The 144179-nt window shown below is 40.0% G+C and overlaps 10 protein-coding genes and 1 pseudogene across 10 annotated transcripts; 5 read left to right on the top strand and 6 right to left on the bottom strand.

The window, feature by feature from the left end:
• Positions 1-47824: 47824 nt before the first annotated feature.
• Positions 47825-52941, bottom strand: LOC122034352. The gene is made up of 6 exons (XM_042593565.1): positions 52638-52941; positions 51730-51935; positions 50805-51099; positions 50408-50515; positions 48558-48802; positions 47825-48193 (listed from the first exon to the last, which is right to left on the bottom strand). Exons 1-6 carry the CDS (start codon positions 52866-52868, stop codon positions 48097-48099), a joined length of 1182 nt encoding a protein of 393 aa, XP_042449499.1. The 5' UTR covers positions 52869-52941; the 3' UTR covers positions 47825-48096.
• A 369-nt stretch (positions 52942-53310) lies between these two features.
• On the top strand, positions 53311-56997 carry LOC122034493 (uncharacterized protein At2g23090-like). The gene is made up of 3 exons (XM_042593772.1): positions 53311-53533; positions 53646-53686; positions 56608-56997. The coding sequence occupies exons 1-3, from the start codon at positions 53461-53463 to the stop codon at positions 56725-56727; spliced, it is 234 nt and encodes a 77-aa protein (XP_042449706.1). The 5' UTR covers positions 53311-53460; the 3' UTR covers positions 56728-56997.
• Positions 56998-61674: 4677 nt separating this feature from the next.
• LOC122033515 (uncharacterized protein DDB_G0271670-like) lies at positions 61675-68124 on the top strand. The gene is made up of 5 exons (XM_042592553.1): positions 61675-63354; positions 65039-65158; positions 67202-67316; positions 67397-67486; positions 67628-68124. Exon 1 carries the CDS (start codon positions 61709-61711, stop codon positions 63317-63319), a length of 1611 nt encoding a protein of 536 aa, XP_042448487.1. The 5' UTR covers positions 61675-61708; the 3' UTR covers positions 63320-63354; positions 65039-65158; positions 67202-67316; positions 67397-67486; positions 67628-68124.
• On the top strand, positions 63655-67794 carry LOC122034139 (QWRF motif-containing protein 9-like). The gene is made up of 6 exons (XM_042593262.1): positions 63655-63660; positions 65039-65158; positions 67233-67316; positions 67397-67486; positions 67628-67693; positions 67738-67794. Exons 1-6 carry the CDS (start codon positions 63655-63657, stop codon positions 67792-67794), a joined length of 423 nt encoding a protein of 140 aa, XP_042449196.1.
• A 438-nt stretch (positions 68125-68562) lies between the features above and the next one.
• On the bottom strand, positions 68563-69832 carry LOC122034434 (zinc finger protein ZAT10-like). Its single transcript, XM_042593683.1, has one exon. It carries the CDS (start codon positions 69495-69497, stop codon positions 68772-68774), a length of 726 nt encoding a protein of 241 aa, XP_042449617.1. The 5' UTR covers positions 69498-69832; the 3' UTR covers positions 68563-68771.
• A 3717-nt stretch (positions 69833-73549) lies between these two features.
• On the bottom strand, positions 73550-75566 carry LOC122034722 (transcription factor HHO6-like). The gene is made up of 5 exons (XM_042594059.1): positions 75248-75566; positions 74897-75114; positions 74403-74799; positions 74213-74289; positions 73550-74100 (listed from the first exon to the last, which is right to left on the bottom strand). The coding sequence occupies exons 1-5, from the start codon at positions 75462-75464 to the stop codon at positions 73858-73860; spliced, it is 1152 nt and encodes a 383-aa protein (XP_042449993.1). The 5' UTR covers positions 75465-75566; the 3' UTR covers positions 73550-73857.
• Positions 75567-84533: 8967 nt separating this feature from the next.
• LOC122034468 (dof zinc finger protein DOF2.1-like) lies at positions 84534-86006 on the bottom strand. Its single transcript, XM_042593731.1, has one exon. It carries the CDS (start codon positions 85723-85725, stop codon positions 84736-84738), a length of 990 nt encoding a protein of 329 aa, XP_042449665.1. The 5' UTR covers positions 85726-86006; the 3' UTR covers positions 84534-84735.
• A 2697-nt stretch (positions 86007-88703) lies between these two features.
• On the bottom strand, positions 88704-95529 carry LOC122035271 (kinesin-like protein KIN-12F). Its single transcript, XM_042594690.1, has 20 exons — positions 95439-95529; positions 94674-95340; positions 94197-94352; positions 94033-94116; positions 93805-93924; positions 93603-93716; positions 93404-93496; positions 93164-93324; positions 93021-93095; positions 92794-92881; positions 92653-92711; positions 92494-92557; positions 92326-92391; positions 92017-92208; positions 91636-91740; positions 91080-91315; positions 90929-90998; positions 90787-90846; positions 89102-90676; positions 88704-88928 (listed from the first exon to the last, which is right to left on the bottom strand). Coding segments are annotated over exons 1-19 (3825 nt in total). The 5' UTR covers positions 95441-95529; the 3' UTR covers positions 88704-88928; positions 89102-89263.
• Positions 95530-102801: 7272 nt separating this feature from the next.
• LOC122035111 (BTB/POZ domain-containing protein At5g66560-like) lies at positions 102802-105300 on the top strand. Its single transcript, XM_042594501.1, has 3 exons — positions 102802-103264; positions 103338-104618; positions 104707-105300. The coding sequence occupies exons 1-3, from the start codon at positions 103157-103159 to the stop codon at positions 105226-105228; spliced, it is 1911 nt and encodes a 636-aa protein (XP_042450435.1). The 5' UTR covers positions 102802-103156; the 3' UTR covers positions 105229-105300.
• Positions 105301-114227: 8927 nt separating this feature from the next.
• Positions 114228-137212, bottom strand: LOC122034138 (annotated as a pseudogene).
• A 3424-nt stretch (positions 137213-140636) lies between these two features.
• LOC122034458 (BTB/POZ domain-containing protein At3g50780-like) lies at positions 140637-143033 on the top strand. The gene is made up of 4 exons (XM_042593719.1): positions 140637-140732; positions 140865-140961; positions 141226-141832; positions 141909-143033. Exons 3-4 carry the CDS (start codon positions 141236-141238, stop codon positions 142857-142859), a joined length of 1548 nt encoding a protein of 515 aa, XP_042449653.1. The 5' UTR covers positions 140637-140732; positions 140865-140961; positions 141226-141235; the 3' UTR covers positions 142860-143033.
• Positions 143034-144179: the final 1146 nt, after the last annotated feature.

The following is a 144179-nucleotide window of genomic DNA, read 5'->3' as shown; positions in this document are numbered from 1 at the left end:
CCCCCACCCTCTCTAGCGCGTCTCGATCCAACAAATTCTAGAATTGGTTCAAATTGAATTCTCTCGTAAACAAGGTCAATTAAGCACTTTCATAATTCAACTCCCCCTCATCAAGCTTACAACAACTAATTCGGATTTAAATGAACCATTGAAGCTAGTTCATCAACAAACAATTTTAGTGTCCTTTGAACTCATGAGCTTAATTCACTTGCTGAATGCGGAAATAGCCTTTTCATTCTCATCACAATCAAATTCAACACTTACTTGATCACCAAATCTTTAATTCACTCCACAATCAACAAGGCTAACAGAAGTTGTAATGAAACTAAACTCAAGAATTGAAACTAAACTCTAACTTGTGGAAACCAAAACATGAATTAAAAACTAGAAATAAATTGCAACTAAGTTAGTAACTGAACAAGATTCGGCTTGCCAAAAATTCAACAAATCCAGAATGCAAGTAAGAAACTCAAAAATAGAATTACAGAAACATCAAGTAGGTAAACAGGGGTTTGAATTATGGAAATCTAAAGGAATCAAAGATGCAAGCAAGAAATCAGAAATGGAATTGCAAGCTAAGTTAATCAGATCTTCATATCTGAGCAAAGTGATGAACAATTCAAAGACAGAGATAAAGAAAACTAAACCCTAAAACATTCCACAACCGAAACCCAGCTCAAAACCTCATCAATCTGCTTTCAAACAGAAATGCTCTCGAAACCTCCCTTAAGCATTCAACAACGAATAAATCAAGCTTTCAACTATTACCAGGGGACGCTCATAGCTCTTAGAAACCTCCCTCAAGCTCACACCCGTCTGATAATCTCACCAGCCAAAGAATAGAGCTCAAGTTCTGTGAATTGCAATCCAGATCGAACGATCACTTCGACCCCGTTTTGCTGTGGAATGGAGATCAGAACAGGATCAGAAGCTCTCAGAAACCTCCCTTCAAGCTCTGGTGGATGCGAATTACGTCGATCGGGAACCTCCCTCGATCAGATATGCGGCGGTGAACAGAACCCAAGTCGCGCCGAGAAACCTCCCTCTGGCACTCTCCGATCTCAGAAGATGGACGCCGACTGCTGGAGATCGCCGTCGGTGAAGAAGCTTGACCTTAGATCTGGAAAATGGAATGGGAGCTATGGCCGACGCTGCGAAGAAGAAGAGGAACAGTGGAAAATCGTGAACGCCCAAGCGAAAATCACTATAGCTTCTCGCGAGGCTTTTAAATCCTCCTCAAATCTGATCCAACTATCCAGAATAATTCGGGGCTCAATCAACGGTAGAAGATCGCTTAAAATCTGATCCAAAGGTACTGATCTTCATCTATGGTCCAGATCTACTCCTCCTTAGGTTAGATGAGCCGGATCTTCAATGGATGGCGTAGATCTGCTCCAATCTTGAATGAATGTCTATGATTGTTCTGGAGCTTGATCACCTCCTTTCGCCCTAGATTTGATCCCAAGTGTGGTTTAATATGATCGAGTCCATGACCCTTTTGATGCCTACAAAACAAAAATAAAATATTGGTATCAAATACCATGAAAATAAGCTAATTTGCAATTAAGTCCAAAATTAAATGTAATTATGAAATGTAATGTAAATGTGAGTTTAAGCTATGAATAGACCATCAAAAATATACATTACGAATCAAAATAATATAGCAAAATCATGGTTATCAGTGAGTGAAGCTAGGTGGAGGAAGTCCTGGTGAGTGAAGTCAGGCCCTAGTAAGTGAAGCTAGGTGGAGGAAGTCCTGGTGAGTGAAGTCAGACCCTAGTGAGTGAAGCTAGGTGAAGGAAGTCCTGGTGAGTGAAGCCAGGCAATGGAAGTCCTAGTGAGTGAAGCTAGGCAACCCTAGGAGGTAACCCTAGGTTATACTTGAATTTTGTTAACACTGTTTTTATATTGTGCTAACTCAGTGTTGCAGGGAAGTTCAGCTAGGTCGACAGGCTGACCAAGTAGCTGACACGAAGTCCAGATGGGTTGACGGGCTGACCGGACGTCTGGCAGGTAAGTAAAGGTAAGTCACTGGAGGGGAGTAACTGTGAGGACGCGTTCCCGGGAAGGGAACTTAGGCGCCGATCTGACTTAGAACCATTTCGGAACTCTAATTCGAGATCTTGACTAGATTCTGATCTCGGAGAGACGGAATCTAATTACTATTTTGCTTGTCTATAAATTGTACTAACATTCTATTTTGCAGGATATATATTGTGTACTTGCTTCCGAACTAACATTTTCTTGCAGGAAGGAAGCTGCTGGAAAATCAGGGTCCGAGCGCCCGGAATGAATCCGGGCACCCGGATGTCCGGGCTCCCAGAACAGGTCCGGGCACCCGGATGTCCGGGCGCCCTGAACAGGTCCGGGCGCCCGGAAGCAAATTCTATCAACTTTGCAACGTCAACACATGAAGCACCCTAGTTGGGTCGGCTACGTCACATTCAAGGTGCCCCGAAGGGATGCGGGTGCCCCAAACCTCCTATATAAGGAGGGTGAAGGATGAAGCAAAAAAAAACAACTCAGAACGAACGATCTGCTCACTTGTGCTCTTGCGACGCTGCGAAGATACTCTGACCACGCGCTGTTCTTTTACTTTCTGTTGTCGGTATTATTTTCCTTTCACAGCATTCCTGTAATTAACTTGTAATCAAGATTCCGAATTGCTAGTGAATTGCCCATCGAAAGCACCCTTGCGTGCGGGCCTTGGAGTAGGAGTCGCCAAAGGCTCCGAACCAAGTAAATCATATGTCTTCTTTGGCTTGTTCATTTTCCGCTGCGTATTTACTCTCGATATTTTTTTAAAAAATCGCTATTCACCTCCCCCCTCTAGCGAAACTCACGATCCAACAGTAGCTAGTGAGAAGGATGACACAGGAGAGAACCGCCGGGTGGTGCGTCCGAGGTACAAGGTGCTGCGGAAGAGTACACGGGCGGACAAGGAGGTGCGTGACGTTCTCCGAGGGAACGAGAAGTCGGAGCGGAAGTTTGTTCGAGAAGGTTGGAAGTTGGGTTCGGGTGATTCCTATTCTAGACGACCGAAATCATCCAAGCGAGTGGAATCGAAGCGGAAGATCTGGACCAATGCGAGTGGAACCGGAGTAGAAGATCGGGACCAAAAAGTCAACATTAGGTTGGCTTTCTGGTCTAGGCGGCCAGACCTAAGTCCGGGCACTCGGACCCCCCGGGGCAGCCCGGGGGCGCCTTATTTCAGCAGCATCGTGAAGTAGGTTTAACCCAATCCGAGCGCCCGGAACTAGTCCAGGCGCCCGGATTGAAAAAGTTATTGACACGACAGGTGTCACGAGCCGTTACAACGTGGGTAAAATTCTATCTATGTCCAGGCGTCTGGAACCCTTCCAGGCACCCCGACCAGGGCTAAAAATATAACCCTGGTCCAAGAAGGTCAACAAAACACTTATAATTGATTATTCTTTAGTTTTGTTCTGTAATCGAGTACTTCAACTGTTGTAAGAGGCTTCTTTATCTGAAATAACTTGAATCCCTTATGTGTTGCGTAAACTAGAAGCATCCTAATGGATTCAAGTCTGATTATAGGTGCATAGGTTTCATCAAAATCTAATCCTTCTACTTGGTTGAACCCTTTAGCTACTAGTCTAGCTTTATTTCTTACTATTTTTCCTTTATCATCTAGTTTATTTCTAAAGACCCACTTGGTATCAATTATAGTTTTATTTGTTGGTTTAGGTATTAGTTCTCAAACTTAGTTTTTTTTTTCTCAAATTGAGAGTTCCTCTTGCATCACAATTATCTAATCTAGGCTAGGTAGGGGTTTTCTATAATTTTGGATTCAATTTTGGAAATAAGAGCTATTTGACTTTGGTTTCTATAAGATGGTCAAGTTCGAGCTCATAGAGTTGGATCATCCAAATTTTGGTCAAGTGGATGGTTGATTCTTACCCTAGGTGACCTTATATTAGAGTTAACACTTGGTTCTACTGATTCACTTGATTCAGGTCAAATTTTTACATTATCTTCTATGCTTCTGATGTTTTGATTATTATTTCCATTGTTTAAGTTAAGTAAATTATTTTCTTCATAAAAAATTACATGGTTGTTACTTCAACTTTTAGAGTATTTTTGTTATAAACTTTATAGGCTCTATTGTTGTAGAGTACCCTAAGAAGATGGTAGTTGTTGATTTGGATGTAAATTTTCCTAAATAATCTATAGTGTTTAATATGTGTACTTTACACCCAATAACTTTTAAATAATTTAAATTGGGTATTTTATTATAATATATTTCATAGGAGATTTTATTGTAAAATTTATAAATTAATATTCTATTCTGAATATAACATGTTGTATTTATTGCTTCTGCCCAAAATTGACTACTTATGTTATATTTATTTAACATGTTCTAGCAGCTTCTTGTAATATTTTATTTTTCCCTTCTACTAGTCTATTTTGTTGGAGAGTTCTAGGACATAAAAAATCATGATTATATCCATTAGTTTGATAAAATTTGGTAAACCTATGATTTTTTATTCCCCCCCCCCCCCATGATCACTTCTAATTCTTTTAATCTTGGTTTTTTTTTCATTTTCTGTTAATTTGTAAAAATTATTAAAGATTTCATATTTGGTTTTAGAAATTTTACCCAAGTAAATCTTGAGTAATCATCAATTATTACTAAGCATTATTAATTCCTGCTTAGTGACTTGGCTCCATGTGAATTAAATAGGTCTAAGTGTAGGAGCTCAAGTATTGAGTTGGTTCGATTTAGGTTTGTTAGTTTGTGGGTTGACCTAATTTGTTTACCTTGTTGACAAGCATTACAGATTATATTTTCTAAATTTTTTAATTTAGGTAGACCTCTAACTAAGCTATTTTGACTCATTTTTAAAATGAGTCTAATGTGAGTGTGACCCAGTCTTATGTGCCACAATTTGATTTCCTCTTGTTGTGTTAATAGACACTTGAGTGAGGAGATCAATAAGTCAATTATGTAAATGTTATTTTCTTAATTCCCTTAAGTGTAATTTTAGGATTTTTGATATTTTTAATTATACATTTAGAGTTAGAAAAAGTTATTAAATAGACAGAGTCACATAGTTGACTTATAATAAATAAGTTAAATTTAAATTTATCAAGTAATAAAACTTTTTGAATACTAAAATCGAAACTTGGTTAAATATTATATGTTCTAATTACCTTGTCAATTGGTTTCCAGACTAGCATGAACAACTGCTACCTTATCTGTGACAACTTCCAATTTCATTTAATGATCAGCTGTAGTATTCATTAGCATGTCTATCTCTACTTATAGCTAACTATCGTTATGTGCCAGGTTGATTCTTTTAGTCATCGCTCATCTATCCCCCTCCACAGTCGGATGATCATCACCTGATTAGAACCGGGGTTTGATTATAGTTTCTTATTGATCAATCTCTGATTGCGCAACGATTATTTCTTATTGAGTGACAGGCAAAATTTCTTGGAAAATAGTTGTAGCTAACTGAGCCTCCAATTTAGTTATATGAGCCTTCAAATCTCGATAACCCTAATGGATTTCAAGATATCATTGGCCGAATATCATCATCATGGACATGTGTTTGGTCCCATCTCACAAAATTTCTTCTCCTAAGGCTCGGATGAGCATGTCTTTGGCCACTATTTCTCCGTCCTTCCAGGCAAGGGTTGTTGGACCGCAAATAGAAAGGTATATCCTGTGCTCTATTTGGACTTGGTCTTGGACAAGCTCCACAAGAGGAATGCCTTCATCTAGCAAATCCGCGGGGACATGTGAAGAGCTTACTCTCATGAGAAGAGTTCTTGCTTCAATAGGAGGATGGAAAGATGGAGTTCTAGGAGAGGGAGAGATGTGCATCAAAGGAAGATTAGTGGAGATAGAACGACCTCCTGATCTAGTGTGCACTGGTGATCCGATAGGGATTTGTATAAGGGTGGAGGGGCTTGCTTTTGTTCCGTCGAGGGACCAGACGAGCGATGTCTTTTCCTTTAAATTATAAGAAGAGTCTTTGACTCTGGGGATGAAGTCAGTATCAAGGAATCAGGTTGACCAATAAGGGATCTTGTTTCTCCTATCAGGCTTGCCATCTCTACTGGTAATCGGGGAGTCCCCTTCATTAAGGCTGTAATTGGTGTTGGTGATGCTCTTTCCCCAGGGGTCACCTTGGTAAGGTCGACGATTTCTATTCAGTGTGCTTCTAGTTCTATCATCGTAATCTCCATGACTTTGTTTAGAGATGTCCTCATCATCATGTCAGCTATAAAAAATAACATATCTTCAGTTAGATATCAAAAATTGTGAAGATAAAAATTCTTGTCAAATGAAGCAATGAGAGGAATTAGTCTAGGGATAAGCCCCAACATGTGCAATATAGTCCTTCCTCAAGTAGGACATTGCTGCTGAATTGCAAATCGAGCAGCTTTTGGGACGCACTATGGTAGTCTTGCTCCAAGTGGTAGTCTTTAAAAGAAAAAAATGGGAAACCCGAGGAGATAGTGGAATGCATAGAAGCAAAAGAGAATCACAACCCCCGTTAAAATACGAAAGGAATTAGGGACAAGATGTGATAACATGATACAAAAATATTGCGACACTTCTATGAAGAAAACATGGATAGGAAAATGTAGACTGCTCATTATATGGCTTCGGAAGAAGGTTACAAAGCTTGGAGGAGGACAATCTGGCCGATCATTGCCATTCGAAAGCTTTAGCAGATAATCGGTTAGGACTCCATAAGCCATCCTCAGTCGATCCAAAGATACCTCAGTAAAACATGAAGTGATGGATTTATACTAGAGAGCGGAGGAATATTTGCTAGCCATGGATGGTACTACCAAGGAACCGATGAAAGGAGGGGTCGTAAAAGCGAACTAAAACTGTAAGTACCCCGAGTTAATTTTGATGCAGTCAACCAAGTTAAGTTAGGTCCTACGGTTTGATGCTTTGTATCTAAGTATGCAGGAGCTTAGAATATAGAAAGTTGAGTGGAAGACGTAGAGGATGAGAAGGATGGCACAGGAAGCAAGTTGACGAGATCGGTGCATCCGAGGGACAAGATGCTACTGAAGAGTACACCAGTAGACGAGAAGGACGTGCATGACGTCAAAGGGACTAAAAGCCGGGGAGGAAGCCTGCTCAAGGAGAAGGTCGGAGTTGAATTTGAGTTATCTCAACTCTGAATGGCTGGAACATCACCCACGCAAAGAATGGACTTGGGAGTTGCCAGCCTAGAGTGAAAGCGCCTCTAAAGGTTTTGGAGGCGCCTCAAGCATCGATAGCTGAGCTGTTGCTTTCGGGATCCGAGGCACCCTGAAGCAACTTGGTGGCATCCTCAAGAAAACTAAAGGCACCCTCAAATGTAGAAAGTCATTGGTTAGCGATTGATTGACAGTTGAAGTGTGGATAAAGTTGTATTCACTTGGAGGCACCTTAGACCTCTTTGGAGGTTCCTCCAACCGATGAATACCAACGGATATTTTATCCCAGGAGGCTATAAAAAGTCTCTGGTGTTAGGAATAAATCTATTTTCTTGAGCTGTCAATATTTGTAAGAGGCTTCTCTGCCTACAACGAAGGAAATTCTTTTAGTACTTTCATTGTCTTGGATTAACAACCATTTAAGTTGTAACCAAGTAAAAATCTCTACCTCTTTTTTTTATGTTGTTGATTATTTTGATTGTCTAATTAATTGTTTATCCTTGCTAAGTAGAAAGCAAGAGATTTTTCTAGTTCCAATTGTAGGGCTATTCACCCCTATAGTCGGTCACACCTGAACCTACAAGTGGTATCAAAGCTCAACCATTTCAGAAGGACTAACTACCAATTGAAGCAACGAGACAATAGTAACCCTAGGTGGTTGAAAAATCTAAGGGTCGGTAACCTTAGGTCCTAGGGGGTGGTAACCCTAGATGGCAGAAAATACTAAGAGGGGGGGGGGGGGGGGGGGAAACTTAGGTCCTATGGAGAGATAACCCTATGTGGCGGAAAACCCTAGGGGGTGGTAACCCTAGGTAGAAAGTCCTATCGGTTTGGAGGACCGGTTTGGGAATAGGTATGCTCTTCTGAGTGGAGTAGGTGAGGATGCATTCCCCACTGAGGGAACAGTAGGCGTCAGTTCGACCTAGGGTTTCCAGTCGAAAATCCGAAGTCAGAATCGGGCAGTCCGGTAATTGTCAGATATTCTTGTTTATGTTATTATTATGTGCTAACTTTATTTTGCAGGGTATGGTGTTGTCTTGTGGACTAACATATCTTGCAGGGGTAAAAGAGTAAAGTTGGCCTCGGATGAACAGTACCCAAGGCGCCCTCATGGAGCTTGGAGGCGCCTCAGGGTGCAAGGTTGAGAAGTCTGCGCAGCGGAGCTGGAGGCGCCCTCATGGAGAGTTGAGGCACCTCGGACAGCATTGAAGGCGCCCTCCAGGAGGTTGAAGGCACCCTCAAGTGGATAGACGAAGACTACTCCGAAGCTTATCTACGTTGCGGATCCGGCGGTGATGGAGGCGCCCTCAACAGCCTTTATAAGGCAGTCTTGACCAGCAGCTCTACACAACACATTCCAAGTGATCCTTCTTCCATGTGCTGCTCAAGAGATGATCCAGAACTGCTGTAGCAACACCCCGACAACCAGGAGCTTCAAATTTATCATTTCTGTTGTCGGTATAATTTAATTATTGCATTACTTGTATTTCATACTTGTAAATTACGCGATTATAGTTGTTGCCCAAAGTAAACGCTCAAGGAGCGTGGGCCTTGGAGTAGGAGTCGCCCAAGGCTCCGAACCAAGTAAATCTTGGTGTCCTTTTGTGGTTGTTTTAATTTCTACTGTGTTTAACTTTCGTCGAATTTCTAAATACGAAAAGTGAAAGCCACGAGCGCTATTACCCCCCCCCCCCCTCTAGCGCGTCTCGATCCAACAATTGGTATCAGAGCCTGGACTGCAAGAAGAACTAACTGTCGACTGTGCATAAGAGTCATGGTCAAATCAAACCATGTGGGTGGAATATTGACCTCAAATGACGGAGTGGGGGCTCCCGTATCTGGATCAAGAGAACCAGACACTAGGCAGGAAGTCCTAGTTGTGGCTAGGAAAGGAAGTCCTAGTAGGTCGGATGGACCGAGGGGCAGGAAGTCATAGTAGGTCGGGTGGACCGAGAGGTAGAAAGTCCTAGTTGCGTCTAGGCAAGGAAGTCATAGTAGGTCGGGTGGGCCGAGGGGTAGGAAGTCCTAGTGGGTCGAGGATCGAACATTAGGGAGCATGTGGTCCTTTGTTTGAGGAGGGGATTGTTGGGGTTGAAAGGTTGCAAGCATAGTCCCACATTGAAAACACATAGGAAAAGAATATGAGTTTATAAGAAAAAGATATCTCCATTGGTATGAAGCATTTTGGGTAGAGTCCAAGAGCAAAACCATGACCTAATGGCTATCCTTCTTTTCCTATTGTAGACCTAATGGCTTTTACACCATTTGGTGATTCTATAAGCTCCCAGACTTTATTAGAATACATATATTCTAATTCTGTATTTATTGCTCTTTGCAAAGATGTTGTATCTTTATCTTGGAGTGTTTTGTCATATGTTCGGGAATTAGATTCATGTTCACCAGGGTTGAAATCCAAAGACTCTCCCAAAACATGAATCAACACTCCCACTACAATGATGTTAGTTAGAGCCCTAGAGCCAATCATTTGATGATTGTATGGACTCATGTATATCATATTCTTGTATATTAATAAAGGCATTTGTTTGGTTATTATACTTATTTATATTAGTGCCAAATAGACTAAGTATAATAGCGTCCTTGAGTAGAAGGTTCATACCTATATCAATCGATTAGTTGAATCGATAGTGAGATGATATAGGGAACACTACTCTAAATCATTCCTAGTCGAGTATTAGCATTCAGGGACAATGTTAATACAATAAGACTAGCATGTAGGTCAGCTCGATGACTTGATCTCACAAGTCATGGATATAGAGATATCAAGCTGACACATGGGTATGCATTAGAGAATGTATACTGAATGACCCGCCATGAGAAAGTATCATGGATCGTTATATGAGTGTCATATACTTTCTCATGTGGCTATTAGTATGACTATTAGTCCTTAGACCTGAAGTCACCATGGATACCTACATAAGGAGTTATGTACTTTAGTTTCGTCAAACGTCACCCGTAACTGGGTGGACTATAAAGGCGATTACTGGGTATGTAACGAATTATGCAGAGGGATGTGAGTGATGTAGATGGGATCTATCCCTCCCATATGACGGGAGCGACATCGCTATTCTTGATAGAGTGAGACCACTAAGCGCATGGTCATGCCCAAATGAGTCAACATTAGATGTTGAGCTCATTTGATCGAGTGAGTCTACTTGGAGTTCAAGATTTAGATTGATTAGAGGATGACACGGTCTATGCCTCATATTGATTAATCTAGATGTCTAGGATAGAAGGACAATGTCACATATTATGAGGAGTCACAATTAGTAGTCACAAGGTGATGTCGGATCTCGACATTCTTGTAACTTGGGTAGTAATGATGTGTTGCTAGATACCGCTCATTACTTATGCTCCTAAATGGGTTTAGGGCATTGCCAACGTCACAAGAACCTATAGGGTCACACACTTAGGACAATTAGATGGAGATTAGGTTCATATGATGAACCAAGAGGATTAGATTCATTTGATGAATCAAATTGGATTAAGAGTAATCCTAATTGGGCTAACTTGAGTTCGACTCAAGTTGATTCATGTATTTAATGAGTCTAATTTAGATTATGACTTATTAAATCAATTTAATTTAATGAATTAGATTCATTATATTAAGTTGGCTCGAATCAAATGGTTGGATTAGATCAACCATGGTAGAGATTGGGTTAAGTTGGACTTGACTAGAGAAGGAAGACCAAAGGTCAATTTTGACTTGACCTTTTGCCACCTCATTGGTGAGTTGGCATTAGGTGGACCAATGATGATGTTCCACATCATCATGGTGTGCCACCTCATGGAAGTTACAAAGCCATTTTCTTATTAACTCCACATTAATTGCATTTAATGGGGAGTTATTCTTGTGGAGAAAGTGGCCGGCCACTTTGTGAATGGGTGTATTTTCATTTTCATTCAAGTGTGGTGCATCTTCTTCCTTCTTCCTCTCAAGCTCTCCCTCTCCCTCTCCTCCTTGCTTGGCCGAATCTCACCAAGGTGCTAGCACACCTTTGTGTGAGGTTTTCTCCACCTACGTGTCCGTGTGGATACATCTAGAGGACCGGCGCTTGACGGTCTAGAGATCCGGCAACTCCTTGGACGAGCGGGATAAGCGAAAGGCACGCTTCGAAGGTATAACCCTTATCTAGTGTAGATCTAAAGGTTTTACAAACTCGTACAAGAAAAGGTTTTTCGAAAAGTTTTTGTTTACGAATCTTTGCACGGATCTACGGCTTTGGGTGACTCGGGGTTTCCGCGACGCGAAAAAGCGGTTTTCGCGGCCCGACGAACCCAACAAATGAGGCACTGTCTGTAATTGTGCATCATTTGTGACACGTGTTGCAGCTTCTTGTGGTATCACATCTTGTACAGTTGGTACTAGATTAAACGTGTCTTCTTCTAATTTAAGAACAATTTTACTTATGGGCTTGTATAACATAGTCCTCTTCTAAAATCGGGCATTGGTGCTGACAATGACCTTCTGATTTTAAGGACTATAAACTTTTTTTCGTTTTTCTAGGATAACCCATAAACAAGTGAACTCCTGTCCAACTTATCAGTGTCTCTCATGTGTTAGACCACCCAAATCCGAATATGCTTCAAACTAGGCTTACGCACATTCTGTATTTCTATGGGAGTAGAGAGTTCTGACTTAGAAGGTACTACGTTCACTTCCGTTTCCAGTGTATATCCTCAAAATAAATTTTGGTAATTTTCTGAATAACTCATCATCGATCTAATTATTCCATAAGAGTCTCATACCTTCTTTCTACTACACCATTCTGTTGGGGTGTACCAGGTGCAGTTAGTTGGGATTGAATCCTTACTTCTGATAAGTGACTCATAAATACTCCCAAGAGGTACTCGCCACTACGAACTTACCATAGTTACTTGATACTTTTACTTTGACGTTTCTCCGCATCAGTCTTGTACTCTTTGAACTAATCAAAGCACTTAGTCTTGCGGTGCATCAAGTAAATGTATCTATATCTCGAATAGTTATTGAAATATTTGAACCTACCTCTTGTCTGGGTAGTCATACGACCATACAAATCAGAATGAACCAATTTCAACATATCTTTGGCTCCTTACCCCTTAGACTTAAAAGCTTCTTGGTTATTTTTTCCTTCCAAGTAAGACTCGCAGGTTGGAAAGATTTCCATTACCAATGAACTCAAAAGTTCATTAGTTACCAATGAATCCTACTCAAGTTAATATAACCTAGCCTTAAATGCCAAAGATATAATTGGTTCATTTCCGAAGGTTGCTTTCTCTTATTGTTAGAAGATTAATTTATATTTATTGTATCGTGGGAGTTATTGGATTATAAATTGTCAACTAACGTATAAGAACAAATATCTTTCCTATTTTCTTGATAACGATTTTGTTATCAAAATAGACGGAATATATATTCTTTAATAGTTTAGAAATCGAAATCGAGTTCTTTCTAAACTTGGTACGTAAAGACAATTTCTTAATGTCCATATTTTATTCCTATTAGAGAATAAACTTCTCCCACTGCAACAGCTGCTACTTTTGCAGTAGTGCCCATGTAGTCAGTGATTTTCCCTTCATATAGTTGTCGGGTTTCCTGGAGCCTTTGTAATGAATTGCAGACATGATCAATGATTCCCGTATCTACACACCGGGTACTAGTAGATAGCACCACTAAAACATGTAACAACTAATGAATAAAATACACCTTTATTGTTCTCAGTTCTGAGAAGACAGTCTACCTTAATGTCCAAGTCCTATTTCCAATCATTATAATTAGGACTACTAAGTCTATCCTATAGTATAACAACTAGGGGATTGACAAACATTTTAAATCCGAAGAATCACAAAAATATTTGGTAAAGACCAACACCTTAAAATCCCATGAATTTTGTATGTCACGATAGTGTAGACGTATACAAAATTAAAGAGGAGATTTTATCCATTAATTTTATTATCTTGTCATCCTAACTTTATGACAAATAAAATTAATAGTTGATCCATCAAATATTTGGTCAAAAACTTTGAATTTGAAATAATATTGATTCCTCAAAACAATATCATTTAAATTCACCAACACCTCAAACACCGTGAATTTTTCATGCCACGATAGTGTAGACGTATACAAATTCAAACATTTGTAAGAGAAGGATTTTACCCATTAATTATCTTGTCAATAAGTATTTATGACAAATAAAATTATCTCAAACACCGTAAATTTTGTATGCCACGATAGTGTGGACGTATATAAAATCAAACATTTATAAGAGGAGTTTTTCCCATTAATTTTATTTCCTTGTCAAACTGACAAATAAAATTACCTCATACACCATGAATTTTGTATGCCACGATAGTGTGGACGTATACAAAATCTCAACATTTGTAAGAGGGGGTTTTAATTTTATTATCTTGTCAACCTATCTTTATGACAAATTAATAGTTGGTTTTCTTCGATCACACAAATAATAGCAGTGACTCCGATGGGGAGGATACTATTAGACATGCCTAAGTGTATACCATTACTTGACACTAAGTCCATTAATAAGATTATGCCCCTTTCGATGGGGAAGATCGCACGCTCTTAATTAATTTCCTATAGTCATCCAAAATGGAAGTTTGATTTAGTGATCCGCAAACAAGCTCATCCGATATGGAGGAATACACTCAGAGCCAACGCGCAAGCTTGTTGCATCTCTTACAAACCAGTAATGGAGACCGTGAAATTTATTTAAAAAATAAATCCCTCTCCCACTTAGTTATTTAAAGTGAGGAATTTTAAACTATCCTAGCATACATCACATGCATACACACATCACAGTAAATAAAAGCAATAAATATGGAAATTAATTTTCTAACTATTATGGCCTTTTTCCATCGATCACTGTCCTCCGTGTGCTCCAACCCTTGCTGCTGCCTTCTTTAGCCACCGCCATCGGGTCGAGTTGTCGCATCTATCTTGCTTGGTATTCCACTGTGACTCTGGTGCTCCAAAAGTACCACACCTCGCAAGCATCCGATCTGCGACAAAAATAGAATTTTACATATATTGATTATATATTCCACAAAGGAATGTACATGTAATCTAGATCGAAAATAAAATTCTAAAATCCTAAGGCTAATACAGCTCCTGCTGTATTAGTTACATACAATCATGCACACACACAAAATAATGCCCTTGACATGTCCAAGGGTCCAATCACACACAACATTTATAAGCCAAAATAGTTGGAGCCTGCAACCACAAAGTTAGCACATCCTACTATTATCCTGCCTAAATTATGTATGACATGTGCATAACCTAATTTGAAAACCAAACACACAGAGGCAAACCCTAGCTCTGATACCAATTGTTGGTTAGTCCTAGGAAAACCATACCGGCTCCACTGTACAAAAATTTTGTACAAGTGTCAAACCTTTCCTTAAATAACCTATTATGTTCTTTAGAAGTTAAATTAGGAATCACAGACGGAACTTAACATCATTGATTCCAAATTTAACTTATCTGTTCTTAATGGTTTAGATTTGAATCGCAAGCGGAACTTAACATTATTGATTCAAATCCACCTATGTTATTAATTTCATTAAATATTAATTTCCAAAATTTGCTTCCAGGACTGCATGGCGAGGCACATGGCCTTCTTGGATATGGGAGCAACCACCACCGCCTAGACAAAGCCTTTTAAGGAAAGCTAATATTTAATTTCCTTAAATAACTCTAGGTTAACTGAAAAGAACAATCGAATCATAAATTTGACAAAGTAAAAAAAAACACAAACTCGAAAACAAATTCGAAAACTAGATCTAATTGCCTCTTGTGTTTGGAATTCATACAAAAGAAATACAACTAGTATGATGCGGAAATTAATTACTAATTATACCTTCCTTTGTATGCAACGACCTCTTGATCTTCTATCGTATTCCTTTTCTTATCTCGGACGTTGTGTGGGCAACAATCTACCGAGATGAGAACCACCCAAACCCTTCTTCTTCCTTCCTAGTTTCGGCCACCAAAAGCTCTTCCAAGGATGAAAAGGTTCGGCCACCACCAAGCTCCAAGGGATGCTAGAAATAACGCCTCCTTTTCTCTCCTTCTTCTCCAAGCAAGATCCGGCCACCACAAGGACTCCAAGGATGAGATGAGATTCGGCCACAAGATGGAGAAGAGAGAAAGAGGAGGGGCCGGCCACACCCAAGGAGAAAAAGAGAGGAGAAAAATAATAGAGTTGTTCAGCCATGAAGGCACCTCTACCCCCTCTTTTATAATCCTTGGTCTTAGCAAATAAAGAAATTTAAATAAAAACTTCCTTAATTCTTTTGCCATGAAAAGGAAAATTTATTTAATTAAAAATAATTTCCTCTTCTCACATTACATGGCCGGCCACTTTAATCCTCAAAACAAGGAGAGTTTTAATTAACACAAGAATTAAAACTTCCTAATTTATTTCCAGAAATTTATAAAAAAGTTTTCTAATAATTTTTCCCTTTAAGGTGGTTTGTAAAAAGGAAATTTTATAAATTAAAATATTTCTTTTAAACATGTGGATAAAAAGAAAGTTATCTCTAAAAAATTAAAATCTCTTTCAATCTACAAATAAGGAAAGATATCAAATCTTTTCTTAATCTTTTGTAGAAACTTATAAAAGAAATATTTAATTTTTAAACTCTCTTTTAAATCATGAACATGGTTAAAAAATAAAGTTTTCTTAAAAATTAAAATCCACCTTTCAATCTACAAATAAGGAAAGATTTCAAATCTCTTCTTAATCTTTTGTAGAACGCTATAAAAGGAAAGATTTTAAATTTCAAACTCTCTTTTAAAACATGATATCCACATAAGAAATAATTTTAATAAAAATCCCTTTTTAATATGATGTGGTCAGCCACTTAAGCTTGGGCTCCAAGCAATTGGCCGGCCACCTTAAGGCTCAAGCTTTAGGCTTGGCCGGCCCTAAGCTTGAGCTTCAAGCTTGGCTTGGCCGGCCCCTATAGGTTGGGTAAGAAGGTGGGTATGTGGTGGGTATAAATCTCTATATACAATAGGCTACGATAGGGACCGAGAGGAGGAATTGATTTTGGTTTCCCGATGAAATTAAGCATCCCGTGTTCGCCCCGAACACACAACTTAATTTCATCAATAATAATTCATTCCACTAAAGAACTATTATTGAACTACCACACCAATCCCAAATTACATTTTGGGCTCCTTCTTATTATGAGTGTGTTAGTCTCCCTGTGTTTAAGATGTCGAATGTCCACTAATTAAATGAGTTACTTACAACTCACTTAATTAATATCTTAGTCCAAGAGTAGTACCACTCAACCTCATCGTCATGTCGGACTAAGTCCACCTCCAGGGTTTAACATGACAATCCTTATGAGCTCCTCTTGGGGACATTATCAACCTAGATCACTAGGACACAGTTTCCTTCTATAATCAACAACACACACTATAAGTGATATCATTTCCCAACTTATCGGCCTTATTGATTTATCGAACTAAATCTCACCCATTGATAAATTAAAGAAATAAATATCAAATATATGTGCTTGTTATTATATTAGGATTAAGAGCACACACTTCCATAATAACTGAGGTCTTTGTTCCTTTATAAAGTCAATATAAAAAGAAACGACCTCTAATGGTCCTACTCAATACACTCTAAGTGTACTAGTGTAATTATATAGTTAAGATAAACTAATACCTAATTACACTACGACCTTCCAATGGTTTGTTCCTTTCCATCTTGGTCGTGAGCTACTATTTATAATTTATAAGGTGCTAATAACATGATCCTCTGTGTGTGACACCACACACCATGTTATCTACAATATAAATTAATTGAACAACTACATTTATCATAAATGTAGATATTTGATCAATGTGAATCTTATTTCTAGATAAATATTTATATCAAAAGCTAGGCTTTTAGTATACATCCTAACACCTCAAACAAAGGACCACAAGCTCCCTAATATCTGATCCTCGACCCACTAGGACTTCCTACCGCTCGATCCACCCAACCTGCTAGGACTTCCTTGCCTAGACGCAACTAGGACTTCTTGCCCCTTGGTCCACCTGACCTACTAGGACTTCCTGCCTCTCAGTCCATCCGATCTACTAGGACTTCCTGCCTAGTGTCTGGTTCTCTTGATCTAGACATGGGAGCCCCCACTTCTTCATTCAAGGTCAATATCCACCCACATGGTTCGATTGGACCATGGCTCTTGTGCACAGTCGGCGGTTAATTCTTCTTGTAGTCCAGGCTCTGATATCAATTGTTGGATCGAAAAGAATTTAGATATCTCCACAATGGCATGATATTGTCCACTTTGGGCCTAAGCCCTCATGGTTTTGCTCTTGGGCTCTACCCAAAAGGCCTCATACCAATGGAGATATCTTTCTCTTATAAACTCATGATCTTTTTCCATGTGTTTTCAATGTGGGACTATGTTTGCAACCTTGCAACCCCAACAGGATTTACTCTGGAATCAACTCAACAATCTCCGGATGGAAAAGGAAGAAATGGTAGCTCATCTACACGCAAAAATCAAAGAGATAATCATCAAATTAATGAACCTTAGAGAAACGGTAACTAATCAGGACTTGCAAAGGTATGCCTTAAATGTATTCCCGAAAATACCGGAATGATCGTTTATAGTAGACTCCTATTATATCTTTAAGGACTTTGAGGTAAGTACTCTAGAAAGTTTATTTTCTACATTCAAATTACACGAGTCTCAATGTGTAAAACAAAAAAAGGAGCCAAGTTAGAACCTAACTTTATAAGTTAAAAAGGATGAACCAGATTCTGGCACATCCCTCGATGAAGATGAAAGAGCAAACATCGTAAGGAAAATTTCAAAATTCTTTAAGTCTAACAGTTTTAATAAGTCACCGGCCAAGAAGACCCTTCGAGGAAAAAGGAGAATAAGATGTTATAACTACAATGAAAAAGGACATGTAAAGGCTTTCAATCGGATGAAGTTGGGGTATGTTGATCGGTTGCGACCGCAGGAACCGCGAAGATTGAGCTCTCCTCTCGTTCAGATGGGGCTCACATAGCCGATACTTCGATAGATATTTGTTGAAGGGTAGTGGTCAAGTGCATTGGTGTGGCCGATCAACATCTTTTACGATGTTGACGACGAATCAAGGGTTCGGTGGAGGTTATGAACTCGGAGGGTACAACTATCAGCAGTAAGGAGGACCGTGGAGGTGGCAACTCCTCAATATTGGCAGCCGCGTCGCTCCTGGCAGCAAGACTCATTTCCTCTTCATCGATCGGCTCCTCGGATGGGTCGATCAGCAATAGCCCATGACTCTTTAGCTCGGTTTCTCCATGAGCGTCTATTTCTTCATGTGCTAACTTTGTGGAGTCACCCAATAAAGTCCAATAACAATAGGATGATGAATTTCTCACCAAAACTGTCAGGTAGTCTGGGCTTGAATGGGACTCAATCCAAACATGTATAACACTCCATCAGTCAGCAACTTATGAATATGATACTTCAGATCAAATAGTTGAGCAGAGGTTGAGAAGTAGATTGGTTCCTATCAGTACTTGCTTAGCTCGGGAGGATTGGATAACTCCATTTGCCATCCGGTCGAGAAGGTCACTGGATGGGCAAGTTGAAGAAAGAAGTAGTGAGACATCCATCCTTTATTAGATGAGGGAATTTATTGAAAAATACTGCACCCACTCGAGCTTGGAAGATAAAAATGTCCGGCTCGGATTTGTTTGGGTAATAGAAGTAGTGAAAGACTCTGGGTGTAAGGAAACTTGGTATAGATGGAACAGTATGATTGTAAGATATTGGAAAATTTAATTAATAATGTAATTTGGGAAATAATCTTATAGAATTTTTCTAGAATTTTTAGAAATTTTCTGGGAATTTTTCGGAGCTCGTACGGAGGGTTTAGAGGGGATCGATCGGCGGGTTCGGATAAAGCCTGTTTGGGATACCCGTTTAGGTGAGGAAATGTTTTTAATTATAAATCCTTTTCTTTCTCTTATTTCCCTTCCCAAACGTCGATCCACCCGAAACCATTTCCTTCTTCCTCTCTGCACCGACGCGAACTCCCTTCCATCTCTGTTCTCTCTCGCGGACAAGCGATGTCGACGGAATTAGGGCTTCCAGCTCCGGCGATCTTCCTCTACCGGCATTGGCGGCCGTTGAGCTCAGATCCAGGCGGCGCTATTCCTCTCCGGATCACATACACGGTGTCGTGTCTCCTCTAGCCAACTGCCGACCTTTCTTCCTCGATCTGACGCCACTGGGTCGAGCCTTTGTCATCCGATCGCCAGCGTGAATAGACAATTAGGGCTCTGAGGGTCAGTGATCGATCCTTCCACTTATCTGTTCTCTGATTTGTGCCCTAGATCAAGTCTTTTTTCCTGATTCTTGCTCGTTTCCTCTCTGATTGTTGGCGATCCCAGGTCAGGTCTTGGATCCTTTCTTTGTTGTTGTTGATTGAGGGTCAGAGGAATCTCTGGTACGCTGTTTCACAGAGTGGAGCAGGTGATCCTTCTGGAAATGATCAATTGAGGTAACATTGGGAATTCTGTAAATTCAAGGACTTCGATGAATTCTTCATCCTGGTGATAATCTTCTTTCGGTTCTGAACTAGGAGGGAGAGATCGGATCCAATTACTTGCTGTAACCCACAGATCAGTTCTTGGATGTTCCCTTCTTTGCTGTGATTGAGGTCTCGATTGAAGTGGGGAAGAATTTCAGCAGAGTTTGCTGTGGTTTCTTTGATCTAGCAAGGGAATTCCTCTCACAGTGATGTCGGCAGAGGCTTTAGATCAGTGAGGTGAGTTCTATTCTCTGTGAGCTACTTAGATGTGGATTATGGTTGTATTACTTGATCGTGTGTAGATTTGAGTTAGGGTTTATGATTAGATTGATTTAAGTTTAAATTTCTAATCTAATTGGTGATTAGGGATTAGGTAACTAACACTAATTAACCGTTATATTTAATTAGCTAGATTGAGGTTGAGTTTGTTGATACAGTCTGACCTGGATGTTGTTTTGCTGTTGACACTGATTTAAGTTTGTATCAAATATTTAACTCAGATTGATTACTAATCTAGGTTGACATGATTGAGAAAGTCCTAACTGGGATGTTAGGCAGTTGGAAAGTCCTGGTGAGTGAAGTCAGGCAGATTGGAAGTCCTGGTGAGTGAAGCCAGGCAAGGGAAAATCCAGATGGATCAAGGGTGATCGGACATCTGGTGTTGAAAAGTCCAAGAAGGAAGCTTGGCATGCGAAGTCAGAGAGGGCTCGGTAGCTCGTTCTCTAGGACCAGATGAAGTCGGAGAGGGCTAGGGAGCTCGTTTCTCCGGACTAGGTCAGAGAGGGCTCGACCCGGACTGAGTCAAGAAGTTGGATCGGTCGGCAGACCGATCCAGTGAAACCTTGGACACCTGATCGGTCTGCCGACGGATCAGAAATCGATCAGTAGCCTACTGTGAGTTTACTGATCGGTCTGGAGATCGATCAGGAAGCTGTAAGCGCTTGGGAAGAGCGACATCTGATCGGTCTCGGGACCGATCAGATTAGTGCCTGATCGGTCTGCAGACCGATCAGAACCTGTGCGCAGCGACATCTGATCGGTCTGGAGACCGATCAACGATGATTCAGAAAGCATGGATCGGTCTGCAGACCGACCCACGGTATTGTTTGTTTTGCATGCACTTTTTCTGATTGCCGTATTTGTTTTCACTCATCTGTTTTTAACCATCTGCTGTGAGTCTTTTTAGCTTGCAGGTTGCAGGTCACACTCTCATGGTTGAATTCAAATTAAGCTTCATTAAGAGAAGAAGACAAGTGCTCTTTACACTGTGATTTGCTGCAACAGATGCATTTGAGGCATCAACGTTCACTGGGTTTCTGATTGCGATTGGGCTGCGCTCAGTTTGACCTCTACTCATTGGTTCGTATCCATAGATGTCAGTGATTTCCATTGGCATGGGTTCAGAGAACCAAATGAGGAGGAGAGGTGATTGGCTACGCCTAGTTGGCAGCAGCGATTCTGCAGGCAGCGGTGATTCGAGCCAGTGAAGCAGAGAGACATAAGAAGGAAGAAGAGAGGTTCAGAAAAGTTAACCGATTCTCTGTTTCTTTGCGATCAATCCTTTGAGAAAGCAAGTTGGTGAAGCTGTGAGCTCCTTGCTAAGAAGGTCGTTGTGCGCTCTCTGCTCTGTTTTTCTCCGCATGGCTGTAAGCTCATCTGATTATTTTTCTCAGCCACTGTAAGTCTTGTGCTTAATTATATAATCAACTGAGACTCTGTTGAGAGGTTGCTCCACCGAGAAGGAGACATCTTTAGCCGAATTTTGTCCGGGGTGTGATCTACCGAAAGATCAAGGAGTCGTCCTCCTTACGGACACGCCGAGGAGTAGGGGCAAGTTATCCCCGAACCTCGTATATCCTTGTGTCTGCTGTGTGTGCTTTTCTTCCTTCGTTTTCATTTTAGTTTTCAACTTCCGCTGTGCTAACAAGTTTCTCTTTAAGAAAGATTTTGTTTAAGTTTTCATAGAGGCTATTCACCCCCCCTCTAGCCATCTAAGATCCCAACAAGTGGTATCAGAGCAAGGGGCTCTTTGATTCGGATTAACACCCAAAAGAGCAAACAAGGATGGCTATGAAGGAAGGTTTTAGCACAAATCGACCACCCTACTTCGAAGGAGCATATTTTCAATATTGGAAGGGCCGCATGGAGTATTACCTCAAGACCGACATTGCCATGTGGTTCTCAGTCAAGGAAGGTTTCACACCACCAAAGGATGAAGAAGGTAAGGAACTCGATTTGTCAAGGTGGTCTACCGAACAACTCCGCAAAGCACAAGCCGATGCCAAGGCTATGGTCACCTTGCAATGTGGAATCGCCAAGGACCAACTCGTCAAGGTAGGTCCGTTCTCGAGTGCAAGAGACCTATGGAACAAACTCATCGAGCTCCAAGAAGGAACTCGAGATTCTCGGATTGCCAAGAGGGACCTATTCTTGAATCAGCTCCAAAATCTAACTATGAAGGACAATGAAACGGTAAGTGAACTTCATGGGAGATTCAAGGAGATCATCAACGGTCTACACTCTGTGGACGAACGAGTGGAGAATCGCGATCTAGTAAGGTACGCTCTTAAATCTTTTCCGAGGAATGTCTTGCGGTCATCTATGGTAGATGCCTACAAGGTATCCAAGGATCTTTCCATTGTTAAACTAGATGAATTTTTCTGTGAGATGGAACTTCATGAGCTTGCTAACAAAGGTCAAAAAGAGAAGGGTATTGTTTTATTTGCAGGACCAAAGAGCAAGGATGGAAGAAGGAAGAAGGAAAAGAAGAAGGAAAAGGAGATTTCCTCATCCACCTCTTCCTCCGAATCCGATGATGAAAGTGGATCATCATCAAGTGAGATGGCGAACTTCGTAAGAAGGATTATGAGAAGAAGCCGAAGATACAAAGGAAAAGGTAAAACTAATGATCAAAATTTTGATAAATCTAATGTTATATGTTATGAGTGTAGCAAGAAAGGACACATTCGGAGCGAGTGTCCGAAATTAAAGAGGAAGGAGGAACGAGCCAAAAAGAAGGAGGAAAGAGTCAAGAAGAAGAAGGCTCTCAAGGCCACTTGGGATGAGTCCTCATCAAGCTCATCGGAGGAAGAAGAGAAGATGGAAAAGAGCACACGACAATTAGCACTCATGGCAAGGGAGGTTTCGGACTCCGGAAGTGAGGGAGATTCGAGCGACGCTTCAACCGCGGCTTCATCATCGTCGGATGATGAAGAGGTAACCTCTTCTCATATAGAAAAGTGTTATAAGACTATCACTCACTTATCTACATTGCTTAAAAAGTCAAAAACAGAAAATAAATTGTTAAAAGAAGAAGTAAAAACCTTAAGGACCCTTAGGGAAGATGAGGTCGATGACCTACATCTAGAAGTCCTTGAGGATGAGAACAAGGCTTTAAAGGGTGAGGTTGAGAAACTCAAGAAAATGCTTGAGAAGTTCTCAACTAGCTCTAAGACTCTAGACATGATTCTAAATGCCCAAAGGGCAGTCTACAACAAGGCCGGGCTAGGGTATCAACCCAAGGAGTCGAGTTTCATTTCTCTAATGTCTAGAACTCAAAATAGTAGATCACATGTTTCTAGGGCTCATGGAACTAGGAAAGGTATGACCAAGGCATGGGTTCCTAGGTCTTTCGTTGTAGAAGCATTAGGTCCCAAGATTTGGGTACCTAAAACCTCTATCTTCCGTGTCTTGTAGGCATTGGTCGAGGGGGAGCATCTATCAACTTGGTTTGTTGATAGTGGATGCTCCAAGCACATGACCGGGGACAAATCACTGTTTACAACCATTCAAAACAAAAGTAGAGGTAATGTGTCTTTTGGTAATAATGGTAGCCTTAAGGTTGTAGGAGTTGGAGACATTCATATATCCGAATGTTTCCATATCAAGAATGTCCTTCTAGTCAAGGGGATGACTTTTAATCTCCTAAGTGTTAGTCAATTGTGTGATACGGGTTACACAATTGAATTTCATTCAAGTCAATGTTTGGTTAAACACATTGACACACTTGACACGGTACTAGTAGGCACAAGGGTTGATAATATTTATCAAGTATCGTTTAAAAGTGCTACTAATGCTTTGATTAAGTGTTTCATGTCGAAAGAAGAAGAGTCTTGGCTATGGCATAGAAGGTTGGCACATGTAAACATGAAGAACATCCGGAAGTTGGCCAACCAAGGATTAGTGCGAGACTTACCCAGCATCAAGTACCACAAGACCAAACTATGTGATGCATGTCAAAAGGGTAAGCAAACAAAAGTTGTTCATAAAGGTAAAAGCACTGTAAGTACATCTACTGCTTTAGATTTATTGCACATGGACCTATTTGATTGCAGTAGTGTAATATCATTGAATGGAAGTAGATATTGCTTGGTAATCGTTGATGATTTTACTAGATACACATGGACTTTCTTTTTGAAACATAAGGACCAAACTATAGATATTTTTATTTCCTTTTGTAGAAGAACTGAAAATGAAAAATCGACAACAATTAAAACCATTAGAAGTGATCATGGTGGGGAATTTCAAAATCATAGGTTTTTAGAGTTTTGTCAAGAAAAGGGATATAGGCATGAGTTCTCTACTCCAGGGACCCCATAGCAAAATGGGGTTGTGGAGAGAAAGAACCGAGTCCTACAAGAGGTTGCACGAAGCATGCTCAATGAGTACTCACTACCGAGCTACTTATGGGCTGAAGCTGTGAATACAGCTTGCTATGTGCAAAATCGAGTTTTAATACATAGGTTTTTAGGAAAGACTCCCCATGAACTTTGGTTTGGGAAACCGCCTATAATTAAACATCTTAGGGTGTTTGGTTGTAAGGTGTTTATCTTGAACACCAAGGATCATCTTGGGAAGTTCACGGCTAAGGCTGATCAAGGGATACTGGTCGGGTACTCTCTTACCAGCAAAGCCTATCGAGTCTACAACAATAGGACTAAATTGATTGAAGAGTCCTCTGATGTAGCTTTTGAAGAAATCCCTAACTTAAATGATCAACCAAGGGATGTAGGAGAAATTCAATTTGAACTTAGAAATCTAAGTTTGAATGATCAAAATGAAGAACGAGTCGAAGTTGACTCTGATGTTGATGAGCAAAGGCAACAAAGAACTCAATCTGATCCTTTGCCTGATATTGAGTCCTTGCCTGTGCCGAGTGAGACCACTCATGAGGCACCGCCAACACCAAGGCAGTCTAGGTTAGCCACTAGTCATCCCCAAGACCAAATTGTGGGAGACATCCAACAACGGGTTAGGACTAGGTCATTCTTTAGAAATGAGTCTAATGAAGTCGCATTGATTTCAAAGATTGAACCGAAAATAGTTGATGAGGCATTGCACGATCCTGATTGGATCTTAGCCATGCAAGATGAGTTAGGTCAATTTGAAAGGAGCCAAGTGTGGGACTTAGTTCCTAGACCTAAGAAGACCACCATTATTGGAACTAAATGGGTCTTCAAAAATAAGTTAAATCAAAAGGGAGAAGTTGTAAGAAACAAGGCAAGACTTGTAGCCAAGGGCTATAGTCAAGTCGAAGGTCTCGATTATGATGAGACTTATGCTCCCGTGGCCCGATTAGAGTCCATTCGTTTGATGCTAGCTTTTGCTGCACATAGAGGTTTCAAGCTCTATCAAATGGACGTTAAATCAGCCTTCTTAAATGGATTCATCAAAGAAGAGGTCTATGTTGAACAACCACCGGGGTTTGTGAATACCGAAGTTCCAAACCACGTGTACAAGCTCAAGAAAGCTCTTTATGGGCTTAAACAAGCACCTCGAGCATGGTACGAAAGGTTGTCAACTTACCTATTAGAAAAGGGCTTTGTAAGAGGCCAAATAGACCCAACACTATTTCTGCGTAGAGATGGTGAAAACATTTTTGTAGCCCAAGTGTATGTCGATGACATAATTTGTGGCTCAAATAACAAGGGCTATTTGAATGAATTCATTTCTCACATGGAAAGTGAGTTTGAGATGAGTCTAGTAGGAGAGTTGACATTCTTCCTCGGACTTGAAATCAAACAAACTCGAGATGGAATTTATGTCCATCAGACAAAATACACTCAAGAGATGCTTAGAAAATTCAATATGAGTGACTCTAAGGAAGTGTCCACTCCAATGGCAACAAACACTCGCCTTGACAATGATGAGAGTGGAAAACCAATTGATCTAACGCAATATAGAAGCATGATTGGTAGTCTTCTATATCTCACAGCTAGTCGACCAAACATACTTTTTGCTGTGGGCATGTGCACTAGATATCAAGTCTGTGCCAAGGAATCTCATTTAATTGCAGTTAAGAGAATATTGAGATACCTTAAGGGCACAATTCGAGTAGGTCTATGGTACCCTCGTACAGAGTCTTTTGACTTGATAGGCTATACCGATTCCGATTATGCTGGGTGCAAATTGGATCGGAAAAGCACTAGTGGGGGTTGCCAATTCTTAGGTTCATCATTAGTTAGTTGGTCAAGTCGGAAGCAACATTGTGTTGCTCTCTCCACGACCGAGGCTGAATACATTGCCATGGGAGAGAGTGTATCACAATTGTTGTGGATGATTCACACTCTAGAAGATTATGGACTTTCATATAAGGGAGTGCAAGTGTTGTGTGACAACATTAGCACAATAAACCTAACGAAAAATCCAGTCCATCATTCAAGGACCAAACACATTGAAGTGCGTCATCACTTCATTAGAGATCACGTAGCTAGGGGAGACATTGCACTCACATATGTTGAGTCAAAGTCAAACTTAGCCGACATTTTCACAAAACCCCTTCCGGAAAATGAATTTAGTCATTTAAGGAGGGAATTGGGAATGTGTTTGGCTCAATAAGTCATTTTGACCACATCATGATCAATAAGGACCGTTAAAATGACAAGAGAAATTGGGAAATTAATTTGGGCAACTTGGGGACATCTCACACAAACTATAAGGTTTAACAAATTATTTTTTTTTGCTAAATATGGGGTGAGATGCTAGGATCAACGAAATTATTCAAAATGTATCATGCATCCCTTGAATAATTAGGTTGAAGAGACATAAATTGAGTATGGGGAAGGCCATTACATAATTCATGTGTATTTGGCTCCTAGATCTTACTCATATATTCCAACCAAGGAATCTTGGTTGGACTTTTGCCTAGAAATTATCTAATTATGGTTGATGGTTGATGTGTTGATTGGTATTGTTGATTGGTTCATTTCATGACTTTGATTGATAAAACGATAGGTTGTTAAAGGAAATAATAGCAACTTGGATATATTTTGACAAACTTGAAACTAAACATAACAAGGATCAAAAATTTCAGCTTTCATGCCTTGATTGAAAAATTAGGACAAGTTGTTTATATTTTGACAAATTTGAACCTGATCATAGAGATGAGTTTAGCAAAAATATGTTTTGAACTTCTAAGGACCAAGAAGACAGAACTCCATATGGTTGGAGTTAGTGTGAGGTTTTGTTTGATAAGAGTCTGAAACTTTTGGATTATAAACAAGTTCAGGCCATAAGAAATCATATTTCGAATATATTAGTGTTTGGTGATTCCTAAGTTCTAGGGTATGTCTTAGGGAAATTATGAATTCTTGAGTTCCGAATTCTTCAGACTTCATGGCTCAGTATTTCAGTTACTGAAATTACTGAAATCGGGTTATCAGACACTGATCGGTCCACAGACCGATCAGGAAAGTCTGGATCGGTCTGTCGACCGATCCAGAACGAAGCCAAACTCTCTGTTTGGTATCTGATCGGTCCAGTGACCGATCAGCGCATGAAGAAAGCCCCCTGATCGGTCCGAGCACCGATCAGGATGATCCCTGATCGGTCCACTGACCGATCAGGTGTCGCCGATTCACTCGGGTGAATCTGATCGTTCAGGATTTCTCCTGATCGAACAGCCGTCCGATCAGGGAATAGATCGATCCCTGGCTTTAACTCCTCCCGACTCCCTCCTTTCCCATTACCTACGAAGCCCTAGCCGACTTTCTTTTCCCCCGTTTCTTCTTCCCCTTGATCGCCGAACCCTAGACGACTCCCTCCTGCCTCAGCATTTCTTTCTTTCTCCGAAAACCAGAGAAATGGCTCCAAGGTAACTTCATCAGCTCTATTTCTCGTTAGTATTTCATTTGTTTCATTTCTTACTGATTCAGTGATTTGGGGTGGTGCTCGGGTTGTGCTCCTTTGCTTCATCTGTGTCATGTTCCTAACCCCTTAGGAAGAAACCAGTAGGTGAGGGTACTTCCAAGTCCAAAGATAAATCCAAAGCTCCTGCTCCTTCCTGACCTCAACCATCCAGTTTGGGAAGATTTCCCAACCAACAGTTTGAACAATCCTTTAAGGAAAGGACCTTCAAGTTGCTCCCATGTAGATCAGTCGATAAAAAATACATGAATGAGTTTTGTCCAGCGATTACGGAGACCATAGCCTACTATAAACTTGATTCCTTGGTATATTTAGAGAAGGATATCAACCTTGACCTAGTTTCTGAATTCTATAACAACCTTCATCAGACTATTGATGGTAGTTATAGATCGAGAGTGGCTAAGCAAACCGTTGATTTCAGCTTAATTGCTTTCTTTGATTATTTAGGCTGTCGTTTGTGTTCGGGGATGGTGTTCTCATTCTATCCTTCTTTGCCTGAACCCGTGCCTCATCCTCTTGATGTCTCATCTGACTCGATTTATGAGTACTTCTTTGGACATCCGAGACCGGATGGATTAGATGAGTTAGATGTCGACTTTCCTACATTTGCAGCCCTTGACCTTTCTGCTCCTGATTACATTCTTTTCAAAATTGTCACAAACTATCTTCTACCTATTACTTCTAAACCATTGGCAGAGATTCGACCATATCATTGTCTGATGCTTTACGGGTTGCGTAGGCGTCTTGACTTTGATGTCATGTCGAGTGTCTATACTTCTATCATATCCCATAGCGAGCCAAGCGGTTACACCATCTATATACCTTATGGGCATGTAATTACTGATTGGCTTGAGACCCTGGGTGTTGACGTCTCTAGGGGGAGGATGGTCAAGATGGTTAGGCAGGATTGTCAACTTGGGAAACGTACATTTTCCAAGTCTGGAATCTTAGGACAGGATGGGGCAGTTAGGTGGAAGGATGGGAGGGCACTAGGTGAGTTACCTCGACGACAGGTTGCTCCTGTTGCTGCTCCTCCTGCTGCTGACGATGGAGAGGCTGATCCTGATCTGCGCTGGCAGATCGCCGAGCTGGAGAGTCGCTTTGATCGCCACGAGGAGATGATGGCTGCTGAGTTCGATGGACTACGCATACGGATTGACCAGCGCTACGACGATCTGCGCAGCCAGCAGTTGGTGACTCAGCAACTGCTTCGAGGGTGGATGGCCAGATACCCACCTCCGCAGCACCACCCGGACCATACACTTTCGAGCAGCAGCATCCCGCCTCCGGAAGATATTCCTCCAGCCGACACTGGAGATGTTCCTCGTCTTGAGGAAGATGACTGATACTTTTTGATGATCATATTGATTGTATGTTTTGGATGATGGTTGCTAGATACTTATGCCTGACCTGGTTGTATGCTACTTACTGTTATGCTACTCATTCTTCCTTATATATTTGCTGTTCTTTTCTTGGTTGTTACTATACTCTTCATATGTCTTTTATTTCTTTATTCATTTACTGTCCTAAAATACACTTAGAAGGAATTCTAGGGGGATTAAGCAGAAGACAGTATGGATTAAGGGGGAGCTCTTTAAGTTATCTTACCTTGTTCGCTCCTTTTTGGTGTTTGACAAAGGGGGAGAAGATAACTAAGTTTAGAAATGAATGAAAGGTTGATTTTAGGGGAGAGGATGACTTTGAGTCGTTTTGAATCCTCTTACCTAATTCGCACCTATTTGACTAAGTTAAGTTAAGCGATGAATTGACTTCATCGAGTCAATATGAAAAAGGGGGAGAAGATAACTAAGGTATATCCGTCTTAGGGGGAGGATCCTGATTTCCCTAAAATTATGGGTATATGAGCATTTCTGATCTAAACTTAAATCGTATTGTCAAACAACAAAAAGGGGGAGATTGTTGATACAGTCTGACCTGGATGTTGTTTTGATGTTGACACTGATTTAAGTTTGTATCAGATATTTAACTCAGATTGATTCCTAATCTAGGTTGACTTGGTTGACCTGATTGAGAAAGTCCTAACTGGGATGTTAGGCAGTTGGAAAGTCCTGGTGAGTGAAGCCAGGCAGATTGGAAGTCCTGGTGAGTGAAGCCAGGTAAGGGAAAATTCAGATGGATCAAGGGTGATCGGACATCTGGTGTTGCAAAGTCCAAGAAGGAAGCTTGGCATGCGAAGTCAGAGAGGGCTCGGTAGCTCGTTCTCTAGGACCAGATGAAGTCGGAGAGGGCTAGGGAGCTCGTTTCTCCGGACTAGGTCAGAGAGGACTCGACCCGGATCGAAGTCAGAAGTCGGATCGGTCGGCACCGATCCAAAGGAAATTTGGACACCGATCGGTGCGCCGACCGATCAGAATCGATCGATGGCTCGGCGACATCGATCGGCCCGCATCGATCGTAAATCGATCGCAGCTCATCGTGAGTTTACCGATCGGCCCGAGACCGATCGTAGGCGTAAGTGCTTGGGAAGAGCGACATCTGATCGGTCTCGGACCGATCAGATTAGTGCCCGATCGGTCCGCATCGATCGGAACTCGCGCGACATCGATCGATGCCGGAGACCGATCAGCGATGATTCAGAAAGCATGGATCGGTCTGCAGACCGACCCACGGTATTGTTTGTTTTGCATGCACTTTTTCTGATTGCCGTATTTGTTTTCACCCATCTGTTTTTAACCATCTGCTGTGAGTCTTTTTAGCTTGCAGGTTGCAGGTCACACTCTCATGGTTGAATTCAAATTAAGCTTCATTAAGAGAAGAAGACAAGTGCTCTTTACACTGTGATTTGCTGCAACAGATGCATTTGAGGCATCAACGTTCACTGGCGAATCTGATTGCGATTGGGCTGCGCTCAGTTTGACCTCTACTCATTGGTTCGTATCCAGAGATGCCAGTGATTTCCATTGGCATGGGTTCAGAGAACCAGATGAGGAGGAGAGGTGATTGGCTACGCCTAGTTGGCAGCAGCGATTCTGCAGGCAGCGGTGATTCGAGCCAGTGAAGCAGAGAGACATAAGAAGGAAGAAGAGAGGTTCAGAAAAGTTAACCGATTCTCTGTTTCTTTGCGATCAATCCTTTGAGAAAGCAAGTTGGTGAAGCTGTGAGCTCCTTGCTAAGAAGGTCGTTGTGCGCTCTCTGCTCTGTTTTTCTTCGCGTGGCTGTAAGCTCATCTGATTATTCTTCTCAGCCACTGTAAGTCTTGTGCTTAATTCTATAATCAACTGAGACTCTGTTGAGAGGTTGCTCCACCGAGAAGGAGACATCTTTAGCCGGATTTTGTCCGGGGTGTGATCTACCGAAAGATCAAGGAGTCGTCCTCCTTACGGACACGCCGAGGAGTAGGGGCAAGTTATCCCCGAACCTCGTATATCCTTGTGTCTGCTGTGTGTGCTTTTCTTCCTTCGTTTTCGTTTTAGTTTTCAACTTCCGCTGTGCTAACAAGTTTCTCTTTAAGAAATATTTTGTTTAAGTTTTCATAGAGGCTATTCACCCCCCCCCCCCCTCTAGCCATCTAAGATCCCAACAGAGTTGATTAGGGTTTTGCCCTAATTTAATTTTAGGGATTTTATTTAGCTATTCATTTGGATTTAGCTAAATAAAATATATATTGTTTGTTTGACACAGGACTCTGATTCGAGACGGACGTCTCGACTTGGGATTGTTTGAGAGTGCCTTCTATTTGAGCCGGGTACCCTTTGATTTATCTTTTCGATATTGTCTTATGATATGTGTAATTTACATATAACTAGTAGTAATTGGTAGATTAGGCACTTCCCTGGTTTTAGTTTAGTTGATACCGGATATATGCTTCTACTGATAGCTGCTATACCTTAGTCTAGTATGCTTTTCTTTCTTGCAATGCTTATCTGTGTTCATAGAGATAGATGTATTTATAGTGCTTCACTATACTGGATTAGTTTCTTTCCATGTTTGATATGTGTCCTTGGATTCATGATACTTATATCATTGTTATATATGATGTTCTTGGATTTATGCTGCTTATATCATGATTATATATATGTGTTTACCTTTTCGGCACACATATATATGGAGGAGGCTATGTTCAGGTATGACATGCTGTAGCCGCATGCACCATCTCGCATGATTGCATGATGGGCGATTGACGACTCCATTATTGTTGAGCTCGTCGGCCGGCTACATGAGCCTGCACACAACGTGACCACTGCATGGGTAGTGGCACAACACTCAGGGTGTGTATGGTAGGTTGCTCGGTGGTGCTCCGCTGGGATGCTCATGAGTAGTGTGATGACAGCGTGGTAGCACGCCGGGATCCCTCCCCGTCATCGTGTACCGGGAGATGAGAGCATTGCGCTCCCTCACTATGTTTGAGGTAGGAGGATAGGTGTACTCCGACAGCATCCCGTCCACTCGGTCACTCTTCAGGGGTAGTGATGGCAGAGTGCACGGTGTCACAGCCCTACCCACTCGGTCTCACCATTGTGTGTGAGATGGCTGACTGGCGTCAAGGGTGACCAGGACATGTCATTTGTATCATATGCATAGATTGCATTTATTGTGATTGTTGCATATTGGATTATGCATTTTGGGTGACTACATATGATTGACATGCATACAGGATACATGCTTATTTGTTATGACTATTTTTATCTGTGTATGTTCATAGTCATATGTTCAAGCCTCACAGGTGAGTACAGTTTATTTCAGTTATGCATTTCTTATTATTTGTGTTGTAGACTATATTACATGCTTATTGTTGGTTACTACAGTTTACTCAGCTATGCATACTTGTTATACTGTTAGGAGACTGTACTATAGGTTATACTGTTAGAATACTGTACCTTAGGTTTGTTGTTGGTAGTTATATGTTACTGTACATATCTATTGGATTACCTGCTGAGTTCTTTGGACTCACACCGTTATATTACTACTTTTCATGTTGAGGCCGTCGGGGAGATTCCAGTCGCTAGCCCCCTTATCGCGAGGATTTCTCGTTGTTGATTTCTGTTATTGTTTCTATACATATACCGGTGATGTGGGATTTTTGTACTTGGACTTTATGTTGACTTTTGGGTTTGCGACTCTTATTTTCAGCTGCGGTATTTCCATTATTTCGTTGATCATGTTTTCTTCGTTGTAGTGGAGCAGGAGTTTACATATATCTGCGATGATTTCTCGATCGTCTTTCCTTTTTATAAATTTTTGTTGGCAGCCGGAGGTTGTATATTAAACTGCGTGGATTGTCTATATAAACTGCGTGGATTGGATATATATAATTGCTTGGATTGTTGTTATTTGTATTGTATTGTTCCGGCCGTGTGGGCCGAGGAGTAATATATGTATTCTAGGATTCATATTGTCACCCACACAGGGGAGATGCTGCCAAAATTTCTTCTGGCAAGGACTACCTAGGGCGTGACAATTTATTTGGTATCAGAGCTAGGCTCTAATTCCAGATTTTTGTGTGTTGGAGTTTTGCGAGTTTATCTGGATATTTTTGGATTGTACGGATTTTCGTCGATTTTTTTATTCAGAATTCTGAGATATTTTAACGAGGTTCTATTTGGGAACTAAGCAGCGACAGGACATCTCCAGACGACAAATAGGTAAATTAGCTAATTTTATAGTCTTATACCTGTAGTGATATATGGATAATATTTTGTTTACAGATATGACACATACACGTATTCCGGTACCAAGACATGGACGACCACGTAAGAGGGCGATAGATTCTCCGGAGATAGAGTATCCAGAGAGATGTGCTAGGGTCGAGCCTATCCGTCAGGGACAGACTCGTCAGGATATTATAGGCACATCGGATTATAAGACCTCGACGGTTCCAACTTCAGAGGTATCTACCTCGATAGTACCACCAGTGGTACCACTGTCGGTATATCCAGCACCTCCCCCATCAGTAGCACCCGCAGTATACCCGGCCGTCCCTTTAGCCGAGCCTGTTACTACGTATTGGGCACCACAGATATCGGTGTCGGTTACTACATACTCGGCACCCGCACCATCAGTACCGATTGCTCCTTATCCGGTATCACCCACCGTATCCTCAGTCGCCCCAACTTATGCATACTCAGTAGTTCCACCAGCAGTACCCACCCCAGTTTATACGGTAGCACTAGTGTTACCACTTCCGACCTATCCCTCAGTACCACCCATAGGATCAGCTCCGATGGTTTTGTCCAATTCCTCGGCGATTCCCACTGATATAGTTGCGGCGCGCGCACGGATTCCAGCCTTGGCAGAGTCGGTGAAGAGACGATTCACATTGTTCCATGGGGAGACTGATCCGAGCATAGCTCAGTCCTGGATAGAGACTATAGAGCGGACATTCTTTTATATGGCCTGCTCCAAGTGGGAGAAGGCTGAGTTGGCTGCTTACCACCTGCGAGATGGGGCAGAGATCTGGTGGGACACGCAGCGCTCGATTATATGCGAGCAGCATATTACATGGGTGAGATTTAGAGAGGCATTCAAGAGTCAGTATTTTCCCCGGGCGTATCAGATGATACATCGCCAGGATTTCCTGAGTCTTTGACAGAATAACCGCTTAGTGATGGAATATAATGTTGAATTTAATCGGTTGACCGGATTCTGTCCTGAGTTAGTTGCCGAGGATAGATCTCGTATGCTTCAGTTTGTCTAGGTTTTGGGAGTTCATCATACACAGAGGCACTGGATAGAGCTCTTATGATTGAGTCTGCTCATCAGAGAGTGAACGTAGACAAGAAGAGAAAGCAGACTGATCGGACTTCCGGACAGATCCAGCAGCCACAGATTACGGGACCGCAGCAGAGCAGTCACACTCAGACGGGTCAGGGTACTTTTGGGTCATCTGGCCGACCCCAGAAGTCAGGACGTTCCCGGTCTTCTCAGTAGAACCGGAAATAGTCCACCGGTGACTCTCACTGTACACGATGCGGATCCCGAGATCACATCATCTCGGCATGTACTCTGGGACAGTCAGTTTGTTATTATTGCAAATTGCCTAGACATTTGAGCCGAGACTGTTCGCTGAAGGCTCAGCATGTAGCTTCCGGAGTTTCTGTTTCAGGAGGATAGTTTGGTCAGTCCGGGACTCAGTAAGGAGGGTCGAAAGCTCAATCTTCGTATCGTTAGCAGAAGACAACTCCCCCTGCAGCGGCTGCATATGGCATGCACGGTCAGGAGCATTCAGGTGTCCTTATAGAGTCCCAGAATTCTATTTCGGGACCTCAGTATCTAACACAGGGGCAATATCAGTTGCAGCCTTAGCCACTGGTACAGTATCAGTTGCAGCCTCAACCATTGGTACAGTATTAGTTACAGCCCCAACCATCGGTTCAATACCTACTGCAGCCTATCTCTGGCTCAGTATCCAGTACCGACTCAGTGGCAGGCTCAGGCTCAGGCTCAAACTCAGTAGCCTTTGGCGGTGCTACCACCTCTACCCTCGCCAGATACTGGACGAGTTAAGCTCCTTATCGTATGGCGCCAAAAGAGTTGGACAAACTAAAGGTTCAGCTCCATGAGTTATTAGATAGGGGATTCATTCGCTCTAGTGCATCTCTATGGGGTTCTCCAGTATTATTCGTCAAGAAAAAGGATGATACTCTGAGGTGGTGCATCGATTATAGGCAGCTGAATGCAGTGACTGTCAGAAATAAGTACCCCTTGCCATAGATTAAGGATTTATTTGATCAGCTCAGAGATACATCAGTGTATTCTAAGATTGATCTGCGGTCCAGATATCATCAGCTGAGAGTCAAAGATTCAAATATTCAGAAGACAGCATTTCGTACTAGATACGGACATTATGAGTTTTTGGTAATGACATTTGGGTTTACCAATGCTCCCGCAGTATTTATGGATCTGATGAACCGTATCTTTCTGGAGTATCTAGATTAGTTTGTTATCGTGTTTATTGATGACATATTGATCTATTCACGTTCCAAGGAGGAACATGCGCAGCATCTTCGCATAGTCTTGGAGACTCTGCGACGACATCATCTGTATGGGAAGTTCAGTAAGTGGCTTTTTGGCTATCCTCAGTTGGTTTTCTGGGACACGTGGTGTCAAGATGAGGTATTTCAATAGATCCTCAGAAAATCGACGCTATCACTAGATGGGAGCAACCGAAGTCAGTCCAGGAGATCCGTAGTTTCTTGGGATTGGCTGGATATTACAGACGATTTGTTGAGGGCTTCTCCAGTATTGTTATGCCATTGACACGTCTAACTAGAAAAGGCATGAAGTTCACTTGGTCAGAGGCTTGTGAGATCAGCTTTCAGGAGCTGAAGCGGAGATTAGTATCGGCACCAATTTTAGTTTTACCTTCCGGAGAGGACGGATTCGTACTTTATACAGACGCATCTCTACAGAAATTGGGCATTGTTCTAATGCAGCACGGCAGAGTAGTCTCCTATGCTTCTCATCAGTTGAAGGAGCATGAGAAGAACTACCCAGTACATGATTTAGAGTTAGTCGCTATTATCTTTGCTTTGAAGATTTGGCGACATCATCTTTATGGTATTACTTTTGAGATTCTTACTGATCATAAGAGTCTCAAATATATTTTCATACAGAAGGAACTCAATCTCCGACAAAGGAGATGGATGGAGCTCCTGAAGGATTATGATTGTACTATTATCTACCATCCGGGTAAAACAAATGTGGTTGTCAATGCACTTAGCAGGAAGTCCAGAGAAACTTTAGCTTGCCACAGAGTTATAGTCACGGACTTGATTCAGGGATTCTCTGAGTTGGGCCTAGAGGAGTAGGGACGAACAGAGCAGGGTATTCTTGTTACCATGGTTGCTCAGTCGTCGATTAGGATGAGGATCCGAGAGGCACAGGCCGGAGATCAGTATTTACAGTTCATTAGCAGCCAAATAGCTTTCGGAGAGCAGACCGAGTTTACACGAGATGATGAGGGTATTGTTTATTTCTGAGGTAGATTATGTGTGCCTCAGTCTCACCTCAGTCTCACCCGGTCATGGAGGAGTTACTTCAGGAGGCTCATCGCTCTAGATTTGCTATCCACCCAGGTGGAACTCGTATGTATCGTGATTTGAGGCGTTCCTATTGGTGGAACGGTATGAAGAAAGACATCGTGGAGTTTGTAGCTAGATGTCTTGTATGTCAGCAGGTGAAGGCTGAGCACCAGAGACCTGCTGGTTTACTTCAAAGGATCCCTATTCTAGAGTGAAAATGGGAGCACATTACTATGGATTTTGTGATAGGATTGCCTAGGACTCAACGAGGCCACGATGCAATTTGGGTAATCGTTGACCGATTAACCAAATCTGCACACTTTTTAACGATCCAGAAGACTGATTCTCTGAATTGATTAGTAGAGCTATATTGTCGAGAGATTATCAGATTGCATGGTGTTCCGTTGAGCATTATATCGGATAGAGACCCACGGTTTACGTCCCGATTCTGGTAGAGTCTACAGCGGGCCTTAGGCACACAGCTCCGTTTCAGTACGGCATTCCATCCGCAGACAGATGGACAGTCAGAACGGACCATTCAGACTTTGGAGGACTTGCTGAGGTCTTGCGTTATGGATTTCGGAGGCAGTTGGGAGGACCACCTACCCTTGGTGGAGTTTGCCTACAACAACAGCTATCATTCGGCTATCCAGATGGCACCGTTTGAGGCGTTGTATGGTAGACTTTGTCGGACACCCACCCTCTGGGAGGAGGTTGGGGAGGTCCAGCTGCTAGGACCTCAAAGAGCTCAGCAGGAGGCACAGTTGGTTCGTACTATCAGACGGAGGATGGCAGAGGCTCAGGACTATCAAAAGAGTTATGCTGATCGGAGACGGAGACCCCTGGAGTTCTCTACTGGTGACCATGTATTTTTGAGAGTTTCACCCACGAAATGGGTGAAGAGATTTGGTCTTCGAGGTAAGATAGCTCCACGATATATTGGGTCGTTCCAGATCTTAGATAGGATTGGAGCAGTAGCTTACCGTCTGGCGCTACCACCATCTTTAGCAGGCATTCACGATGTATTCCATGTATCTATGCTGAGGAGATACGTATCCGACCCATCACATGTTCTGTCAGATATATCAGTTCCCATCCAGCCTGACGTTACTTACGAGGAGGTTCCGGTACGGATTCTGGACCACAGAGAGCGTCAACTGCGGAACAAGACGATTCGGCTGGTTAAAGTCGGATGGCAGTATCATTCTGACGAGGAGGCTACTTGGGAGCTGGAGGATACGATCTGAGCTCGATACCCCCATCTTTTTACTTGAGGTATGTGGGTTAGAGTTCCTTTCAGCATTTATACTGTTTGGTTATATTCTAGTGTTTGTTGTTGGTTATAGAAAATTTGGGGACCAAATTTTTATTAATAGGGGAGAATGTAAGATATTGGAAAATTCAATTAATAAGATTATTTGGGAAATAACCATATAGATTTTTTCCAGAATTTTTAGAAATTTTCTGGGAATTTTTCGGAGCTTGTACGGAGGGTTTTGAGGGGATCGATCAGTGGGTTCAGATAAAGCCTGTTTGGGATACCCGTTTAGGTGAGGAAATGTTTTTAATTATAAATCCTTTTCTTTCTCTTATTTCTCTTCCCAAACGTCGATCCACCCGAAACCATTTCCTTCTTCCTCTCTGCCCCGACGCGAACTCCCTTCCATCAATGTTCTCTCTCGCGGACAAACGATGTCGACGGAATTAGGGCTTCCAGCTTCGGCGATCTTCCTCTACCGGCATCGGCGGCCGTTGAGCTCAGATCCAGGCGGCGCTATTCCTCTTCGGATCACAGACACGGCGTCGCGTCTCCTCTAGCCGACTGTCGACCTTTCTTCCCCGATCCGACGCCACTGGGTCGAGCCTTTGTCATCTGATCGCCAGCGTGAATAGACAATTAGGGCTCTGAGGGTCAGTGATCGATCCTTCCTCTTTTCTGTTCTCTGATTTGTGCCCTAGATCGAGTCTTTTTTCCCGATTCTTGCTTGTTTCCTCTCTGATTGTTGGCGATCCCAGGTCAGGAATTGGATCCTTTCTTTGTTGTTGTTGATTGAGGGGTCAGAGGAATCCCTGGTACGCTGTTTCACGGAGCGGAGCGGGTGATCCTTCTGGAAATGATCAATTGAGGTAACATTGGGAATTCTGTAGATTCAAGGACTTCGATGAATTCTTCGTCCTGGTGATAATCTTCTTTCGGTTCTGAACTAGGAGGGAGAGATCGGATCCAAATACTTGTTGTTGTTAGAGTGTATACTAAAAGCCTAGCTTTTGGTATAAATATTTATCTAGAAATAAGAATCACATTGGTCAAATGTCTACATTTATGATAAATGTAGTTGCTCAATTAATTTATATTGTAGATAACATGGTGTGTGGTGTCACACACAGAAGATCATGTTATTGGTTCCTTATAAATTATAAATAGTAGCTCACGACCAAGATGGAAATGAACAAACCATTGGAAGGTCGTAGTGTAATTAGGTATTAGTTTATCTTAACTATATAATTACACTAGTACACTTAGAGTGTATTGAGTAGGACCATTTGAGGTCGTTCCTTTTATACTGACTTTATGAAGGAACAAAGACCTCAGTTATTATGGAAGTGTATGCTCTTAATCCTAATATAATAACAAGCACATATATTTGATATTTATTTCTTTAATTTATCAATGGGTGAGATTTAGTTCGATGAATCAATAAGCCCGATAAGTTGGGAAATGATATCACTTATAGTGTGTGTTGTTGATTATAGAAGGAAACTGTGTCCTAGTAATCTAGGTTGAGAATGTCCCCAAGAGGAGCTCATAAGGATTGTCATATTAAACCCTGCAGGTGGACTTAGTCCGACATGATGATGAAGTTGAGTGGTACTACTTTTGGAGCTAGATATTAATTAAGTGAGTTGTCAGTAACTTACTTAATTAGTGGGCATTTGTTATCTTAAACACAGGGAGACTAACACACTCATAATAAGAAGGAGCCCAAAATGTAATTTGGGATTGGTGCGGTAGTTCAATAATAGTTCTTTAGTGGAATGAATTATTATTGATGAAATTAAGTTGTGTGTTCGGGGCGAACACGGGATGCTTAATTTCATCGGGAGACCAAAACCAATTCCTCCTCTCGGTCCCTATCGTAGCCTCTAGTATATAGAGATTTATACCCACCTCATACCCACCTTCTTACCCATCCAATGGGGCCGGCCAAGATCAAGTGGATGAGTCATGTAGGTGGCCGGCCAAAGCTTGGGTCCCAAGCTTAGGTGGCCGGCCACTAGAATATTAAAAAGGATTTTTATTAAAATTATTTCTTATGTGGATATCATGATTTTAAAAGAGAGTTTAAAAATTAAAAATTTCCTTTTATAGCTTTCTACAAAAGATTAAGAGAAGAGATTAATCTCTTTCCTTATTTGTGGTTTAAAAGGATGGTTTTAATTTTTGGTAAAAACTTTCCTTATTTGTAAATCATCTACATGTTTAAAAGAGAGTTTAAAATTTGAAATCTTTCCTTATTTGTTGATTAAAGGAGGATTTTAAATTTTAAGAAAACTTTCCTTTTTAACCATGTTCATGATTTAAAAGAAAGTTTAAAAATTAATAATTCTCTTTTATTAGTTTCTACAAAAGATTAAGAAAAGACTTGATATCTTTCCTTATTTGTAGATTAAAAGAGATTTTAATTTTTAGAGATAACTTTCTTTTTATCCACATGTTTAAAAGAAATATTTTAATTTATTAAATTTCCTTTTTATAAACCAATCATGAAGGGATTAAATTACTAGAGAAATTTTTATAAATTTCCGGAAACAAATTAGGAAGTTTTAATTCTTGTTTTAATTAAAACTTTCCTTGATTTGGGGCTTGAGGTGGCCGGCCATTGTATTTGAAAAAGAAAATTATTTTTAATTAAATAATTTTTCTTTTCAATGGAAAAAGAATTAAGGAAATTTTTATTAAAATTTTCCTTATTTGCCAAGACCAAGGATTATAAAAGAGGGGGTAGAGGAGGCTTCAAGGTGAACGACTCTATTCTATTTTTCTTCCTCTCTTCCTTGGTGGTGTGGCCGGCCCTTCCTTCTTCTCTTCTTCTTCTCTTTGTGGCCGAACCTCTTCATGCCTATGGAGTTTTAATTGGTGGCCGGATCTAGCTTGAGGAAGAAGGAGAGAAAGCCTACATCCCTTGGAGCTTGGTTGGTGGAAAAGATCTTCATCTTTTGGAAGCTTTGTGCTTGGCCGAAATTTGAAGAAAGGAGAAGGTGTTTTGGTGGTTTCTCATCTTAGAAGATCGTTGCCCACACAACGTCCGAGGTTAGAAGAGGAATACGGTAGAAGATCAAGAGGTTTTTCTAAAAGGTATAACTAGTATTTTTTCTTTCCGCATCATACTAGTTATTTTTGGAAATAATACTAAATACAAGAGGCATACGATTCTAGAGTTTCGAATTTGTTTTCGATATAGTGTTCTTTTGTTTTTCTTTTCTTTGTGATTTGATTGTTCTTTTCGGTTAACCTAAAGTTATTTTAGGAAATTAAATATTAGCTTTCCATAAAAGGTTTTGTCTAGTCGGTGGTGGTTGCTCCCATATCCAAGAAGGTCATGTGCCTCGCCACGTCAGTACTGGGAACCAATTATGGAAATTAATATTTAATGGAATTAATAACTTAAAGTGACTTGGGTCGAACGTGTTAAGTTCCGCAGGAGATCCAAGTCAAAACCTAAAAGAACAAATAGATTAAGTTTTGGATCAAACGTGTTAAGTTCCGCAGGCGATCCAAAATTTAATTTAAAAGAACACATGGTAGCTAGGAAAAGGTTCAGACCTTTGTACAAATTTTTGTACAGTGGAACCTCTAGGTTTTCTGAGTAGCAACCAACAGTTGTAACCCACAGATCGGTTCTTGGATGTTCCCTTCTTTGCTGTGATTGAGGTCTCAATTGAAGTGGGGAAGAATTTCAGCAGAGTTTGCTGTGGTTTCTTTGATCTAGCAAGGGAATTCCTCTCACTGTGTTGTCGGCAGAGGCTTTAGATCAGTGAGGTGAGTTCTATTCTCTGTGAGCTACTTAGATGTGGATTATGGTTGTATTACTTGATCGTGTGTAGATTTGAGTTAGGGTTTATGATTAGATTGATTTAAGTTTAAATTTCTAATCTAATTGGTGAATAGGGATTAGGTAACTAACCCTAATTAACCGTTAGATTTAATTAGCTAGATTAAGGTTGAGTTGATTAGGGTTTTGCCCTAATTTAATTTTAGGGATTTTATTTAGCTATTCATTTGGATTTAGCTAAATAAAATATATATTGTTTGTTTGACACAAGACTCTGATTTGAGACAAACGTCTCGACTTGGGATTGCATGAGAGTACCTTCTATTTGAGGCGGGTACCCTTTGATTTATCTTTTCGATATTGTCTTATGATATGTGTAGTTTACATATAACTAGTAGTAATTGGTAGATTAGGCACTTCCCTGGTTTTAGTTTAGTTGATACAGGATATATGCTTCTACTGATAGCTGTTATACCTTAGTCTAGTATACTTTTCTTTCTTGCTATGTTTATCTGTGTTCATAGAGATATATGTATTTATAGTGCTTCACTATACTGGATTAGTTGCTTTACATGTTTGATACGTGTCCTTGGGTGCATGATACTTATATCATTGTTATATGTGATGTTCTTGGATTTATGCTGGTTATATCATGATTATATATATGCGTTTACCTTTTCGGCACACATATATATGGAGGAGGCTATGTTCAGGTATGACATATTGTAGCCGCATGCACCATCTCGCATGATTGCATACTGGGCAATTGACGACTCCATTATTGTTTAGCTCCTCGGCCAGCTACATGAGCCTACACACAACGTGACCACTGCATGGGTAGTGGCACAACACTCAGGGTGTGTATGGTAGGTTGCTTAGTGGTGCAACGCTGGGACGCTCATGGGTAGTGTGATGACAGCGTGGTAGCACGCCGAGATCCCTCCCGGTCATCGTGTACCGAGAGATGAGAGCATTGCGCTCCCTCACTATGTTTGAGGTAGGAGGATAGGTGTACTCCGACAGCATCCCGTCCACTCGGTCACTGTTCAGGGGTAGTGATGGCAGAGTGCACGATGCCACAACCCTACCCACTCGGTCTCACCATTGTGTGTGAGATAGCTGACTGCGTCAAGGGTGACCAGGACATGTCATTTGCATCATATGCACATATTGCATTTATTATGATTGTTGTATATTGGATTATGCATTTTGGGTGACTACATATGATTGACATGCATATAGGATACATGCTTATTTGTTATGACTATTTTTATCTGTGTATATTCACAGTCATATGTTCAGCCTCACAAGTGAGTACAGTTTATTTCAGTTATGCATTTCTTATTATTTGTGTTGTAGACTATATTACATGCTTATTGTTGGTTACTACAGTTTACTCAGCTATGGATACTTGTTATACTGTTAGGAGACTGTACTATAGGTTATACTGTTAGAATACTGTACCTTAGGTTTGTTGTCGGTAGTTATATGTTATTGTACATATCTATTGGATTACCTGCTGAGTTCTTTGGACTCACACCGTTATATTTCTACTTTTCATGTTGAGGCCATCGGGGAGATTCCAGTCGCTAGCCCCCTTGTCGCAAGGATTTCTCATTGTTGATTTTTGTTATTGTTTCTATGCATATACCGGTGATGTGGGATTTTTGTACTTGGACTTTATGTTGACTTTTGGGTTTGCTACTCTTATTTTCCGCTGCGGTATTTCCATTATTTCGTTGATTGTGTTTTCTTCGTTGTTGTGGAGTAGGAGTTTACATATATCTGCGATGATTTCTCGATCGTCTTTCCTTTTTATAAATTTTTATTGACAGTCGGACGCTGTATTAAATTGCGTGGATTGTTTATATAAACTGCGTGGATTAGATATATATAATTGCTTGGATTGTTGTTATTTGTATTGTATTGTTCCGGTCGTGTGGGCCGAGGAGTGATATATGTATTCTGGGATTCATATTGTCACCCGTACAGGGGAGATGCTGCCGAAATTTCTTTTGGCAGGGACTACCTGGGGCGTGACAATGATGACCCCACACAGTAACCTAATGGAATTAGATGCTAATTGTTTCAAATGGATATGAAAATAATATCAAACTTTGGAGAAGACTAAGTGCATAGGAAAACAAAGGTCGGACGAGAACTAGTCCTTGAGAAAAGCAAGAAAGCTGACCGAAGGAAGATGGGGGCAAACGTTACCAAAGGGGATGACGATGCAATGATAAAGAGGAATGTGATTGGAGAAATGTATATGCTCCACCTCCTCACCATTGAAGTCAAAGGCGATGGAGGTATACCAGAGCTCGTGGATAGCGACGAGGGGAGAGGAAGCCATGGAGGAAAAAAGATGAACAGAGGACGGAAGAAAATGAACTTATGGTGAAAGCAAAAGGCTTAAAGAATCACCGACGACAACAGAGAGGAGAATGTGAAGAACAAGATGATTGATAAAACTATAAAGTTATATCAGAAGGTGAAACTTAAAAACTCTAGTGAAGGTCGCTCTCAACCATTCGACCAAGGGGAGGAAGAAGAGAGGTTTAATCTAGATCATTGTTGATCCTGTTCGAGTGATGAGTGGATGGACGCTGGGAACGTGGCGCTCTCCGCTATCTCCGGCTGGTGATGTGGATCTCCACCGCTACCTGCAAAGAAGTCGGGCCGAGAGGAGTTTCCCGACGACGACCCTCCGACGCTCAAGTCAGACAAGAGGCAAGCGAAAAAGCGGCGTTGGGAATCAGAGATTGCATACCCATCTCAAGTCTGGGGGCTCTCATATATATAGAGCTATGGGGAGGCTTGGGCACTCCCATCGAGGCGTACACGTGTACCTCACCTTACCTCGGTATGGGCTTGCCAACAGAGCATGCCTGACACCATACTGCTACAGTCTGAGCATCTCTCTGATGGGACGGCAGACCATTCCGTCTTAGGCTTCTGTGTTATGGCCTGGTCGCTGAACATACCAGTTGTCAGTGACAGGTGTTTTTGAGGATGATGCTCCCATTGTTCCCTCTGTCGTCTGGTCTCGTTTCTCCGTGCCGAGCGTCCAGCTGTTCAGCCAGCACGTTACTCCCGACCGAGCATAGGTATTGGTCCGACCGGGCAGGTTCCCAGTCGCGTGCTAAGACGAGCTTATTCCCGCCCATGCTGCTTTATGCCTTGGCCGAGCGGACTACCCGCTCGGCCCCGACTACCCTTTTCACCTTGAGCGTCGGAAACCAGACTCTCGTCAGGGGGGTTATTGATTACGCTCGGACTCGCTAGGCCGGTCGGCCTGTTAACCCTACTCCTATCCAAATGGCCAGACCTTAGGCTGACCATTTTGCCCTTTGACCTTCACATGGCGTTGACTCCCCTCCAGAGGGGGTCCCCTTACCTTACTGCCGGATCAATTGCATTTCAATTATCAACTGTCACATCGAATCTCAATAGTCACTTGTCACATCGAATATTCCGTAGCGCAGGCATGTGACACGTGTCAACATGACATAGGACGTATTTATGAGGGATGGAGGACAATAAGCAAGCTTATGATAAAAAGGTGTATTCATCATATCGGGCATTAATTAGTATAAGACATGTCATGTTTCCTAGGCAACAAAATGACGTCAGCTCGAGCCGAGCAATGATACGAAGGAGGAGTGTCCTGCCAGGAGGCAAAGGACACTAGAGTCATCAACAATAAGTGTAGCATCGTCTTGAGCCAGGCGTTACAACAAAGTGCAAGCATACAATCGAAAGACAGGGGGCAACAACAATACAAGTGTCTAGTCAGTCAGATCGACAACCTCCTTCAACTTGACTTGAGGGAGAGACTTGTGATGCGGTGAATAAGATAAAGCCTCTAAGTTGTGTCAAAGTCAAGGAGGCTGGATGGTATGACAGTTAGAGTCAAAGAGTGTCAGCATTCAAGGCCATTGCATACAATTGTCTTAACCCAGTGGTCATTGGTTCGTACTCTTTGGCTGGTCGGACCCTGAGCCCCTCATTATGGCTGAAGTTCCGAGCCAAGTCGATACCCTCTAGAGCAAAGTCCTCTTCATTACTTGGGCTACTATGATTAACTATTCCAATCGAGTCATCCAGTCGAACGTACCTATGGTTCGATCGGACAAACTGAATACTTGGTCTGATTGAATTAAGTGGCCAAACTGAAAGGCCGAGTAGAGGAGGAACCTCAGACAGCATCCCCCGAATCCGACCCCATGGCTCTTGCAAGCAATAGTCGGTCCGACTTTACGAAGGACTCGATCAGCTTGCCAGGTGAGGATATTTGTGGGCCTCTCAACCCACGACATCATATTCTTTTTTGACATTTTATGTCATGGAGGACAGAAGATATTCTATATACAAATTGTACACTAGAAGCTTTCAGTCTGCCAAACGCAGAGATTGTGCGTCCATTTAGAAAAGGTGTCAGAGTATTTGTATGATCTATCCTTTTTTAAAAGCACTTTAAGATTCATGCATAAACAAATAGTAACACTATAAAAGATAGTTTTCATCTATAGATATAAGTATGCGATGTTATGTAATTTTACATACTCATAGTTATTGTTCTTCTTATTGTTCATTATACTCGACTCGATCATTGACTTAAATGTTAGAATATTTGTACCAGGGATCTCTTCCCTGATTCGACTACTAACATTTCTTTTGACATACAACACCACTTAAAATTACTTTTTACTAAATCAAAGTCTTAACACTGTCAATGTCAAAATCACATACCTAATAGATCATCTCTATCTGAGACACGATCAGTGAATCAAGAAACCGAGTATGATATGACGTGGGAAGGTATTTTACGCCGTCTCATTTCGATCAAACACGCTTGCACCACACGTGTTTTCCTTATCCATCCATGTATGTATGAACAGGCATATTGCTGACAATTAAGCCGCAGACATTAACAGGCCATCAATCTCTGTAAGCGAAATTTGCTTCACAAATGAAATTTTGGCAACCCCATGATTGATACCATTCGCAACATCGACATTAATTAGAATTATTAAACTGGACAAATGTTAAACGGATGTGTGTAAAATATATTTAAAATTAGTATTTATTTATTCAGCAAAGTATGGTATACGTATACGAATCTAAATAAATGGCATCCAGATTTGAGCTTAATATACTTTTTTTTTATGTGATATTTTTCATAATTCTACGAACAAATATTTGTAAAACTAAAAATTTCTAATTCTAGACAAGTTCTTGGTGATGAGCTGAAAAGGTTAATAGAATAACTTTAAAATATAACTTATATTAATTCATTTGACATGAAAAAAATTAATACGATAACGATTTTATCCATGTTCATAGTGAATTTAAAATCACCATTAACAGAAAGTTCAATTGATAACTTATATGCCATTTAATTAGTATCGACTGACAATCATTTATCAAAAACAAAAATAATATTTGTTGATTAATTTTTGGCAACTAGAGATCCAATGTTATTATACATTAACATCATTAAAAGCTTTAGATATCTAAACTTCTTCTATTTTCAAGAGTAATTATTCTATTCCAAACAACAGAAGAACATGATATTTGTTACCATCGCATATGAAATGGCTAGAGTGAGTCACAGTTACTAACACCGAGCCAGACTACCCGACTCGGATATCTTTAACTAGCCAAGCAAACTATAACATACACCCTTGCATCATAATTGACTAGGCTTGCATCAACAGTTTATCAGCATAGATATAGATCTCTGGTTTCAAAAATCTAGTAAAATCGATTACTGATTTGCAAACAACCGAGACTAGTAACAAAATGGATCTGATTTCAAACATTATTCCACTAGTCTGCAAATAAGAATCCATTCTGGGCTCCAAATACCAAAATGAAATGAACAGATGTAACTTAACTAGTTGAGAATGGTAATTTACAAAGGTTGATGTTTGAAAAATACATATTTCTGATTTCTCAAATCTTTTGTCATCAGTATCTACAATCACCAAATCTAAAGACCATCTTCGACTTCCAAATGATTGATGTGAACTTGTGCAAACTTAACAAGAGTGGTTCGTCTCGTCAGTGCAAGGGGTTGAAAAGCTTCTTCATATGTTTTTTCTCTACTGAACCAAAGAAGCAAGGTTAAGCAACCGAATCGCCTTCATATGATATAGTCTGTCTCAGTAGGGATTGTCAGAAGTTCCATCAGCTCAAGACGGTATTCGAGGCCTCTGATGTAGTGACCCATTAGCATGCACCTGACCACAAGAAAACAAGGGCTTAAAGATATCATTAGGGAGAGTTTTAGTATAGAGGTTGAAGTTTGACCTTCATCTCAATTCAAATATTTAGATTCAGAACGTTTACTTGAGTTTAGGAAATTCTACTTCTAGTTTGATCTGGAATTTCTCTAAATTCTAACAGTATGTTTAAGAGAATAACCATCTTCATTGTACACGAAATCAAAAGGGCATTTTTGTTATGCACCCTTTCAAAAGAACCACAAACATAAAAACAATTTAGCTATAGCAATTTAAATTTAAGTAACTAAATTGAAACAAAGGTCACAGTTCACTAGCCTAATCAAAAGTATGCCTTCAATGAAATAATAATTTGTAGTACCAGAACAGAAGGCGTGCAAGATAATCCCGGGGGATGGATATAATGGGCTGAAATTGTGTGGAAGTGTTCTCAACAAGTTCCTCATGGTCATCTTTACCAACGCCTAAGGTTCCACTTGTTGGATTATCAGAGAGATAAGGGGGTTTGGAATGCATCTTTGGAGAAAGAGTTGCAAGGAGGCCATGCACAACTGAGTGGATTGCTTCTTCTACACCAGGACAAGTCGGCTCTGAAAGTTCAGCAACCTGGACAAATTATACGCTGTTATAGAAACAAGAAAAGCAAATTCAATGAGCAAAAAGAGTCCCACCAATGTGAACTCTGGAGAGGGTCAAGAGAACCAAGGCAAGCATCAGCATTCATGGAGAAATCAGTTGTTCTCATTATCTGAACAAAGGTCACTCGGGTTGCAACCATCTTAAAAAGCTGTGAAATATGTTATCCAAAACATTCCTAACAGCAGGGAAAAAGAGTAGGAAATACTAAAACAGAAATAAGCTTTCAAGTATCTTTCATCATTTTTTTCTTTCAAAATGTAGCTTCAATTTTAATTAAGTTTATAGATAATACAAGTAAAAATATTTCACTACTATTTTTATAGGCAATATGCAGTAAATACACCAAAGTTCATTATATAAAATGTGTTCTTAATCTCGGTAGAAAAAAGTAGCAAGGGAAACTATATTATTATTATTTGCTTGAAACATGTACAAGTACTCTTGGAAGAACAGGAAGATTAGCTTGTTGTTTCAACACACGGAGTATTTATCTAAAAGAGTTTACGGACATTTCAAAATCAATGGATCTCATAGGCAAGCCCCAATGTGAATGCACAAAAGGAAAAACCATAGAAGAGTTTCAAAAGGCTAATCTTGTTAATCAGGATATTGAAGAAGTCAAAGAAACTAGACAATTTGAACAGGGAGGCATTTAGTTACACTGGAAGTTGCTTGTACCTCCATAAGCAAAGGCCTTCATTATTTAGGACTTCGAATCAGATAACCTATACTCCCTCTCACCCCTACTATATATGTGCATGAATACAATTACTCTAGCGCATAATATGCTGATTTTGTAGATCCAACATCATCTCACTTATAAGAGATATGGCTGCCATTGACCTTTACCAATCCTTTAGTGGCAAGGACTTCTTGAACTGGGAAGCCCATTAGGTATGGTTGAGTTATAGTAAAAGTGCCATATCATATAACCAAAATAAGAACTTCCAAGAAGAAACGTGAAACACCTATATGATCATAATGTTTATGAGGATAATTGTAGAGAGTATTTTTTGTGAGTTCTCTCTATAGAAGTTGACAAATATTACTAACTCTATAAAATCGTTCTGATAGCACATATTGTAAAAAAAAAAAAAAAAAGGACAACCCGGTGCACGAAGCTCCTGCCATGCGGGGTCCCGGGGAAGGATCCATTATACACAGACTTACCCTGCTTTTTGCAAAAGGTTGTTTCCAAGATTCAAACCCGTGACCTTTTGGTCACATGGCAACAACTTTTTTTTTTTGATAGCACATATTGTATTTGGCAATAAATTAACACATGGAAATTTATATTTTTATGCCAACATTCTGTTAGCAGGACCTACTGAGTGAACTTACATGAGTTTGTAACAGATGTTGTAGATGATTATTGAATAGGTAGCTGAAAATATTGACTAATGCAAGCTTGTGGTCAACGTTACAGTTAAAAAAAGGGTTTTATTATACCTATAATGAGGCATTAGCACCCAATTATATAGAATCCAAATTCTGCTAGTTAATAGAAATTAACAAGCTGGGCTAATTATACACTTTTGTAAATGTTACAAACATACATAAAAACTCACTAACCTTCTCAGGTTGTAATGATCTTAGATAATCCAACAAATCATTCTTTTCCTCTCCAACAAACTGTTGCATCTGCAAGGCAGAATTTCTCCTCTTGATATCATGCAGCTCCTGTAAGTACAAAAGCACACAGAAAACCATAATCATGGAGATTAATGGATCATTGGTTCACGAAAATTTATAATAAGCGTGCATATGAATGTGATGTAGCATAGGGCCCTAGACAATAAAGTTAAGAGTTGCAATGTATGGCAGTTAGTATAGATTGAATTCATTATGAACTCTGAAACAAAGATCTATTCAAGAAGAGATCTGTGATGCCTAACTCCCACTAAGTAATTTTATTTTTCTCCATGACAAATTCCACAATGCTTTTCCAAGAAATAAGTGGTCTTAATACCTTTTCTGCAAGATTTATACGAGATTGCATGTAGGAAATGTATTCTTGAACTTCAGTTGTTAACTCCCCAAGATTGTTGATACTGATATCTGCACGTAATGCTTGATCTTGCTTTTCAAGATTGTCATGAGTATTGATTCTTCCAGGAGAATCAGATACTCTTGAAGACTTGCCAAATGAAATCTCTGAGTTATTTTCATTCAAAATTTCTGCTTTTTCTTTTTCAGTGTTGTCTTCAATGATATCTAGATTTCTTTCAAGGTATAACCTATATTCAGCACTGCGCAAAGTGTACCTGCAACACAAATAAAAGACTGAAGTAATCTACAAGGCAATAATTAAAAATGGAAATGCACAATGTAAATACTAAATTAAGCATGTAGAAAATAACCTAAGCAAAATTGATCAGACGTCAACTTTTGTAAAGTATGAGATCTCTACTTTTGTGGGAAAAAAAATCATATTTTGATAATGATAACTTTTAATGGCAAACAGCAAAAAGTCTTCTGCAATCAAAACAACATTAGATTTTGATAATGATAACTTTTAATGGCAAACAGCAAAAAGTCTTCTGCAATCTAAACAACATTAGATTTAAGAATGGTGAGAGATTAAAAGGTGATTCCTACTAGAACAACAATTTCACAGAGAGTAAGTATTCTGATAGTGTCTCTCATTACAAACAGTAAGAAAGTAAGTTTCCCATGGTTGAATACAGAAATGTGTCTCTCATTACAAATAGCCCAGGAATTCAACTTTTCTTTGTTGTTGTTTCTACCAAAGAAATTAATTGAAAATACAGAATTCTGATAGTTAGCATTTTAACCTTAAATGAATCAATAAGAACGAAAACACAAGCTTTTCAATTAGTGTATGCCAAAAAAAGTTGGAATTACAACAAGGTAGATTTGCATCATTAGTGTACCCTGTCTTCATCGAAGAAATGAGTAACTTGAAGAGTGGTTCCCATAAGGCTTCTATATGGACTTGAAATTGATCCGATGGAAGTAAGCCAAGCATGCCTGAAATAGTCCTCTTCATTGCATCCACTGTATTGGCTGGAACATCCTTTTGAATGAGGCTCACATCCAAAGGCTCTATCTCTTGAACCAAATTTAAGATAATAGAATTCTGAAATGCAAAAGTTAATGAACTTAAGATACCATTCGAGAGAACACAAAAGTATACTTAATTGGTATAATATGAAAGAGTTTAACACAAATATAAAAGTTATGGAAGGAAACAAGGTGAGTAAACAAATAACTGAACTGTTAGATTATAACAATAACCAAACCAGGAAACAGGTAACTGAACTGAGCAACGCCCATTTTATAGCTTGAGATAGCTATGTTTGAAATTTACATTTTTAAGCAACTCAAACTCGATGATCAAAGTTCTCCATAATTATACAAGCACTAAACCTACCTCCTTGAGATTCTTTACTTTGTAATACCTCCATTAGTAGCACATAAAAATAAAAAACAATTGTTTTCAGATAATTTTCCTGACAAAAAGCGGATATGTTAATACTTAATCCACGAGGAACTACTTTCAGAATAAATTCGTTATCATTACCAATTCATTTTATGCTGCCGAATAGTCATCTTCGTGTCTATTATCTCAACTAGATCCCGAAATTCATCAACACCGATATGTAATAATATTCTACAGGTAGTACTTCCGGCTATATAATTCCAAACGTGACAAACAATCTAACGATGACTGAAATTCATGAAATCTCATTCTTTAATTTAATGCGGCAAGGCTCAACCAGCAGAAGGGATCAGATAATCCCAAAGCGAAAGGGAAAACCAAAAGGGACAAAAATCCAACCTTGGAGGAGCTTCCGTGTGATTCGATCTCATCGAAGGATGAACCTAAGGAGGCGGCGACGAGGACAAGTGGGCGAGGCCTGGATCGAAGCCCTGTCGGGGGGAGACGAAGCGGACGGAACGCCCGTCGGAAAGCGAGCGACGGAAGAGGCGGTGGGAGGGGCGGCGGGGGAGTAGGACGGAGCCGCGGGAAGAGCAGTGCCCTAGAGAGGACGGCGACGGTGGTCGGCATGCCCCGTCGCCCACCCAACACGTGCCTTACTTCCCTTCCCCTTCTCGATTCCCCCGCGACGAATCCATCTGTTTTAGGCATTGGCAATGGCCATCACATATCGCCATATCAGAGATCAAATGTTCAGTGAAACACAGCGATCCATCTTAACAGCATGATCTGAACCGTTCGTCTCGAAAAACATTTCATGTAAATCACCCACGTTCCATTGTTAACTCTCATTGTTCGGCCAGGGCAACACCTGATCCGCAGAGCACTAATGGAATATCTGAGTAATGGGTAAGGTTGTACCCGAATCCATACCCTCCAGTGATTGCAGACAATGTACGTAATACGGTTCGGGTGTTGGGAAGAGTTTTGGTTTTACGGTCCAGGCGTATAAGATGGGTTTATCCGTGCCCGCGTACGATAACCCAATCCGAGCCGTTGATGCGACACTTACGCGTTCTGCCATTCCTTCTGCTTGTTTCGTTAGGTCTCGTTCGCCCCTTTCTGATATCCTTCCTTCCTTTCTTCCTTCCTAACCCTCCTTCCTCAATCGATCTCTCCTTCCCGTGGATCGACTTCGATCCGTTCACAGAAAAAAAGAGAGATGGGTGGAGGCAATGGCCAGAAGTCGAAGACGGCGCGGGAGAGGAACCTGGAGAAGAACAAACCGACCAAGGGTATGTCCCACTTTTTATCTTCGGATCACATAGTTTTATTTGTTTTGGGATAGAAACTATCTTTCTGGTAACTTTGTATGGTCTCATATTGTTTCTCCCACGTCGATCGCAGGGAGTCAACTGGAATCGAACAAAAAAGCTATGAACATTCAGGTTGGCTCTTTTGTCATGTTTTTTTGTTCGTCCTTATTTTTGGTTTAGATTATTAGTCTATAAGACGATTTGGTATCTAGTTGAAGGGAATTTATTGGATTCGAGCCTGTGAATTAGATTGAGCGGGTAGGTGATGGGTGTTTGAATGGATGGTTGGTCTTGGAAGTTAGGGTTTTTTGCTCGATCTTTTTCTTATATCGAATTAAAATGAGTGGAAGATTTGAGGAGTAGAGGCAGGCAGGATGCTCTAATTAAGATATCATTTGGTCAATGTAGAAGTAAGATTCATGGAACCAAAAAGCTGAGATAAACACAACTCGATAGACTGTTTATTTTACTGTAGTGGAAGATCTTATCTGCTGGTCTATCTTCAAAGTGTTTAACCTTTATATGCATGTTTCTTATGAATCCGTTCTATCATAACATTTGCATTTCCATTTGAGGCTTCTACACAACGAATTATCTCAAAGCTTCAATTTTTTATGGTTCACCATTGATAAACCTATTTATAATTCCGTGTTCCCAGGTGATTAGAGTATTAATTTGTGTGATGCAGACTTTATTATCCAACCTCAGTGACTTTTTTTATAGATCTGGAACTTGTCAAAGTTTACCTTTTTTTTTAATAGCAGCTAGAAGACTCAGATTAGATTCAAATACAAATTTCATTATTTTTGAAATTAAAAATTAATGAAGCTGCATAAAAGTTGGAACAACTATTCTTAATTTGTTTGAAATCTGATGTACCATTGCATCAGTTGATTGGCATGACAACCCAAATAAATATAAGTGAAAAAAAATATATTTTTTAAATAATTCAGAAACCATGTGAGGATTAGGAAGATACCTGCGCTAACATAAACAACTCTAATTTGATCTTCATAATTCTTTCTTGGATGGCATATTTGATTGTTTAAAACAAAGAAAATGTCACACTTGAATCGTTATTTAAACTGGCCAGCAAAATGTTTCATGTCTATGAGCCATCTCAACAAAGAAGAAGCTCAAGGTTCACTTATGCTTAATTCCAACTTAGTACAGAGAGAGCAAGGGCTGTGATGACTATGATCAATGCAATGATGTTCATGCTTTTTAGAGGAGACTAGCAACCTGCACATGAAGTTTTGATGCTTTTGTACATATATTTTTAGCTGTTGATCACTATAAAAAACTTAGATCTTGTCTACATTTTGCTATACCTCATAGGTGAATTTAGTTTTATGCATTCAAACTGTATGATAGTTATATATTCATACAATATATTGTTAATGAATAATATCTTTACAGTGATTACATATGAATCTGCATATACGCTTTCATAAGCATATGATATACACCACCATCTTTCGCCTTCACTTTGAACTATTTTCTTCACAAATTTGTTACTTCCAGCACCAACAACACTTGATGGATTGATCAAAGAGCATAAGTACTGGGAAGCCATATTGGTAAAGGATGGCTATGTCCTCTATCAACATTATCATAACTTAAGCCTTTTAAAAGAAGACAATTCATGGTTTGATTTAAAGTGACCAAAAAGAAATAAAGTCTGTCTGACCACTGAAGGTAGCATTAGAGAGCAACGGCTCACATAGGACTACAGGTCAACTGCCTTTTTTATCTTCTAATTCTCTTTTAGCAAGTGCAGAAGTTTATTCCTTCTAGCAATTATGCAAACCTTTTCTGACAGTTATAATTATAAGTCATTCTGTTTAGTAATAAGCATCATCCTGTTTGCTTGTGAGGTAGCTGATTTTACATGGAGTGGTTTCTTCAATTGCATATGGTAATTTCTGTGTTATGGCTTCCCCTGTGAACTTTTGTGCATTGGAGAAGAAAGTATAGGTGAAGAGATGGGAGGGTAGGTAAGGGAGAACTGTAAAGTGCATATATAAACTGATAAGTGGAGAATTCGAGAAATTGTTGGATTCCTAAACCAAGAAAATTAAATTCCTAACATCAACTCCCACTCTTATCCATTTTTTCACTAATAAGCTTTATTCTCTGTATCGTGATTACTAAATTGGATATTTAGCAATCAAAATGACACTTTTCATGGCTTCTAGGACTCTGCTGCTAATGGGTCGGATACAGTATTTGGTTAGAAATGTGTTACAAATATTGTGTCATGATTAATTGATTAAATATTGGATTAAAAAAGTTTATATTGGCTGTTTAAAATGTCATCTTCTTTGCTTGTATCAAATTATGCCTGTCCCAATTATTTTGGATTGACTATGAGATTGAACTTTATGCGCCAGTACCTGTAGTGACACTCAAATTGATTACATTTATTTTTGTGACATTTAATAGAATTTTATTATCCGTCTTTCTCAATTCCTCACACCTTCTACTTTAATTGATTGTTGCTGAAGAATAGTAATCCAAGACAGTCTCTCATTCTCACCAAATGATAACTCCTTTATTCTTTTATTGTGGATGTAAGAATCTATGTACCTTTTCTGGCACATGCATCTCTAGATAGCAATAATTTGAGAATCTTTTCCTTTTTATGTGGCAAAAAGGTGGTGCACTCATCCAACCACTCCATGCCAATCCCAAAGCATTTGGAAGAGAGATAAATCACTGTGACCCAACGGCCTCTCTTTAGGTGGGAGAGATTTTATTCCCTGGGAGATTGTTCTCCGGGGATTCAACCCTTGTGACAATCTAGCACCCGAGTACCAACTCAGCTACCCGTGGGACGAATCTTTTAGCTTTTAGCTCATATGGATGTTGTGTCAAGATGTATGTCATTTCAAGTCTTATTTTTTGGTGGTTAAAGCACAGCATTACACTTTTTTTTTTTTTTTGAAAATTCTCTTATTGCACGATCCATATGTAGAAATATGCAAAGCTCTACCGAAGTTTTTCTTGGTCATGTTCATTTGGTAACTCCGTGATTCTTGTTGTGAATCCAGTGCAAGGTATGCATGCAAACTTTTATATGTACTACTTCAGAGGTCAAATGTCGAGAACATGCTGAAGCAAAGCATCCCAAGAATGATGTCTATCAATGCTTCCCCCATCTTAAGAACTAGTTCCAGCCTAAAGAGAGCATATCCATCGAATCAGATGTGTGTAAACTGTTGATGTATGGTAATACAGGGTGTGCAGACTTAATTCGGTCTGCTTCTATGTTTGTCATCTTTATCTCGAACTCATGCCTCTGGAGTGTTGAACATGCTTCTGGGACTAATGTCATGATTGTACCCTAAGCTATGTTCTTGTGATAGATGACGTCGGAATTATTTAAGTTCTATGTTTCTTTTCCTATTATGATTTAAAGTTATCTGTTGAACTTGTGCTTACATGGCCAGGGAAATTTGGTTGATTTGCCATCTGTTGAACTTGTGCTTAGTTGGATATGCCTGCCATAAGTGTCAAGTTAATTTTTTAAATAACTAGAACGTTCAACTGTCACCCGACTAATCCTAAAAGTGAGTGTATGTAATATGTGAAACTATGCATTATTTAGCTGTTTTAAGTAGTTTTAATTGTCGAATGCTTTTTAAATAATTATCAAGATTTTGACTTCGCACGAATCAAAGGCACCCTAGATTTTCTTAACTACAAACTCACTGATTAAGTTTGGATACACGCATGAAATCTAAATTTATTTAATAAGAATTACACTTAATTATTCTCAAATTTTAATATTTATTATCTCTTATAATTTTGTACGAAACTTGAACCCTTTGAATTCCCCAAAAAAATTTCATGGCATCCAAAGATGTGAACAACTCAAACAAAACTATCACTTCTATCCCATTTCCCAAGATGTATGTTCCAAAGACAATAGTAATAATAATAGACAGATGTTTGATATTTCTATTTTTTTCCCCCAAATTGAATCTATTTATAAATTATTGGTATCGTGAAAATGATCCTGTGGGACTCATTGCCGAGATCAAATCTTCTGTCCCGAAACTCTCCCTGTCCCTTTGTCCCACGCAGAAAACGACAATCGGCTCGTGAGAAACACGTGACGAAGGCGGAAACCAAAAGGCAGACCGATCCTCTGGACCGATCAGGACATATCCTGATCGGTCCAGAGGATCGGTCAGTATAGGTTGATCGGTCCACAGACCGATCAGAAGCCTCCCAGACCGATCAGGATATGTCCTGATCGGTCCAGAGGATCGGTCTGCCTTTTGGTTTCCGCCTTCGTCACGTGTTTCTCACGAGTCGGTTGTCATTTTCTGCGTGGGACAGAGGGACAGGGAGAGTTTCGGGACAGAAGATTTGATCTGCCCATTGCCTAGCACTGCTGCCTGCAGAGTTCAAATCTTCTGTACCTGTCCCTCTCTGTCCCTATGTTTCATACAAGCAACGATTGATTAAACAACATTTCTCGTGAGAAACATATGACATCGTAGATGAAAAAAAAATTTGTCACCGAAAATCTCTTTTGCGAGACGAAATTTCACAACAAAGGCTCTCTCTGTTATATATTTTTTACACATATCACAATGTGATTCTACAATGTGATGACAAAATGATTATAGATAATGGTTACACAGATCATATTTTTTTACCAAGAAATTGACACAAGAAAAAGAAACAGAAAAAGAAAGTGCAAATTGGCACAAGAAACAGATACAGAAACAAACTGATTCAAAATTCAAGAACACAGCACATACCTGAAAGATCACACAGAACAAATTATTCTAGTGTAATATGATTCATGAAATGGAAACAAAAACATAGACAAAACTAAAATAAAAAACAAAATGTTCTCAACCATTAACGTGCCAAAAATCGGATAAAGAACTTGAAAAAAGTTTGAATTTGTTAGAACTATCAAACCTGAAGGACCAAAGATCCAGAGATTCCACTAGAAGCGATGTGAAGAATTCGCCCGGAGATTGCACAGGGCGGGGACGTGATTTGCAGGATCTTCGTCGAGGAAAGGCGGAGATGAAGCTGGAGGTCTTGGATGCCTTCGGGAGGGGAGGTCTTTGACTTCGGAAGGGGACGTCGATGGTGCTGCCTTCTCCCGTCTAAGGTGGGGTGCTACCTGCTTCCGTTGAAAGTGGAAAGGAGAAGCGTCAAAGGTGGGAAGGAGAAGGGAGTCGCCCCGATGGTGCTGCCTGCTCCCGTCGACAGTTAGAAGACAACCGGATTTCGCATCGGAGGGCCTTCTAACCGTCGACCGTGGGAAGGAGAAAGGATTAGGGCACAGAGAGGGCCTTCGTCGCGAAATTTCATCTCGCAGAAGAGGTTTTCGACGACAAGTTTCTTTTTCATCTGCGGCGTCACGTGTTTCTCACGAGAAACACTGTTTAATCTTGTCATTACCTGTGTGGGACAGAGGGACAAAGAGGTTTTCGAAATAGAAGATTTGAACTGGTGGGACAGAGGACAGAGAGGTTTTCGGGACAAAAGATTCTGTCTCGAAAACCTCTCTGTCCCTCTGTCCCACATAGGTAACGACAAGATTAAATAGTGTTTCTCGTAAGAAACACATGACGTCATAGACGAAAAAGAAACTTGTCACCGAAAACCTCTTCTGCGAGATGAAATTTCGCGACGAAGACCCTCTCTGTTATATATTTTTTACACATCACAATGCAATTCTACAATGTGATGACAAAATGGTTATAGATAATGGTTACACAGATCATATTTTTTTACCAAGAAATTGGTACAAGTGCAAATTGGCACGAGAAATAGAAACAGAAAGAGAAAGTGATTCAAGATTCAAGAACACAGCACATACCAGAAAGACCACACAACACAAATTATTCTAGTGTAATATGATTCAAGAAACCGAAACAGAAACAAAAACATAGATAAAAATAAATAAAAAACAAAATGTTCTCAACCATTAATGTGCCAAAAATTGGGTAAAGAACTAGAAAAAAGTTTAAATTTGCTAGAACCATCATACCTGAAGGACTAAAGATCCAGAGATTCCACCAGAAGCGATGTGAAGAATTCGCCCGGAGATTGCACAGGGCGGGGATGCGATTTGTAGGATCTTTGTCAAAGAAAGGCAGAGACGAAGCTGGAGGTCGTGGATGCCTTCGGGAGGGGAGGTTGTCGACTTCGAAAGGGGGCGTCGATGGTGATGCCTTCTCCCGTCGAAGGTGGGGTGCTGCCTGCTCCCGTAGAAGGTGGGAAGGAGAAGCGTCGAAGGTGGGAAGGAGAAGGGAGTCGCCTCGATGGTGTTTCCTGCTCCCGTCAACAGTTGGACGACGACCGGATTTCGCACTGGAGGGTCGTCGAATCGTCGACCGTGGGAAGGAGAAACGGTTAGGGCACAAAGAGGGCGTTCGTTGCGAAATTTCATCTCGCAAAAGAGGTTTTCGACGACAAGTTTCTTTTTCATCTGCGATGTCACGTGTTTCTCACGAGAAACACTGTTTAATCTTGTCGTTACCTGTGTGGCACAGAGGGATAGAGAGGTTTTCAGAACAGAAGATTTAAACTGGTGGGACAGAGAGGTTTTCGGGACAGAATCTTCTGTCCCGAAAACCTCTCTGTCCCTCTGTCCCACACAAGTAACGACAAAATTAAACAGTGTTTCTCGTGAGAAATATGTGGCACTGTAGACGAAAAAGAAACTTGTCACCGAAAACCTCTTCAGCGAGTCGAAATTTCGCGACGAAGGCCCTCTCGGTTATATATTTTTTACACATATCACAATGTGATTCTACAATATGATGACAAAATAGTTATAGATAATGGTTACACAAATCATTTTTTTTACTAAGAAATTGGTGCAAGTGCAAATTGACACAAGAAACAGAAAAAGAAAGTGATTCAAGATTCAAGAACACAAAGAGGGCATAGAGAGGGCCTTCGTCACGAAATTTTGTCTCGCAGAAGAGGTTTTCGGCGACAAGTTTCTTTTTCGTCTGTGGCGCCAAGTGTTTCTCACGAGAAACACTACTTAATCTTGTCGTTACCTGTGTGGGATAGAGGGACAAAGAGGTTTTCGGGACAGAATTCTATCCTGAAAACCTCTTTGTCCCTCTGTCCTACATAGATAACGACAAGATTAAACAGTGTTTCTCGTGAGACACACATGACGCCGCAAATGAAAAGAAACTTGTCACCGAAAACCTCTTCTGCGAGACGAAATTTTGCGACGAAGGACCTCTCTGTTATATATTTTTTACACATATCACAATGCGATTCTACAATGTGATGACAAAATAGTTATAGATAATGATTACATAGATCATAATTTTTACCAAGACATTGGCACAAGAGCAAATTGACACAAGAAACATAAATAGAAAGAGAAACTGCAAATTGACACAAGAAACAAATACAGAAACAAACTGATTCAAGATTCAAGAACACAGCACATGCCTGAAAGACTACACAGCACAAATTATTCTAGTGTAATATGATTCATAAATAGAAACAAAAACAAAATAAAATACAAAATGATCTCAACCATTAACGTGCCAAAAATCGGGTAAAGAACTTGAAAAAAGTTTGAATTTGTGAACCATCGCACCTGAAAGACCAATGATCCAGAGATTCCACTAGAAGCAATGTGAAGAATTCACCCGGAGATTGCACAGAGTGGGGACGTGATTTGCAAGATCTTCGTCGAGGAAAGGCGGAGACGAAGCTGGAGGTCCTGGATGCCTTCGAGAGGATAGGTCGTCGACTTAGGAAGGGGGATGTCGATGGTGCTGCCTTCTCCCGTCGAAGGTGGGGTGCTGCCTGCTCCCGTCGAAGATGGAAAGGAGAAGGGAGTCGCCTCAATGGTGTTGCCTGCTTCCGTCGACAGTTGGAAGATCGACAGGATTTCACATCGGAGGGCCTTCAGACAGTCGACCATGGGAAGGAGAAAGGGTTAGGGAACAGAAAGGGTCTTCGTCGTGAAATTTCATCTCACAAAAGAGGTTTTCAACAACAAGTTTCTCAAAAAAAAAAAAAAAAAAAAAAACACTGTTTAATCTTGTAGTTACCTGTGTGGGACAGAGGGACTGAGAGGTTTTCGGGACATGAGATTTGAACTGCTTTTCTTCACCTCCGCCATCAGCTTATATCACTCCCATGACCGAGCGCCTCGCCTCGCCGGCTTTCACCGCTGACAACCCGCTTCCGTTACCTCCTGCTTTTCTTCTCTTTCTTTCTTTTCTTTTCGATTCCATTCCTTTCCAATTCTTCGCATTCACTCTTCGTTTTTCGCCTCTTTTTCCACTGCGATTCCGCACATTCTTTCTTCCTTACTTCTCGCAGCGACCGCAAGGAGGGAAAAATCTCGAGATAGGAAGTTTGATTACTGCTCCTGGAGGAACCTACCAGTGGAGGAGGACGGGTTCGTCGAAGAGTAGAATGGGATTTCGTAGAATGGTTACTACCGTTCCGGTAGTCTCCGACGAGGGAACTGCAGGGAATTTGCGCGCATCTCGCCTTCGACTGCAGAAAAAGACCCCGAACCCTTCCCCTTCCCCTCGCAGCAGGGATCCCTCAATCTCATCCAGGCCGCCGCTATCTTCCTGCGAGAAGGGCAATGCTGCCGCCCCCAAGATTCCCCGCGGCAAGGATATCAACTCCCGCTATCTGGTAACCTCCTCCCCGTCCTCTTTTTCCGCTTCCGATTTTAAAGGTGGCTCGTTGTCATCGGCTTCCACGACTTCCTCATCGAAAGGCGCCTCTTTTACTTCTTCCTCTTGTTCCGCGTCGATCGCGTCCTCTTCGTCTTCTTCTACTTCTACGGCTACTTCTTCTCGACGGAGTTTTTGTTCGAATGTCCCTGCTTCCCGGCCCTCCTCCCCGATGGCAATGCCCCCGACTTCCTTGTCTAACAGATCCAAATCCGTGGACCGGAATCGACCCACTGAGACCTCCACGAGATGTATCGCTCGAGAATCTGCTGAGCTCTCCACCGCCGCTGCAAGAGCCCTCCGTACTACCACTCGGAGTCTATCTGTTTCCTTCCAAGGCGAGTCCTTCCCCTACCCGACCAGCAAGGCTAGACTCGTCTCCCCTTCTCCCATCAGGAAGCCCACACCAGAACGACGAACGTCTATCGCTCCCTCTTTTAAGTCAGAAAGCTTCGGACCTTCAGAAAATCACCATCGTTGGGACGCTGCAAGGACTCAACAGTACATTTCGTTGACAAGGAGCTTGAATTGCTCTGTCCCTGATAATGACTCGGTATTGGCAACTATTAGATCACTGAGGCAGTCCATGGTGCTCGATGAGGGTGCAAGGAGGGCCTCCTTTGACGGCGGTGATTTTTCTCTGCCATTTCACACCGATATCTTGTCTTCTGGTGGCAATTCTGAGCCGTTTGAGCTCAATGCTCGATCACCAAGGATAGCAGCGACAACCTGTGGGAGAGATGTTCCTGCAAGATTTTTATTAGAGGAAGGTAAATTGAAGCCATCACCTGGAGGGAAGTGCAAAACCTCTTCGAAGCCTCCTGTTTCTTCGATAAATGGTTTGCTGCCATCTCCTTTGATTTCTTCTTCTCCACGACCTTGCTCTTTTGGTCCCTCTTATCTGAGTAAGCTGGCAGTTCCATTTTCTTGCAATGCTGCATCAATGTTTGGCATGGGTGCTGACATCAAGAGAGGGAAGTATGTGGAAAGGCAGTTGGAGGATGCACACCGGTTGAGGCTACTCAATAACCGACACTTGCGGTTAATGCACAAGTGAAGGATACCTTTCTTATGCAAAAATTGACCGCTGAGGTACTCTTTCCAGTTTGGAATTTGGATCTCATGTTGAATTATCAAGTAGTTTGTCTAGTTTGATATGATCTTTTATCGGAGTATTTGCTGCATTTTGCATCTTTAACTGATTTTCCCCTCATTGTTTTTATTTTATCTCTAATCTTTATGTTGGGTTTACTTTGACTGAAGTAGGAATGGAAAGAGAGTAAAAGAAACAAAAACATTAATTGCTTTTGTTTACTTGCAAGGAAATAGATAGGATTGTGGTATTTATTTCCATCTATTTCCTGTATTTTATTTCTCCCTGAATTAGGCAAAATGGAGGTAGATAAAGTTTGTGCATCTGTTAAACACGAATAAGAAGTTGATATTATATCTTTCTTTCTGATTCTCTCCACGTAAATAAGAAAATTTGAATTTAGTAATAAGAAAATACAATTTGATTCCTGTTTTGTCAAACTTTTTTATTTCCCTTTTACTTCCTCTTCTCCAAGTAGAGGCCTGTTTTGCCATTTTTTGGCTAGCACTGTTGTTTACTAGAAGAAAGAAAATGTTGCTTATAGCATGGGTAGAATTGGTCTTTCCCTCACAACCAAAGTGCGAAACATTGAAATTTTTGCATGCCCAGATATCTCTAAACCATTTTATCAGTTAGAGTTAATTCCCAGATATCTTTGCTTGTGAAAAAGTAATTCTAAAGAGGTTATAAGCTAATTAACTTAGCAAATAGTAACCATGATTACACTAGTTGGTACTTTTCATCAACAATTTCTGCTTAGTGTACTATCTGATACCCAGCACTCCTCCAGTACTTTACTTCCAGTTCTAGATCTTCTTTTGAGCTAAGCTTCACATTCTAGTAATATTCAGCGTTGATCCAGGAAACACAACTTACTTTTTGGAATATGAACAGAATAGTAGCCACTTAGAATTTATTTCCCTACAAGTGTGGGTTTGCCCTGAATCCTGACTGATTTGCTTCATTCATTCATGTGCTTTCTACTATCTTCCTGCTTTTAGGCTTCTAATTCAGAATCAGCAAAGAGTTCTTGGTTTTGCAAAGAATTACAACTTTACTAAAGAACAATAAGTATATATTTTTCCAACAAATGAATGTTATATGATTGGTTTTGCATAAGGAAATGTGTATAATGTCCATTTTAGTTATGCAAAACAAAAGAAAGAGTCTCAGTTAACCAGTACGGTAACCATGCAATGGTTCTTGAGTATTAAACAAGTTAGAGTGTATATAGAAAATTGTAAAAGCACCAGCCTTTCAGTGTTTTAGATTATTATGTTGCTATAATCGAAGGCATCACAGAACTCTCAATTTCTGTTTGGCATAATTTAAGGTGTCTATAAGCATTAGTCAATTATGATCAATTTTCATATATGCTTATTTGTTTTTATTTCTTAACATATCTAATCTCTTCATTAGCAAACGACCTTGCTAGGACTTCTTGCCTGCAGAAATTAATGCCAAATCAAATTTGTTTTATTAAATCATAACAGTGGAAATCTTTTGTAGTTGTATTTTTGGAATTCTGATTCTTTTAGCTTAAACATGTCAATCTAACATTGAGTTTATTTGCTGGCATAATTTGATTTTTTTTTTTTTTTGTTTGTTGTTGTTGCTGCATGTTTATGATCCATATAATCTGTCTTTTCTCTTAAGATATTTGTATTTTGGCCTTTCTTTCAGAAACGCCTTTATGGTGCATGGATAACTATCGCAAAAATGCACAAGTCTTTAGCAGTTAATAAATTACAACTACAGACTAAAAAACAATATCTGAAATTCAGTTCCATTCTCAAGGGTCAAGTAAGTAGTTTCCTTTGTACAGTTACATATTGAATACTGGCAATTTTGTTTGTTGGTTGTATGTTCCATTTTCATATAAGTTTCATTGTTAGTTAGGTCATAACATATTCCACATAGATTATCTCCTTGAACAAAATGGAAGAAAGAAGATACATGAGGAAAGGCAATAGAATTTATTTACACTAAGCTGAAAGTTCCCTTCCAGTTGACTGCAAGTTCCCAGTTCAATCAATTGGAGCTCAAAGAGAAATATTATGTTCTCCAAACAGGTGTTAACTCGGGAGTCAACTGAACTCTCTAGTTGACTTATCTTCTTAGAGATTCTAACTTCACTCGGTTTACACACTTGTAGGCCATGCAAAGCTTGAAATCGAGTTGAACAGCAGACTACAATCCGTAACTTCTTGTCCATTTGTTGAAGGTTTCATACAAATAACTAGATAGACCCCCATGATGTTGCCCCAAAGTGCAAACCTTAATATTGCAATCACTTGTTATCTCTCACTCTCATATAACTTTTAGGTCTTCAACCTTGTCAATACTTTATGTTGTCCTTGACTTCACTTACCTTCAGGCTTTCAGTCCTTTTAAATGCAGTAAGCCCTCTAATCTTGCTCCAACTAGTTGTCTTTCACGGTTCATCTACAAAATCCATCTCTTGTTGAGTTTCCCTACAGTATGCCTCACATCTCCAGTCACTCAAACACTCAATGTCATCCTTCTTCAATCACCTATGTGGTCACCTCATTACAGGCTGCCAAACTATCAAACAAACAAACACTTTATGCTCCTTGTTCTAGAGTTCACCTCATCAGAAATTCCAATCTATTGAATGCTCCAAGTCATCCTTTGTTAATCACCTTCAAGTTCACCTTGTTATGGACCTCCAAGCCATCAAACACAATCCATCCAACTTGACCATGTCAACCATAACTACTCCATCTTGTCGTGTCTCTTGGAAATTCTTTCTCCCATTGGACCATTTGTATCGATATACATTAGGACAGAGTATCATTTCCTATTTGATCCCTTTGAATTCCATATTTGACTATTTGATCCCTTTGAATTTCATATTCAAAGTTGTGATCGGATCTAAGAACTCCATGTGCACTTTGTCAAGTTCTTGATCAATTGATGCATATATCAATGCCATAAGTAAATCTAACTTAAAGACTTTACAAAACACATCAAAACAACCTAATCAAGCCTAGCCATTTGGGAGAATCATTGCACTAACCCATCTAAGCCCTCTAAAGGCATTGGACATGGTCGGGTCATTCCTTCAAGGCCAAGCCAATGGAATAACCTTAGCCTCTGTCCACGATTAGTTGGCGTATTAGTATATCAGCAAACTCTCCTGAATGAACAATGATATGGAGATGAAGACTATATCTTTGATTCAGTAGCTTTTGCCTTGTCTAGGTTCATGCCTTAGTGAAATATTGTTTCATCTACCCTCTTTAAGTTAAGATTAGTTCCTGCTGGGGTCCACCAAATTAATACTCTAATTTTGTTGGATCCAGTTTTAAATAAACCCGATAACTAACACATCTCATTGGAGGAAAAATCCTCTGTAGTGCGCTGGACTCAAACCTTAGATCCCTTGGTTATCCATTGGAAGGTCAAACCATTTCACCATTGCCCCAGGAGTGACAAAAAAAATTCTTTCTTCTATGTAAAGTGGATATGAATCATAATGTTTGATTATATCTTGGTGGCTAACTTATTATTTAATTCATCATTATGCCAACATCAACATAGCATATTGAAGATCGTTAATCAAGCCCATTCAAGCGGATTCTGATAACCAGCCTGCTATTGGTGAGATTGCTCCAATTTCAAGACTATGATAAACACTTTTAGATGTCTTTCAACTGTCTCTGCCTAAGACCAATTCACTATTTATATTTATTGAATTGGGTCATTTTCTGTTTGGAAAGAAATATTGCCTTAAATTTTGTGCAAATCCTATGAAACAATATTATGAGTTGTGATTTAAAGCCTCAGTAGTCCATCTAACTCTTAATCTATTCTGTTATGTAGATGATCTATCTAGTAAAATGGTCACTTGTAGATCAAGAACATGCAAATGTTGTCTGGTTCTATTGAAGCATTAAAGACCAGTACCATCTGCCTTCCAGTTGTTAATGGAGCAAAGGTTCACACCTCCAGGCCTATAAGAATTGGCATCCGCTTTGCAAAGTGTACATTTAATTTAGTAGTTCTTCTGTTTAACAGGCAGATTTTCATGAAGTGGGAAACGCCTTCGGTTCAGCAGTTGATGTGATGCAAGCAATGGGAGCTTCAATCTGTTGTGTGTTGCCTAAGGTTTGATGCATTGTTATTTCTCCATACTTTGCAGACTCCCTGAGAACCTACAAATTTAGCTTTTCTCGATAGTCCTTCAGAAAGTAAACCAAAATTTCTTTGTTCCTTCACCTGACATTCTATCAATTTCATTTTATGCAGGTAGAAGGAAGAAGTTCCATGGTCTCTGAACTATCTGAACTTGCTGTGAAAGAACCTGCAGTCACAGTAATGCATATGAGTATATAAAACCTGTCAATGGTTGTTGATAGGCATCCTGCTCGCTCGTTCATACTGAGAATTATTTCGAATCAGGTGAAACAATGTAGCTTGCTAGGTCACATAGCACAGCTCAGCAGACCAAGCCTGATTCAACTATAGACAGAAAAATTGAGTGCGTCTAACTACTAACACAATCTCTGCCTTCAATTCCAAACTGAAAAACTCTATAGAAGCTGACAGATGCGGAAGTTTGGTGAGTTTGATCGAGTGCTCGACCTACCATGAATGTGTTTTGATTTAACAATAGATTTTGTTTCGTTTCAAATTTTCTAATCCCACTGTGGTCCTTCTCTGTTTAAGCTGATGCATATATGAACTAAGATTCCTGTAATTGTGGTTGTTGATATGCAGTAAAAAATTGGCATGTGATCTCTCAACCACTCGCTAAACAAACCCCTCCTTGAAACCAGCAAGCAAATGATAGCATATACAAGTCCTGTGTATCTGTGAAATCTAGAAACCCAGGGTCTCCTTGAACTTGTAAAACAAGCTAGGGAAGCTGCAATAAAAATACTTGGTTGGGTCAACTTTCCATGTGGCTCTCAACTAGTTCTTAAGAAGCTTCCTTAGGTTTGAGGTCCAAGTCAAAGTAAACTACGCCAAGTGTGAAGAAGCTCCAATGAGACACAGGAGTGTGACTTCTACTGCCTTTTTCATGCATTTTTCTGGGCATTTACATCCAGCGACTTGACCAAACTTCCTATGGATAAGTCACACAAATCTAAATGACTTGCTTTGGAGGAGTAGAAGATAAAAGATCCACGCATAGAAGGATCCTAATTGTGATTGACTCGACTACAAGGAGAGAAAAAAAGTGAAAGGTAGTGAAAAGTATTTCAATTTTCAAATTCTCAACTTGAACGTAAAAGAATAGAAATTGATTCCAAATGGAGTCTCTCAAAGAATGAAAATTCTCTGTACACAAGCAAAGCAAGCATAACAACATCATGATCATCTGGCTTAAATTAATATTAATTTAAAGCGTCGGGGAGTTGACTTCGGAAAATGGGATCGGGTCTGTGTTCTACGCCGGAATCATGAGTCTCGGCTTCTTCAACGCCATCGGGCTCTGCACTTCTTCCTCCTCTGCCGCCGCGGCAGCCACGCGCCTCCCAGCGACGTCCGGCCCGAACTCTGGCGCCGGCGGGGCGTTCAAATCGAACGCCCTGTGGCTCGAGCTTGCGACCTCCGACGCGGCGGAGGCTCCGCCGCCGAGGTTGCCGTCGTAGTGGCACCTCTTGTGCCCCCCAAGGGCCTGCCCCGTCGGGAATGACTTCCCGCAGACCGAGCACTGGTGCGCTTTCCCACCGCCGCTGTTGGCGGCGGCGGCGGCGGCCGCCGCCGCGGAGGACCCGGAGGCCGACATCGCCGGGGATGCAGCGGAGGAGGCTAGCGCCTCCTCCCCCGCGTTGAGCTTCCGATGGCTGGCCTTGTGTCCCCCCAGCGCCTGGTACGACCCGAAGGCCTTTCCGCAGACGGAGCACTTGAATTCCGCCTTCACGGCCGCCGGCGGCGGCGGCGGCGGAGACCCCGAGGGGGCAAAAGGCGAGGATGCTCCGCCGCCGCGGGCGAGCATCATGAGGCACATGGCCAAGTACTCTTCCTCGGTGGGCTGGTGATCGAAGAAGCGGTTGTGGCGCTTGGAGCGTTTCCGCTTGGCCCACCCCTCGACGGGCGGCGGCTCGTCGTCGCTCATCTCCACGCCCCCGCGTGGCCGAAGCAACGCAGCGCCGGCGTCGACCACAGCCATCTGAATTATCACAAAAACGACTTAGATCCAAAACAAGGTGCAGGCAAATCGGCAATCGGCAATCGGCAATCGGTGGTTGCAGTGGTTGTAGGCGAGTCGAGGAGTGAAGAATGTGCTTTATATATAGAGAGAGAAGAACGCTAAAAAGCAGAGGAGACTGGACGAGTCCAACCGAGCCGACGCCGAGCCAAATTCCAAAACCAAGCGCGGGCCAGGAATCCTCTAACAACGCCCCATCACAGTGGGGACTTGGCGCGAGCGCGGCTCAAGCCAAGAGTCGCCGCGAAAGGGAAGCGGAGTCAGTGGCGGTTGGTTGTGGGAACTAAGAAATTGAAGTGGAGAAGGAGGAAGAGTCAACCGAAAGCTAAGTAGGGAGTGAAATCTCGCTGGGTGCGGCCAAGAACAGTAAACACAGCTAAGCGCGTGGTCGGCCTTTGCGTGTGCGGTTTGGGCTGAACCCGGAATAGAAAATTAGTTCTTGATTTTGGTCTACTGTTTTTTTTTTTTTAATTTAGTAGAAATAAGTTTAGTCTCATATCTAAAATATTTAAATATAAATTTTTTGTATATATAATTATCTTTTGATTCAATTGTGAATTAGCATTAAATGGCAAACCTCTTCTGCTTTTTTCTCTACAAATACTAATCTGTTTTTTTACCATGTAAGTTATAGAAGAATGATATTGTCCTAGTAGAAGGAAATTCATTGAATCTCAATTGTATTTGTTACGGAAATTAAAGTTATCCCATTGATTCTCATTTGTATTCTGCATGGAGATTAAGGTGTTAAAAAACAAGAAGATAAAACTAGTTAAGAGCCCTTTCACTCGAGAGTTTATACAAGTCTTGCGTGAATCTTAGTGTCTTTGTTTACATACTTCTCTTACCTTACGGAGTCATGACTTAGCTTCAGAGGAGTGGAGTGGATGCTGCCTTGCGTTAGTTTATAATTTTTGCATTAAAATACATGTCCTTTCATTCAGTCTACCTACTGTTTTTCTTTATTTCAATCAGATAATTTAAGGTTTTTTAAACTTCGTATATCACATGTATCATGTACTCAAGAAGACTTAATTACTGGATCTTAATTGACTAGGACTTTACCTTTGCTACGTCTAAGTCATTGATTATTACAGTGGACAAGGCTTTTTTTTTTCTCTTCAATATTCGTGGTCAACCTTCGCCAGTTCGATCCCCCGGTCAGATTTGAGAAGATTCATCGAATTAAAAGAAACACGTTTTGTGCAGGTTCCATCTCTGTAGCTTCGGGTGAGTTGGAAGAATCAGAGCGGAAGCTACTGACTAGAAAAACGAAGCATTCTCCTCATCCTCGCCTATATTCAAATCACTAGATTTGGTGCAATTTTGCAGGTGCCAGTCCAATCCATAAAGCCAAAAGTTCATGGGAACGAAAGCTACCTTTGTTACTCCTGAAGAAGAGCTTGGAAGTTATGACACAGTGAAGTTGTTGGGTCGATGAAATATATCCACAGGTTCATGGGAACGAGTCCTCTGCAACAACTTGCGAGCGTTTCCACGAACGAAGGCACTGCTGGAGCGGTGGATGGAATAACGTGTGGACGAATTCAGCACCGGCCAAAAAAGTGCCTACCGAATGGAAAGATACAGATACAGGGAATCTGAAAGCTGTGGCGTAGATGGAAACGTCTGGGCAGGGGAAGCCATTTCCACATGTATATAATTAGGTGACCGATTCCTGAAGCCACCTTTCCAGAGAGGCATCTGACTTCCTCTTCTTCTTTTCTTGCTCCATTTGGCTGGAAAATCAAACAAAAGCATTTTGTTTTGTGGGTTTGTTTCATGGAATGGAAGCCCCTCTGTTCTTTGTCTTTGGGCTTACAATATCACCAAAGTAAAGCCCACTTAAGCATCATAATTAAACAGATGCAGTTGTTTTAGTTTGAGGAAGCAAAATTGAAGTAGAGAATGAGAATGAGAATGAGAATTATTGATCGTCATTGTTAATATTTGGATTATAAGAATAGGAATACAAATAAAAGAATGAATTCTTGAAATTGGGTAATAACTCATTCCGATGTACCTTCCATTCAATGAGTCGTTATCCTATTTTTATCAATCAAAATATTTCTTTATTCCAAAAATACCCTTGACATAAAATTAAAATTTTCTCTCTTAATATCAAATATCAAAATATATTTATTTATTTTTTCTTTCATATCACTTCTCTCTCCTTGTTCTCTTTTATCATATTTTCTCTCTCATCATTTTATCACACACTTTCTCTCTCCTTAATTTCTCCAATCACATTCTCTTTTCTCTTTTTTTTTTTCTCATTACACTTTCTCTCTCATCATACTTTCTTTCTCCTCACCCTCTTTCATCGCACTCTCTTCCTTCTTTTTTTCTCATCACACTTTCGCTCTCATCACATTTTCTCTCTCCTCAATCTCTCTTGTCACACTCCCTCCTTTTTTTCCTCAACACACTTTCTCTTTCATCGTATTTTCTTTCTCCTCAATCTCTCTCATCACACTCACTGTTCTCTTTTTTCTCATCCCACTTTCTTTTTCATCATATTTTTTCTCCCACCATACTTTCTCTCTCCTCAATCTCTCTCCTCTTTTTTTCTCATTACATTTTCTCTCTCTTCATCCTCTCTCATCATACTTTCTTTCACATCATATTTTCTCTCTCATCTTCCCTCGTCATGCTCTCTCTTATCACACTATCTTTTCTCATTTTCTCTCATCACATTTTTTCTCTTTTCATTTTCTCTCATCACACTTTCTCTCTCTTCATTTTTTCTTATCACACTTTCTCTCTCTTCATATTTTCTCTCACATTCATCTTTCTCTCACATCTAATTTTTTCTCTTATTTTTCCTTTAAAAGTAAAAAAAAAAATTTTGATTTATTTCGATAGAAAATATACAACTAACCAAATATTATTTTTAAGAGTGATATCCATGCTCATACTCATTCCTATTTCACAATACAATGATTCCGATTTCGATTCCTATTCCTAAGGAAAAACCAAACGTCTCCCTGAAAATACAAAAAAAAATTTCTCCTCCAATGGACTGAATGATTGGCAGCTAGTTGCATGGGCGCAACGTCCGGTTCTCCCAGGCTTTAAATGCACTGGCCTGCTAGAATTTCATCTGCAACGAAACCATATTTCACTGTATTTACAGTTAGAAATGATTATGGTATAACATTTCTGTGTTCTTTCTTATCCTGATAATCGTTTATATCTTCGCTCAACTGTACAACAGGTGTTTGTAGTAATGTAGCATCCCTTGTGAATCGATGGCCAAGTTGCAGAAAAGGCTGCCCTTCGACTTGTAATTAGCCTTACAGAAAAACAATTGCATGGTAGAATATGCCTTTGAACAGATGACAACATGAACAAGAACCACATGAAGTTCCATTTGAGTCCTTCAAACCCTCATGCTGAAGACGGCGCTTAAGATCAAGTAGATATTGATCGTTAAATAATTTTGACTATAAGTACCTAAAGAGCATAAAGTTTTTGGATTCATACCAAATTGATATTGTTACATTCTGGTAAGTACCTACTTCTGCTCCTTCATGATCAAAGGTAAAGTGCCTTATTCCGTAACTTTGTGCCTCGTTTATACAAATGCTTGGGGAATGAGGTTTGATTAATGTAGCTGGAGACGCAATCAATAAAGAAGACTGGAAGAGCAGAATGCATGAGAGGGTCCATTTTGTCAGGCATGCCAAATCCATGACTTGGTTAAAGACAACAAGCTCTACTTAATTACCTGAAAGACGATTTCTGCTGTAAGTTTTTGCCCTGACTTCAGACTGATCTGTCTTTTTTATTTTTAATTATTTTTTTGGGCAGATGTCTTGTGTAAAAACTCTTATCAGCGGTGTATGTATGGCTTGTACCTTGCAAAGAGACAGGTTCATCAGCAGACAACTATTTTCTGTCTCATATCAGCATCAGAATTTCATTAGAGAATACCAGCCAGCCAACTATTTTCTGTCTCATATCCGCAATGAAAGAATACCCAAATGAATCAGATAAGGAGGAATAGGCCATGATCAACAACACAATTAAAACGTTGTTATTCCAGAAAAATTGACACTTTTATGAGATACTGGACATTCTCATAACACACCTCTATCTTAGAATAAAAAGGAGGAGAAGAAAGAAAAATATTCATGTTGAATCTCATTTAAGGAGCTCAAAAACTCCAGCACTCAAAATAAATTATTCCTCTCAACATAATTCTACAACAATATAATCCGCAAAACATCTGATATCTCTCCGAATGTTTGAAAGCAACATGTGTTAAGTCTCTTCATAGTAAGCTAAAAGCCTCTTTAGACATTATACCACTTGGATATCATCTCCAGTTATAACTATCTGATTTATCCTCTTCTCCCTCACAGCTTTCTCCAGAGAGTGCTCGATTAGAAATAGCTAGTTGAAGGGGCCCTTGAGGAGAGCCAGATTGGGAGACACTTTGTCGAGGGGAAGAAGTGTACTCTTCTTCCTCCTGGGAAATCCACATACTTCCTCCTAAAACAGCAACGGGTTGGTCACCAGTAGAACCTTTAGGCATCTTTCGTGTGTGTAATCGATATTTCTGAAATCACAGATAGGAAGATTGTGTTATCGGTGCAGTTTAAATATAAGCAAACAAAGTTAAAAATAAATCAGGAAGGCACAAGGCAACAGATGTAGAATTTAGTGAGCACCTGCAGATGGCTTTTCACTTCATCGTTGGTGAGGCCATCAACCTTCATTAAGTCTCTTATCTGCTTTGGAGTCGCCACTGTATCAAAGCCAATTGCAGATAGTGAAAATTCAGTATGCATACAAACATGAACAAATTATTCGGGTATATTTTTTTGGAGGAAAACTACAAAGGTCAGAATTTGATCTCACCTTGAGGACCACCAAGCTGTTGGAGAGCATTGACAAACTGGCGATGCAGTTCTTGTGACCAGCATCGTCGCATCTTCCTTGCCGATGGCTGAACTTGCAGGCTTAGATGTGCACCCACAGAAGCAGGAACCGGCACCGGAGATCTACCAACAGCCTTACGTCCTGAGCCGCCGCTTGAATGTTCCTCGGCGGGAGTATAAAAGGGGGAAGGCGAGTTATTTGCCGCAGCTGGCACTAGCGAGAGGTCAGGAGAAACAAGCACTGGATTCAACTTCCCTTTTGGCTTCATTATAGGAGCTGCTATGCCCTTAAAAGGCAAAAATGCTGCCCCTCGGTTCGTAGAGTTCAAAAACAAACTCTGCTGTTCCTCCCCCAGTCGATCCGGTCTTCCATTTTTCTGTAGCCGACACAAAAAGGATTCGTTTTAGAGAAGAGAAATGAGGGGTAAAAAAATTAAAACGATCATAAGAGAGCTGAAAATTTCTTCTCCAAACCTCGGTCGAACTTTTGTTGTCATCATCATTCTTTTCTTCGCTGGAATTATCACTCCACAGCTGAGCAGAACTCATCCAGTTCATCTTATCCTTGCAATCCGCTTCCTCATCTTTCCTCTCTTCCTGGCACCTACTTCTAATCGGAATAAATTCCTCGAACGGGCGCACCAATCTCTCGCACGCCCTTCGATCCATCTCCATCTTCAAACCCTCAATTACTGCAGTCCAAAATAATTCGCATAAAACATCATAAAAATCACATCTTTACAAAACAAAAAAATAATAATAATAAAACGCCGCAAAAATCAATAACCTTGAAAGAGAACGGAATGAAAAAGGAAGGAAAAGTACCTTCGGTGAGGAGAAGCATGCACAGTGGGAGCTCGCGCTTGAAAGCCTCGATCTTTTTCTTCTCCTCCTCCAGCATCCTCACGTATTCCTTCAGCTTCGCCACTCGGCCATCTACGGGACCAAGCGCCGTCTCCGCCGCTTCCTTGAGGAACCCGCCGACTGTTCTCCCGGCGAAGTCCTTCAGATCCAGGACGATCTGCGCCACCGTCGATCCCATCCTATCCTTACAACCGCCCTCTTCCTCCTACTTTCCTCGTCGATCTCTCTTTCCCTAGCGCAAACGAGGCCGGAAGCCACAGAGAAGAAGAAAGAGGAGATGCCTATTTTTATACGCAACAATGGATAAGGGAGTGAACGGGGCGAACCGGTTCAGAACAAACCGACGGAGGGCAAAAAAAAAGCCGGAAAAAGATTCCAATACGACTCGTCGCGTAGCGCATCACGCGGCGAGGCGACTCACAGAATTGGACCGGACCGGACCGGAATCTTCGTCGTATTTACCATCAATGCTCGTTTTTTGTTTTGTTTTTTTTTTCTTTTAAATATATTTAGAAACTCATAAATCTTTGTTTAATTTTGGGAGGTAGCGTGGCGTGTTAGGATTAAAGATTTGGAGATCTCTCAGATAGGGTTTAGGGTATCCTATAGAATATTCTAATTTTAAAATAACGTGGGAGATAAGAAATTGCTATTTTTTCACTGGATCTAAATATGATTTAGCGGGACAGAGAATGGCAAAGTTGCTATATTATCGAAATGATAGGAGTATTTTAGGTAGGTCGTGGAAAGTATCTGAGATCGAGGAATGTGCGCCGCGTAACGAGCGAGTCAGCGAATCTCTACAAAATATCGACACGTGGTAGGTGTGGAAGGAATCCATGCAGGCTTTTCGCTTTCACAAGGGAATCAAATTTATTAATGTCGTTAACTTTTCATAAAGAATAAATAAATAAATAAACCTATCTTTTCTTCTTCAGAAAAATAAAATAATCTTAAATACGCGACGGCTCTGGATTCTTCCCATGCTCGCTGCGCGGTGAAAGAATCTTGTCAAATTAATAAATTCGTATTAGGAGTTGGATTAGCGATAATTTAAATTAGATTTAATTTAATTGATGGTAAAGTGGACACGTGGTGCGATTGTTGCATTATTGTGAAAGGAACGGGAGACTGAGAGGGAAGGAAAGATTTTTCAAAGAGCTAAAGGACACACATTTATCTTTTTATTTGTTTTGAATTATTAGGGTAATCATGCAACTTAAATATGGATAAGTATTTAGTTAAAATACAATTAAATTCAATTAAACAAAAACTGAAATTATGAAGAGAAAAAATCGAACTGGATTTTTAAATTCAAACAGTTAAATTAATTTGTTAGATTTAATCAAACTTTTACTCCTCCCTAATTTTAAACTCCCTTAACATTATCGAATTTGATGGTAGAAGCTTCCATGAAACTTCCTTTCACTATAAGATGTTGACATTAAAGTCCTAAACATGTGAATCACTGCCCTTACAGCAAAGGACCCTCCGTCCGTTGAGTGGACGACCAAATATGATCCTGTAAGATCTTCCATTGCTTTTAGTTGACTTTGATTGGCTTGAAACCCTAGACCTCATGGCGTTTGGTGTCCACTCAGTCCGGTTGGTATTCCTCCAACCACACACCAAATATTCTATTCCCAATCACGTCCTCAGAATTTGACATTATCAAACACTCCTCCCCCTCTCTCTTCTTCCTTCAGCTGCAGTAAACAGGGCGTGCCTTTACAGAGCCAGTAAAGATTTTTAACTTTTGAATGAAAAGCGACGTCGCCGATCAAGAATCTTTTCATAGATCGGTGGAATATAATAATACACACGCGGCGTGTATAAAAACACGCAGCGGGAAGAAGGTGGCCATGGATTGGATTGGATTAGATTGGATTTTGGGTTGGATTTGGGATGGTGGAAGCTGACGCGGCGCACTCGTCTCGGCTCGCCGCATCGAGGACCGCACCCTTCCCTTCCGCCGCGCGCTAGGTGCTTCCTTTCTCGGCCTTTCTCCTTCGCTTTATTTCCATTCCATCCGTGTTTTTTGTTCCCCTCTTCTGTTCTCGCTTTCTTCCCTGCCCCCCACTTTCTCCACCCACCCACTTAGTTTTTTTTCACAAAAATTCCACGACCTCCTCAATCCCTTTCCACAGTTTAAATTTTTTTTGTATTAATTAATAATCTACGCTCTGAATTGCTTAGGCGTCGAGCTTTAAACATCGAGTGGTGGGTCAAAATTTGCTGTGAGTGGGGCGAAGAAGACGAGATTCTCTCTTATTGATCGGACGAGTTCCATCAATTTGTATTCCGGTTCCCTTTGATCTAAAGGGGAAAGCACATTAAACCTGTCTCTGCGCAAAAGGAAAAAAGGCACGGTAAAAAGTGATCACGATTAAGTCTATGGCTTATGGCTGTCCTCCAACTGCCAAGGAATCAGACACACAGTCAGCATTGTGGATATCTCAATCATTTCTTAAGCCAAGGAACTCAGTAGTAATTGGGGACTGAGGAAGAAAGTTGTTTGGAGTTTAAGAGAAAACTATATATAAACTGATCCTTGTGTAGAACTTTAAGATCCCCTTTTACTGTCAGGCTTTTCATGGTGGGGAAACAGTGGCCTCATTATGGTACTCTTTACTTCAAAAGTTTAATTTCTCAGTTACTTATTTATCTTTAATAATAGAGTATGACGAATACTGGTTAATTATTAATCATAGCATAATGACACATACATTGAGGGTTGCCGGTACTGTCACAATCAGAGAGACAGAGAACCGAAGAAAATTGCTGATTCGAAGAGGACCCACTTCACATGGGAAGGAATCTGCATTTTCTCTCCCTGTCATGTCACGCTTGCATTATCCGGCTGTGAGAATCAATCAATTATCAGACAATACTAAAATCTACGGTGGCAGCGGAGATGGCTCGTCTCCGTCAGGGTTTAATGAATTATGAATTAGACAGAAGACTACGAGTCGTAAGATCCATTCCATGGTGAAGCAAAAACTGTCACAATAAAAAAAAATCTAAAATTTTAATAATCTAGGGAAGATCTGTAGGGGTCGAGACAAAAAGATCCATTTCATGATGAAGCGACGTACTGTTTAAGTAAACAAACGGTGGTTAGTGAGGAAGAATCTACGTGTAAGATCTAGGGAAGATGCGAAAAGATAAGATCGATCAAGCTATACGATAATTGAACCATATCGCTTGGGTTTGTTGAGCTTCAATTAGTTTGTGAATCCCTGCCTGTGACGGAGAAATGTCGAGGTGGCTGTCATTATTTTCATGATATTAAAAACTTTATAAAAAAGATTTCAGTGAATTAGAAACTGAACGGGTTCTATCGTATGGATATCGAGCACAGAAGTTATATGTAGAAGAGAGAAAACAAAGAAAATGGATGTCGAATTTCCATCCTAAAAAATTATTCAGATTTCATTGAATTAGAACGATCTAGGAAGCAAAGTGATCATGTACAAAGAACTCGTACAATTACTGAGTACTCAAACCTCAGTACAATTACTGAGTACTCAAACCTCTTGCAAGGCTTATGGAAAGAATTGGATCACTATCAATATATCAAAATGAAGTGTAAGTGATTTGTTGAAAAGGAATGCATTTATGATTTTCTTGTTGGCCTTAATGTGAAGTTGATGCAGTAAGGACACATATCTTGGGAAAAGAGGACTTCCCATCTCTAAATGAGACTATCTCGGTCCTCTCCACTGAAGAAGGGAGGAGTGTTATGCTTGAAGATCAAACCTCTAATGGGCCAGTTCTTGTGATGAAATTTGTCACTTTACAGCCTCTTGAAGAAATCAATAAGCCAACAAAATTTTCAAAACAAAATTTCAAACGGTCAAAGGAATCTCACTGGTACAATTATCATAAAAAATTAGGTCATGCCAAGAAAATTTGTTGGAAACTAAATGGGAGATCTCCAAACATGAACAGAAATTTCTCTGGCAAAACTAAAAAAGAACAAGGACAAGCACATACTGCTAATAGTCATCCAAGCAGGGAAGAAAACTCAAATTCTCGGATAAGCAAGGAAGATATTGAAAAGTTTAAGAATTTCTTGGGGACAGTTGAAGCACCATCTATAGAAAGTAAATGTTCATTGGATTTTTCAAGTATTTCTTCTACATCTTGTTATCCTAATGCTTTAAATTTAAGCATGTGGGTAAGTGTGATTCGGGCGCCATTGACCATATGACCTATTATCCTAAAAAATTCATTACCTATATACTCCATGCTCTAGCCAAAAGAAGATCACAATAGCCAATGGATCCACTACCACTGTTGCAAGCTAGAGTGATGTTTATATAAATGATAATCTCACCGTAAAAAAAGTCCTTGTTCCCAAACACCTTACCACTGTCAAAAGGCTCACTAAAGATTCTAATTGAACCATGATCTTCTACCCATCTCATTGTATATTTCAAGAACTAGGCATGAAGAGGAAGATTAGACATGCTAATGAAAGAGAAGGTTTTTACCATCGGGAAGGAAACCGTGAAAGTACTAGAGTTATGAGTTCCTATTTTTTTATCTTTTTAATTTTGTCCGCCATTTTCAGTAAAGATAAACTTTGGCTTTATCATAGCCATTTAGGTCATCTATCAATTCATGTTCTTTTATTTATGTTCCCGTCTTTGGTTAACAAGTCTTTATTTAAGATTTTTAATTTTATTGATTGCGAGCTTGCTAAACACCAGCGCTCTTCCTTTCCAATCAATAATACAAAGGCATTTGTTCAATTTTCACTTATTCATAGTGATATATGAGGACCTTCTATAGTACCTAACATTTATAGGGCAAGATGGTTTGTTTCTTTCATTGATGATTGTACTCGAGTGACTTGGATATACCAAATGAAAAATAAATCTGATATAATTAAGCACTATTTTTTAGAATTTCTATCACATGGTCAAAACTCAATTTGATGTTGGAGTCAAAAGAATTCGTTCAGATAATAATGCTAGGGAGTACTTCAATCAAACACTCACTCCTTTCTTTCAAAAACAAGGAATCATTCATGAATCCTCGAGTGTTCACACCCCTCAACAAAATGGGGTAGTTAAATGGAAGAAAGTAATTCCTATCAAAGACTTGTAGGGAGATTGATATATTTGTCACACAGAAGATTCGACATAGCTTTTTGCTATAAGTGCGGTCAACCTATTTATGCACAATCCAAGAGAGATGCACCTCAAAGTTATTCATAAAATTTTGTAATATTTGAAAAGAATACTTGGAAGAGGAATTTTGTCTAAGAAAGCAAGAAACATAACACTAGAAGTTTATACATATACTAATTATGTGGGTTCTCTAGTTGATGGAAGATCAACCTCGGGTTATCCTACATTTCTTGGAGGCAATCTTGTAATATGGAGTAAAAAATAAAGTATAGTGGTAAGATCAAGTGCAAAATCCGAATTCAGATCAATGACACTTGGAATATTTGAACTGTTGTGGTTAAAAATAGTTTTGGATGACTTAAAAGTAAAGTGAGATGGTCCTATGAGATTATATTTCGATAACAAGTCAACAATTAGCATTGCACACAATCCCGTGCAACATGATCAAATGAAACACATTGAAGTGGATAAACACTTTATCAAGGAGAAGTGGGATAACAGACTAATTTGTACACCATTTATCTCAACCAAAGACCAGTTGACCGATATTCTTACAAAAGGGCAATCAGGTGCATCTTTCCAACGTATGATTAGCAAGCTTGGAATGGAAGATATCCATTCACCTACCTGAAAGGGAGTGTTGAGATTTGAATATATATTTGGAAAGATCTTATCACTTATTTAATGAGATTGGATGAATTGTAATTTCTAATTTGAAGAGAATTAAGATCTTATTACAAATTCGTGGGATTGGATGAATTGTAATCCTTAATTTGTAGGGATTAATTTGTAACCAGATTATATGCTTGATTAGAGAGTAGTTTTCCCTCTTTTTTTTATTGACACACACACCTGTTGTGCCTATGGCTAAACCCTCTTTAGATATTTGATCCTGTTACAAAACGGCGAAATAAATAGCAACTTAATGCACTTAAACGAAGACAATTAACACTAATGTGAATTTCTTGGTGACAATTGAGAACACTACTTCCACCAATGCCTAGAAACTTTTGCTTGATGTCACAAGAGCAACTCGAAATGGAGCAGGTCCATATGAATTAGCAAGATTAGCATTACAAATTGGGACATCTTGCAACAAAATCAGAAAACACAATATAAATACTTAATTTGTTAAGAAACAATCTGTGAAAATCTTCAAATTACTTGGAAGCCATTGATAAAGATCAAGCAAGTAGTTAAATACCCTGCTGGAGAAAACTCTAGACAGCACAGTTTGGCTTCCAATGAATCATCTAAGACTTTGGACTTTGGACTGAATTAACGTATTCAAATAAACATCAAACCAAGAAACTGAGACTTCATATAAATTCCAAAATATGAATACTGAAAATTTATCTCCAATTACTCTTTCTACCATTTGAAAATAGAACATTAAAAGCAGTACTTTCATGATTAATTAAGTGGTATTCAGTCCACTTGTACATTTTGATTCTGAAATTTCAATGGTGATTTTACTAGAGTATGCCCTACTAGCTCCCTCACAATTTCAATGATGATTCTAATGCAGAGTTAACATCATCTACCCTATGTTATTCTGTGATCTTCTAATCAGCAAAAAAGAGGAACTTTCGAAAATTTGTTGCGACTAAGGGCCAGCCAACTACTAAAGTTCGATTTCTACAATCCTAAAATCCATTTCTTGAAATGCCAAAATGCATTAGCACCAACAAACTGACAATTGTAATCAATAGTAGCAGATTGTGATAGATTAGTATTTGGTAGAGATGCACACACCATGGCTTACACCTCTCCAAATGCTGACTGAAACATGTCAACTAGTTTCCGTATATTAACAAGATACCTAGTTGTAACACTAACTATTGGATTCCTGATCGTTTCTGTTTCCTTAGATAGATTTAGATCGCTCCACAGGAATTTCTTTGATTGATGCTTGTTTGTAGGAGCTTTTGTATCTTTGACCCGGTGCAACTTTGACGACCCCTAATTACCCTGTCAATTTCTTGCACCATATGGGAGTTCGATGTTATGGTTTCCATTGTGCTGATAGCATGTCATGTTGGCTGCTCTAGTTACTTTTTCTGTCTTAAATCGATGAAGATATATAATTGGTCATGTTGGTTGCCATGTCACTATAGGCACAGATAAAGTATGGATCCTCGCACAGTCATTCCGATGCTCAAGTAATTAGTTTTGAGATTAAATCTAAGTAACTATGAAAATAATGATGATGAACAGTGAAAACCGTTTGGAGAGCTTATCTACGCGTGGAGAAGAGACCTCTTATATAACACCTTTATCCTTGGCGCCTGTAACAAGGTGTCCCATTATGATAATGTAACATGTCTTACCCCTATACCTAAACGGTACCTGGTTGTCCCATCGTAAGGATGGTAGAAATGGATCTAATATAAGTTGCAAAGATAGGTTTCAAGAATTTTTTGACAAACTTCTACATGGCATTAAATGAGACAATGGGCTGATGGGCCAAATGGATCAACAAATCTTTAATTGATATTATTTAGTAGTGAATATGTGTCGCTTAAGAGAACTTTTGGGCCCCGTAAATGAGGAATTTAAACTTAGATTGATCTCTAAGGAGTTTGAGGCCTTAATGGCCCCCAATGAAATTCCTTCAGTAGAATCACCCTTGTTGGAGTCTGATTGGACCTGATATACCACCATATCTGATCAGCTTCAAGAGACCAAGTGTCGTGAGATCTTCGTGGGAAGGTAGGACTTTTAGCAGACTTAGAGTAAGGTTTGGCGACTCAACTACGCGGTAGGTCTTAGTCACTTGAAGGCTCAAAGAATCTATCTATACAACATTTAATCGGACCTGGGAAGCTATGTCCCTTGAAGATCTTAGAGAGAAGTCAGACCCATTGTACCCATATAATATCTTATCAGCACCATCCGCTCGGTACTGTCAGAGAAACTTCTCATATGCTCATCAAAGGACTTGGGACGCTTAGTTGCATACATTTGGGTTTTATGGCTTCCGTGAATATCCATTCGACGCTACCCACTTTGATTTTGGGGGTCACACTTTACACCTCATTGAGTTTAATTTATCTCGAACCTCCAATCAGTTTTCGGGTGCCATCTTAGGACAAGGGCGCTTAATTTGACCTTCCTTGGACTTTGATCTCTACGTCAACTAGCACTCTTGACTTTAACATTCGTTCAGAGATTCTACTTTATTCGTCGTATCATTACGTATGCATATATAGTGCCTGTATAAATACTGTCTATCTCGTACAAGTAAAGATGACCAGTGTGTATTCCCTCTGTTGCTAATATATTTTAGTTCGTTATTCGTCGCTAACTTGATGATGAGAAGGATACCGGATTCAGAGAACAACCTGATTAGTCTCGACCACACCGAATCACGTAAACTACTACAAACAAGCAGTGAAGTAATCTCCACTGAAGTTTTCTATCTTTTTATTTTTTTCGTTTGTGTTTTGATCGTAAATAAAATCTCTCTGAAAAAAGGAAAACTCTGTTCTTTAATCTTTATAATCTATAGACATTTTTTACGCTCTAAAATGCTCCACAAATAAGACTTTAGTAGCTGTGATCATTGTCATGCAAAACTATATCCAAAGGTCATCTATAAAATTTTAAAATACAATTTGCTCTTAAACTCAAACTCCAACAGACAGAATATATTGATGGTTCATGATCAAATTCAAAATCTAGACATTCAACATTGCAATGCCTATAGATTCGGGCTCATATCCAACTTCCCTCTCCTCCTGCTGTCTCTAAAATCATAAGGCTGCTGCAGTGTGTGTTGGGTGGGGGAAGAAGAATCTAATTCGCCTGCTACGTTTGGCCCACACCCCCACCTTCCAAAGGCTGCCATCCTCTCGCCCTTTACCTCTCCACTATCTCATATACTTAAAAAAAAAAAAAAAAGTTTTTAATACGAATAAATTATGCTCTCCTACATTTAAAAAAAAAATGAATCTCCTCCCTTTTCCCCACTTTGATCGCGCCCTTTAATTTGCTCCCTCACACACTCTATCTCCTGGGCCAACATTTGAATTTCCAGTCGATTGCCCCCATCAATTTGAAATCAACGTCTCTTCTTTTTGTCATCATCAAACATCATGCATGCGTGCTTTTCTTTAAAAATTATAATAACTCTCAATTGTTCATGTAGCAGATGATTCATCTGGACACAAATCGAAGACATTCATAAAACCACAAGCATCACATTTCTCATATCTATAATTCGACTGATGATATCAACTCAGTTCACCAACATGAACAAACGACAAATGCTACAACGGAACAAAAGTGAGTAATAAATTTTCCTAGCTCTTAATGGAACGCTCCATTGGGAGTGGGGAGATCGGACCATGCCGCCAGAGACGGGCTAATATTCCAGTAACCGAACTCCGCTGCAGTAGACAGCTGTGGGATTGGGTCCAAGATCGCCGTCGTCGTCGCTGAAGGAGGAGCAGCAATGCCGGAATTCGACAGCATAGAACACGAAGCAGAGGAACCGTTATTGGCGTTGCCGACCAGGGTACTCTGCAACGGGTCGTTGTGGTAATTGGACGAGGATTTGAACTTTTGGTACAGGTCTTGGATCTCTGAGCTCGGCATTTCGCAGGCAATCTTCAGGTTGTTGCCATTTTGCTGCGTCAGTCCTTGTTGGTAGGAGTAGTTTTTCCACAGAGAGGCGCCCAAACCGAGCTGGCTCAGGGGATCCAAGCTCAGGGCGTGCGCATTTAGGTGGTCCTCCTTGACTCTCACCGGACCGCAGTGCGTGGCGGGGCTCTGCACGCCGGCGCCGGACCTTAACAGGCTCATCAGATGGGAAGTGTGGGGCGAAGCCCACAGCAAGGGGCTGCTGGCGGAGAAGTCGCTGTCCATCCCGCCGCCGCCCAATCCGGACCTCAGCATGAGGTCGGATCCGTTGGCCGGCGGCTTGGCCTTGCTGGGCGAAGTCTTAGCGCCGCAGACGGCCGTGGCGACGGCGGGGACGGCCTTGGTCTTGCGGCAGCCGCCGCCAATGGGGACGTTGCGGAGGGCGCCGCCCTTGGTCCAGTAACGCCGGCAGGTCTTGCAGAAGTGGCGGGGCTGGGTGAGGTTATAGTTGTTGTAGTAGCAGAACTTGGTGTTGGTGGAGTCGCACCTCGGGCACCGAAGATTCTGCTGCTGTTGCTGTTGCTGGTCTCCGGCGGCGGCCGCCGACGTGAATGAAGAAGAAGGAGACGAGATAGTGGAGGAGGTTGGGGAGTGGTCGATGAGGTGGGAAATTGCCTTCCTCTCCTCCACAACTCCACCTAACAATCCTTGGATCATTTTTCCGATCGAGAGAATGATATATAATTGGAGTACTAGGCAAAGAAGAAGAAGAAGAAAAAACAGCAAAAAGGAGAGAAATGCAGTAGCTTTGAGCCTTTGAGAGCTGAGATTGTGCTTGGACCAGAGCGATGGATTATGAAGAGAATAATGTGAAGTGGACTGATTATATAGGACAATGGAGAGGGGAATAGGGTAACTGCCATGGATGCACTTGTTGTCTCTCAGCAAACAAACCGAATCAGAGAGAGAGAGGGGTTTTGGGGAACTGCAAAGAGACTCATGAGGACTGTAAAATCTTAAGCACCATCACAAGATTTAATTTTGTTTTTTTAATGAATTTTCGTCACAAGATTTATAATAGAAATGAAATTTCAGTCGACAGCTACTATTGGGCACGTCGGATCGGGCCCCATAATGCCTAGGCTAAGAACCCTACGTATGTAGAGAATGGTGGTTAGATTTGGATGAGATTTAAAGCAAGTATATAAATAAACTGGTCGGGGACAGTGGTCTGGGCATCTTGTCACGTTCCTCGATAGTAGATACAAATTGGAACGCCATCATCTTCCTTCATTAGGTTAGACACTCGCCATGACATCACAGGTACTCGAGGACCTCCTCCAACAGTACGTTTAACCCATACGCTAATCGGATCGAAGAATACTGCAAAGCCGATCCGTTTAAGTTAAACAGGGACGTTGGCATGGAAAGAGAGCTGTCAGAGCGACTTGTCTGGTCTAGTACTCTTCACTGTCTGTGATCTAATTAATTTATTAATCAAGATTTGTGTCGTCCAAAGATAATGATTACGAAGGGAGGCTGATGCAGTGATGGGAATGTCTCCTCTGCGTCTGCACTCTGTCAGGAAAATTGCATTCACGTTTCCCATGCATCCAATTTATTTATATGATTTATTATTGATTAATTCAATATATGGACTCTCTTAATTGTCATAGTTCTCAATTAAAGACTCGTGTTAACATCATCAATAATGGTCATAGTGTTCCTGCGAATTCATGGCAAAAACTGACAGAATGGAGTCCATGTATGTCCTATCCTTTGCTGCGTTTTGAGCGTTCAAAGTTGGTTGCCAAATGGCTGGGAGAAGAAGACAAGCAGCCGGTCTTCATCCTTGTCTTCTCCTTTTGGAACCTTTGGAAGCTCAGAGACAGAGACGATACTGTTCCTCAGTCACTAGGACTTGTGGGAATCCTTGAAGAGAACCCAAGAATCCATTAGTATCGATCCCTCGACTGACACATCACCACTGTGTTCGATTAATCTCATCTATTCCTCCCTTGTCGTCCCTTAGACAGAGAGTCCGTTTGGGACCCACCGAGGATCGATAGGATATGGTTGCTACTTGCTAGTGTAAATAAACAAAAGACACGGAGGCAGCGATAGCAGACGGCGCAAGCAGGTAACTGGGAAGCGGTGCTACGACTGTTAGATTCGGTGGGCGTTCCGAGGCAGCGCGGTCAGTGCGCGTGCAGTCAAGGAGCGGGGCCGAGGCCGCGGTGAAAGCGACGGCTCACCACCACCACCACCACCACCACGGTAACCGTATAGCTAGCGCAACCCCTGCCCGTGGACACGGCCTGGCCGAACCGTACGGAACAGTTTCACCTCAAATCTTATTCAACTAGCAACAGCACCGGTGTGATGCATGCTACTGGGCAGAGGAAAGAAAGACAGAAAAGAAAGGGAGAGGGAGACAGAAGGATAGATTCCCTCCGGTTCTCTTTTCTAGCTCATGGCTCTGTCATGGAAGCTGGGACGAGAACACATCCATGGCGTGTACATGTAATGCTCTGACGCTGGCGCAGGAGAGGGCAGGGGAAGGTGAGTGATGCGTGTATGTCAGTGCCGGCCATCATATAGCATGATGATGAAATGACCCCCGATGCATGACTTTGACATGATATGGGGAACATACCCATCCCATGCATCGATCCATCCATCATGCATTCAATCCTCATGATCTCGTCGCAGTACCTTTGCTGATCATGATGGATAGGGTTGCTCCCCCAGCAGCAGGCAGCTTCGCCTTTCCTAGGGCTTCACGAATCCGTCTCCATCCCATGGAATGGGATGAAACACAACAGAAGTGGAAATATAGAGGTAGGCTCCTGGTTGGCGTTCATGGTCTGCGTGGATTTTCGTGTTGGTGGAGTGGTCCTCGGTCTCCACAGTACGCCTGATCGTCGGTTACAAAAGGCTTAAAGAGAAGCCAATGTGGAGTGCACGCTGCCACATGAAGGGAAGATCCAATTATCGGTGGCAACTTTTGCTCACCCTTAACCTTCGTAGAGTTCCCAATGTTCTTCATAACGCAGTGCTATAGAACTAGTAGATACATCATGGGAATTTGGATTGAGTAGGTAGGAAGGGACGTTGGCAGCATGGGCAATGGTGAACATGTTGGGGAGCCGCCATTGGAGAAGAAAAGAGGAAAGATTCGGTAATGGCAGGTGGGGAAAAAGATTCTTGTGACCGACAGACTCATAATCAGATTACTGCATGAGATTATTCCAATAATGAGAGCATGTTCATGACGGTTTTGTGGATTAGTTTGATGGCATCTGCAGTGATTGATTGTTTGGTTTTGTGGATTACTTGTATGTGCATAAATTCATGATTAAAGAAAACTTAGTTATAAATCCTAAATTTTCTTAAGTAAGAAACAAAATCACATAAAATTAAGAGCACACCTATTTTTATATGACAAAAAATAAATAAGTCCCTCAACTGAATCAAATGTCAATTTGTCTAATTATTGGAAAAGCCAATAACCTTGATGCAATAGGGGAAGAGGAAAGACTATCCATGGGCATCATTTTAATATTACGACCATCATAGCTAGAGCCATTAGTTGCCTTGTGGTTTTGCTTTAAGGACTTATTCTGCAGCCTATTTTCAACCATGTATAAAAAGGGTAGCTGCTGGGTAATCTAAACAACAGTTTAGAGATCATGTTGCCAAATAATTTTAACACGTAGTTAAAACCATACTTGTTCTTCAAGACAGGTAGTTATCATTTGTCTTTGACTCGAACTCAGAATTTAGAATGCTCGTAGAGTAGTTTCATCTCTTCAGACTTCACTTTTCATTCTGCTGATGATGTGATCCTTTGTTGAAACAATAGTGCTTATCTAGAGCTGAGGACTTCGTACACTTATCCTTGATCTCAGTTCAGGAACCTGGATTTACATTGAAACAAAAAATAAGAAAAAGGGAAAACCCATAAGATAATTTCAAAAGGTACATAAAACAAATTCAAAGGATTTAGGATTAATTATGTCCTGTCCTCCTTCATTCCTAATCTAGATGGACACTTGCATTTTGATAAACAAATCTTTCTTAGTCTACACACCTGCAGTTCATCAGCAACTTATCCCTGAAAAATAGTGTATGCCATCCATCAGCTACAGAAATAAGCTCTTGCCTTGTTTAAAACTTACAATGTCCATGCTCTTTCCTCTTTACAATTCTTTTGTTAAATTTCTCAAGCTCTTTCCAGGTCATGAGAAAGCTTTTATGGTTGAGTTAAGTGCTTCTGAGACTGTATCAAGTATGGGTTAATATCTTGGCTTTCCTTCTCTGCATCATGTAAAGAAGTTTGATGGTGTAGGAGGGCATCCTTTTCCAATATCACTCGTTTGCACTCATCTAAAAGGAACTTCAAATGTTCAATTTCTGTAAGATAAGCTTCATTTGTCTCTGAAAACTTGTTCACTATGATCAATGCAACAGTTGCACACAACTCGGCTTTCTTTATTTGTTCTTCATGGACTTTAATTTTCTTCTCTAATTTGTTTATAATAGACACCTTGTCTGCTATCTCGGAGGTCAACCGATAAATCTCTCGTTCTTTATCACAACTTTCCTGTTGCTGTGCTTCAGATATCGCAAGTGTCGCTCCCCTTAAAGATTTCAACTTCCATTCCATATCATATCTAAAACTTTGTGCCTCCTCCAAGCACTTATGCAGTTCCTCAATAATCAAATCTCTTTCTGATATGCCCCTAATCATCCTCTCAACCTGTTCACCTACCCAACTGCTTTGTGGAATTGATTCAGTGATAGAATCAAGCTGATCAGTAGCTTCTTCAAGAGATGTAGTTCCATCATAGAGTATATCAGCAATCTCATATGCTAATCTTTCCCAATCTTCAGTTAATGACCTTATTTTCTCATCTTTGTTGTCAACTAGTCGTCCAAGATTTTCTTTCTCCTGAGTCACCAACGAAAGCCTTGTTTGGAGAGCTTTCATTTCATTTTCCAAATCAATGAAGCTTTGTTGCTTCACTAATGACTCATATTTTTCATTGTTGGCCACCTGCTTTTGAAGTGAACAGAGTTCCTCTTGCAAGGATGCAATTACCTCAGTAGTCTGAATCTCGAGCTGCCCAAGAACTTCTTCTAGTTCAAGAAATCTCTGAGGTGCCAAATCATCTTTGAACTTCCTGTTCAGATCTCTAGCCTTTTCTAAGGAAGCATGAAGTTTTCTCAATTTTTGTATAGGAGAGTTCTCATTGTTATAATGTCCAAAAGCTATGTTTTTCATCTCCTCATTGGAATGAAGAATACATTGGTTTCTCAATAGAGATATTTCCTTCTCCTTTTCCTTTAAAAGCACCACTTGTTGATTGCACTTTGCTCTTACTTCTTCCATCTCTTTTATTAATAATAAATGTTCTGATTCAAGCACTTCGATGATGGATCTCGAATCTTTGAGCTCATCTTTTATATCTTCATGCTCTTTTCTCAACAATGACACAGTTGCATTTGCAGATTTAAGTTCATTATCTGCATGATTAGCTCTCTCCTCTGCAAGGATGGTTTTAAGTATATCTATCTCCAAGTGTAAATTCAGGGTTTCTTCCTGCTGAAGTGTTATTTGTCCATAGACCTGTGTATCTGCGTGTGATAGCTGAGATGATTTTTCCTGGAGCAATATTGAGACCATTACATATGCCATATGTTAGACAATTCACTGGTCGAGACATGAATAAAGGACAAGTAGAAAAACAATGATGTATTGCACATGGAACTCACCTGGTTTTCCATGTCTGGCATTAGGTGCTGATCGAGCTTTCCATCAAACACTTGCATAAGCTGCAACAACAAAAAGATGTTGTTTACTTTCAAGAACTTTCATGTTACACAACCAATTGTAATGACAGCTATAAGTAGAAACCTTGTTGCGCAATTCAGACACTTCGGCTATTAAATGCTCTCTCTCCCCAGCTTCATAGAAATCATGAAACCTGTAAAAGAATGTCAAGAAATGGGGGGGAAAAGACCAAATCAGTAAACGGAAGGAAAACGACTAGCTGTACATGAATTACCTTCTCAATTGATCCAGTAGCCTTTTGTTTTCCAATGCAAGGTTTGCCAATTCAGGATTCTCCTCAACTCTTGCATGAAGCAACTGTACCTCTTCAGAAAGGGCTCGTTTTTCATCCAGCAAGTACGAGTCAATTCCCACCTGACCTTCCAGAAGGCTTTCCATTTGGCAAATCTTGTCCTGCTGCAGTTTAAGGATTTGTTTAATGTTCTGAGTATCTTCATCTTTTTGATGAACCTGTTAAAAAACACAAGTAATGCTCCTCATCACATCTCATACAAATGCAAGTACAACATCTAGGCGATTGTTTCAACAAAAGATATTTTTAAATTCATATCACAAACACGAAATGATATTGCAAAAACAGCCTTAAAATTCTAGGCATGCTTAGTTCTCAGCATTATGGTTTTGCATTGAATCTAGAAAATTAGTAAATTTGAAGGTGCTACAAATATTCCTTTACTAATGAATGCGCAATCAATTCTCAACCTTCAAATTAATGACCAACAGTCTCACTAAGTTTAGACAACAGGAAAAGTCAAAAAAAAAAAACTTACTAGGTAATTCAACTGCTCAATTTCTGCTTCAAGTTCCTTTCTTCTAGTATCTGCTATATTTTCTCTTCGTAGTGAGCCAGCTAATAATGCTTCAAGTGATTGCAACTGCATATTTAATCATAAAACACCATTACTTGCTTTATTCATTTATATCATAAGTTGAATTCACTGAATACAAAAAATATTATGAACATTCTATTTATGAATTCTTAAACACAGGCACCATTTGAAGGAATCAACATTTTTAATCCACATTATTGCATTCTCCAAGACAAGAAGTAGTTTATCATTTATATTTCAATAAATGAAAAGATAAGCCTTTTTAAAAGAACCCCATGCAGTCAAAAAATGTAGCAGCTATCAAAGTGCAGCCTCAAGTACCTGCTTCAATGAAATTGTTGCACTGTTGAAATCTTGACCAGCCTGCAACTCTTTACCATGTGCTTCAACCATTTGTGGTAACTTCTTCGCAGTAGAAACATCCAAAATTTCATTCTTTGAATCTTCAAAAATGGATCTGCGAAATGACAGAGATCTGGACACATTTTCACGCTTAAGAACTGCAAGTTCCTCCTGGGATGAAGTTTCCATAGAGGCATTTTGTTGAGCACTACTTTTAGAGGGAAAATATTTCTAAGAATAAGAATCAGAAAAAAATGAACATAAATTGTTTAAGGTGCTTGAGTCCACCTTCAGTAGATGTATTTGACGGCGTAAGGCACCAACATCTTCTGAAGCATCTCCATTTACAACAGCCTTACAATTGAGGAGGGAAAAAAAATATTTTTTAACAAATTAACATTTGAAAATCAAACAATAAGAAAAATCTGAAAACTTTTAACAACACAAGCCTGTTACATTATTCTGAATGAGCCTTGCACGCTGAGCAAATCTAAGGGTACTTAGAGTCTCATTAGCAGAGCTGCATGTGACATGAAAGTAAATCAGTGTGCATTAGGCTACCATGTCACAAATTTTAAAAAAAAAAATGAGAGGAGAGAATAACTTTTTATGTACCATATTGAAGGGCTGACATTTGCAATAATCATAGTTTTGGAGTTGCCGCCAAGTGAATCCTGAGATGATGATACACATGAAACTGGAAATAGAAGAACTTGATATAAATATGAAAGGATAACTAGTTTTAGTATTTCTTACTTGGAGAAGAAACGTGAGCCTTGAATCCCTATAAGGAACATGCCTTTGCTTCCCTTGAGCCACATCAGCAAGAACCATTATCACATGACTATAAATGTATTTGAAAATGCCATTATTAGAAGTCTAATAAACAACCTTTTGGCACTATTGGGTGAAGCAACCGTCACATGACGGAAGATAAATAATTTATTGATAAAGAGGGAATTTGTTAGTGTTCTGATAAATACCCAAGCGTTGACAATGATTTATTGATGCTTGCAGCTTCTTTTAGGCGTTCACCTTCAGCACCTGAAGTTTTCTGCCTGTTAAGTGATGTGAATTAGTGGAGAAGTATAGATAACAAAATAATCTAATTGAAAACCATATTAACCTTTCTGAGCCAGCTAGATCAACAAGATTTAGTCTTGCACTTCGGGTGTTTACTATTAAATCTTTGTCCCATCTACTCTCAATTATACAAGTACAAACAGTATGTGAGCGGCTGCTTTCATGGTTCATGTTTGTAGATGCCATTTTCCTATTGGAAGCGCCCTGATAGTCGGTTTCAGAATTGACGTTTAACAAACACAAAAGGCAAAATGTTGAAGGTGGAGATTGGATGTAATTTAACCTGTATAAGAAGCTTAAGAACATCGTTGGCATTCTCAACCACATATTCCGTGAGATTTTCAACATAGATGCCCTTCCTAATATCTTCTCTCAACTATTCACATGTTATGTGGCAAAATGAAACAACAGGCAATATATTAGCTATATGATCATTCTTATTAACCAATACAACAGACATCAGAAGTTTAAAAGGAACTTACATGTAGACTGGCAGATGAAGGGCCAAGTAGATCAATAATTTGCTCATTGTATATCTCGAGGAATGAACATTTGCAGGTATACTTAAGTTTTTCATCCTTCCTGCTTTCTTCCTCCTGCAATGAAAAACAAGAGGACTGAATGCTTATATCTTTGTTGAAGGTACAATAAAAAATAATACTAGCACCATTAATAAAAACTCACAGCTTTGACTCTTGCAAACAAAAATTCAAAAATTCTTGGTATCATTCCAAGGTTCGCGCCATGCTCAAGTTCTAGCTCTTCAGCCTCACCAAGCATTGTGTATGTCTTCCCACTTCCTGTCTAAAATAGAAATGCATGAATTAGAAGATATAAAAATGAGAATCAACGAGTATAAACCACAAAAGGATCAGAAAACTAAAAAATGATAGTTGCGAAAATACAATGTACCTGTCCATATGTGAACACACAACTATTATATCCAGAGATGCAGTTCTCAACCATTGGCAAACCAGCCACTCGAAAGAGCATCTCCTACATATATTTTTTTAAAAAAAAAAAAATCAGATGGAACCATATGAATGCTCCGAGTTCCTTAAGTCATAACCACATACCTGGTTGGCTGTTTCACACGCAATGTGATCAAATGTAAAACGGTTCCCCGGTTGTCCAATCCAAGTTATATTATGTGCACTCTCTTGCTTCAAGCATCTGTAGAAACCTTGAAGGCTCTTTTCCATGTTATTGAGAGGACGCACACGAATGATTACCTATGCAGGTTCAAAAAAGTTTGAAAAGCGTCTCCATTATGTAGCACCCATACTAACCAATACAACGGTTTACATTGTTGTGAACCTCCTAAGGATGATAGCTAAATTTTACGTTTTTTTACAAGTCTTGATTAAAACTCTCATGGGCATTTTCTTGATGTAATAAAGATTAGTCAACCAACAAACAGTTTGACATTCCAATTGACCTTATCCTTTGAGCTCTCATGTTTGTGTTTGATATTACATTTCATTCCATAAGCACGCTGATGAAACTTGAAAAAAGAAAATATATGTTACTAGAACATATTATGTTACCGATACCTGAACATTATTGTCCATCCAGAATGATGTATTCTCTTTGAGTTCAAAGTGAGGAACTTCATCTGAATTCACAACACTAGGAAGAGCGGATGATACTGGAGTGCCTCTGGACGATATGCCAAAGCTCATCCTTCGTGTCCCGACACTAATGGGAGGTCGGGTGTTGCTTATACCAGAGTTAGCCAGCTTCATAACACTCTTTCCCGGAGTGCTCCTAGTGGAACTGAAGTCTGAACGTACCAATGCTGCTTTCCCGGCGGTCCTATATGGACGAGGAGTCCTCAATCCATTCACATCTCCAATGCCTAAGTCTCCTTCATGACTGAGAGGCGGAAGCAGAGTGTTTGAAACACGGTAGCTCCAGTTGTCACCATTCGTCGTAGGGTTGGTCTTCGATACACAACCTGACCTGTACCCAGCTTCCATCTTCTCTGTCTGGTTCTCCGACAGGTTCCTATCCGGTTTCCTCCTCAAAATCGCGCTTTGATCTAACCCAGATTTAGGGTTCTGCACTATTTCCTGGATCGTTTGCAGAGGAGGTCGAGAAGGATCAGATTCCAACTGCGAGGCCATCGAATCAGCAGGGAGATTTTCATCCCTGTTTTCAGCGATAGAAGCTTTCCCAGAGTTCGCACACCGGCGAAAAATCCCCAATTCTCTCATCATCCTACAAAAACCAGACGGGAAACACAGTAAAAAGAGGGAAAATTATACGAAAACAGCTTCGAAATTCGAGATCCACAACAGAGGCTTTCAAAAATTTACATGAACGAGGAATCGGAGGAGGAATCCTGATGAAACTAGTTCGATTTCTAGTAGGGTTTTGAGAGTGGATTTATTGCTGCGGAGAGGAGAAATAACTAAATCGACGGCGTAGATTTGAAGATGGATTTGAAATTGAGGCGGCCAAGTTGCCGTGGAGTTTGAATGAGGCAGGAGGGTGTTTTGGGAAAGGCAACCAGCCACGTGTTCACAATTCATTTATTCGTTTTAATTAAATTGGCAGGACAACGGCTACTTTAGATAAGGGCCGCCTATTTTTAATCAACGGCCCATTAATGAAAATAATGCACTGTTTTTCTTTTTCTTTTTCTTTTTCTTTTTTTTTTCCTTCCATTTTTTCAAATACTAGTCTTTTTTGTTTATCTTTATGAAATATCAAACGTATTTTTTTTCTCTTTTTTTCTACTAGTTAAGCATAGATAAGATAATCACCATAGCTATAAAATTTCTTACAAGTAAACCTCTGGTGTGTCGCTAGCCATAGACAGCTCTCATGATGAACATAAGCCCACACGAAAAAAAAGAGCACATAATTCTTGATGTATATTATGATACTCTTTAAACATCATATTTGCACCCTATCATCCACTTATCCTTACTCGTCCTAAGAATCATCATGTAATTCCTGTAAATCCAGAATGATGAATAGATTGCACAGCCAATGTATAAGTTGACATATAAATGATCAAATCTTTAGTTCCCAATTTATCATTCTATGCACGCATTCCCATACAATTGATCCAAGTCATATAATAACATAAGGGGAGAAAGTTGTTTGTTCCCGTTTGCAATCGTTGTCAAGTGAGTCAGCGAAAAATAATTATCATAGAGAAGGTTGTCAGTGACACAATAGAAATGGAGGCTCACAAAGTTCCTACAAACATTCAGGAAAAAATTGAATTTGACGTGATTACTCTGATGCTCAGATTAGCAGAAGGGCAGAAAGTAGAAGAGTTGTGGAGAAAAAAGGTTCGAATGTCTATGTGTGTATAATTTCACCCAGGAAGCAAACAACCCTTTAAAGAGTTGTAACTATGCCCTTACGTTACATTTCGAGACCAACCCTTACATTGTCCATATCTCCCATGAGAAATGGCTACGTTGCCCAAGTCTCTCGGGAGAAATGGTTCATCGAGTCATGTAGGATGTAGGTCCCAAACGAGGGTGGCTGAGTTGAAGGAGCATGCAGACCAAGTTGAAGGAGTTGGGTGAACCGAGTCGAAAGAGTCGGGTGAACCGAGTCGGAAGAGTCTAGAAAGCTGGACCGAAAAGATCTGGGAGACTAAGTCAGAGGTGTTGGGTGAACCGAGTCAGAGAAGTATGGAAAGTCGGGCTGGAGAGGTTTGGGAGATCGAGCCGGAAAAGTCAGGTGGACCGATTCGAAGGAGTTTGAGAAGCCATACTAGAGAGGTTTGGGGTTTACTTTGATCTCCACCTCTGATAATTTTTGACAGACGACTTGACATCCTACTATATATAGCCTTCCCTATCCACCACATTATTGACAATTACGAATTTTTTACATATGCTTATAGTAGTGGCGGATAGAAAAATTCAAGAATGGAGAGGCGATTTTTACATGAAATAAGGGACGGTATCCTCTATCTCCACCAATGGAACCCTATAATACTAGGGGTTCTACCGTTTATAAGGGGAGGGCGACCGTCGATGCCGCCCCCCCTGGATCCTCCCCTGACAAACATATTTCAATCAAGTGTAATACAAAATGTCCATTACCATAGTTTTGAAGCATCGTTAGCGGCACCCATAATCGGGGGTTGGGCTTGTATTATGTATTCTTTTATTTATTTACAATTTATTTTTATTTAATTGAATTAAATTTTAAAAAAAAACAAAAAATTTATAATGACTAGTTCGAAATTTCATATATAAATACTCACTAATGTATATACATATCTTCATTTCAATTCACTACACTCTCTAATTCTACTTTTTTATAAATTTCTTGAATTCTTCAAACAACCCGCAAGAATATTCATCATCCCAAATCAAAAAATTCCACCAAATTATTAATACTCACATTCATTTCCAAATATATCGTTTCCTCCATAAAATCTTCAAAATTTCCAAGGTTTTGGAAATTTTATGAATCATCTAAATTATGCCCCTCGAGATCCATATCAACCGCTTCCAGCCGAATATTAGCAAAACATAAGTCATCCGTATTTCACACCACTGGTTGTTCATGGATATGGTACCTTGCACACAACTGGTATGCCTTTTACATCTCCGATATTGAATGAACCTACAACTCCGACTTTTGGCCCGGAGACTCAACTTTCCTACGGTGAATCCCCAATTGAGATGGTCAATTTTGAAAAAATGGTTTCAACTTCTGAGGGTACAAGAAATCGTTCAAGTTAGACAAAAGTTGAAGATGAGGTCTTAGAGAAAAGTTTTGTCACTATCAGCGATGATCCAATAATCAACAATGATCAAAAGGCGAATACTTTTTAGGGACGTGTTGCAAGCTACTACAATGAGAATCGTCCCCCAAGTTCAAACACCAGAAATGCAAATGTTATATGGTCACATTGGCATAATACAATTCAAAAGAAGGTATATCAATTCAACGCAAATTACAATAGTGTTTACCGCTCATATCGAAGTGGTCACAATGACAAAGATATATTGAGGTTTGTGTACGAAAAATATCGATCCGAAAATAATAGCGTTGCATTCAATCTTGAGCATGTGTGGAGAATTGTCAAAGACCGTCCAATGTTTACTCCACAGTCCGCTGATCACTTTGTGACCACACAGCAAATGAGGACCTCAGAGTCGGGAGCAAGCAACATCCCCTTCAACCAAGATGTGAGTATAGACCTGGATGATGAAGATATTCATTTAATGGGATAAAAGACAGTAAAAAAAAGGAAAAGACAAAGTAAAATCGACAATGGAGGATCTAACAGTAAATTACAATAATATTTTTGTAAAGTTCACTAAGAACACAAGCGTGAAGAAGTCTGAAGTCGATCTGAAACAAAAACAACTCGAAGTAAAGGAGATTAAGGCAAAAAGCTGCCTTGTCCAAATCTGAAGCTAAAAAAATTATCGCTTGAAGTTGAAGGAGTACGAAATCTTGAACAAAGACACCTCACAGATGACAAAGAGCAGCTTATCATACATGAATGTTTATGTCAAGACATTAGATCGAGAAGAAATATCTAAATTGTTTATTCAACGTTCATTTTCTAATATTATTGTATTTTCGAGTGATTGTAATTTTTAATTATTGTATTTCTCATTTCAATTAATATGATTTTCAATTATTATAATTTTACAAAATAGTTATTGTAAACTAGCCGTTAGAAACTAACCATTGCACCTAGCCACTAGAAACTAGTCGTTGCAAACTAGCCGTTACAAACTAGCAGTTGAAAACTAGCCATTGTATGAGAAAAATAATATATATAGACACATTGTGCTACAAGATTTTCATTTTACTATTATACTATTTCGCAAACATATATAGTAAAACATATTTTCTCCAAAAATGTCTCATTCTACATGCAACTCTAGCTTAAGTTCCAGCTCGACAAGCAAAGACGAAGTCCATGTTGAAATCGATGAGCAAGCTTATGATCCAGGTGAAGAACTGATGTGATTGGTTCTTCAACAACACCAATAACTTATGGAAGCATATTAGAAGAGGGAAATATGCAGAAGAAGGTTCGTCCAAAACAATCGTGAAGCCAAGAATGAGAGACTCATCAATGATTATTTCTCTATAAACCCGGTGTATCATGATGAAATATTTCGAAGACGATTTTGAATGCCAAGAGAGTTATTTCTCTGCACAGTGAATGCATTAGAGAATCATTCAACATTTTTCAACGTAGGGACGATGCTATATGAAGAAAAGGGTTGTCACCACTATAAAAATGCACTGCTACGATTTGTCAACTGGCTTACTGAGTCTCTGTTGACCAGCTTGACAAGTATCTATGTATAGGTGAATCAACTGCCATCAGGTGTCTTTTCAACTTCTGAGAATACGTGGTTGAAATATTTGGTGATAGGTACTTGAGAAGGCCAAATGATGATGATGTTCAACGTCTTCTTCAAATGCATAATAAGTGACACACAGATAAAATATATCCCGAGTGAGATACTTTCGTTAAGACTTTTCCTTACTCGGAGGATCCCAAGAGGAAGTTGTTTAAGAAAAGACAGGAGTCTACAAGAAAAGATGTCGAACAGGCATTTGGAGTGCTCCAATCTCGATGGGCGATTGTCAGAGGTCCACCTCATTATTGGTATAGGAAAAGGTTAAAACAAATCATGTTAACATGCATTATTTCACATAACAAGATTGTTGAGGATGAGGGAAGTCACGTGACAAATTAATACAACGATGAAGGTGACGAACCCGCACAACCTATACATGGCTCAAATCGAGAATTTCGGGATTATTTTCGGGCAAATTCTGAACTACGTGACACTCAAGTTCATCACCAACTTCGTGCCGATTTAGTTGAGCATATTTAGGGGCATACAACTGTTGGGATCCTACGTACTCGGCTAGAGAGGGGGGGTGTGAATAGCCGCCCCAAATCGCTCGTTTCTTCCTACAATTCGTTAGCGCAGCGGAAAACTAAACTAGAAACGAAAGGAAGAATATCAAACCTTAACACAGCGATGTACGAGGTTCGGAGATGATACTCCTACTCCTCGGCGTGTCCGTAAGGTGGACGAGCCCTATCAATCCGTCGGTGGATGAGTCCCCGGAGAACCGGCTAATATAAACTCCTTCGGGGTGGAGAAACCTCACCACAATCTTTGCAACAGCAATAAGGAGTACAAGAAGAACAAGAACACAAGAACAACAGGAATGTAAAAACACTTGCTTGCCTCTTGTTGTCGATTGGAACCCAGATGAAACAGCAGCTTCTAGGATCCAAACTCAGCTAGAAAACCAGCAGGAAACTCACGCAGAGCTTCAGCACAATGAGAGCTTAGCAAAGCTCTAATCGCCGTAATCAGGAAGAAGAACTTGTAGAAGCAGAGGCTCAATCTCCTTTTATAACCTGTGAAGAAGAAGACACAGAAACTAGCCGTTGTGTCGCAACGGCTAGGACCTGGACCGATCAGGCTCCACCCTGATCGGTCCAGAGCCTCTCTGATCGGTCATGGGACCGATCAGGCTCTAGTCTGATCGGTCCCGAGACCGATCAGCCATATCTTCACAGAGCCTGCTCTGATCGGTCGTGGGATCGGGAGGATGCCTGATCGTCCCAGACCGATCAGCCAACTCTGTGAGAGTTGGCTTCGTCCTGATCGGTCCGCAGTCGAAATCAGCAAAGCCAGCATGCCTGATCGGTCACCGGACCGATCGGGACCCCTCTGGATCGATCCAGCTTGGTTTTGCCCAAACCAAGTCCAAACCAACATCCGGTCAATCTTGACTGTTGGTACATTGCGCCTAGCATCCGGTCACTCCCTTGACCTGCTAGGACTCCCCGCTAAGTGTCCGGTCAATCCCTTAGACCCACTTAGACTTTTCTCTCCATACAAGTATCCGGTCACTCCTATGACCTACTTGGACTTCCCATCACCGGATGTCCGATCACCCTTGATCCATCTGGATTTTCCTGGCCTGGCTTCACTTACGGGACTTTCACCTAGCTTCACTCACTAGGGTTTTCACCGGCTTCACTCATCAGATTTCCACAACTTGGCTTCACTCACGGGACTTTCATTGCCTAACATCCAGTTAGGACTTTCTCATTCACCTAGCTTCACTCACTAGGATTTTCACCGGCTTCACTCACCAGGATTTCTGAAATCCGGCTTCACTCACGGGACTTTCACCTTCACCTAGCTTCACTCACTAGGATTTTCACCTGGATTCACTCACCAGTTTGGACTTTCCCAGGACTTTCCACACTGCCTAACATCCCAGTTAGGACTTTTCCGTGCCAAGTCTCCATACTTGGACTTTTCCAGTGCCAAGTCTCCATACTTGGACTTTTCCCGTGCCAAGTCTCCATACTTGGACTTTTCGCGTGCCAAGCTCCCTGCTTGGACTTTTCCAGTGCCAAGTTTCCATACTTGGACTTTTTCCCGAATCAGGTCAACCAGGTCAACCTTGACCTACGGTTGCACCAATAATCTCCCAAACATCTATTCTTGTCCCATATCAAGAATACAACTCTTCCACGAGTGTCAAACATCAACATGCAACTCAACTAGGTCAACCTTGACCTAAGGTTGCACCGACAATCTTCCTAAGTCAAACATCAAAATACAACTCGAGTCAGGTCAACTCGAGTCAGGTCAACCAGGTCAACCTTGACCTAAGGTTGCACCAACAACAACAACAATCCATGAATTAATATTTCATATGTTATTTTTAATTTCATCATAGTGTGGTTTATTCTAAATTATTATTGTATTTAAATTTCATAATTACATGATAATTTTTAATAAATTTTATTTTTCTAACTTTATAATTTTAATCTTTTAGTTGTCATAAGGCGCGCCCACGTCTTATGCCAAATCTTCTTCTAATTTAATTGCTTCAAGTTCTCTCCAAGGAAAAATACAACAGAATAATTATTTAGATAAGGCATGTCCACCCCTTATTTAAATACTTCTTCTATTGTGATATTTCTTACAAATATATATTTTATTTAATAAATATATTTTAAAAAATTAATATTATTTTTTAAAAAATAGTAAAATTATTTTTTAAAGTAATATTATTATTATTAATTTAAATATTTTAAAATATATTTATTTAATATGATATAATTTTAAGATGATTAAATTGACTGTAAGATTTATAAATAATGAGTGTATAATGAGTATGCGATATTGAACTTCATGTTTTTTCACGCTTTTTATGAGATGATGAATATTTATAATAAGAATGGATTATGAATACTCTTAGTTATAATGGTACAACAAGGCTCCTCTTTCTTGAGGACATTCTTGATCAGCTGCTTAGTTAATAATGCACATTTAGATCTCACATATTAACGAAGGCCAATTATTATAGAGTTGTTTCTGGTCTGAGCCTGAGTTTGAGGGTAAGAAATGACTACCTCGTCGAGCCCAGTCCCACCCTGGTTGTGGTCAGATATGATTGATTCTTGTCGAATTGCTTTGATCTAACTTCTAGATCATTGCAAGAGCTTTTCTACATGATATTATCATGTACAGAAAGTACCGATGGCTTTCTCACAATAATTATAGAAGACAAACCGAATCTCCCTGCACATGCTCATATATTTCAACGCTCATAGCCTTTTATTTCCAATTACCTGACACTTTAAAGGAGGCTTTAGGAGACAAAAACATAGTTTTTTAAGGGAGGCTCTGCTCAGGTGAGATTCTATTGAGGATTATGAGGCAAAGCCTGCAGTTAAACAATTACGTACTTGCCTCGCTTTGTTCCCCTACCCTAGTGAGATTCTCTTGAGGATTATGAGACAAGCGAATTAGTAAATGGGCAAGTAACTTCTTTTGAGGTAAAACTCTGCTCTAATGCCCCTCGTTCATCTCGCCCAGTTGGAATTTTCTCCTCCCCCTCTCTGCCAGCATCTGCGGTCCCTTCCCAGTTTGAGACACAGTGGTGTGTTCAGTTCAGCTTAAAATTGGAGCTTGGGAAGAATGGCGAAGAACTTTGAATCCAACTGAACTATTGAAAGGAGATTAGGACAGAGGAAGAAATGGCAGCAAAGAAAGCCAGTTCGAGTGGCCAAGCATGGTTCTGCACTACTGGTTTGCCTACTGATGTTGTGATCGAGGTTGGCGACATGAGCTTCCATCTACATAAGGTTGAGTGCTGTGCCTCAAAAATCTCAGCTTTGTTCATGTTTTCGTCGGTATCTAACTCTGATTTTTTAGCAGTTTCCTTTGATGTCCAAGAGTAGAAAGCTCCACCAATTGATCGCGGATGGAGAGGAAGATGATGAGATCGAAGAAGTAGAAGAAGATTTCCAGCACATTGCGCTACCGGACTTCCCGGGAGGCGCCGACATATTCGAGGCCGCCGCGAAATTCTGCTATGGTGTCAAGGTCGAGATCACCGCCTGCAGCGTCGCTGCCCTCCGCTGCGCCGCTGAGTACCTCGAGATGACAGAGGAGTTCGCGGAGGAGAACCTCGTCGCCAAGACGGAGCGGTTCCTTGACCAGTCCGTGCTCCGGAGCTCGAGAGACTCGGTGAAAGCCCTCAAGTCCTGCGAGAATTTGCACCCTATGGCTGAAGATCTCGGTCTCGTCCAGCGGTTCGTCGATTCCATTACCGCCCTCGCGTCTGCCACCGCCGACCTTAGTTCCCTCTCGGGCCGCGCCGTCGCCACCCTATGGAACGGGATCGATTACGGGATTCGGCGCAAGAACGGTGTCCGCACCCCCGCCATCGCCTCTGCCGCAGCTGCCGACTCCTGGTTCGACGACCTGGCGACCCTCGGTCTACCTTTCTACAGGCGGGTGATCTCCGCAATGAAAGACAAGGATCTAAGCGCCGATGTGATCGAGTGTTCTCTCATCTCCTACGCGAAGAGGTCGATCCCAGGGCTTTCACGTTCGAATCGCCATCAAACAAACGCTAACACAGCCGCCGCTACCTCCGCCTCTCACCCAATGCCATCAGAGACGGAGCAAAAGGAGCTCCTGGAGACCATCATTAACAACCTCCCCCATTCAAACGAGAAGATCAGCAGCTGCTCCTCCGGTCAGGTCACTACCCGCTTCCTCTTCGGCCTCCTCCGCACGGCGAACATTCTCCGTGCGTCGGAAGATTCCCGAACCGTTCTGGAGCGCAAGATAGCGTCGCACCTCGAGCACGCTACGCTCGACGACCTACTGATGCCGAGCTATTCCTACCTGGTCGAGACGCTCTACGATGTGGACTGCGTCGAGCGGATCCTGAGCTACTTCCTCGAGGAACTGGAGGCCACAGCGGCAACGGAAGACTCTGCTAAGGACGGGAGCGAGGAGGGATTACAAATGTGTAACGATGAGAACAAGCTGCTAATGGCAGGGAAGCTGATGGACTTGTTCCTCTCGGAGACCGCGTCCGATGCGAACCTGAAGCCGGACAAGTTCTGCGACCTCGCACTAGCGCTACCGGCCATGGCAAGGGTGTTCGACGATGGGCTTTATCGCTCTGTGGACGTCTACCTCAAAGTACGGCGACCACGGAGCTCCCATTTATATGCACGCAAGGTGTTTGTTCATATGTTAATGTGATGACTGACATTTACATGTACCATAGGCGCATCCTCGGATAAGCGATGAGGAGAGGGAAAGAGTGTGCAGGGTCATGGACTACCAGAAGTTGACGCTGGAGGCGTGCACGCATGCGGCTCAGAACGAGCGGCTGCCTTTGCAGGCGGTGGTGCAGGTGCTCTTCTTCGAGCAGCTGCAGCTGCGGCGAGCGATCGCGGGCACGCTGATGGCGACGGAAGCATCGGAGCACGAGGAAGAGAGCACGCTGGCCTCAACGACGAACGAGAGAAGGGAGAGGAGCGCGTGGAAAGCGCCGTCGGCGATACGGGAAAACCAGGTGCTGAGGTTGGACATGGACAGCATGCGGAGCCGGGTGAAAGGGCTGGAGAGGGAGTGCTCCGTGCTGCGGAAGGCGATCGAGCGAATGGATCGGAGAGCGGCTGCGAGCAGCAGGGGGATGCTGGTGCGGAGGCTTGGCTGCAAGTTCAGCACACAGGTGTGCGTTTCGCACCACCGTTCGGTGGTGGCGCCGAGGAAGTCCCACAGGACGACGACAGAGATGAATTGACTGTGATCCGACAGCAATTGTACTGTGACCATTCCTGATCCATAAAAATTTTTTGGACCAGACGATCTTCAATGCTTATTCCTGAAAATTCTGTATCCCCCCACGAACGCATTATAAACCTCGGAGGTGTTCCTAAATACTTCACCGGCCATTTCCGCCTGAAGCTTCGCCGCGTCTTCCACCTCCCATTCGGCGTAGAGTCCTCCGATCAACACCTCGTAGTTCCTCCTACCCGGCGCTAACCTTTCCACCGCCGTCTCCTCCCTTAAAATTCTCATCCCTTCGGCGAGCCTTCCCTTCTCGCGCATTGCTGCGAGCAATTCGTCGACTCGAGGTTTCCACCAAACCCTCGACTCCTCGAGTCCTGATGGGGAAGCAGCGCGGAATCGACGTCGGCGATCTGACAGTGGCAGCCGGTCAAATGCGCGAATGGCCGCTTGGAGGAGGGAAAGGGCGTCGGAACATCGACGGTGGCGAGCGAGCACGTGGGTGGGAGCGGCGAAGGATAGAGAGTTGTGGATGAAGAGAGTGTGGCGACTGGAGAAGAGGAAGAAGCTGAGGGCGAAGCGGGGTTAGTTGAGGAGGCGGAGGAGGACGTGGGCGAACTGGGTGGGTTAGTTAAGGAAAGTCCAGCGGCGCTTAGAGCGGAGCTCCCGCAGGATGGAAACGGCGTAGGAGACAACGGCCTCGTCATCGGAAGAAAGAGGCGGAAGGCCGTAGGTTGGCAGGGAAATAGGAGGGTGATGTGAACGGGGCGGAGCCGCGGAGGCGTTGCGAACCGAGAGGGCCGTAGGTTGAACCCGATGGCGGCGGCGAATGGCATTCCAAGAACGAAGATCATGCGGCGAGGTGGATGAGGCGGACAATGCATGATAATATTGTATGGGATTTCTTTCCAGTTGGTCTTTTTTTCGGCCCAAAATGCATTGTTGAGCCCGATCGTCATTGCATTCAAGGGAGAGACAAGAGGGGGTTTTGCTATTGCGTTTTCAAAAAGTGAACAAAATCACTTCCTCCCTAGAGAGTTCATAACAACATCAAATATCCTATCCAACCTATCGTACATTCCTCTTAATATTAAATTATACAATTAAATATCTCACCAACTAAATATTTATAAATCTCGTATATTAAAAAAAATAATTATATTTTTCAATTCTTCAATTTAATATATTTTATCTACCATTTATCCATAAATATTTTTTATTTAATATTTATCTATATATTTAAATAATTATTTAATATAATTATTTTAATATTAATTTTTTTTATTTAAATAGAAACACTATAATATAGGAGTACAAATTTTAAAAGAAATAATACAACATATGAATACAAATGTTTCATGGATTCAAATTGAAATAAATAAATATTTTATAGATAGATTAATTATTCACTCACCAAGTCGACATGTTTCCCAGATGTCTTCAATCAAATCGTGACGAAATTGATGATGCACCTGAATATCACATAACTCGAAGTTTTTTCGAATGTATTTAGTAAATTTAGTGGTTGAGCCATGATAGTACCATGTTCTTCGTGATCCCAGATCCATATTGCATTACCTTCATCCTCCATAATCATATTGTGTAAAATAACGCATATATACATGATTTCTTTGCATTTATTTATAAACCAATATCACCCTGGTTCTTTTATAATTGCCCAACGAACTAGGAACACTCCAAATGTCCATTCGACATCTTTTCTTGCAGCCTCTTATCTTTTCTTAAATTTTATTCTTTCGGAGCCTGGGGCAGGAAATACTCTTGATGAAAATGACCCATTATGGATGTATACAATTTGTTAGATAGTATTCTTTTGTATATTGTGTATCGTTCACAATACAAGTAACCTCTAGTGTATTTCCTTTCAAGACTTCATTCAAAATAAGCGATTTATTAAGTACATTGATGTCATTGCAAGACCCAGCAACTCCAAAAAAGACATGTCATATCCACAAATTGACAAATGTGACCATCTCAAACACAATTGTTTGATAGTCATGATCACCTTGTGTGTACTGTGCCCTCCACACAACCAGATAATTTTTCCAGACTCAATGCATATAATCAAGATTTCCTAACATCTTAGGAGAAACCGTGTCTTTATTCATGCATTTCAAGCAAACGAGTGATGTCAATTGCATTGGATTTTCTTACGTATTCACCTCCATATATCTATATCACACATTGACAAAAGTTGGGCAAACATTCAAAGGTAGTTGTTTCACCCATCCGTAGGTACTCGTCCAATTAGTCATCGAACCTCCATAAGCTAGTTGACGGATAATCGTCGTGCATTTCTGAAGCAGCGATAAGCCTTTTCTTCTGGTTACATTCCTCCATTTAAAATATCCACTAGAATGATTTTCCAAATTAATGACTATGTGTAACAATAAACTCTTTTCTCAATTTGAATCATCGTCAAAACATGTCATCATTATACACTGGTTCAGCAGAGAAATAATCATTGATAAGTTGAGTGCCTCCAACTACATGATATCTATTAATTGGCCTTCTTCTTTGTGTATTATCATAATAATCTTGTACGAATTCAGTCATTCTAAATTGATTGTGCACTATTATTATGAATAATATTTCATCAGGATATGATATTATATGGCTCATTGTCTCTTTGGAAATATTTTTTTATGATAGTTTAATTAGAATCCTGAGATATTTTGAAACAAATAAAGAATTTAGTGTGAAAACAAATGAAGAATGGATATGATATGAAGTGTTTTTTTTTAAAAAAAAAATATACGAAAGCGTTACCTAACGTTCCAAAAAGTGAACGTTGGCAACCTTCATTTTTGCCAACGTTTAATTTTTTTCCCCTTATTGAATTTAAAAATAATGATAAAAAAATTTGGCAACATTCATTTGTTTTTTTTTCTAAATGATTAATTTTAAAAATATATATTAAAAAACAAAAATAACCATTGCCCGTCTTTTAATAAGCCGATTACATGCCATTAAAAATAAATCACTGGTATCAGTGATTTCTAATATCTTTCAAATATCCCTTATAATGAGAGATTTTAAAAGAAGCAAATATGGTGCTCTTAATTCATGTTCTATTTTCAACGGATGATCGGTCGGGAACAAATTTTAATTGGTATAAGATATTTAATTTAAGTTGATTAATTTTAATGATGATCAATTTAATCTTATAAAAAAAATTTATTGATCATCAAAATAAATCAAAACACATTCATAACGAGCAATTTATCATCCCAACAAAATGCATCCTTAGTTTGTCGAAACTGTGACCGGATCCTTAGAAACTACAAAGGTGATATATCCCTACACCATATTACCTGAAGCATTTAATCAACAAATTTCCCTTTTTGTTATTTCACGATGAAATCATGCTTCCATAATTTATCAGATATTCATGGATCAATTTTCAACTTATGTCGCAATGCAGAATTAATTTTCTCAATAGGAAAATAATCTTGAAATTTGACTGAGAAGTGACATATTGTCTGTACACTCGATCTATTTTAGTGACTGGTCATCTTCAGAGTTGGATATATATATATATATATATATATAACAACGGTGGAGAAAAAACAGAGCTCTAAATTTGTATATTTCTTTGGATATAATTACTCTCCCTCTACTTTCTTTAACTGCTTTCCATTGTATTAATTAAACCCCTTTCATAATCTTCCAACCGTATCCAAGGAAAGCTCCCAAGACTACAAAAATCCAACCGCATACAGAAAGACATGGCGGAACATCCAAAGCTACACTGCAGACTCACATGATCCAGGTCCGATTCAATCAGGCCTTAGAGGGCTCTTATTATATTAAGCCTATCAAAATTTTTAATTATATATATGTATATATATATTAAATAAAATTATTGTTAATAAAATATGATTATTATTTATAAATATATGCGTTCGATGATAAATACGTAAAATTATTAGCTATGGTAAATTTTAATCAAGATTTGTTTTAATTAGTAATTTTAATTTTTTTTATTAGTCAAATTAAATTTGATTAATAATTCTTAAGTTTTTTAAATTTGATAAGTAATTTTTAATATTTCATAGATTAAAGTTAAATTTAATTGATTTTATTTTTTTTTAATGTTAAAGTTAAATTTTGGTGTTAATTTTAACTTTTTATGTTAAAACTAGATTTAGTTGATAATTTTTTTATTTATTAAAATTTAATCCATAATTTTTAATTTTTATTGACAAATATTTAATTTACTGATAAAATTAAGTTTCATCAATAAATTAAAAATATTTATTAATTATACTTATATGTAACATATAAAATATTTATTCATTATACTTATATGTTGTATACTTATATGTAACATATAATATTTATTTTATAAAAATACTTTTAAAAATAAAAAGCATATTTAAATATTTAGTAGTTAAATATTTTTAGCTTAATAAATTTTATTGATAATTTATTGAAGTAAAAATTGATTTAAAAAAAAAACAACTCAATACATGAAACTTATGCCAATATGTTATTTTAGGAAAGGGTATATTGTGCGTGGTCTTATTCTTTTTTGCAAGAGGATATATCCACTACTCAAATCTATTACCTCTAGGTACAGAAGAAAAAAAAAATCCTAATATATGGAATATAATTCATGAAAAATATTATATGTCACATATAAGTATAATTAGTAAATATTTTATATGTTACATATAAGTATAATTAATAATTATTTTTAATTTATTTATCAAACTTAATTTTGATCCATAAATTAAATATTTTTCGATAAAAATTAAAAATTATGGATTAAATTTTAATAAATAAAAAAATTATCAACTAAATCTAGTTTTAACATAAAAAATTAAAATTAACAACCAAAATTTAACTTTAACATAAAAAATTAAAATCCATCAAGTTTAACTTTAATCTATGAAATATTAAAAATTATTTATCAAATTTAAAAAACATAAGAATTATTAATCAAATTTAATTTGACTAATAAAAAAATTAAAATTACTAATTAAAACAAATCTTGATTAAAATTTACCATAGCTAATAATTTTACATATTTATCATCGAACTCATATATTTATAAAATAATAGTCATATTTTATTAATAATAATTTTATTTAATATATATACATATATATAATTAAAAAATTTGATAGGCTCAATATAATAAGAGCCCTCTAAGGCCCCATTGAATCGGACCTGGATCATGTGAGTCTGCAGTGTAGCTTTGGATGCTCCACCATGTCTTTCTGTATGCGGTTGGATTTTTGTAGTCTTGGGAGCTTGCCTTGGATGCGGTTGGAAGATTATGAAAGGGGTTTAATCGAATGGAAAGGAGTTAAAGAAAGTAGAGGGAGAATAAATATATCCAAAGAAAGATACAAATTTAGAACTCTGTTTTTTCTCCACCGTTGTTTTTTTTTTTAAATATATATATATCCTACTCTGAAGATGACCAATCAGTAAAATAGATCGAGTGTACAGACAATATATCACTTCTCAGTCAAATTTCAAGATTATTTTGCTATTGAGAAAATTAATTCTGCATTGCGACGTAAGTTGAAAATTGATCCATGAATATATGATAAATTATGGAAGCATGATTTCATCGTGGAATAACAAAAAGGGAAATTTGTTGATTAAATGCCTCGGGGTAATATGTAGTGAGATATCATCTTTTCAATTTCTAAGGATCCAAGGGTCGAGTCATAATTTTTGATAAAGTAACAAATGCATTTTATTAGACTGATGGATTATCAGTTGTGAATAATTTCAATTTATTTGATGATGAATAATTTTTTTTTATAAAATTAGATTGAACATCACTAAAATTAATCAGTTTAAATTAAATATCTATACCAATTAAAATGTTTTTCCGACGAATCATCCGTTAAAAATGGAACATGAATTAAGAGCACCAAATATGCCCCGTTTAAATATCCTCCATTATAGAGATATTATTTGATAGACATTAGCGTGTTTTGATTCGGGGTTATCTTGGATAACCTTAGTTATTTGTCTATGGTTATTTACGAACCGTGTTTGGTTTGAGGTTTTTTTGGATTCATAAGCTTTCCTCGATTCCGAAACGTCAGCACACATCATCAATTGGGGCATCCAACCCGGAATAGAAATACCTTTGGCTGCCTTGGTTTTTCTTGATTCTTGAGGTTATGAAATTTTTTGTCCGAAATTATCCTCGAAGTGATATGACCAGAGCACGAAAGTGGCGGTAGTAAGCTACAGCAACAGGCGTCGGGCGGCGTGGGCAGCGGTCGGCTTCGTCGGAGGTGGCAGTAGATAGCAAATCATTGGATGGCAGCAACAAGCGGCTGGTGGCGGTCGACGGGGCAACAGCAGATGTCGTCGAAGATGTCATTAGATCGCTGGATGGTGGCAGTGAGAGGTGGCGGTAGATGGAGGTTGATGGGAAAAGGTCGGCAGGAGGTCAACAGTGGGCGGCAGGCAACGGGAGAAGGGCAGGGGTTGGGCAGCGAAGGCGGTGGACTGCAGCAACAGGCGTCGGGCTGCGGTCGGTGGGCAGCGGTCGACGTCGTCAGAGGTGGCAACAGATCGTTGGATGACGGCAACAAGCGGCTAGTGACGGTCGACGGGCATCAGCAGATGTCGTTTAAAATATCAGCAGATCGCTGGATGGTGGCAGTGAGAGGTGGCGGTAGATGGAGGTTGACGGGAAAAGGTCAGCGGGAGGCAAGCGGTGGGCGGCAGGTAACGGGAGACGGGCAGGCGGTGGGCAGCGAAGGCGACTTGTGGGCAGCAAAGGCGGCTTGCGGCGATGGGCAACGCGAGGGAGAAGAACCAACTTTACTTTTATCTGCAACGTTTTTTTTAAGTTAAATGTTAATATTTTAATTAAAACTTTATTAAATTAAAACAAATTGTAAGTAAAACTTCATTATTAACTTTAATAAATTATTTAAATAGATTATAAAATAAAAAAGAAAATATTATCTAATTTTATTTATTTATATTATTGAATATTAATATTATTAATTTAATTTATTTTAAAAAATATCAAATATTAAATTGATTTAGTTATAAAATATCTTAGATGGAACAAAGGATAATACCGTAAATATAAAATTAGGTTATACATTAGAACTTCCAAACAAATAAGTTTGTGTTACATTACTTGTAATTAAACCAAACAACATTAGGTTATGTTTGATTCATTATAACCTTAGTTATGTGATTACTAGGTAATTACATAATCAAAATTATAAGTAATAACTTTGAACCAAACTAATTTGTATTTCGGTGATTTGGTTTTCGTGGCATGCAATTGGCCCACCAAAAGATGGGCAATGATTATTCTTATTTATTTTTGTGTTTATATATATATATATATATATATATATATATATATATATATATATATATATATATATCAAGATCCTCATCAAATTAAAATTAATTTAAAAAAAATAACTCAGTACATGTAATCTTATTCTTTTTTTACAAGAGGATATATCCACTATTCAAACATGTTATCTCTAAGTTGCATAACAATAATTTTATAATTGCACCAAAGTTTTCCTTTATTAAAATTAAAATTGATCAATAAAAAAATTAAAAAATGTATAATACTAGTATTATAATAATTTATTATTGACACCGACAGAATTATCCAAAAGATGGACAAAAAAAAGGGTTTGAGAAGAAGACAGAAAGAAATAATAGTTGTCCTTTAAATGACAGAAAGAAATAATAGTTGTCCTTTAAATTTTTTTTTAAAGAAAATTTTAATTAATATTAGTGATCGTACACACGCGTCACGTGACATTGAAATTACATTGACCCTTTATAATGAAATTATATTAATTAAAATATTTTAACATTAAAATATTAAAGTAGAGTCATTAGTAGAGTCATTAGGGTAAAAGTACCTGACTTTTGAAAATCTGAATTATTTGGGTCTTTGAAAATTCAAATTGTTTGGATTTTCGAGTGTTATCCTTAGGGCTTTTCTATGAAAAAAATTAATTTAATTTAATATTATACTTATCTTAGTAAAAAAAACTAAGAAAAGTATATTTTTTAACATTGTCGGCCTAAAATATTTATAGAAGTTTCTTTGATCATAGTGTTGTCAATTTTAAGATATGAGACTAAAGATAACTATATTTTTTTTATATAAAATAATCAGAGAAAATTAATGATGAGAAAAATTCATAATAATATGCCGCAACTGAGTCTCGAACTCTAGATCACTTATTGTTTCGCTTGTGGAATTACTAATAAATCTTGTAATTATTTTTAGTGTAAATAGAAAAAAGGATATTAAGCGTGTGTAATGTAATATATAAATTATTTGGGTCTTTGAAAATCCGAATTGTTTGGATTTTCTAGCGTCAGCTTTATAAACCAAGAAATAACCCATACAATAGTGACGCTAGAGAATCCCAGTAACAAACTACTGTAACGGGCTTCCCTATGCAAAAAAATTATTTGATTTTAATATTATACTTGTCTTAGTAAAAAACTAAGAAAAATATATTTTTTAACATCGTCGCCCTAAAATATTTATAGAAGTTTTTTTTTATCATAGTATTGTCAATTCTAAGATGTGGGACTAAAGAGAACTATATTTTTTTATATAAGCCGAGTCTCGAACTTTAAATCATTGATTGTTTCGCTTGTGGAATTACTAATAAAACTTGGAATTATTTTTAGTGTAAATAGGAAAAAGGACATTAACGTAAATACATTTTAGGCTTCACCAAAATTAATTAGTAAAGGGGGGAGATTTTTAATAAAATAGTAAGATTTGAGGATTATCTCTCGTACAATCAAATTTATGAAATTCCAATATATGAACTACAATTCCTCAAAAAGGAAATAAATTCTAAAAGAAAAAAATTAAACTAACTTAAAATATAAAAATACAAAAAATATAAAAGATAGAAATTAAAAAAAAATCTAAATTATCAAAAATACCTTAAATATTAAAAGAATAAAATTATCAATAATAATAATAATAATTTTCATATTCTACTACATCAGTGACCCAAAGTTGAAAGATCTCATCCACAAATTTAAAATAATTTTAGATGGTAGCCTAAGAGAAAGATTATTTGACACTAAATCAATAAAACCTATTAGCAGCTGCCGGACTTTAATCTCTTTATCAGAATAAATTGAATCTCCATAATCTCCCCCATAATTCTTTGTCAATCTATTTTGTTTTAATAGTAGCTCAATCCTCTCCCTTATCCTGGGATGATTAGATGACCAGAGATGTCCCAAAATTACAACAATTAATTGAAAAGTGTAAAGCCCGGCTTCTAGCTTTCAGTTGTAGCTCTTCATCAATCTCTAAATCATCCAATTCAAGTGCATCAAGCCTTTGAGTCTCTAATTTTACCCTGTTAGAGTATCGCATATAGAGTTTCATAAGTCGGTCTATCTTTTCAAACTCATTTTCTACAAATTTGCTCAATGATCAGTCCCTTCTTGAACCTCTCAAAATGCCACCAAATAATGAAGCAATAAGTGTAACAATGTGCTCTTTTAATTCCTCCTGTGATCTGTCTCTCTTATTTTTCCTCTACAATGGATCTTACCCATGAATGCAACAAAAGTTGTCTTCAATCCCAGCACGTCCATAAACCGCTCACATGCTGCAGAATATTTTGTCATTGCAAAATCAAGTCCTCTGATTGCCAATCCATAGGCAGACTTCTTCTACTTCATGATAATGATCATAAGCTCCACTCATTCAGACTTCAAAAACCTCTTTTGTTCTCCATTAGCATGATAAGTAGCACAAACAGTCGAAGAGGTTTTCAAGCATCTCCTTAGTAAATACCTCGGGATAGTTTTGATGTGATCAAATAAGTTAATTTATGTCATGTGTATTTGATATCTTGTGTTTGAGTGTGCAAGGACTTAAAAATATAATAAGTCGAGCGAAAGACGCAGCGAGCGAGAATGATGACTAAGAAAGTGAGTCGATGGGCTCGGTGCATCCAAAAGACAAGGAGTTGCAGAAGAGTATACAAGTGGACGAGAAGGACGTGCGCAGCACATCCCAAAGACAAGAAGTCGGGGAGGAAGTCTACTCGAGGAGAAAGTTGAAGTTGGATTCGTGTGAACTCAACTCTAAACGACCAGAGCATCGCCCAAGGAAGCATGAGGAAAAGAATGGTCAATGTTGTAATTGATCATTTGATGAATAGTGCTAGAGGAGCCTCCAATGGTTTTAGAGGCGCCTTGAGCATTGGTAGTGACTCTGCTGAAAGAGGCACTGAAGGGGCCTTGGATGAACGATACCCGAGACACCTCCAGCTAGTCGAAGGCACCTTGAGTGAATAGTAACTACAGAATTAACGTTTGCTGAGGATAATATTTTATCCTCTTGAAGGCACCTCCAGTTGATCGGAAGTGCCTTGAGTGAACAGAAACTACAAAGTTATCATTTGCCGAGGATAATATTTATCCAGTTGGAGGTACCTCGGATGTCTTTGGAGGCGATTCCAAGCCACATCAGCATTGTTGGTCTTGGTGTAGCCGGCAAGGGGGGATGAATTGCCCTAAAATTATAAATATACCCTTCTCATTTTTTTCAACTTTAACTAAGACACACTTATTAATAAATAGAAATAAATTGCATAAAAGAATAAATGAGGCTACCGGATATACTTAGTTTACAATCGGGGAGGTTGCTAATCCAAGATAAGTAAAACGCACTATCAAAATTCCTTCTTCGATCAAGATCGGAGGCAAAGAAGCCACGTACAACGATTAACATTTCATAAAATGAAAACAAAAATTAGAAACTTGTATACAAGTGTTGTTATCGAACAGGAGAACAAGCTCTCTTTTTATAGCCCTCTGGTCAAATTTGTCCATTGCCTGATGAGCATCTCTGGGTGCCTAGAGTGGGTCCAGGCACACCAACGGTGCACTCTATCTTCTTCGCAATGACTCTTCAATGGTTCCTGGATAAAAATTTATCCTCATTCGGGCGCTTGGACCGGTCCGAGTGCCTGGAGTGTGTTGGATCGAAAGCGCTAGAGGGGGGACGGGGTGAATAGCACTCGTGACTTTCACACTTTTCGAATTCGTAAAACTATCGAGTTATAAAGCAGCGGAAATAAATAAATAAAGCAATCAACACACAGAAGCACACCAAGATTTATTTGGTTCGGAGCCTAGGGCGACTCCTACTCCAAGGCCCACGCTCGTTGAGCGTTTACGTTGGGCAACAACTATAATCACGAAAGAGTATTACAAACTAAGTACAATTATGAACTGAAATAAACTTTATACCGACAACAACTAGATTGAAACTGAAGCTCCGGGTCGTCGGGATGTCGTTGCAGCACTTCAGGATCGTCTCATAGGCAGCTTGCAACGTAAGGATTGCTTAGAATTCGTTGTCCCAAGCTGCTGGTCGAAGTCCCCTTTTAAACACTGCTGGAGGCGCCTCCAAGCCTGTCCGAGGCGCCTCCAGGCCGCCGAGTCGCACGCGTGGATCAGCTCTGATCTGGTCACACCTTATCCCACTGAAGGCGCCTCCAAGCTGATCCAAGGCGCCTCCAATGCCTGGTCCAAGGCACCTCCAGCTTCCTCCGAGGCGCCTCCAACTCCTCTAGACAACTGGCTTCGGCTAGCACCCGAGGCGCCTCCAAGCTCCATGGAGGCGCCTCGGACACTGTTCATCCGAGGTCTGAGTTGCTCCTTTGTTCCTGCAAATTGTGTTAGTCCCAAACACAAACCCTGCAAAACAAAGTTAGCACAGAAATAATATGATAGATAAACTTGACAGTCGTCGGATTGTCCGGGTCTGATTTCGGATTTCCAACCGGAAACCCTAGGTCGACCCGACGCCTACTGTTCCCTCTACGGGGAACGCGTCCTCACCTACTCCACTCAGGAGATTTACCTGTTGCCAGTGCGATCCTCCAGATTGATTGGACTTTTGCTCAGCGTTCGAAGTTTCCGGACTTTCTGCTGGACTTCCGCTTCCCGACTGATCTAGTCTTTCACCTGGTTCGCGACACCAGGACTTTCCACCTAGGGTTACCTCCCTAGGACTTTTGCCTGAAGCTCTCGACCCGCCAAGACTTTCCGCATAGGGTTACCACCCCCTATGACCTAGGGTTACCACCCCCTAGGGTTTTCCACCTGCCTAACCGCAGTTAGGACTTTCCTGAAATACTCAATTAAGTATGTTAGATCACAAGACAACTTAACTTTGGATTCCTTTGCCATTATCAAAACAACGGTCGATCGTCGGATGCTTCCCTCATCAACAATCTCCCCCTTTTTGATTATGACAACTGAAATTCAAAGCTAAGTAAAATAGATACATAAAATTTAAGTAAGTAAGCTTAATAGATTTTAAATGCACGCGTGGTTAAGCTAAACACTTAAACTTCGTTAGGCTCCTCCTTAATAAAGGCATTCTTAAAAAAAAAAATTTATATTTAACATTTCTTTTGAATTTGCCTACTCTCCCCCTTTGCCATTCATCAAAAAAAATAAGCACGTTTGAGAAAAAAAGTCTTAAGTCTTTGTGAAGATATTTAGGAGAGAGAAAAAAATCTGAACTTTTAAAAGTAAAATTTCTTGTAAATCAAATTCACTAAGTTAAAACATTTTGAGCTTGAAGTTTGGTTTTCAAATTAAATTTGCAGGAGAAAGAGTTTTCTTTTGTAGTATAGCAAAAACAATTTTAGTTTTAAGTAATTTAGTTAGGATTTTGAAACATTAGGTTTTTAAGGGACAAGGTATTTTGATTTTGTATAATATCCTTTAGCTAAGTGAAACTAAGGTTTAAAGAGTAATTTTTCTTTCAAAAAGCTAAAAGGTTGACTTTGAAAAGTACTTAGTATTTTTAATTTTTCAAAAATACTTTAGCATTTTAAAATGGCTAGAATTTTGAAAGCTTAGTCTAAAAATACTTAGCCAGAATTTTCAAAAATAAGTACACAAAAATGATTCGAAAGTTTTAAGGTTTTGAAAACTTAGCTTAGAGTTTAAATTTGAAAGAATTTTCCTTTTAGTCAAATAATTAGTTTAAAGCTTTTGAGGGCAAGGGAAGAGCTTTAATCGTTAATGTCCAAGCATGAGTTGAGTTAGATTGATTGTTAATTAGTTATTTCCGCTTTAAGTAAGGTATCAGAGCCCTAATGTTCATGCCAAAAAAAATTTAAAAATCAAGCACTTGGGTTTGCGGCCACATGTCTAACCAGTTAGCTACTAGCTGATTACCTAGAGGGCAATAGCTTTCACTTGGTTAGTCAAGTTAAGTCAATAGATCCAGTTAGATTTGACTAGTGCTGGAAGACTTGACTTGATTAATGTTAACTAGGTGTTTAACGCTCAGACTCATATTGATACACAGATATAAGCATTCTTGAGTCTAGGTTGTACCCTATGCATCTCATGACGTTCTATGTTTTTCAAACACAAGCAAGGTAAGCATAGGTGTTTGTGAGATGCTCTGGCTGAATTCTAGGGGAGCAAGATTTCTAGGGTAGAGCCTAAGCTAATTCCATATTTTTGAAAGTCTAGTAAAACTGGAATTTTAAAAACAATGTTTTCCTAGAATTTTTAAAACATACGATGATTTTGAAAACTGTACGAAGCTGATTTGAAAATAAAAAAAAATTCTACCCAACACATTCCTATTTGCCTTCTAAGTGCACTGAACTCAAGTTCAGGTAGGGGTTTGGTGAAAATGTCAGCTAGGTTTGACTTGGACTCAACATAGCTGAGTACAATTTCACCCTTAGCCACATGATCTCTTACAAAATGGTGTCTTACCTCTATGTGTTTGGTCCTGGAGTGGTGAATTGGATTTTTGGTTAAGTTAATTGAATTTGTATTGTCAATTAAAATTTTTATATTTTTGTATTCTAGCTGATAATCTTTTAGTGTATGCATCATCCACAAAAGTTGGGAGGCACATTCTCCTAGTGTTATGTATTCAGCTTCAGTAGTGGATAGAGCAATACAGTGTTGCTTTCTGCTTGACCAACTTACTAGGCATTGACCTAGAATTTGGCAGCTCCCACTTGTGCTTTTTCTATCTAACTTGCACCCGACATAGTCTGAATCAGAGTAGCCAACAAGGTCAAGGGTACAAGTTCTAGGGTACCAAAGTCCTACATTTAGGGTGCCCTTAATGTACCTAAGTATCATTTTAACATATATTAGGTGTGATTCTTTTGCACAGGATTGATATCTTGCGCACATACCTACTGCAAACAGGATATCGGGCCGACTTGCAGTTAGGTAGAGTAGACTACCTATTATACTTCTATAGTACTTTGGGTCTACTGGTTTTCCATCTGGGTCGGAATCAATGTTGCTATTTGTTGCCATTAGAGTATTTATAATTTTTGAGTTTTCCATGCCAAATTTTTTAATTAGTTCTTTGGCATATTTGGTTTGGTAAATGTAGATTCCATCTTTGGTTTGTTTAATTTGTAAACCTAAGAAGAAATTGAGTTCCCCCACTAAACTCATCTCAAATTCATTTTCTATTAGATTAACAAATTCTTTTAACAGTTTGGTGTTGGTTGAGCCAAAAATTATGTCGTCAACATAGATTTGGGCGACAAAAATATCTGTTTCTATTGTTTTGACGAATAGAGTCTGGTCTATTTGACCTTGATTAAAGCCCTTGGATATTAGGTAATTAGATAACAGTTCATACCATGCCCTAGGTGCTTGTTTTAGTCCATATAAGGCCTTTTTTAATCTAAATACATGGTTTGGATGATCTAAGTCCTTAAAGCCTGGGGGTTGACCTACATATACCTCTTCTTTAATAAATCCAATCAAAAAGGCTGACTTGACATCCATTTGGTATAATCTAAATCCTTTATGCGCTGCATAAGCCAGCAGCATCTTAATGGATTCGAGTCTAGCTACTGGTGCATAGGTTTCGTCATAATCTAAACCTTCAACCTGACTGAATCCTTTTGCTATTAGTCTGGCCTTGTTTCTAATTATTTCACCCTGATCATCCAATTTGTTCCTAAATACCCATTTGGTGTCAATTATGGACTTATCTATGGGTTTAGGTACAAGTTCCCAGACTTGGTTTCTTTCGAATTGTGCTAGCTCTTCCTGCATAGCAATGATCCAGTCTGGGTCGGGTAGGGCTTCTACTATAGTCTTAGACATAATCTTTGAAATAAGGGCAATCTGACTCAAGTTTCTATATGAGGATCTAGTTCTAACTCCTAGGTTTGGGTCACCCAAAATTTGATCAGGTGGGTGAGAAGTACCTATTCTTGTTGGTCTTATATTTGTGTTAGGATTTAGTTCCTCTGGTTTACTAGTGTTAAGTTGAATTTTATCGTCTTCTTTAATTCTTGGTTTAATGTCAATATTTTGATCTATATTTGGTAGATTATTTTCTTCATCAAATATTATATTAGTTGTTTCTTCAACTTTTAGGGTATTGTGATTATAGACTCTATAGGCCCTACTGGTTGTAGAGTACCCTAAAAAGATTCCTTGGTTTAATTTGGGTGTAAATTTTCCTAGGTAGTCTTTAGTGTTTAAAATATGAACTTTACATCCAAATACTTTTAGGTAGTTTAGGTTGGGAATTTTATTATAATAAATTTCATAGGGGGTTTTATTATAAAGTTTGTTAATTAGAATTCTATTTTGAATATAGTTTGCCGTATTTATTGCTTCGGCCCAAAATTGATGATTTAGATTATATTCGTTTAGCATGGTCCTAGCAGCTTCTTGTAAGGTTCTATTTTTCCGTTCTACTAGCATGTTCTGTTGGGGGGTTCTAGGGCATAAAAATTCATGTTTGTATCCGTTGGTTTTACAAAATTGGATAAATCTATGATTTTCAAATTCCCCCCCATGATCACTTCTAATCCTTTTAATTTTAGTATCTTTTTCATTTTCTGTTAATTTACAAAAATTGCTAAAGACTTCAAAAGTTTCATCTTTTGTTTTTAGAAATTTTACCCAGGTGAACTTGGAGTTGTCATCAATTATAACTAAGCAATACTGTTTCTTGCTTAGTGACTTGGCTCCATGTGAATCAAATAGATCTAGGTGAAGGAGCTTAAGTAAGGAGTTGGTTCTTTCTAGATTGGTTGACTTGTGGGTTGACTTGGTTTGTTTTCCTTGTTGACAGGGATGACAAATTGTATTTTCTAGATTTCTTAATTTTAGCAATCCTCTGACTAAGCCGTTTTGACTCATTTTCGAAATGAGTCTAATATGAGTGTGACCTAGTCTTCTGTGCCACAAGTTGGTTTCCACTTGTTATGTCAAGAGACACTTTATTGAGGGTAAGTCAATTGTATAGATGTTATTTTTCCTAAGTCCTTTAAATATGATTTTGGGGTTGTCAACGTTTTCAATTAAGCATCCAGAATTATCAAAGGTAACTAAATATCCACTATCACATAGCTGGCTAATACTCAATAGATTGAAATTAAAATTTTCAACTAATAGAACTTTTTGAATGACAAAATTGGAGTCAAGTTCGATATTACCTCTTCCAATTACCTTAAGTTTACCGTCGTTGCCGAACGCAACTAACCCTAGGTTCTTCAGTTTGAGCTTAGTGAACTTCAACCTATCTCCAGTCATATGTCTGGAGCATCCACTATCTATCATCCATTGATCAAATTCAGAGGGATCGGGCCCTTCGGAAACGGAAACGGATACAGATCCGTGGCTTCTTTCCGATTCTGCTTCCGACTCGCTCTCGGACACATCGATCTGGTCTCGGGCCATCAGGGCAAGAAGGCTCGTCTGTTCGAGCTCGTCGTCGGTATCCTCTTCTGAAGATTCTTCAAAGGTTGCTTTTAGTACCTTCTTCTTTCTTTGCTTCTTTGCATCCTTCTGATTGGGGCAATTGGCCTTGATATGCCCCTTCTAGTTGCATCCGTAGCAGGTCACCTCAAACTTGACCTTCGACCTCGGTTGACCCTCCTTTGATTGGACTGTCTTCTTTAGGTCTTTCTTGTTGAAACCCTTCTTTTTCTTGTAGAGCTTCTTTACCAAGTTCATGAGTTCGGTTGTTAGTTCGTCGTCTTCGTCGTCTGAGTCTGGTTCTGGTTTCGACTCTGGCTCGGTTCTTCGTCGTGATCTTGGTTCGCGTGTTCTACTGGTACCTGCAAGCAAAGCTACACCTTTCTCGGGTGGCTGTGTATTAGTCTGCTCGTGAAGTTCAAATTCAGAAAATAGTTCGTCTAATCTAATGGAAGATAAATCCTTGGAGACTTTGTAGGCATCTACCATTGATGCCCACAATGTGCTCCTCGGAAAAGCATTAAGTGTTGGTGCAACATCCCTCAGGTCAAGGTTGACCTGGTTAACCAAGCTGAGTCTTGGTTTGGGTTTAGATGTTTGACAATAAGATATTGATCGAAGAAGAGTCAAGTAGGTCAAGGTTGACCGGATACTTGACTGGGAAGTCCTAACTGGCAAGTTAGGCAGAAGGAAGTCCTAGTGAGTGAAGCTAGGCAGAAGGAAATCCTAGTGAGTGAAGCTAGGTGAAAGTCCTGGTGAGTGAAGTCAGGTGAAAGTCCTAGTGAGTGAAGCTAGGCAGAAGGAAATCCTAGTGAGTGAAGCTAGGTGAAAGTCCTGGTGAGTGAAGCCAGGTGAAAGTCCTAGTGAGTGAAGCTAGGCAGATGGAAAACCCTAGTGAGTGAAGCTAGGTGAAAGTCCTGGTGAGTGAAGCCAGGTGAAAGTCCTAGTGAGTGAAGCTAAGGAAACCTAGTGAGTGAAGCTAGGTGAAAGTCCCGTGAGTGAAGCCGTGAAAGTCCTAGTGAGTGAAACTAGGCGGATGGAAAACCCTAGTGAGTGAAGCTAGGTGAAAGTCCCGTGAGTGAAGCCGGGCAAGGAAGGAAATCCAGATGGATCAAGGATGATCGGACATCCGGTGTTGGGAAGTCCAAGTAGGTCAAAGGATTGATGGATACTTGGCAAGAAGGAAATCCAGATGGATCAAGGATGATCGGACATCCGGTGTTGGGAAGTCCAAGTAGGTCAAAGGATTGATGGATACTTGGCAAGGGAAAATCCAGATGGATCAAGGATGATCGGACATCCGGTGTTGGGAAGTCCAAGTAGGTCAAAGGATTGATGGATACTTGGCAAGAGGAAGTCCAGATGGGTCAAGGTTGACCCGACATCTGGTGGAAGTCCAAGTAGGTCAATGGAGTGACCGGATACTTGGCACGACGAGTAAAAGTCCAAGTGGGTCAAAGGGATTGACCGACACTTGGTGGGGAGTCCTAGCGGTCAAGGAGTGACCGGATGCGAGGCATGATGTACCAACAGTCAAGGTTGACCGGATGTTGGTTAGAGGTTTGGGACTTGGTTTTGGGCAAAATCGCGTCGGATCGATCCGTGGATCGATTCAGCCGTGGATCGATCGGTGGATCGATCCGATTCTTCCAAATCAGAAGCTCGGATCGATCCGTGGATCGATTCAGGTCCCTACCGATCGGATCGACGCGGCTGCTTCGCGCGATAAGCGCCGGATCGATCCGTGGATCGATCCAGCGCTTATCTCAGAAACTCGGATCGATCCGTGGATCGATCCAGCCCCGATCGATTCGGAACATTCGAATCGATCGGGATCCGACCGTTGCGTCGGGTTTAAAGCCGCAGGCGAGCGTGGTCTTCGGAATCTCTTCACGAGCTCTTCTCAGATTCATTCCAGCTCCTCCACAGCTCTCTACAAGCACGTGATCGCCAGTTCTTGAAGGTTCTTGGAGGCTTTCCAAGTCAAGAGGCGGATCTATTGCAAGAGGAAGAAGTTAGGGTTAGGGTTTTTACTGCACATCTTGTAAGCTTTTGCTTAACTTGTATTTCCCTTTCTTCTTCTTGTATTGAGAGTGTTGTAGGGCTTCTCCGCCTTTGGTAGTTACCATAAAGGAGTGTTATTCATAGTGGAGGGTGTGTGCGTTGGTGTGGATCCTTGGATTAGTCACCTCTTGTGAGGTGGATACCAAGTAAAATCCTAGTGTTAGCGTGCTTGTGTTTGTTTCTGTATTTTCCGCTGCACATCCAAGAAGAAACAAGCAACGCCAAGCAACGAAGCGCACCGAGCGAACGCGACGAGCTATTCACCCCCCCCTCTAGCTACTTTTGGTCCTAACAAGTGGTAAGGAGAAGGCCGCTCTTCACCGGAATCATCGCCGGAAGGGTCAAGCATATCAAGAAAAGCTAGAGGGTGAAGAAGTTGGGGCAAATTCTTCAAGTTCAAGATTTTATCAAGCTCAACTTCAAGATGCAATTCCAAGATGGACTTGGATTTGACACAAGGGTGGCTCCACCATACACATCCACAAGCTTCGATTCTTGGAAATCAAGAATCGAAACTTTTCTTATGATGGAGATAGAGCAATGGTTTGCTCTAATGGAAGGCTTCGAAGCTCCAACAAACTCCAAGGGCAAGCTTCTAAAGAAAAGCAGATGGAGCTCGGAGCAAATTCGAAGGGGCGAGGCAAATGACAAAGTGACCAAGCTTTTGGTCAACTTATTGCCTAGCCACATCTTGGCTCAAGTTGGAGAATTCGAAGATGCCAAGGAGCTTTGGAGCAAATTGGCCAAGCTTCATGGAATCCAGAGAGGGTGACTCTTTGGAGCAAGACCAAGAGGAGGATTCCGAGGTTGAGAGATGCTCAACCTCCGAAGAAGAGGAAATCCAAGAAGCTTCATCCTCAAGGAAATGCAACGAAGGGAACAAGGAGGGAGCATACTCCTTGTTTCATATTCAAGATGATGAAGCCTCCACCTCTAGGATTGAGGGGGAGCAATCCTTGGTGACACCGGATCAAGAAGAAGGAGAAGTTTCTACATCCGGGTCAAGAGACGAAGAGGAGGAAGAAGCTTCTACCTCCACAAGTCAAGAAAAATCAAATGGAGGAGAATCAAGGTCCGATCAAGAGGAAGCTTCTACCTCCGGATCCAAAGAAAAAGATGTCACCCCTACAAGCAAAGGTATAAATATTTCAATTAATAATAAAAATCATATTATATGCTTTGAATGTAGGGAACATGGGCACTACAAGAGCAAGTGCCCTAAATTAGCCAAGAAGAAGGGCCAAGTGGCACAAAAGGGCAAGGTGAAGCCCAAGGAGACCATCCCCAACACAAAGAAGAGCAAGGAGCATATTATATGCTTCTCTTGCAATCAAAAGGGGCATTATCGTAGTCAATGCCCCAAGGGGAAGAAAAGGGTCAAGGCTCAAGGAGGCACTAGTCAAGGGGGAGCCTCCAAGGTAAAGAAGAAGGTAACATTTATTGAGCCTACTCCTTTACATTATGGTAAAAAGCATGATAGGTCTAACTTTTATCATTTTAATGCAATTTACCATAAGAATAGAAAGCATGAGGGCTTTAAGGAAAAGCATGTGGCCCTACATGCTAAGACTATCACTCCTAGGGTTAGGAATGTAGGTAAAAGTCTAGGCAATAACTCTAAGGATTTTAGATACAAGCCTAGAAACCAAAATGCTCATGGACTTAATGAAAACCAAATTCTAAGGATTTAATGATAGAAAATCAAGTCTTGAGATCAAGACTTGATAAAATGGAAAAGACCCTAAAAAGGATGGAAAATATCCTAAAAGGGCAAAATGAGCAAAACCTAGGGCTAGGAAAGTCAAAGCCATCAAATAGCCATAGAGGTTTGGGATACAAACCAAAGGCTAAGAAGGATGTGCCTAGTTATCATAGGGTTCCATATAGTTATGGAACAAACCCTAGGTTTAGTGGTCAAGTCAAGAATACTAGGGAAGTCATCCCTAAGAGTATTTTTGCAACCAAAGTGACTAAGACTTCTAAGAAGTCTAAGAAAGTCACTAACAAGGTCACAAGGGAGGCTATCCCTAGGGTTGACCTAGAAAATGTGACCAAGGCTTCTAAGAAGCCCAACAAGGTCACTAGGAAGGTATCTAGGGAAGTTATCCCTAGTGAGTACCTAGAGCATCCAAGGAGCACCAATAGGTTTTGGGTTCCTAGGAGCATCTTCTCTACCCCATAAATGGGTTAGAGAGTGTCAACTCCAATTAGAAGGGTAGTTAACCCAACTTTGAGGAAATTGACACTCAAGGAGCATTTTCAAGGTTTTTGTTAACCTTTGAAAATGAAATGGAACTATTATTTACTCCTTGAAAGAGTAAAATGTGCCTAGTGGTGAAAAGTTGATTTTAATCTTAAAAGGCACATATTGGGAAATTCATAAGAGCTACCAAGTTGGGATTTTGGTATGTTCTTAGGAAATTTAAGGCAATCCGGGCCTTAACTTTAAAGTGCTACTCTTGTGGAAAAATGAAATATGCCAACATTTGAGGAATATGCTTAATTTCAATTGGCATAAATTAATCAAGGGAATTAGAAATGCCAATTTAGGTTTTGACGTTTTCTTGACGCACTTAAGGGCAATCTAGGTTTAAGTTGTAAGTTTAGCTAAGGTTTTAAGGATACTTAGATAACTAATCTAGGTATATTTTATTTATGCTAAACCTTGCCATGATTGTTTGCCCATCATATGCCATGACATCATGTCTACTTTTGCATTCATGACGTATCATGAAAAATACAAAAATACCATGTCATGTTATGCATACATCATGTAGTTATAGGAATATTTCTTTTGAAAGTTATTTTATTTTGATGTATGCCATAACATTATCATGCATTAAGTTTAATTCCTTGTAATTAAGGACAAAAGGCATTTAACAACACTTATTAACAAGTGACATCCTAGGTGAGTGTCTAATATCTCCAAAATGCCTAGATAGATATGCATGATCCCTAGATTAGGGCAAAACCAAAATCTACATCTCACAAAGACCTATAAGATGACTTGTATGTATTTTAGTGCACATTAGATACAAGTGAGATGTTAGGATGATGAACAAAACTCAAGATGTTGATTTAGTGCATTCTTTTGAGTTTTAGTTTCATCAAAACACATAGATATGTGTTTTCCCATCATTGGGAAAGCTAATGTACAAGTCATGTGCATTATGCCCAAGGAACATGGTGGGATATTGGTTTTGAAAAAGTTTTCAAAATGATTTTGGAAAACCTTGGTGAAGGCTATCTTTTGATAGTAATCACCATTGAATAGTTAGACACAAACTTGAAGAAAACACTAAAGTTTTTGCAAGTTTTCAAGTTTGTGTCAATCTTTGAAAAGATGATGTATTTTCATAGAAAACTATTTTTCCTTGATAATATATGCCCTAAACAATGTCTACACGAAATTTCATAATTTTGGATTTTGTAGAATTTTCTAGGGTTTCTAGTTGACCGAAATGGAATTTCAGCAACTATCGAGTCTCGATCGATCCATGGATCGATTGAGTGCTGAATCGATCCATGGATCGATTCGGGAAATCACGAGCTGGATCGATCAGCCGATCGATCCAGGTAGTCTGAATCGATCAGTGGATCGATTCAGAAAGGTTCAATCGATTGTAACCCAACTCCAATCGATCCAAATTGCTGATTTTGGCTGGGAAAGCCTGATTTCAGCACTTTGAACCTATTTTTAGTCTAGGTACTCATTCCAAACCCTTAAAATACATTTGTATACATAAAAAGGGTGTTTTCGTGTTGAAAACAAGGATGGAATGGTAAAGGAAGGCTAAGTTGAAGTTTAGGTTGAGGTTTGTTTCAAATTTTGAACATTTGAACCTCAAAACTTCTAAATCTGGGTTTCCTAAAGGTTTAGGGATTCCAAGTCATTGTTGGTGCAATGACAGAAGTTTCCACCATGTCTTTAGGGGGAGGGACTCTTTAAAGACATGAAAATTATTTTTCATGAACCTTGGAAGGTGGTTAACCTTCTGCTGTGAACTTGCTCAAGGTTGAGCATTTAAACTTGAAATGGGGATAAATGGGGAGTGGATATCCTCATCATTTCAAGTGGGAACTCAAGATGTTAGAAAATGCTCAAGGTTGGGTATTTGTCTACATTGAGGAAGAAGTTAAGGATAAATGAAGGGTATGGGACCTTCATTATTGTGTTGATCACAATGAGTGAAATTGTGATCACGATGAGCAACTCTTCAGGGGGAGAGTCTTCAACAAATGGAGTTGTTGAAGTGTGCCCAAAATTGGAGCATAGGTTGATGTGTGTCCAAAGACGGGTTGATGTGTTTTATTAGTAGGAGGTTGATGTGTGCCAATAGGGGGAGAATGAAAGGAAGTAAGTTAGGTTTTCATTACCTAGAGGGAGTTTGCCCTCTTAGGGGGAGAATGAAAAGCTTAATTTATGGGTTCATTACCTAGTGGCATGAAGAAGGAGGCTATAGGATTAGCCTAACTTACATGTGGGATTGTAAGTGTTATTGTGGTATTGTCAAACATCAAAAAGGGGGAGATTGTTGGTGCAACATCCCTCAGGTCAAGGTTGACCTGGTTAACCAAGCTGAGTCTTGGTTTGGGTTTAGATGTTTGACAATAAGATATTGATCGAAGAAGAGTCAAGTAGGTCAAGGTTGACCGGATACTTGACTGGGAAGTCCTAACTGTCAAGTTAGGCAGAAGGAAGTCCTAGTGAGTGAAGCTAGGCAGAAGGAAATCCTAGTGAGTGAAGCTAGGTGAAAGTCCTGGTGAGTGAAGCCAGGTGAAAGTCCTAGTGAGTGAAGCTAGGCAGAAGGAAATCCTAGTGAGTGAAGCTAGGTGAAAGTCCTGGTGAGTGAAGCCAGGTGAAAGTCCTAGTGAGTGAAGCTAGGCAGATGGAAAACCCTAGTGAGTGAAGCTAGGTGAAAGTCCTGGTGAGTGAAGCCGGGTGAAAGTCCTAGTGAGTGAAGCTAGGCGAAATCCTAGTGAGTGAAGCTAGGTGAAAGTCCCGGTGAGTGAAGCCAGGTGAAAGTCCTAGTGAGTGAAACTAGGCAGATGGAAAACCCTAGTGAGTGAAGCTAGGTGAAAGTCCTGGTGAGTGAAGCCAGGCAAGGGAAAATCCAGATGGATCAAGGATGATCGGACATCTGGTGTTGGGAAGTCCAAGTAGGTCAAAGGATTGACTGGATACTTGGCAAGGAAGGAAATCCAGATGGATCAAGGATGATCGGACATCTGGTGTTGGGAAGTCCAAGTAGGTCAAAGGATTGACTGGATACTTGGCAAGGAAGGAAATCCAGATGGATCAAGGATGATCGGACATCTGGTGTTGGGAAGCCCAAGTAGGTCAAAGGATTGACTGGATACTTGGCAAGAGGAAGTCCAGATGGGTCAAGGTTGACCGACATCCGGTGGAAGTCCAAGTAGGTCAATGGAGTGACCGGATACTTGGCACGACGAGAAAAGTCCAAGTGGGTCAAAGGGATTGACCGGACACTTGGTGGGGAGTCCTAGCAGGTCAAGGGAGTGACCGATGCGAGGCATGATGTACCAACAGTCAAGGTTGACCGGATGTTGGTTAGGGAGGTTTGGGACTTGGTTTTGGGCAAAATCGCGCCGGATCGATCCGTGGATCGATTCAGTCGTGGATCGATCGCGATCGATCCGATTCTTCCCGGTCAGAAGCTTCGGATCGATCCGTGATCGATCGAGGTCCCGATCGATCACCGATCGATCGGGACGATCGCCGCGATAGCGCCGGATCGATCCGTGGATCGATCCAGCGCGCTTCTGTGCACGCGCTCTGGATCGATCCGTGGATCGATCCAAAGCCTCCCCGATCGATTCAGAACATTCGAATCGATCGGGATCCGACCGTTGCGTCGGGTTTAAAGCCGCAGGCGAGCGTGGTCTTCGGAAATCTCTTCACGAGCTCTTCTCAGATTCATTCCAGCTCCTCCACAGCTCTCTACAAGCACGTGATCGCCAGTTCTTGAAGGTTCTTGGAGGCTTTCCAAGTCAAGAGGCGGATCTATTGCAAGAGGAAGAAGTTAGGGTTAGGGTTTTTACTGCACATCTTGTAAGCTTTTGCTTAACTTGTATTTCCCTTTCTTCTTCTTGTATTGAGAGTGTTGTAGGGCTTCTCCGCCTTTGGTAGTTACCATAAAGGAGTGTTATTCATAGTGGAGGGTGTGTGCGTTGGTGTGGATCCTTGGATTAGTCACCTCTTGTGAGGTGGATACCAAGTAAAATCCTAGTGTTAGCGTGCTTGTGTTTGTTTCTGTATTTTCCGCTACACATCCAAGAAGAAACAAGCAACGCCAAGCAACGAAGCGCACCGAGCGAACGCGACGAGCTATTCACCCCCCCCCCCCCTCTAGCTACTTTTGGTCCTAACATTAAGTGCGTACCTTATGATGTCCCTGTTCTCGACCTTTTGCCCGATCGCGTGGAGGGAGTTTAGTATGTCTTGTATACGAGCGTGAAGTTGGCTGGCCGTCTCGTCTTCCTGCATTTTTAAATTATATAATTTATTGAACAAGAGATCTCTCTTGCTTACCTTAGTATCGGAGGTGCCCTCGTGGAGTTCGATCAGCTTCTCCCAAAGCTCTTTTGCGCTGGAGAATGGTCCAACTCTGTTGAGTTCCTCCTTGGTCAGTCCGCACTGGAGGGTGCAGGTCGCTCTGGCATCAGCTTCCACCTTCTTGATTAGGGTTGGTTCCCATTTTTCGCAGGGTGTTGGCTTGCCGTCTTCGTCGGATGGTAGTTGTAGTCCGGTTTTGATGATCATCCACGTGTAGAACTGTGTCTTGAGGAAGGTTTCCATTCGCCCCTTCCAATATCTGAAGTCTTCTCCGGAGAAAAGTGGGGGGCGAATGGTGCTGAAACCTTTTTGTTGGGTCATTTGTGATATGCAACAACAAAAAATAAAAATATCCCAAGACTAGGTCTTGGATTAGTAGTGCGGGAAATAAAGTTAAGAATTTGCGAACTCGAGTGGTGTTGCACCAGTCTCGAGCAAAATCTGATTCAAAAAATTAATTAGAATATAGCTATTAAGCTAATTCTAATTGACTCCGTAAAAACTGAAAATACCACGAAAAATAAATTGCGTGATTGGTGGTTGCACCAGATCAACGCGTCTCCGCTCTGATACCAATTATTGGATCGAAAGCGCTAGAGGGGGGCGGGGTGAATAGCGCTCGTGGCTTTCACACTTTTCGAATTCGTAAAACTATCAAGTTATAAAGCAGCGGAAATAAATAAATAAACAAAGCAATCAACACACAGAAGGACACCAAGATTTACTTGGTTCGGAGCCTAGGGCGACCTCTACTCCAAGGCCCACGCTCGTTGAGCGTTTACGTTGGGCAACAACTATAATCACGAAAGAATATTACAAACTAAGTACAATTATGAACTGAAATAAACTTTATACCGACAACAACTAGATTGAAACTGAAGCTTCGGGTCGTCGGGATGTCGTTTCAGCACTTCGGGATCGTCTCGTAGGCAGCTTACATCGTAAGGATTGCTTAGAATTCGTTGTCTCAAGCTTCTGGTCGAAGTCCCCTTTTAAACAGTGTTGGAGGCGCCTTCAAGCCTATCCGAGGTGCCTCCAAGCCGCCGAGTCGCACGCGTGGATCAGCTCTGATCTGGTCGCACCTTATCCCACTGAAGGCGCCTCCAAGCTGATCCAAGGCGCCTCCAACGCCTGGTCCAAGGCGCCTCCAGCTTCCTCCGAGGCGCCTCCAGCTCCTCTAGACAGCTGGCTTCGGCTAGCACCCGAGGCGCCTCCAAGCTCCATGGAGGCGCCTCGGATACTGTTCATCCGAGGTCTGAGTTGCTCCTTTGTTCCTGTAAATTGTGTTAGTCCCAAACACAAACCCTGCAAAACAAAGTTAGCACAGAAATAATATGATAGATAAACTTGACAGTCGTCGGATTGTCCGGGTCTGACTTCGGATTTCCAACCGGAAACTCTAGGTCGACCCGACGCCTACTGTTCCCTCTATGGGGAACGCGTCCTCACCTACTCCACTCAGGAGATTTACCTGTTGCCAGTGCAATCCTCCAGATCGACTGGACTTTTGCTCAACGTTCGAAGCTTCCGGACTTTCTGCTGGACTTCCGCTTCCCGGTTGATCCAGTCTTTCACCTGGTTCGCGACACCAGGGCTTTCCACCTAGGGTTACCCCCCCTAGGACTTTTGCCTGAAGCTCTCGGCCCGCCAAGACTTCCCGCATAGGGGTACCACCCCCTATGACATAGGGTTACCACCCCCTACGGTTTTCCACCTACCTAACCGTAGCTAGGACTTTCTTGAAACACTCAATTAAGTATGTTAGATCACAAGACAACTTAACTTTGAATTTTATTTGCCATTATCAAAACAACGGTCGATTGTCGGATGCTTCCCGCACCAACAAAGTGTTGCTGATGTGAACTTCGAAATCATCCTTGCAGCAACGACTCGACTCACCGAGGTGCCCTTTCTGCACTAAGATGGTCCAAGCGCTTAGACCACTCTGAGCGCCTGGAGTATTGTTGACGTGGACTTTGAAGTTTTCTTTGCAACAACGGCTCGGCTCACTGAGGTGCCCTTTCTGCACCAGGGTCTGGGCGCCTGGATAAGTCAACTTCACGTTGACTTGTCCGACTTCTACTCCAATCGCTTACGTGATTCTCCGGTTATCCAGAGTTGAGCTCACCCAAACCCAATTCCGGCCTTCTCTCCTCGAGTAGTTTTCTACAGCTCTGGCTTCTCATCCCTTGGAAGCGCTGAATGCATCCTTCTCACTCCACCGGTATATTTTTCCGCAGTTTCTTGTCTCTCGGATGCACCGAACCCGTCGACTCGCTTCCCGTGTCATCTTTTTCATCCAGTACTCTGTCTTCCACTCGACTTCTTGTGTTCCTAAGTTTCTGCACGCTTAGACATAAGGATCAAAACACAACAGGATCTAACTTGACTTGGTTGACCATATCAAAATCAATCCGGGGTACTTACAATCTCTCCTTTTTTTTATGTACGCCAACCCAAATTAAGTTAGGGTTAATCACAATATAAAATATTTTTGCAATTAAGTACTAGTAAAGTATTGTAATTAAGTACAAGTAAAATATTACAATATTAACTCTCCCTTAACCTTCTAAATTTCTCTCTCCCTTTGATCACATCAAAAAATTAGGGGTAAGTTAAGAAAAAATCTAAATTTTTTACTAAAAGTGATTGAAATAGTGATCAAGATAAAAAAAAATTTCAAGAATTATTTTTAAATATTTGAATTTATAAATTTAAAAACCAGATTTCTGAAAAATAAAAGAAATATGATTTGAAATCCGCAATAAATTTTGAAATAACATTAAACAAAAATATTAGGATTAGGATAAAAAATTTCAAAAAAACATAAATTTACTTTAAGAGAAATAATTTATTTTGTGAAAAACATGTAGTTTTAGAAAATAAATATTTCAAATAGATTTTTATCTAAAAAATCTTGCTAATTTTTAAGTATGTAAGATTGAATTTATATCTATAAAAAAATTAGATTTTTTAAAATTCAAGTTTCAAGAATTTTTAATATTAAAATTAATTTTTTGGAAAAAAGACTAGGAAATTCATTAACAGTAAAAAAATTCAAAAAATTTTATTCAAACAAAATATCTGCTGTTTTATCATTATAAAATTTTTGAACAAAAACTCTAACAGAAAGTTTGCACAAAAAATATTTTTTTAAGTAAAGAAATTCTAACCTAGCAAATCAATTATATTAGAGAAAATTTAATCTAGACACTATTTTAGAATCCAATATAGGTTCCTACATACTAGATTAACAAGATATTTTTTAGGAATATATTTTCGTGACACTTTTGTAATTTAATCTTTGTAGTATCTAAAATAGCAATTAAATCTACGAGAATTTCTAAAATTTTGAAAATTCGAATGATTCTTTTTAAATTTTTCTATTTGATCATTCAACTTTTCATTTTCAACCTTCAATTTATCAAAATATTCTAATAGGCATGATTTTACTAAGGTAACTCTTAATTCTAAATTCTCCTTTTTTAATTATTCAATTTTCGTTTCTAGTTTCCACGAGCTTCTAGAAAGCATTTTGATACATTTATACAACTTATCGAGAGGTTGAGAATGTACCTCACTTACCAAGTCGATCTCGTTATTCGACGCTCCTCCTTCATTGTTGTTTTCTTTTGAATTGTCTCTTGCTTTGTCGATGCTCATCTTTGAGGTACTTTCATAATCTTTCTAGTGATCCACTATTAGTGCTAGTACTCCGACATACTCTTCCAACATGGACTCGGATGATAACTCGTCCCATGTTGCTCTAAGATTCTTGTGTTTGGTTTTATTTGGCTCTCTATCCTTCTCTTTTGTCTTGTTCTTCAATTTTAAGCAGTTGTCTTTTACATGATCTTCTTCATTACAATTGTAGAATCTGAAGCTTCATTGTCTGTTTCTTACCAAAGTTGTTAGACTTAAAATTTTTGAAAACTTGCTTACCATAAAAGTTGTTTCATCTTCGTCGAGTGATGTGTATGGTTCGTCATTCTTGGCTTGCAAGGCTAGGTTCTGACTTGACTCTATTTCTTTTGTAATTCCTACACATCGAAACTCGTATAGTTTGAAAGTTGAGAATAATTCTTCAAGGGTACTTATCTCCAAGTCCTTAGAGATGTAGTATACATCTACTAAGATTGATCATTCTTGTGTTCTCAGAAAGGTGTAGAATGCGTACCGAATTGAGTCCTGATTCGTTACTAATTCTTCGAGATTATTGAGTCGTGTGATCAGTTCCTTGATCTTTGCATGAAGTTGAGCTACCTTCTCTCCCTTATTCATTGAGAGGGTTGTTAGCTGATTTCAGAGGATGTCCCATCTTGTTTGCTTGGCTTCCGAGGTACCTTCGTGTAGCTCCAGGAACTTCTCCCAAAGTTCTTTTGCTGAGTCATAGTTTTCGATCCGGTTGACTTCTTAGGTCAGTAGTATGGTAAGCAGATGAAATTATGCTTTACCGTTGGCTACGAAGTCGGTCTGCTCTTTCTTGTTCCAAAGATACTTTTTTTTTTTTTTTTACTCCTTGTTGATCTTTGGGTATGACAGAGCAATTTTTTGAAGTTAGAAATATATCGAAATCAGTTTTAAAATATACCTCCATTTTACGCTTCCAAAGAGCAAATTCTCCCTCGAACAATTGGGTGGGTGAATGCTGGATCCGACCATCGTCTTGTTACTTCAGTTGACAGTTAGTCCTTTTGAGCGGTCCGAGCTTTGATACCAATTATTGGTCCTGGTGCAGCCTGTAAGAGGAGGGTGAATTACCTTGAAATTACAAATATACTCTTCTCATTCTTTCGACTTTAACTAAGAGACACTTGTTAATTAATAGAAATAAATTACATAAAAGAATAGACGAGTCTATCATATTTATTTGGTTTGCAACCGGGGAGGTTGCTAATCCAAGACAAGTGAAGTGCACCATCGAAACTCTTTCTCCAATAAAGATTGGAGGTGGAGAAGCCCTGTACAGCGATTAACAGCTCAAAAAATGAAACCAAAAATTAGAAACTCATATACAAGCTAAGTGTTGTTATCAAATAGGAGAACAAGCTCTCCTTTTATAGCCCTTTGGTCAGATTTGACCGTTGGCTATCGTGGCAGCTGTGGTTGCCCCCAACGATGCACTCTATCTTCTTCTCAATGGCTCTTCAATGACTCATGGATAAAATTTTATTCTCGCCCGGGAGCCGGGACCGGTTTGGGCACCTAGAGTGTTGCTGACGTGGACTTCAAACTCATCCTTACAGCAGTTGCTCGGCTCACCAAGGCACCCTTTCATCACCAGGGTGGTTCGGGCACTTGGAGTCCAGGCGCTTGGACTTGGTCCAGTGCCTAGACAAGTCAACTTCACGTTGACTTATCCAGCTTTTGCTCCAGTCGCTCCGGTGATTCTCTGGCCATCCAGAGTTGAGCTCACTCAAATCCAACTCTGACCTTCTCTCCTCGAGCAGTCTTCTGCTCCAGCTCTCGTCCCTCGGAAATGTGCGCGCGTCCTTCTTGCTCCATCAGTGTACTCTTTCGCAACTTCTCGTCACTCGGATGCATCGAGCTCGTTAACTTGCTTCCCGTGTCATTCTTTTCGTCTGCTATGTCTTCCGCTCGACTTCTTATGTTCCTAAGTTCTTGTACGCTTAGACACAAGAATCAAAACACAACATGACCTAACTTGACTTGATTAACCACATCAAAACTAATCCGGAGTACTTACAAGCATAACAGTAACTTTTCCTAGAATCATATAAATAACACCCTAGAGCTAAGAGTTCAAACAACAATCACTGTATTGATTTCTTTAGTGATTCTTGATCTTTCAAAGTCTGTAAGAGGCTACTCTGCCTTCACGAAGGAGTCGTTTTTTACTGCAACTTTTTCAACTACCTTGGAGTAACAACCACCTAGGTTATAACCAAGTAAAACCCTTGGCCTTCTTAACTTTCTTTAAGTTATTATTTTTATGTTAATTACTTGTTTTAATTAATATTGTATCCGGCTAAGTTTGAAAGTAAGATATTTGTTTAACTCATTTTACAAGACTATTCACCTCTCTTCTAGTAGGCCGTCAACGGTCCAACATCCTCTTGATCCTCGGTACCATCGCCTATAGAACCACATCGCCACCATTTATCTGGCCTAGCCGTTTCTAGTTCGTAGGGTTGTTTTGAAGTAGGATTGCTAGAATATTCTCCGATGCATACTGATTGTTTGCATCAAATTCACACACCTTTATCCTGCCTTGGTCCACTCACAAGCAAGCTCAGCAGCAATAGGTTTAACCTCAATAAGGTTCTCGATTGCTTATTGGGTGCTATGAATGGTCATCGTCTCATCAGAGTCGGCCTCAGAGAGACGGGCAAGGTTTAGAATGAGGAGCTCGAGGGCATTATTTTCTAGGAGGGCATCCACCAGGGCACGAACATGCATGCTCCTCATTATCATCGTCATCTCCGATGACTCCATCAATAAGATCCATGAGGAGGAAAGCCACATTGACGACAATATCCGGATTGTCGTCGACATAAACGTACGCTAGCGCTTTGAAGAAGTCAGCTTGCACTCTGGAAGACCTCGCTCTCGCCACAGAGCAGTGCATGGTCACCGTCACCGTCACCGTGTGAGAGAGCAGACCGAAAGCTACCTTGAGGGGAGGAAGCTTCCGGAAGGGTGAAGCTGAGGAAGTCGCCCTTGTGGGATCGAGACTGGGCTCCCTTGACGAGCAGCGAGGGCACATTAGAAGAAGCATGATTTAATGAAGTGTTGCAACTTCTGGTGAATATTCCCGAATAATAAAGTTGGAAATCGTGTCCAACAACATCCATAGTAATACTAACTGGTTAATTTGTCATGGCTTTCTGGAGAGACTTCTCATTGTGGGAAGAAACTTTTTCATACAAACTAATTGACACAACATGTGCATTTTCCTTCATGATGTTGAAAATACCATTTTGCCCTAGTTCTTTTCACTGTTGATGCCACAATTGTTAATGATGAACTAGAACGCAAGGTTCAGCCATCAACCACGGTAGCCATGGTTGGCGGTAGTATAGCTCACTAATTGTTGTTCGGACAGCGAAATTAGATCACCAGTGGCAATTTGAATGATACCTTCTAGGACAGTAACTACAAAGTCCAACAACTCCTTGTTAAACAGTAATAAATCTGAAACAAATAAATGATCATTATCAAACACTTCGTACTCTCCATAATTGTTATATATCAGCTCGCTAATCACCTGAGTCTCGTCTTCGACATTTTCCTCAATGAACAAACTCTCAATTAAAGTCTTAGGGTCATCATTATAAAATACCTCATCAACTTCTTTTTCTAAATCATCTTCGAATCCGCCAAGGTCATCTTGGGAATTGAAGCTATAGTTCTCTCTGGCAAAACTTAATCGTGTTTGGAATGAAGTTTGAGTGTACATAAAAGGAAGAAAATGATCTTTCATTTTTTTCTTCATTTTCTCTCAATCACTTATCTTGGTTTTGCTATGTCTATCTCATGAGAGTCGCAAGTGCTTCCACCACGTCAATGCTCGACCCTTGAGTCTAATGGAAATAAGCTTCACCTTCATCCGATCCAAAACTTATTTACAGTTAAACATCTACTTCACTTTGTTGATACAATCAATAAAACTCTCTGTTTGTGACAAACCAAAAATTTCGAATAGGTTAACTTGACATCTGAGGTCTCCATGTCAATCCTCTTGACCACATACTTCACAATCTTAAAAATTTCGCATCGCTAGACGGTGGATTAAATCTGCGACTTGTCTCTATAAATCGCCAATCTTCATACGCTGGGATAAATCTACAACTTGCCTCCATAAATCCTCAATCACGTCTTGGGTGCTACAATCATGATGTGAGGCTTCCTCGGTCGAAACTTGCTTGGCACAACCATGGTCATGACCACAACGACCTTCCATTAGATTTGACGCTCAACTTCCTCAATCAAAACATGTCAGCTCTGATATCAATTGATGCCGAATAGGATAGAAATTATTTTGCGGGCTGAAGAGAGGGGAATTTTGGGAGAAGACAAGAAGAAATAACAATTGTCCTCTATATTTAAAAAAAGAAAGAAAAAATTTTAATTAATATTTTAGGATTATTCCTCTTTACAACTAAATATATGTTTATATAGACTCAGACCCTTGCTCCGTGTTGGCCCTGACACGAGTTGGTGGGAGCGCTAGGGGCGAGCATAGTCACCTTTTGGCACTATATAGACTCAGACCCAAATAAAATAAATAAATCCTAATATATATACTATAATTTTTAATTATAAAAAAATAAAAAATTCTAAAAGAAAGAGAAAAATTATCAATAAATTTATAATTCAAAAATTCTTAAACGTACTTAAAATATAAAATATAAAAAAAGATAAAAGATAAAATTTACTAAAAATATCTTAAATATTAAAAAAATAAAAATTATCAAAAACAATAATAAAAGGTAGGTACCTACTTGCCAAATTAGATAGTATTTTAAATATTTTATTAATAAAATTTAACTTTATTAATTTAATTAAAAATATTCCTTAGATAAATATATTATTATTTTTTAACAAATTATTCTTAATATTTTATATAAAAATCTATTTTTTTAAAAAAAAATATTAAAGCCTTAATTTTTTTTTTACTGCCTACGTCCCCAATCGTTGAGGCTCTACGAATGGACGCATTTCTCTAAACACAGGATGCTTGTTGTCGTCTGAGACTGAATATATGCACTCCCTACTTGGCGACGCCACAAAAGGGCCCTGTGACTGACCTCGCCGTCCATGGTTTGTCGACGGATACACATACGCACGGCCATCTATGTCCTCTTGCTCCGTTGTCTCTACATCTTTAATTAAATTCCGTGTACAACAGAACGCTACCCTCCTTGTTCAATCAAATCTTAATGCTTTGTCTCGCTGCACGCTTTTGAATGGTCGAACGTTAGTTCGAACTCAACTCCCACCACAAAAAATGCATGCATGTATGATGCATCCTCACTCACCTGTTCCTATCACAGACAAAATTTCTTTCAATCAATTAGCTCTGTAATTTTCTTTCATACAGAACGAATATAGTTTGAGATCTCCCACTGCAAGAGGATTCTGTTTCAAGCATGGCAGAAAGAGGCCAAAGTAAAGCAGAAACAAAAAAAGTCAAAAGAGAAAGCACCATTTGTGGTAGTGCAGTGGTACCAATCTCCAACACTCTGGTTTTACCCTCTTCTTTTTCTTCGGCTTTTACAGTCACGTCAGCTTCTTGCTCATCAGACATTTATTGAAAGATTCCAGACTGGATTGAGTGCTTGTGGTTACACCGCACCACCTGAGCCCTCAGGTTCCATCAGATAGACAATTATATATAAAGCCAGCAGTTTTGATCATCAGAGTTCTTAAAACATGTTCTCATCTGCTGTCAAGCTTAGATACTTGCCCTATTTTTAATTGTTGATTACCTTTAGATTAAACCTAGCATTAATATGAATACACCAACTTGCAAGTTAAATGAATGGTCTAATTAATGGCTTTAGCAAACACATGCAGTCAATATTAAATAAAGCCAGGGAGTAGAGATCAGGAACAAAATCCAAACATACTTGCATGTGAGAAATTAAACCAATTGTAAGTAAGGACTATTTAATTCATCAGGCAAGCAGATCGTTCCTTTTTATCAAAGTTGGCAGTGTTTTAGAGAAGGAAGAATTATATTTTAGGGAAAGCATCTTCATTTCTAAATTCTAATATCACATAATCATGTGCAATCTGCTCATGCACTAGCCTACACTTGACTAAAATCCAATCTTGCATAATTTTGAAACCTACTAGAGCAAAGATTAATGATTACTTAATCCAAAATTTGTCTCTGTGTTCTTGTTGGGACTTGAGAGTTGGATATTTGTGCATAGTAAGTACCTTTCCAGCAATGTTGTTTTATAAACAAAACCTCCATCAAATATTCTTTTTTTTTCCTCCACTTTGTAATTTGAGCCTCACAAGTAGTTCAAATTAACTAGAACTGATTCAAACTTGAGAAATGGAGGATTCAGTGTGTGTGAGAATAGGTATTTAAGCATGCTACAAGGGAGTTTGCCATGCCTGAGAGAAATACGATGGTACGCAGGGAACAACAGGGGGACACTCATTTATAAAAAGCTAAAGCTACCATCTTTTCTACAGCATAAAATTTGATGGGAATTGTTAGAGAAATTGCTTTTATTGACATCTGCAACTCCATCCATCTGTAGTCTCCATGCTCGGCATTGCCTCGCTTCACCATCATTACATGCCCAGACAGAGGAAGAAGATAAGTGGAGGAAAGGAGGAGCAAAGCGACTAGAAGAGGTAAGTTGAACTTCTGGTGCTGTGTTTTGACATATTCTTGGAAATTTTTCTCTGAATGTTTCATTTTTGCTACTAAGAAAGTGATTTTAGTCTCCCAAACATGAATCTCTGTTTGTACGAGAAGTGGAGGAGAATGAGTTGATAATTCATTTTATCATCTCATTTGACTAATGCTCAAGAAGTAGATTTTGTTGATTATGCAGGTTTACAAACACAATTTCTTGTTTGTTTGCGTTGAAATAAGGTTTTCTTGCAATTAACCAGGCATTGCTAGATGGAAAATTTCACACTGAGAAGGCTCGAACAAGGCCGAGCAAGGATCAGGAGCGTTCCAATCGCAGTCAGCCCGGAAGGGTTCTGGTGCTGCCCTTCGCCTGCAGCAATCCAGAGAACACTCAAGAACCAAGATCTTCAAGACAGCAAGCAGAGATCACAGCTCCCTCCGGTGGACAAACGACAGTCTTCCACTTCACTGAGGTCCAGACTCATTGCTGAGGACCAGAGATGTCTCAGCTCCGCCATCGCCACCCCAATTTCATCAAAGGGCACTGAGAGGCCACCGAAGCAAAAGGCCGAGGTCCCGAGAAAGATATCTGTTGGGTTTGGTCAGATGGAGACCAGCGACCTCAAAATTATGTTGCACGCCAAGTGCGGCACTTCCGTGAGGATGAGCGTCCACAGAAACGTTCTCGCAGAGCACAGCAAGTTCTTCGCGGATAAGCTCTCCGAGCAGTCTCCACTGCCTCAAATCGAAATTCTCGAATGTGACGATGTGGAGATTTACGTCGAGACTGTTGGGTTGATGTACACTAAAGATGCGAAGCACAGATTGATCAAGCAGAGTGTTCCACGAGTTCTCCGGATTTTGAAGGTTTGCTATATTTATTTGTTTATTTATCAATCATGGCATTTGCTTTGAGAAGAGTTAATTTAATTTACAATTGCAGATTGCTGAAACGCTCGGCTTCCATGCATGCATCAAGTCATGTCTGGATCACCTTGAAGCCGTGCCTTGGGAAGGAGAAGAAGAGGAAAAAGTCGTGTCCGCGATCAGACATTTACAGGATGATGGGTATGGAATCAGTCCCATACTTAACCGAGTGGCCTCCGGTTTCTGTCACCCACCCAATGACACGCTCTCTGAAATAATGGAGTTGGTCCTGGAGAGCAGCGAAGACAGGGGCCGTCGCGAAATGAAGTCGTTGGTTCTCAAGCTTCTCAAGGAGAACCTCCTCATGGCGAATGGATCCGCCGATATCAGCGTTGAGAGTTTGTACGCCTCGTGCCGGCGCTGCTTAGAGTCGTTGCTGGATCTCTTCCGACACGCATCGGAGCTCGCTTTCGCGGACCTGTCTCTGGAGAACAGAGAGCCGGTGGTGTGTCGGATCAGTCTGGCGGCGGACAATCTACTATGGCTGGTGGAGATCTTGGTCGACCGGCACGCCTCCGACGAGTTCGCCTGCTTGTGGGCGAGCCAGAACGAGCTAGCGGAGCTGCACTCGAGGGTGCCCATCGCATCTCGGCACCTGGTGAGCTGCATCACCTCGAGGCTCTTCGTCGGCATCGGCAAAGGGGAGATGCTTCCTTCCAAGGAGACGCGCAAGCGGCTGCTGCACGTCTGGCTGCAGCCGCTCATTGATGACTACGGCTGGCTGCAGCACGGCCGCAGGGGGTTCGATCGCGAGGTGGTGGAAGAAGGGATCGGGAGGACGATTCTGACGCTGCCGCTGGAGGAGCAGAAGAGCATCCTGCTCTCTTGGGTGGGGACCTTCTTGAAGTCGGGTGACAGCTGCCCCAATCTGCAGAGGGCGTTTGAGGTGTGGTGGAGGAGGACTTTCATAAGGCCTTACGTCGATCGCCATGGGAGCATGCTGCATTCTGCAGATAGGGCTACTTGACTTGCAATTTAGGGTGCAAAACTAGCTCATTTATACCCTTTTGTGATCTGTAGGTTAACACCGAGAAGAAATTGAACTACTAAGACTGTCTGTCTTCACTTAGAGGAAAGGAAGGTGGCTGCTAGTTCATCTTCTAGTGATCTTAACTATCTATAACAAAGTTTCAAATTTCAATAGCATGTAGTGCATGAATCATAAAATATTATTTATTAAAAAAATTATATAAACATATTTATTATACTAAAAATAAGGTACATATATTTAAATTATTTTTGATACAAATCAAAAGGATATTTTTTTCTTAGAATAGTAAAAAAAACTCTCCGCTCTTTAATTAATTATCAAAAAAAAAAAATTCCCTACCCTACCATGATATATTTTACTTTTCAAAATCATTTTTAGTTTTTAACATTGTTGTAACATCTACTATAATATGGTTACTCAATTACAACAACTATGATTTATAATTACTATATGATTATAACCGCTATGATTTTTATAGTTACTGTAATTATATAATTATAATAGTTACTTGATCATAGTTTTTATGACATAATATTGACTGATATTGATAAAAAAAAATAAAATAATAATTATGATTTATAATCATTAAAATATAATATTCATCAATACTAATCAATGTTATCTAATATTGACTAAGATAAAGTGTTGATAGTGTAATAATTATATAATTGTTATATGATAAGTATTGATAATAGTTTAAGTGTTACTAGAACAAAGATGGAGCGTAGCAATTATCTATTATAGCTACTAAAATATATTATTATTATTATTATTGGATCATAATTTTATCTGAAATTATGAAAGATGGTGCGTTGGATAGATAGCTCTGGTATTAATCGTTAAAAGACTTTAAGCTGGAAGAAAATAACGCTGAGCACTCTTGTGTGTCAAAAAACATAAAGTAGAGGAAAAAATATCAATATAATAACCGGACCAGAGAGGGATTCCTAGTACAGACACTTTAATACTCAAGTCAAATAGGTGGTCGAAAGGAAATGAAATACAGTGAACAGTAGAAGTCAACTGAGGCTCTGAGTACATATGATTGCATAGCGTAGCTTAATATATCTTTATTTGCAGGTGGAGATCTCCTTATATAGTGCTGATTTGTCTTTGTATACGAATATCAATGCACTTTCAAAAAATGACTGGTTCTTCTGATACTTTGACAACTTTCTGAAAATGAGCTCACCATTCCTACGTTTTGCAGAGTGGAAACTTCCACCGTACAGCTTGCACAAGGAATATTTCCTTACTTCTCTGATAATCGTTACATAAAATATCAAAAAGGAATAT

Source organism: Zingiber officinale, chromosome 11B (genome assembly GCF_018446385.1).
Source record: "Zingiber officinale cultivar Zhangliang chromosome 11B, Zo_v1.1, whole genome shotgun sequence".
In the NCBI taxonomy this organism is placed as follows: Eukaryota; Viridiplantae; Streptophyta; class Magnoliopsida; order Zingiberales; family Zingiberaceae; genus Zingiber; species Zingiber officinale.
Note: the sequence above shows the minus strand (reverse complement) of the source record. Positions and strands in the feature narration are given on the sequence as shown.

Coding starts and splice junctions, on each gene's coding strand:
- LOC122034352 (XM_042593565.1), bottom strand. CDS start 52,868: ATGCCGACCACCGTCGCCGTCCTCTCTAGGGCACTGCTCTTCCCGCGG. Junction 50,516..50,804: donor GTATAAATCTTGCAGAAAAG/GTATTAAGACCA, acceptor TTGTACTTACAG/GAGCTGCATGATATCAAGAG. Junction 48,803..50,407: donor GATCATTACAACCTGAGAAG/GTTAGTGAGTTT, acceptor TAATTTGTCCAG/GTTGCTGAACTTTCAGAGCC.
- LOC122034493 (XM_042593772.1), top strand. CDS start 53,461: ATGGGTGGAGGCAATGGCCAGAAGTCGAAGACGGCGCGGGAGAGGAAC. Junction 53,534..53,645: donor GAAGAACAAACCGACCAAGG/GTATGTCCCACT, acceptor CGTCGATCGCAG/GGAGTCAACTGGAATCGAAC. Junction 53,687..56,607: donor AAAAAGCTATGAACATTCAG/GTTGGCTCTTTT, acceptor TTGTGAATCCAG/TGCAAGGTATGCATGCAAAC.
- LOC122033515 (XM_042592553.1), top strand. CDS start 61,709: ATGACCGAGCGCCTCGCCTCGCCGGCTTTCACCGCTGACAACCCGCTT.
- LOC122034139 (XM_042593262.1), top strand. Junction 67,317..67,396: donor CAGTTGTTAATGGAGCAAAG/GTTCACACCTCC, acceptor TCTGTTTAACAG/GCAGATTTTCATGAAGTGGG. Junction 67,487..67,627: donor TCTGTTGTGTGTTGCCTAAG/GTTTGATGCATT, acceptor CATTTTATGCAG/GTAGAAGGAAGAAGTTCCAT.
- LOC122034434 (XM_042593683.1), bottom strand. CDS start 69,497: ATGGCTGTGGTCGACGCCGGCGCTGCGTTGCTTCGGCCACGCGGGGGC.
- LOC122034722 (XM_042594059.1), bottom strand. CDS start 75,464: ATGGGATCGACGGTGGCGCAGATCGTCCTGGATCTGAAGGACTTCGCC. Junction 75,115..75,247: donor CATGCTTCTCCTCACCGAAG/GTACTTTTCCTT, acceptor TTTGGACTGCAG/TAATTGAGGGTTTGAAGATG. Junction 74,101..74,212: donor AAGTGAAAAGCCATCTGCAG/GTGCTCACTAAA, acceptor CTGTGATTTCAG/AAATATCGATTACACACACG.
- LOC122034468 (XM_042593731.1), bottom strand. CDS start 85,725: ATGATCCAAGGATTGTTAGGTGGAGTTGTGGAGGAGAGGAAGGCAATT.
- LOC122035271 (XM_042594690.1), bottom strand. Junction 91,316..91,635: donor TTGAGCAGTTGAATTACCTA/GTAAGTTTTTTT, acceptor GTTTTTTAACAG/GTTCATCAAAAAGATGAAGA. Junction 90,677..90,786: donor TGCCAGACATGGAAAACCAG/GTGAGTTCCATG, acceptor ATATTGCTCCAG/GAAAAATCATCTCAGCTATC.
- LOC122035111 (XM_042594501.1), top strand. CDS start 103,157: ATGGCAGCAAAGAAAGCCAGTTCGAGTGGCCAAGCATGGTTCTGCACT. Junction 103,265..103,337: donor TGAGCTTCCATCTACATAAG/GTTGAGTGCTGT, acceptor ATTTTTTAGCAG/TTTCCTTTGATGTCCAAGAG. Junction 104,619..104,706: donor CTGTGGACGTCTACCTCAAA/GTACGGCGACCA, acceptor CATGTACCATAG/GCGCATCCTCGGATAAGCGA.
- LOC122034458 (XM_042593719.1), top strand. CDS start 141,236: ATGGAAAATTTCACACTGAGAAGGCTCGAACAAGGCCGAGCAAGGATC. Junction 141,833..141,908: donor GAGTTCTCCGGATTTTGAAG/GTTTGCTATATT, acceptor TTACAATTGCAG/ATTGCTGAAACGCTCGGCTT.